This window comes from Mesoplodon densirostris, chromosome X, assembly GCF_025265405.1.
Source record: "Mesoplodon densirostris isolate mMesDen1 chromosome X, mMesDen1 primary haplotype, whole genome shotgun sequence".
Lineage (NCBI taxonomy): Eukaryota > Metazoa > Chordata > Mammalia > Artiodactyla > Ziphiidae > Mesoplodon > Mesoplodon densirostris.
The window spans coordinates 102,713,636-102,857,814 of NC_082681.1; the positions used below are offsets into that span (position 1 = coordinate 102,713,636).

The 144,179-nt window shown below is 47.0% G+C and overlaps 1 non-coding gene across 1 annotated transcript; it reads left to right on the forward strand.

Moving 5' to 3' along the window:
• The first annotated feature begins 127,852 nt into the window (after window positions 1–127,852).
• Window positions 127,853–127,924, forward strand: TRNAE-UUC (transfer RNA glutamic acid (anticodon UUC)). Its single transcript has one exon. It is a non-coding gene; the product is annotated as a tRNA-Glu (tRNA).
• Window positions 127,925–144,179: the final 16,255 nt, after the last annotated feature.

The window sequence follows — 144,179 nt, forward strand, 5'->3', positions numbered from 1 at the left end:
AGTAAGCAGGCTCTGCTTAAATTATGGCCATACTAGCAACATATCTGGGTGGTTGGATGTGACCAGAAGATTCTATCACTTCCCTTCATTGTGATGTGTCTACATTGTACCAGGGCAGGACCACAGAAATAATAGTCCCGTAGCTTTGAGACTATGTGAAAAGACACACACACACACGTGCGCACACACACACGCACACACACTCCTTTACATACACGCATGGTCACGTACACACACTCAAGTACAGCTTGCACGGACCATGACACTGCAGCCGCCACACTGCTGTGCGTTCCCCTCCCTCCCACAGACACGTGTGTAATTTGTGCAGGGGAGGCTCTCTCCTCCAGATCTGTGGGTCTAGGTCCCAAAATATCAGCCTCTGAAATGGAATCTAATAAAAACCTACCTGGTATGCATGACTTTTGTTATCTTCAGAATCTTCCAAGAGCTGACCACATCCCGGGCACCCTCGGAAGCGTTTTCCATGTTGGAAAGGCTGAGCTGCATTTTCTGCCACACAGTAGCTTTGCGATCTTGGGAATGTAGCTTAAATTTTGGTGCCTCAGTTTCCCCATTTGCAAAATGAGAGTAGTAATACACAGCTCTTGGTATGGTATGTGTATACTGGGGGATTCACATATAACAATAAGATGCTGGCTATAGAGGGAGGGAGATGCAAGAGGGAAGGAATATGGGAACAGATGTGTATGTATAACTGATTCACTTTGTTATAAAGCAGAAACTAATAAAAAAAAATTTAAAAAAAGATGCTGGCTATAAACACACCCGAACTCTTCCTGCTCTAGGGAAGGAGCACAGCAAATGTTAGTTGTTTTCCCTCTCTCTGATGAATTAAGAATGCTTATAAGTATGTTGCTGGGGTAATATGGTGGATTTCCCATCTTATTATCTCAGTAACTAGCTATGTGATTTGGGCAGGTTGACTCTCTTTTGTTTCAGTTTCATCATTCATTCAGGCAGGCAGGCAGACAGCCAATATTTACGGAATGCCTACTGGAGGCCAGTCATCGTTTTAGATGTTGAAGATACTGCAGTAAATAAAACAGACCAAATTTTGGCCCTCACGGAGTTTCTAAAGTGATCTAATTAGTTATACCACAACCAAGATGATATGACTCTTCATAGAGTCTAAAAGAACACATTGTAAAAATGTGTCAGTCTTAATACATCTAGAAAGGTGCTGAGGTCTGTTCAATTCTCTATGCTATGATTCTTGTTTCTAAGGTATATCTGTTAGGAATCTTTTGGTTTTAAGTGACGGAAAATTTAACTCAAACTAACTTAAACCCAAATGGAATTTATTGGCTCCAGTAACTGAAAAAAAAAAAAAAAGTTGAGGAGAAATGTGGGCTTCAGGCAAAGTTTGACCCAGCAGCACAAATCATTCTACTAAGCACCTGGTTTCTCTTCATCTCTCTTCTCTGAATTATGCCATGTTGGCTCCAACCCCTACTTGCCCCAAGACCCTCCTTATGATAACAGAATTCTACCTAACACCAAATCTTAAGCATCTTTACATCACACTGCCCAAGAGGCTTTCTCAGATGTTCCACTCAATTTCTCCTCACATCTCATTGACTCTGCCCCTAGAGGTGGAGGGGTGGTCCACCCCCACAAATCACTCTGGCTGAAAATGAAGGAAGGGTCCCCAAGGGAAAAATCACAGTCCTTTTGCTGCAAGGATGGGAAAAAGCACGTTGGGGAGATAATGCTTGGAGAGGAATCCCAAGCACATGCTCAGGGCACCAAGAAAGCAGGAGGAAAAAAGGTGATTGTTAAAAGAAGCAAGCTGATTTTTATTTTTTTATTTTTGGCCATACGACACGACATGTGGGATCTTAGTTCCCCGACCAGGGATAGAACCCACACCCTTGGCAGTGGAAGTGCAGCATCTTAACCACTAGATGGCCAGGGAAGTCCCCAATTTGATTTTTAATATATATGTTTAAAAGCATTGAAGTTGTCATAATGGGAAACATTGGAACAGTGTTTTCATTGCAATTTCATTGTTTTATAGTTGAGCATTACTTTTATTTTGAATAACATATGGAATGGTGCAGGACACCATAATATTTTCAGTGCTTGGAGGTCCCTAAATTCTTAATTTAGGCCCTGTGGGCAATCAACAAACTTCACCCCTTCCAGGTGAAGCTCTGATTTCCAGTGTGGTGTTCTGGGTTCTTTGATGGCAGGATCACTGGAAATGGGTAGGGATTAGTAAAGTGGGTTTTGGGTTTATCCATCAGGTTCTTGTGAGTCTGGTTAGTATAGGTCAGTCCTTCAGAGGCTGATTATCCCTGAGAGAACTAAAAGCATTGATTTCTGGGCCTGCCATGATGAGACCCAGGCCTCCACCAAGGTGATCATAGGTGGAGACAGATCCTGAGAGAACTGTCTCCCTCCTCTCTCTTGGTGACCACAGGACTTCTACATAACTCAGTTAAAAGGAGGTTCAATAGAAGAAAGTCTGGAAGGGAATACAGCCAAACTTTAGCAGTGATTACCTCTGGGTGATGAGATATGGGTGATTTTCATTCGTTTATTCCTTCATTCTATTATTCCCATATTTATTGGGAATTTATTATCCCCATTATTTATTATGACATTGTGCCAGACACCATTCTAGGCACTGAAGGTTGAACAGAGTACAAAGCAGGAAAGAAAACCACCCACCTTCACAGAGCTCACATTCAAGTGGAGGGAGATAGATAATTAACCAAATAAGTAAGTAAAATCTAGTATGGCAGATGCTGATAAGGCTAGGAAGAAAAAGAGACCAGGGGAAATTGATGGGGAATTGAGGGAGATCAACCTTGTCAGGGGATCTTACCCCTTCCCCACCTCTTTTCCCATTGGTAATCAGAAAGTTTTTTTTGAAGTCTGCGAGACCTCTTTCTGTGTTGTCAATCAGTTCATTGAACTGCTAGAGTCCACCTATAAGTGATGTCATGTGATACTTGTCTTTCTGATTCTGACTTACGTCACTTAGTATGATTATCTCTAGGTCTGAGGATTGCAAATCTAAATAGGTGTCCAAGGAAGACCTCACCGAGAAGGTGGCACTTGAATAAAGGTGTGAAGAGAGCTTGGGAGTGGACCATGTGAGTGTCTGGGGGACGAGTGCTCCAGGTAGGGGAGACAGCCAGGGCCAAGGCCTTGAGGCAGGCTGTGCCATCCACACTTCCCCTCTTTGCCTTTCGGTACTGGAGAGCTGTCCACTGGCCACCCACACCCAGATGGGTCCGCCATCCCCTGACAAGGTTGATCTTGTATTCCCACCTCTCTGCAGTGGACAACCATCCAGAGCTGTGCTGTCCTATATGGACACTAGCAGCGTGTGGCTTTTTAAATTGAAATATAAATTAAGAGTAAATAACATTAAAAATTCAATTCCTCAGTCTCACTAGCCACATTTCAAGTGCTCAATAGGGACAGGCGGCTGGGGGCCACCATATTGGACAGCACGGCTCTAGAACATTTCCGTGATTGTAGAAAGTTCTGTTGGACAGAGCTGAGTTAGAGGCTGGGACAGGCAGTCTGACATTCCCTGGCTGTCATTCACAGCGAACCGGCCACCCATCGGAAAGGCTGGGAGGCTGGGGCTGTGCTTTCAGGAACTTGTCTCGCTGTCGGTTCATACCTCCCCATCCTCCCCTGGACCAACTCAAACGTCACCTCCTCTGTGAATGACTCACTCCAGCCCTGAGTTCCTGTTCTACATGCCATATACTAATAGCATTCCACACGTGGAACTGCATATCCAGTTGACCCTTGAACAATACCTTGAACTGCACAGGTCCACTTATACACAGGTCGTTTTCAATAAATATACTATCAACCCTCTATATCTCGGATGCAGACCCTGAAGGTAAGGAGATCCGACTGTAAGGGACTTGAGCATCCATGGATTTTGGTGTCTGTGCGGGGTCCTGGAACCTATCCTCCTCCGATACTGAGGGCTGACTGTAATCACGTACGTTGCCATCTGGCCCATGTGACTGCCAGTCTCCTGTGGGCAGGGGCTGCATCTCATTCAGCTGGATGTCCCCAAAGTTTAGCACAAACCTGGCACTCAATAAATGCCTGTGGCCTTCTGGGTTACAGTGCCTGCTTTCCCTCCACCTACGCAGCTGTGTGTCTTTGCACGGGTCACTGCACCTCTCTGGGCTCCTGTTGTATCATCATTAAAATATCAGTGCCTAAGCCTGGTGATAATATTGGGGCATAGTCAAAGCCATGCAGAAGATTGACAGAAGCTCCTTTGAGTGTGATATCATAATAAAGAGAAGCAGATAAAAGACTGATCCTGGTGGCAGACGTGTTTCTCCCATACACAGGCTGTGCGCCCTTGAGCAGTGCATCCAACAGTTCGGAGCCTCTCAATTCTCACGTGTAACCAGGAAATAGGGAGTTATTGGGACCACAGTGCTGGAAACAAGGTCTGGCAGATCATAAGGGCTAACACCCAATAAAACCCAACCTAACTGCAAATAGAGCCATGGCATCTCTGGAAACCCAGGCTGGTGGTCCTGGGACAGCCCCGGGCAGGGCTTGGAGCTGGAATTCCCTCCCAGGGCATGGCAGGCTGCCCCCATGAGGTGGTCTCCCCAGCGAAACTGGTCATGGCGATGAGCATCATTCATCCCTGCTTGCAGTGAATGTCTGGTGACATTTTGAAGACGGCAGCCTGGCTTTGGCTTTGCCAGCAGCAAGGGGATTTTCAAATGCTCGATGGATGCCGGTCCCCACAGACATACAAACCGGAATTGCACGTCACACATGTGAGAGCAGATACAAAGTCATGTGACGGAGACGTTAGGGCGCCCGGGGCCCCCCACGTGACTTGAACAGCGGTGGCCGCAGGGGGTCATCTGGCCTCACTGCCCGGACACGAGGAAAGGGTGGGCCAATTCGCCATGGATGGGAGTGCTGCGTGGGAACTTGGGGATTACAATTCCACACGCCTGGAATCAATATTCTATGCTCGTGTTATAATTCACTTTGCGAGGGAGACGACGCAGCTCTCCGAATTCCTGGGTGAAGTAAACCACGTAGCCCAGAGATTAAGGGGATTTCTGTGCTTATAAATCGCACCCAGTGGTGGGTGGGGTGAGACCGTGGAGGAGGAGGGGGGCAGGGCAGGCTGGGAGGGAGGCTGAGAGTCTCACCGCGAGGATGGCAACGTTTCGTTGGAGCCTGACGTGCCACACTGAGCCTCAGCCCAGCGTGATGTTGCTGATGGAAACGACACAAGAGGTGGCCTGGAGTGCTTGGGTTGACTAAAGCAGCCCTTATGAGGACCGACTAAAGTCAGCCAGGCTGTTTATGCAAGTGCCATAAACAGCCGGGACCCCTCCTGACACCAACATCATCTCCTGCATCTGTAAAGAAGAAACGGAGATACGTGCAGAATATTTTTCCACTCAGACTTGCTACTGAGTGGAGTCTCTGCTTGGTTTTGATCTGCTGCGAGGAAAGTGATGCACATGAAAGATCTAGAATGTACCAGGCCCTTCCACACGGGGCCGAGGCAGTTTGGGGCCGCCCGTCCTCCCCCTCCTCACAGGCCCTCCCAGACACCACTTTCACCTGGGAAGAGAAACCGGACAGAAGCTTCAGGGCTGGCGGGAGGCCCGTGTCCCCGGCAGAATGGGATGAACTTGCCGGGGCAGATCTCCCTCCAGCCAAACTGGGCCTCTCACCTCCAGGGCTGTGACTCCAGCGCCAGCCCAGCTTGTAAGCGAAATGCCTTTCTTGGTGTCAGCCGGTTCCCTAATGGGTAACAGTCAATGTCACCGGATTGGACATGATTAAAAGGTGCCGCTTCTTAGGTGGGCCTGGGGATCATCGCCCGAGCGCAGAATTAGTTCTCAGCCCCCCAGGGAGGGGGCCCAACCCCGAAGGAGAGAAGCCTCCACTCCCGCTAAGGAAGCAGAGGTAATAACTAATAACCTCCCCTCCGCCCCGCCTTCCCCTAACCTTGTCGTGAACCGTGCTTGTTTTGTTCAAAGAAGTGCTCGTGCAACTACTCTCACTTTAATGAAAAGCAGACCCCGCTCACCGTTGCCCCTCCTTGGGCAGCAGAGATAAAAAACCTAATGGCATGTCAGATCCTTGATGGCAAACCCGCCAGGAAAACAAAATTATCAGGGTAGAGCGGAGGCAGCGGACCGTATCTGCTTTTGGACCATAAAATAACATAACCTGATGACCCCCTCATTTGCTGAAGGGACGCCCGGCTGGAAACACCGAGGCCTCTTGCAAAAGTTCCCGCCGCCTGCCTGCCTCGGCCACAGGTCTGCTCACCAGCAACTTTGCTGTCTCGCTCTTCTTTTCCCCTCCCCTCGGGCATTTCAGCCCTCATTTCAATATCCAAGGCACAAGCCCTGGGTGACAACACGTTTATCACCACACAAATTGTGAGACTCTGACAGGAAAAGGTCCAAAGAAGGTCTCTTGTGTGCAAGCATGCGTGCAAACGCACGCGCGCGCACACACACACACCCTACTCCGCACTGAAAAACAAGATGCCCAAACTATCTCCATCAGATAGCGAAGTCAAAAGGCCCCTTACCTATCAGGCTACTAAAGGAGTCTCTTGACAATTCACACAAGGACATTTAATTGCCTCCAAGAGATATTTTGAAACAACTTCAGAAATTGAAGCATTGTGAAAGCCTTTTAAAAACAGCCCTCTTGTCAGATGAGTATAATGATCCCAGAGAACTTTCTCAAGTCGTGGGGCTGGCTGCCAGGGTGATTTTTCTCTTCCTTCTTTTCCCCCTTTCCCCTCCCTCCTTCCATCATTCACAAACAATTATGGAGCACATACCACGAGTCAAGGCCCAAGATACGTTCTGGAGAGACCTCTCTGAGCAACACAGAAATAGTCCCTGCCCGATTTCTGGCCACCTGTCTTGGCAGGTGCTGTTTCTTGTCCCCCAACAGCCAATAATACCTCTTCTTTCCCAATAATAAAACCCCCATTATCTAGCTGGGTGCTTGGATTTCCAGAATAAAAATTACACATCTCAGCCTCCCTTGCAGCCAGGTGTGGCTATGTGACTAAGTTCTAGCTAATGGGATGTAAGCAGAAGTATTGTGAGAAGCTTCCAGGAAGTGTTATTAAAAGAAGAGGAGCATACCATTACCTCCATCTTCCTTCTTGTGGGCTGGAATGTGGATGTGATGGCTGGAGTTCAAGCAGCCATTTAATACCATGATGTGGAAGTCATGTACACTGGATGGTAGAGGAGCAAGATAGAAAGATCCTGAGATGGTAGAATCATTTGGAAAACTGACAGCTCCTTATACAATTAAACATATACATACACTGCACTCAGCAATCTCACTCCTAACTATTTACCCGAGAGAGATCAAAAACCTATGTCCACACAAAGATGTGCAGATAGATGTTCATAACAGTTTTTTTCATAATAGCCCCAAACTGGAGACGATCTTAATTTCCATTAACGAGTGATTATACAAATTGTGGTATATTCATACAATAGAATACTACTCAACAATACAAATAAACTATTGATACGTATGACTACATGGGTGAATCCCAAAAGTATTATGCCGAGTGAAAGAAACTGGACAAAAAAGAATACATACTGTATGACGCCAAGTATATGGAATTCAAGAACAGGCAAAACCACTCCCTCTTTGGTGACAGATGTCCAGACAGTGGTTGTCTATGAGTGGTAGAGGTCAACTGGAAAAGGGCATGAAGAAACTTCCTAAGACAATGGAACTATTCTATATCTCAGTTGCGTTGTTGGGCACATGGTGTATACATTTGTCAAAACTCATCAAACTAGGGCTTCCCTGGTGGCGCAGTGGTTGAGAGTCCGCTTGCCAATGCAGGAGACACGGGTGTGTGCCCCGGTCTGGGAAGATCCCACATGCCACGTAGCGGCTGGGCCCATGAGCCATGGCCGCTGAGCCTGCGCGTCCGGAGCCTGTGCTCCGCAACGGGAGAGGCCACAGCAGTGAGAGGCCCGCGTACCGCAAAAAAAAAAAAAAAAAAAAAACCTCATCAAACTATACCTTCACGATCTGTGTATCTCACCATATGCAAATTATACAATAATACAATACAAATTATACAATGATAATGATAATAATAATAGCCTTGATCCTGTTGACTTTGTGAAGCCACTCTTTTAGCCCTGAACTATCCACTTCTGAACCTTATTTACATGACAGAGGAAGAAAGCTCCACAAGCCTTAGTTGGCATTTTCCATCACTTAGAGCTAATCTATGCTGACGGAACTGTGTCTTCTCCACGCCAGTCACCGACCATGCGTGAGGCTGACTCGTCTCTCTGCTCTGGGCAGTGAAGTCGATGCAGGAGCCGGTCCTAGGAGCCAGGGTACAGGTGGGGTTTGACACTGGGGTTAATCCGATTGCCACAACTTAGAAAAGTCTCTCCCCAGTCCTTGTTCCAGGGTTTCTCAGCCTGAACCCACAGCCGTGGCTCCTCTTGGACTCAGCTTTTGCAGCAAATCCCTCCCCTCACACCTGGCAGCCCATTCAGCAAGCAGGATCGTACCTTGTGGGGTTCACTTGGGTCAACTGATTGCTCTTGAATGCTGGTGCTAGGACTATTCTTAGCATACCGCCAATCCCCAGGAGGCTCTGAAGATGCACAAGGCTGAGTAGCAGCTGCATCGCGGCTATTACCAATGCTATTATCATCATCATTATCGCGGGGATGCGGCGTTTGTGGTTTGCCAATCAGGGGATATTTGGGGGCCTTTTCCATAATTGGAAGAACTGGTCTAGGATGTGTGTGGGTTTCCATTTGGAATGGGAGTGACCTAAGGGGAAGTATGTTTCCTTGTACACAGTAGGGGCTGGCATTTCTGGCAGGTCCAGTAGGCAGCTCCCTGCCTGGAGGAATTTCAGGTTGATCCTCCGTCCTCCCCTCCCATCCTTCTCAGCCCTGCCACCTCTGCCTCACCAAGCAGTCCTCTCACCAGCAACCACAAATTCTACAATTAGAGTTTCATTCCTTTGACTTTGTATTTTCTCTGCCATTAAAATGCAACACCTCTTGCTGTGGTTCCTAGAATGACATTTTCTTTCTTTTTTCATATTCCCGTTTCAAAGAAGGAAGTGGAATACATAAAAGTCAGCATAAGAGGGCGTTGGGGTAGAGATAAGGGCATGGAGAAAAGGGAGGTGGGGTGAGGTCTGTGAAGACAAAACAGTGAGAAGAAAGATGAGCGCTTCCCATGTTTCCAGTGTGTCCTGGGTGTTGGTATCCATGATGTTCTCAGGGCAGCCCTCTTCCTGAAGTTTTATTTCACAAACGCTTGGTGCTTACCATGTACCAGACACTGTAGCAAGAGCTGTACAAATTGGACGCATTTAATTCTCATAACAACCGTATGAGGTAGTACAGTATATTAGTATCCACATTTGATAGAGGAGGAAACTGAGGCACAGAGAGATTAAGTAACTTGCTCGAAGTCACATGACGGGCAAGTAGCAGAGCTGGGATCCTAACCGCAGTGGGCCACCTCGCTGCAGAGGCTGCGCTCATAAGAACTTTTACGTAATCCCCCAAAGGACAAGTTATTGCTTCCTCAGCACTGGGTGATCCTACCTGCCCAGATATCTTGCTTTTCCATTCAAACAATATTTCCTTCAAATAGATATTTTGAGGGTACTCTTACTCTTTTTTTTTTTTTTTTTTTTTGCAGTACGCGGGCCTCTCTCACTGTTGTGGCCTCTCCCGTTGCGGAGCACAGGCTCCGGACGTGCAGGCTCAGTGGCCATGGCTCACGGGCCCAGCCGCTCCGCGGCATGTGGGATCTTCCTGGACCGGGGCACGAACCCGCGTCTCCTACATCGGCAGGCAGACTCTCAACCACTGTGCCACCAGGGAAGCCCACTCTCACTCTTCTAATTTTCTTTCCACGATATGTTTCCATTTTCAGGATGCATCTGCATATTCCCAGGGTTTCATTTCCCTCTCAAGTTATTTCCCCAAAGGAAAAAGATGTGGTATCTGTTTCCTTTAAAGAACGTCTAAACCAAAACACAACAACAAAAACCCCCAACGAGTTGACGTTGTGCCATCTTGGTGGCTCAGAGATACTGAGACCCAGGGCATAGCCCTGTAAGCGTCTGAGACATGTTACCTGGGATTTTAGGGTAAGGATCCTTGAACTACCTGAAAATATTGTTCAACAAATGTTCATCACAGCCACAGGCAAAGAAAGGAGGTGGTGCAACCCTGAGAGATGCAGAGGACAAATATCTGAGTGTTTTTGATGGAAGAAAAGCCAGTGTGTATAACAGTCTTTCATATTTGTTGCTGTAGTGGTGGAAGATGCTGGAAGCTGTCGGCCCCCGCACTGGCACTTCTACAGACTGGGGCAGTTGGGAGCTTACCAAGGCAGGGGTGGGGTGAGATTTTGGAGAACAGCACCTGGAGTCTTTTTTTTTTTTTTCCCAGAGAAATGAAAACCACGTTTTCATTTCTCACTGAGGAGAAGCCTGCCATTCCATAGAGAATTTCCTACTCATACCCGAGCGGAATGGAAATCTTCTGTGGATTTTGTTCCTGCCTTCATGGGCTTATGCTCATGACTGTGATGTTTTATTGTTTGTGGAGGTCACAGGAAGAGCTGGTCCTGCTTTGGAAAGATGAAAGCAAAGAGGACCAGGCCTCCCACTGGCTTGGGCAGGGATGAGACAGGAGCAAAAGGACACAGACTTTTGGAGGGTACAAGGAAAAGGCAGGGTTCTGACTGAAACCAGACACTGCTCCAAGCCTGGTGGGGGGCGGTGTCTAATGGTGTCCATGGCTTCTTGCCCCCATAGCTCTCCACTCTGTGACTGGTGCTCCTGATTTCTGACCTGAAGGCCTAGCCTTTTCTCGGGGTCAGAATCAGGGGTCAGTCCAGGCCAGCAGCCCCCTGGAGCCTTCCCTGAAATACCACGGCCCACCGGTAGCCACATCAGTTTGCCTAGAGTCTCTCAAAACTTGCGGGCCCAGAACCCCACACCCCATCACAACCCTGTAGCCTCTTAAGACCCCCCCTCATCTGTGAGGCCTCTGCTGTATGTCCCACTGTCAGCATTCAGGGGACTTTTCTCCCCCTTTTTGCAGCTGGTTCTACCACCCAGTGCCTGCCCAGTTCAGTGCATGGATTGCCAGTGGCCCAGATCTGGCCTGCCCCATGCTAGGGAACGCTTTTTTTTAAAAAATTAATTAATTAATTTATTTATTTATTTTTGGCCGTGTTGCGTCTTCGTTTCTGTGCGAGGGCTTTCTCTAGTTACGGCAAGCGGGGTCCACTCTTCATCGCGATGCGCAGGCCTCTCACTATCGCAGCCTCTCTTGTTGCGGAGCACAGGCTCCGGACGCGCAGGCTCAGCAGTTGTGGCTCACGGGCCCAGTTGCTCCGCGGCATTTGGGATCTTCCCAGACCAGGGCTCGAACCCGTGTCCCCTGCATTGGCAGGCAGATTCTCAACCACTGCGCCACCAGGGAAGCCCCGGGAACTCTCTATCTAACTGGGGTTCTAGAAGGACTGAACTCATGAGTGAATGGGCATCTTCATGCACCCAGCCATGTGGTCCAATGCTACACACACCTTATCTCATGGGATTACCAGACCATCCTCCGAGGTAGATATCATTATTCCTGTTAAAACATCCTGGATACCTGGGGCTCAGAGAGGTTAGGTGACTTGCCCGTGATCTATAGCAAACTTTCCTAAAGTGGGTTCTGTGGAACACTAGTGGCATGGTGAAAAAATGTTAGAAAACATCACATTCCATGCTTCTCAATTGGAGGTTCAGAACAGACATATACATGAAAGCCTCTGAGAACTGCTTGACTTTTTAAAAAAATTAATTGACACCCCTCCCCAATCTCTAACATCCACCTCTTTTTCATTAAAAAAAATTTCTCCAATTTATTTGACCATAGAACATTTTCCCCATGCAACTTGTAGTAGATTCAGTTATTATATGACAAAAATTCACTCCCTCTGTCTAAAGCTTCATGGAAAGAGTAAACTTCCGTGTCCCATTGATGTCCCAAGTAAGCTTCTTTGTCACAAGCTTGGCCATGTGACTTGCTTTGGCCAATGGAATGTGGGTGGAGGTGACAGTGTGCCAGTTTCAAGTGTAGGCCTTAAGGGGCATTGCACGTTTCTGTGCAAATTTTTCTTCTGTGCTTTATTCTCCGTGAGAAGAATATTCCCCAGGGCACTGATGCCTTTCCATTGTGGACCTCAGAATGAGACACATGGAGCAGAGATGCCCCAGCCAACCTGCAGCTGCATGAGTAAAAAGTAAATGTTAATCATTGTGTGCCACTGAGTTTTGAGGGTGTTTGTTATGCAGCATTGTTATCAGGGCAATAGCTACCTGATGCACTGTTCCTATTTAATACGTCACAGAATCCTAGCACTCCATGGAACTTTTTTGGGAAATGCTGAGTCACAGTTAGTCAATGGCTATGCCAGAGGCACACTCAAGTCTTCTAATTCCAAAGCCTGCTTGCCTCAGTGCATCAAGCTGAACAGCTGCCTCTAGGGTTGGAAGCCTGCCCTGAAACAGTGTGCCTTTGGGATTTCTTACTACAAGGAGAAATACAGGGGGTGGGGCAGGTGAGGGCTGTAGTGTCTCCAGGCTGGCACTTTGAGGAAGGTTTGGAGCCCTCAAACAAAGGCACCAGAGGCAGGAAACCCATATGTTCTGCTGTAGTCCATCCTGGGCCAAGTCCTTGGAGGCACTGGATGGCAGAGGGTATGATCTCAGAATTTGTTAGGACCATTTTCAAGTTCTTTCATTTCTTAAGCCTGCAGAAGCCACATTATTTCCAAGGTCCTTGTCAGTAGCCTAAATTCAGACCAATTTGTTGAGTTGGTACAAAGTGCAGAACTGATGGTACAGAAGGACATTAAACTACCGACAACCCTTTAGACTATGTCCACAGATCATCCATAGCCTCAACTGCAGAAACATTTCATTAAATCTTTGCAGTTTCTCCCCAAAGAGTAGGAATGCCCTTCTATCATTTAAAAACAGATGGGGCCTCCCTGGTGGCGCAGTGGTTGAGAGTCCGCCTGCCGATGCAGGGGACACGGGTTCGTGCCCCGATCCCGGAGGATCCCACATGCCGCGGAGCGGCTGGGCCCGCGAGCCATGGCCGCGGAGCCTGTGTGTCCGGAGCCTGTGCTCCGCAACGGGAGAGGCCACAGCAGTGAGAGGCCCGCGTACAGCAAAAAAAAAAAAAAAAAAAAAAAAAAAAAAAAACAGATGGAGAGCAAATGAGCTCCCAAATGCCAACCTAAGGTTCATAAGGGCATGCTCTGTTTGGAAAAAAAGACTAAAAGACAAAAAAAAAAGGCTGGTTAGCCATGGGACCTTCCAGAAAAGTGAGACCTGGAGGCAGAGGCTGGTGGGGCCCACTGAGCAACTCCAGGGTGGCTCGGGGTCCTTGAGCATGTGGCTTTTCTCTGCCCAAGAGCCAAGAGCAGGGCTCTGGGACTTGGGTGAGGCAAGCGAGGCACCCAGGGGACGAATTTAAAGAGGCGCCCACTGTCAGGGTCACGGAAGTGCAAGATGGGCGCTTGATGGTGATGTGCTGTCGGTGCCTTCACTGGCTCTCCCCGGGTCCCAGCCTTGGCACAGAGGCTAAGGCACCTGCTCTGGACTTGGGAGGTGTGTTTTGAAACTGGGCTCAGCCACTCTTTAGCTCTGTGATCTTGAACCAAGTCTTAACTCTCCAAACTCCAGTTTCCCCATCTGTAAAATAAGGATGCAGTTCCCGTCTCAGAGAGGGATAAAGGAAGGCGTTGCTTGCCGAGTTCTAAGCATAGAGCCTTCAGTACATGGTTATGACTAGCTCAGCAAGGTGTCCTCTCTGCCAGGAGGGAGTCCTCGTTCAGGCTTATCTGAGAGATGTTTCTTTTTCTTTTCTTTTCTTTTTTTTTTTTTTGCGGTACGTGGGCCTCTCACTGTTGTGGCCTCTCCCGTTGCGGAGCACAGGCTCCGGATGCGCAGGCTCAGCGGCCATGGCTCACGGGCCCGGCCGCTCCACGGCATGTGGGATCTTCCCGGCCCGGGGCACAAACCCGTGTCCCCTGCATCGGCAGACGGATTCTCAACCACTGCGCCACCAGGGAAACCCCTGAGAGATGTTTCTTAAAGTCACTGTAGTGGATGCTGGGATGTGCCACCACGTTCCCCTTCAGGACCCCGGGCCTGGCTCCCCCAGCTGCCGAGAGAGCTGCCGGCAGGGAGGCCTCACCTGTCTCCCTCTGCAGGGATTGCCTCAGATGCAGAGACCTGCCTCATCCCAGGTCGGCCCCCGTCTCCCGCATCCAATGGCTGATCATCTAGGGGTACATAGGCCCAGGTCTTCACCCCGCAACGGGGACAACTCTGAAAGGCCACCTCAGCTCCCAAGCCCCCATGGGGTTGGCCGAGACCTCTCAGTTGTGGGCATCGCAGTCCCAGTTCCTCCTCTGTCCTATATCCTGCTTCCCTCACTCCCGACCGGAGTTCGCTCCCAGAGCTCTCCTCCCAAACTTCTGACATGTCACGTGCCCACTCCTCTGGGGGGAGGTCTACTTCCCAGGAAGCTCTACCTGCCGTAACCATCCCCCTCCCTCCTTCTATTTCTACGCTCACCATGTTAATCGGGATTCTTTGGGTTGTAAGCTTAGACAAAAAGGACAATGAGTTGGACCACAGAATCCCAGGAAAGTAAAGAGGTAGGAAAAATGGAAACCATTGGGTCTCCATATTGGACACTTGAATGCTACCGAGACGCCTTCTTTTGCTCAGGTCTGTGAATTCAGAGCTTCTGAATTTTGCATCTCAAGTTCCAGACTTAAGTTGGATTTTTTAAAAAAAGAGGGACTTCCCTGGAGGCACAGTGGTTAAGAATCCGCCTGCCAATGCAGGGGACATGGGTTCGATCTCTGGTCCTGGAAGATCTCACATGCCATGGAGCCACTAAGCCCATGGGCCACAACTACTGAGCCTGCGCTCTAGAGCCCACGAGCCACAACTACTGAGCCCACGTGCCACGATTACTGAAGCCTGCGCACCCAGAGCCTGTGCTCTGCAACAAGAGAAGCCACCGCAATGAGAAGCCCGCGCGCCGCAACGAAGAGTAGCCCCTGTGCTCACGGCAACTGGAGAAAGACCGCTCGCAGTAACAAAGACCCAAGGCAGCCAAAAATCAATCAATCAATAGATAGATAAATAGATAAATTTATTTTTAAAAAAGAAAGGAAAAACCAATGCCTTTCTAGTTTGGGAAACTCCAGGGAAGAGTTCTAACTTGCCCTCTCTTGGGTCAGGTGCCACTTTGGACCAATTAACTGTGTGCAGTGACCATGATAAACAGTGGTCACTCCCGCGGGAACCACCAGGTTTTAGGGGTGTGGAGAATTTGACAACAGCAGAGGAGAAAGGAGAGTTTGGCAGATAAAGTAAAAGGCATCCACGTGTAGAGAATGTTGTCATATTTGTAGTTGCCGGCATCGGAACCCCTTTCTCTGAATCTAGGTAGGAGACAGGGCCCCCCCCAACCACTGTCACTTGAACAGCTAAAACTGCATGGCACTCACTGTAGCAGATGCTGTCGTGCCCGCACAGAAGCACTCGGAACTCCTGGCCCCTGTATATGCCAACGTAAGCACGTGTGACTCTCCATACAGGGCACACTGGAAAGGCGCAGAAGTTAACATCCCCTGGGGGACGGGGCTAAGGCCACCCTCAACCAACGACAGATGGGAATTGATGGATTAGAACTCCAGTTTCCTCACCCCTCAGGTGGGACAACTCCAAGAGGGTCTTAACTGCCGCCCTGAGGTTCCCAAAAAGATGAGCCCCAATTGCCCAGAGCAGGCCCCTCCCTTTTCCTATCTCAACACCTAACTTCCCTACTGGCACTTCCTGGTATCACTCCCAAGGAAACTATTTGCACTTGAATCCTTATCTTGGGATCTTCCTCTGGGGAAACCCAAGTTAAGACACTTACTTGCCTTTCCAACTTTCCTAGTGGGAGGCCATGAGCACTCAGGTTTGGCCAGTCAGATGCACGTGCCATAGATTTGATTCTGGAGCACGGGACAGTGAGAATTCTTTCTGGCAGCAGCCACGGTGGTGGCAACAACCAGTTTCCAGCCGATACCGGCGAGCAAAGGAGTTGAGTGTCTGTCATCTGTTGGCAGGACAGGCCGGTGTTCTCTCTGGCCTGGGTCTGGCTCCCCAGCTGCCCTCTGTTCCTACCTGCTTTCCAAGGCTATAGCTCAGCAGCTTTACCAGCAACTTAGTGAATGAACCATCTAATATCGCTTCAACAATTCTTTTAATGCTCCAATCAAGCCAGACTTCGTGCTAAACACCAAGCCACAGTCAACTAATGTGGCTGCTCGTATCATTTGCTCATAAGCAGAGAATGTGATCATTGGGCTGGAGGGAACATCTGGCATCACTCTGCATCAGTCTGATTAGTCATCCTGGTTCGTAGATGTAAGTTTCTGTTGAGCTGGACGAGTGAGCTGATCCGTTCTCAAGGGGCCGAGAGCATCCGGTTTCTGAGGCTGCCCAGCTGAGGATCTAACTGCTGCTGGCGGTGGATTCACCAAAATGCCACCTCAGAAGGGGACGGGCAGACACTGCTCCTCCATGGCCCTTGAATCAAGGTTCTTTATATTTGAAAGAGCAGCTCTAAGCTTTCCACCTGTCACCAAATCAGACTCACACACGCGAGCTTCCCTTTTCAGAGCAAGATGGCAAATGCCGTGAGCTGGGGAAGGCGCCAGTTCCTACTGAGAAGACTGCGCAGCGGAGACCAAGGACAGAAAGCGCGATGTGCAGCTTTGAGCTACCGTGGAATCCTCTTTAGTGCAGTGAAGAGGGAAAAAAGGAAAATATTTTCTTATTCTTCTGCCTTCTTCCTGGTCTTGATAAAATTAATGTTGCTAAGTGCCAGTCTCCTCTGAATACGTGCATAAGAAACAGAATAGAATAGAATAGAAGAGGGTAGAGTAGACTAGTGTAGAATAGCATAGCCCGTAGTATAAAATAGGATAGGAAAGGATAGAATAGGGCAGAATAGGATAGGGTAGGATAAGGTAGGGTAGGATAGGGTAGGGTAAGGTAGTAGAATAGGATAGGATAAACTGACCTCACTACAGGCAAACAATACCATCTTTCCTAGTGGTTCCTGCATCAGCCTTCCCTTTCTCCCATGAAACAAATGCCCTGCAGCTTTACCTCCAGCAAAGAGGGTGAAAATTAACCAAAAAGAAAGCTCCCGAGTTGCTTCAGAGTGACTTTATGGGGGGAGTCAGAAAGGCCGTGGTCGGCTGAAGTTCCATTTCCACACTGACACACTCCTCTCTTGTTAATATTTGCACTGAACAAGCCATTTTCTGTGCTGACATTTTGCATCTAGTTAAATGCCAACAAATCCAGAGAGATGTGGCTTTGACTTGTGGTTCTGCCCTTTGGACAAGCGTCAGATGCTGTGGTCCTTTCATTCTAATTTCTGATATTCCCCATTTTGGATTCTTTCACCCTCGGATTTTTTTTTTAAGTGGATGAAATGCTTCTGACTTGATATTATCTCTGCTGAATATTTAATTGAGAAATGTTGTTAAAAAGGCATTTGGCTTAAATGAGCTAAGTGTATGCATAGATATTTCTTTTCTGACAGTAAAGTGGTTTTGAATGATTCGGAGTATTATGAGGGAATTACAGAAAAATTTGCCCTAAAATGTTAAATATAGTATTTTTTTTTTAGAGCTCACAGCTTTGCTGAATGTGAGGGAGAGAGTGCTACTGAGTATTACTTTAAAGTCTAGGGGGAGGGTGGGGCGTAGTGATGAACTTATGGGCTCTGGAGGAAAACAAGGTTTAAACCTGGTACGTTTTGCCTCCTCATCTCTGAGATGAGGAAGATGAGTCATCATTTCTTCCTCTTCAGGCTGCTCCATGGCTTCGAGGCGGGGATGAGGGCTGGCTGAGGCTCATCCGCGTCAGTGCACCCCTTTTCTCCCAGTGTCCTCCCACGAGCCCTGCTCGCGGCTCTGAGACCACACCCTGGGACCATAACTGACAGCCAGCGGGCGTGGACAGTTGGCCCAAGCTAGGCCCCTTCTCAGTACTTTGGGATCAGGACCCATGGGGTTCAGTTGGTCTCCTCAGTTGAATGCTTGCTCTGGGAAGTGATGAACAGCTGGTCTTCTGAAGAAGGAGGGCTTATCAGGCAGAAGTGTGTGGCCTGGTGGGTTAGGAGGCCCTGACCCCGGCTCCTAACCTCCCAGCTCTTGGCTACCATTTCTCCTAAGAACTGCCTGTGCTATGTGCCCTGGGGCCTCTGAACTACCCCAGCTTCCTTACCTAAAGCCTCTTTATTTAGCTAGCTCTGGGGGCTTCCGTTTTCTGAAATCAAGCAATCTTTGCTTAAACTGGTGGTGCTCTGAATTCCAGGAGAGTTGGGGACCAAATTACTCTAAAGCAGGTCCTATGTTCTCAGCAACTTTCATTCTATGGGTTGGACAAAAAGTTCGTTTGGGTTTTTTGACAACATCTTATGGAAAAACTCAAATGAACTTTTGGGCCAGCCCAATAAAATAAGAGATGTGTCTTCATTAAAAGACAAAAAGGACTGGCAATAAAAGACTGCATTACACGTATTTGGGGTCATGAAACTTTAGAATTAGGGTCAGGCCCTAGGATTCAGGCTTTTGAACTTCATGAACAATATGGAAATTACCCTTTACATCTTTTTTTTCCCTTTTCTTCATTCTGAAGAATGTCTCCCATGCTTACATTCTCCAAGCTCCATATTCACAGGTTCAACAAAGCTTAAGTGCCCACTATGTGCCTGGTATTTTATATCCATGTACTGTGGATTCAGAGATTAATAGGACAATTTCTTTCTGGTGAGGAACTCAGCCGTTGGGTGAGACAGACAGGAAACGGATGAGTAGAGCAGAGGTGGTCGCGAGGCAGTCTGGGAGCCCAGAGAAGGCATGGAGCATGGGGAGAAGGTGGGTCCCTCGTACCGCCAAGAAGTGAAGCTTGAGCTGAGCCTTGATGGCTAAGCATGTCAGTTCAGGTCCTGGGAGCAGCAGACACCAAGATGGGATTACTCCCCCAAGTGCAGTCTCAAAGGGGAGGGGGCAGGAGTAGGTGGGAGAGCCTTCAGGCCAAGATACAGGTCTTATCCCTGAGAAAGGAGGGGAAAGGAAGGAGGATGGGGTGGGAAGAGCCTCAGACACAGCGCAGCTCTGAGAAAGGCTGCACCAGGCCGATGGGGAGCCCCGCAGCAAAGACCGCCCATCAGAGACGTCCCACGTCCGGCAGAATGGCCCAGCTCTGGTGCCCGCATCTTGCGGTCACTGGGTGGGGCAGCCTGCGGAGCCTGTGGTCTCAGCTGCTGTGGCTCCTGAAGGTACAGCAGCTGGGGGCTGTCAGCTAAGAGCACTCCTTCCAGAACCTTCTCCACCGAAGGGAAGCCTGGGTAGGGCCCTCCCATGGCATGGCTGCCACACTAAATGAAGATTACTTTGGTGGAGAAGATGGGGAAAGTCATTTCTGGCAGGGTGGACAGCATGAACAAAGAGGCATGATGGCAAGCGTGAGCACGGCAAGTCCGGGAGATGACAAGTAGTTGAGTATCATGCCTGTGGGCCAGAGGGAGGTTAGACTTTTGTCCCCCATAAGGGGAGTAACTGAAAGATTAAAAGAAGGAGAATGGCATGATCAGATCTCCTTGACTGGGAGTTTAAATGGGGTTTAAAAGCCCCAAACGTTCAACCTCTTTTTCATGGCTAAAGGCTAACACGTATGGAGGACTTACTGCATACTAAATGCTCAGCATTTCATATAGTAACTAGATGGGGGAAATCCCACAGTAGCTATCATATATTGAGCACCTAATATGTACCAGGCAACTATGAAGCCCTATTCCCATAGTAACTCATTTAACCTTCACAATAATCCTATAGGGAGGGTCCTCATTCACAGTTGTGGAAATGGAGGCACAGAGAGGTGAAGTAACTCGCCCAAAGACACACAGTTGAGAAGCGGCAGAGCCTAGATCTAAACACTCTGTGTCCCAGGCTCTACTGTACTCAACCTTGGCTCAAAATTTGGGCTCCCTAGAGAGGTGGACGAGTGGGAAATTGTCCCATAAACCTCTCCCTCACATGCCTGCCAGCCTGTGTAAGCAGGCTGCCTAGAAATGTGAGAGGTGTGTGTGTGTGTGTGTGTGTGTGTGTGTGTGTGTGTGTGTGTGTGTGTGTGTGTGTGTGTGTGTGTGTGTGGAGGGGATTCATCTGGAAGAAAGAGTTTGGTATTTTTCCTGCCTTTCCCATGTTCTACTTCCCACCACACCCCCTGCCACTAGCATAAGTCGGGGTCTTCAGGAGAAGCGATATCACCTATGCCATGAGAAGCTGCCAGAAGGGGCACCTGGTAACTCCCTCAGAGGTGTGATCCTGAGCTGCAGAGATTAGTGGGCTGCCCACACCAGTGCCCTGGAATTCCTGCAAGAGCCTGACTTGGTCCTAGAAGGAGGGGGCTTTGAGAACAGAGACCAGCACCTGCTTCCTGCCTGCAGAATCCAGAAGGAGGAAGGATGGCTGGAATCATCACCCATGACGGCAGGTGAGGCACAGAAGGCAGGACTTGGTGTGGCAAAGGTGAGTGAGCTTCTGGGGCATCACATGAGTCCTGCAGAAGGTAAGCTGCTTGCTGGGTGGAGCGGGGCCACAGTGAGAGGCGATGGCATCAACCATGGTGGGCAGGGATTGAGGGGGTGCCATGTAAGGACAGCCAGAGGGTGTGCCACCCACGCTCGTCAGGGACAGTGGGGCGCTAAGGGCTTTGTGTGGAGCCTCCCAAGCACCCATAAATATGCCCCCTGAGAGGGCATCATTTGGGTCCCTCCTTGGAGAGAGCCCAGTGATAGGATTATGGGCGGGCTAGTCTCATATGAAATGTGTGCTTTTCTCCCTTCCCTCCTCCCAGACTCCAATGCTTCGAGGAAGGAAGGGAGGAAGACTCCAGAACAGCCAAAGAGAGCGGTAGGGAAATGGCAGCACAGTGAAAGCGTAGATTCTCGTCCTCGTTCTCAGGGCAGGTCCCCAAACCTCAGGCCGAGCCTGAAGAGGTCAGACTGGGCAATTTCATCCCCAAAGTTTACTGGAAGCTCTGGAAGCTGGTAAAGCTATCAAGGGATGGGGTGGAGGCCGATGGCTACAGGTGTAAAGGCAGGTGTTGGAAAAAATTCTCTGCTCCCTGTTAGGACCCCATCCACTCCAGTCCGTGTACTAGGCTAGTTTTATACACATCTTCCAACCAGCTACATATGCATTGAATTCTTGGAGGCAGGGGATATGATTATCCTCATTTCACTAAGGAGGACATTGAAGCTCAGAGAATTTAGCGTCCTTGCCCCAAATCTTTAAATTCAAATCATTTCCTTCTTGGTCAACTTCTTGATTTTAGGATTCTTTATGTCATAAAATAGGAACTTCCCAGAATGATGGTTCTAGCGTGGAGTCTAGGGAGGCTGTGAGTGGGGGTGAGAGGGCACTGTGGGCAAACATCTAGCCATGGGGTCCCCCTGTAGCGGGGGCCCATAGGTTGGGGGACAATCTGATATGCCTCCCCGATGACCCAGCCTCAGCCAGGGATGGGCATGTGGACACGTGAAATGAGTTTACCTCTGGTTTTCATGGCGCCAGATGCCACGGGCATTCAGTTATGGGAGGAGCCTGGTAGAGACAGCCCTGTGTGGAATTCCCAGCACCCCTGCAAACCCATCCTTCAGCAGCCTGCGCCTTCCCTCTCTCCATTTAAGCCTCTATGATCTATTGTGATGCACGAGCGCACATGTACACACACATATACATATGCACACACGGGCTAACATACTCATCGCACAATCACTAATACACACACGTGTGCCCACGTGCAAATGCAGACCCGCATGCACACACATGCACGCATGCAAGCTGATTTTTGCAGGAGTCAGGAAATCAGTTTCATTACTAGGCTGGCACATCTGCCCTATGAGTCAAAGTAGCGTACTGAGCTCAGAAGGAGGAATATTTTCCTTCTTGAGATAGCTGAGTGGTTTCCCCTGAGGAGATAATTCAGAAAAATGTTGCCTTCAAAAAGCAGATCATTCTCGAAGGGAAATTTCCTGCCCAAACATTTGTTTTCTTGACATGGAGACAAGTGAAGCATTCCCCGCACCTTGGCTCCACTACCTGGGAATCCACCCAGGGACTCATGGGGCTCCGCCATGAGCCAGAGTGGGTGGCTGTCCCACAGAGAAAGACCTGGGCCATTCAGTGTCCTCCAGCGGGGTGCACATGGTCATTAAGTTCCTCTTCTAGCTTATCCCCTCCCTTGTTCCCCTTAGCAATACTTAGGACTTGGATGTTCTGAGGCTCCTTCTCAAAGGAACTTCTCCTCCTCAGATAAATCCAGAAGGGATGCTTGAAGACTGTTGTCTATGGTAAAGGAATACAGGTATTTTCAAATGGTCATCTGCAGGGGATGAACCTGCCAGGGAGAACTGGGAACAAGGGGCAAATAGGGTTGGCCTCAAGCTTCCAGGGAAAAGAGAGAGAGAGAGAGAGAGAGAGAGAGAGAGAGAGAGGAAAACAGACTTCCGGAATCAATCAAAAGAGAGCTAGAAAATGTGGATGGAACAGAAAAGCCCCAAGCCAAGCATTGGGAGGTAACAGGCCTCTCTCAGACCAAGGGGGCTGGACTCTGTGGACAAGTATGGAACCCCAAATGTGGACATGACAGAGTCATCAGTCAACAGAAGCAACTTGTCCATTGTCTCGTAGTTTGCCACACCTTGAACAGTCGGAGGGGTTGGTCTGGAGTAGCTACCTCTCCTGGTCTGGAACATAAAAAACAGCCGAAAAGGCCCAGGGCCAGACTGGCAAGGGGCTTCTCCCGGGGGAGAGCAGACCACCTCCATCATTTGGGAGACCACTTAAGGCTCGTCTGGGAGGCCTTTGGATGTGTCTATTATACCAAAGACAGTGTTTTGAGGTCCCACTTGTTTATTTGGTTGGCTGTCATGTAAAAGACAAACAGCAGGAGAGAGAAAAACTGTTTTAACTCAAGTAATAGCGAAAGACTAAAAATGAAATCAATTCAGTGTAGTTAACAAGAATTGATCACCTCTCCTGCTAAGTATTGAAAGAAAAAGAGGGAGAGAAAGGGAGAGGAAAAGGGGGAGAGGGGAGGAGGGAGGGAAGAAAGGAGGGAAGAAAGGAGGGAAGAGGAGAGGACAGGAAAGAGAAAGAGAGGAAAGGAAGGAGGGAGAGAGGGAGGGATGTGAGAACAATCAACATAATCCTCTTTGGTGTATATGAAAAATAACATAGAACATTTTCTTATGCCCATTAAAAATGCCTTTTTCCATTTGTGCTGGATGTATAGCCCTCCCGGTCTAGTGTTGTATTTTCACTTTGGATAAAGACATGGTACCACGATAAATTGTTTTTTCTAACTAAAGCAAAAGCAAAAGCAAGGAGATAGAAACAGTGCAGCCATGTAGATGGATGGGTACTGATATCCATTCTTAGCACTGGGGCAATAGAAAGGGGTAGGGACTGTGGCTAACGGTGTACATCAGCCTTGTCTAAAGGGGGCAGCCACCATTCAGCTCAGATCTCATAAGAGATGCTGAAAATTCAGAGTTTTATGGGAAATCTCCAACCTTCAAAATATTGGACCAATTTTTTAAACCCATTTCAGGCTATGCTTATATTGGAGACTTCTGGTTTGTCACCTGTGCCCTAAAAAGACAACTAAAAGATAAGAAATAAAATATACCATTCATTCCTCCCTTCAAATCCTCCACCCTGCCCTCCAGATGCTTAGGCATTAGTAACAAAGAGATAGGCTGGTGTTGAAGACTTCAGCACCATCAGGACCTTTAAGTTGAAGAAAATGAGCAGAGTTGCTGTATTGAATGCTGTAGCAGTTTTTAAATATGTCCCCCAAATTCTTTGGCACTTCTTCCATTGAGACGTGGCGTCTATGTCCTCCCCACTTGAACCTGGGTGGGCTCTGTGACTGCTGTGACCAATTGATTACCGAGAAAATCATACTGTACGACTTCTAGGCTGGGTTATCAAAGGCCACACAGCTTCCACTTGATTCCTTTGAAATGCTTCTCCTGGAATGCTTGCTTTTGGAATAGTGTCCAATAGCTTCTCTTGCTCCCTCTCAGGACAGCCTTGGAGCTCAGTCGCAATGCTGAGAGAATCCCAAGCCACATGGAGAGGTCACCGGTAGGCGCTCGGGTGGACAGTTTTCCCTGAGCTCTTGTCAACCACCAGCCCCGTGAGGGCACCATCTTGGATGTCCAGCCCAGCTGAGCCTCTGGAAGATTTCAGTCCCAGCCACTAGCTGGCTGTGACAGCTTGAGGGACCCCAGGTGAGAACCATCGAGCTGAGTCCAGTCAACTCACAGAACCCAAGAGACAGTCATAATTGTTTTAAGCCACCAAGTCTTAGAGTGATTTGTTACCCACAGACAGTAGCTGGAACAAGCGTGAGAGGCTAACATGAGATTCGTGTAGCACTGCAGACCCACTTATTGCTCAGCTCCTTTGTATTTGTCGTTGTTGTGGCCCCAGTTCTCCTGGAGCTGGAAGGAGGAGGGAGGCGCTCCGTGGGAGACCATAGCCTCAGCGAGCCGGGAGGGCTGCGAAGCGGACTGCCTGGGCTCAGAGGGCCTCCATGTGAGGCAATTCAAATGTGAAATGTAACCTTTAAGAAAAGAGCCTGGGGCCTCCCTGGTGGCGCAGTGGTTGAGAGTCCGCCTGCCGATGCAGGGGATACGGGTTCGTGCCCCGATCTGGGAGGATCCCGTATGCCGCGGAGCGGCTGGGCCCGTGAGCCATGGCCGCTGGGCCTGCGCATCCGGAGCCTGTGCTCCGCAACGGGAGAGGCCACAACAGTGAGAGGCCCGCATATCGCAAAAAAAAAAAAGAAAAGAGCCTGACTTTACCTTTGCATCTTGGAGATTTGGGATACAGAAGGCCTGTCAAATCCCTTCCTCTACCGGGCCCTGATCACATTTCTGTCTTATGTTTGGACACAGGACTCGGACTGTGTACACACGGAGAGCAGGTTCTGGCGCCCAGAACAGAGTTCAGCACTGGTGTCTCTCCTCTTAGGAAAAGAAAATGACAGAGAAGATCAAGAAAGAAAAATAGACAGGAAAGAAGAAAGGAGAGAAGAGAGAGAAGGAAGGAGGGAGGGAAGGAGGGAGGGAGGGAGGGAGGGAAACCAACTGGCAAGGTAGGACTGCATTTTTATTTCCTGCTTTACTGAGTGAGGCATTCCCATCATCAGAAGCACATGTACACGGCATCATGTCAAAGTCTACCTAGGCAGGAAGCATCGGTTGAATTTTCCCAGGTCATGGCTATCTGTTGTCATTCCGCATGTGGAACTGTTTGAACTTACAAGGAGTAACCCAGCAACAGCCATCACCCCACGTGTCCACTGTGCTCTGATGATGCCAGCACAATGGGAATGGAGGCTCATAATTTCACAAGGTGACAAAAAATTGGATTCTGATGTTTCACCTCCACCTGCGCACGAGCAGGGAGGCCAGCTGAATACAGAAGCTCTCAGGGCCCGTGGGCGCTGCACGGAAGCCCTGCTCCACCCTGGCCGGGCCCCTGCCCTTTGCTCAACCCATGCCAGCCGCCGACACTGGGCTCTGCCGCCAGCCCCACAGCGGGCTTTTGTCAATGAAAGCACACCCCTGTGTTGCTGATCAGATTTGCTGCGACAAGGGCCAGGGGGAAAGAAAGATGCTGGTAAGAGGTCAACCATTCAGACCCCACTATTCAGAAATTTGGATTTATTTTTTTGTCACGGAGAACCAGAACTGATGTTAATCTTGGCACTATCCTTGAAAAATAAATCATTCATAATAATACAACAATAAGGGCTTCCCCGGTGGTGCAGTGGTTAAGAATCTGCCTGCTAATGCAGGGGACATGGGTTCGAGCCCTGGTCCGGGAAGATCCCACATGCCGCAGAGCAGCTAAGCCCGTGCGCCACAACTACTGAGCCTGTGCTCTAGAGCCCATGAGCCGCAACTACGGAGCCCACGTGCCACAACTACTGAAGCCTGCATGCCTAGAGCCTGTGCTCCACAATGAAGAGTAGCCCCCGCTTGCCGCAACTAAAGAAAGCCTGCGCGTGGCAATGAAGACCCAACGCAGCCAAAAATAAATAACTAAAGTAATTATTTAAAAAAAATAATACAACAATAATATATAACATTTACTGAGTCCTGACTCTGAAGAAGGGGCTGGAGTGCTTTATATGGATGTTTCATTTAATCTTCAGAGCAACCCTGTGAAGAAGGCCTTATCATTCTCCCATTTTACAGCTGATGATCTTGAGGCACAGAGAGGTTAAGACTTGCCCAAGGTCACACAGCCCAAATTTGCCACACAAGCAGTCTGGTACCAGAGCCACGTCCTCAATCACGTCTGGAAAGGCAACTGCCAGCTCAGTCAAGAATTCCAATTGCTTCTAAGGATGCAAACATCCTTTTCATCATACCCATTTCTGTTCTTTAAAAAAAGTGACCCTATTGATGCTTCTTATCCATTCATTAAGTCACAGCTGCTCCTTGACCATCCTGTTAGCCCTTATTTCGTGCACGTGGAATGAATAAAATTTCACTTCATTCAAAAAGACCCTCGGATTCAGACTTTCCACCCTTTTAGACTGGCTTTCCCATTATTATTCGGTGACTGAGGTTTTTCTCGGAGGCTTTGGAGACTAGACTAATCACAGCTGCATTCGAGGGGATCACCGGGGATGGGATGTTTGAAAGTGTCATCTAGATTGGCAATCAGGGGCCAGCCCGTGTCATCAGCTGCCGACTCCCAGGGCAGAGCAGTGATGGGATGAGAGCCCTCGACTTCCACTTCTGCTGATGGGCACAGTTGGTGGCCTCTGGGGCTTGGCTAGAACCCAGCATCCGAGGAGAGATGCTTTGAGCTGGAGGCAGCTGATGCGTCTCATACACGAGGAGCTGAAGGAGAATGTGGCAAAGAATGGAGGCATTTGGGGTCCTATATTCGGCTCAGACCAGAGCTGTTCTTGGGTTAGAAGATGTCCCTGGGCCTGAGTTTGGGGGCAGGTGCAGAGTGAGGAAGATGGCTCCCTCGCCGTCTCTGGGAACAGATGGCGGGGCCTTCCCTGTGAGCAGCCAGCCTGCCAGCTGATGCTCAGACATCCTGGCTCTCAACCCTTGCAGAGTGGGCTGAGGCTACCTGGGGCTTTAAGCCAATTCCCCACCCCCCAACTCTGTAAAGAGGCAGAGAGTTGCATTTTCCTTTACAAACAAAACAAACGAAAAACACTTTCAGAAAAGGGGATAGGAGGGAATTCCCTGGCAATGCAGTGGTTAGGACTCCGCGCTTCCACTGCAGGGGGGAGGGGTTTGATCCCTGGTCAGGGAACAAAGATCCCGCAAGCGAAGCCGAGTGGGTGCGGCCAGAAAAAAAAATGTTAACAAAAAAGGGGATAGGAGAGACTTTGCAGGCAAGCTGCAAAAGTTTTCCCTTAAACCGTTTGACTTTGGGTAGGAAAAAGTCTAGGTTCCCAGAGCCATATGGTATTGGGGGTCATTGAGTCTGGGGTCTAATGTTGCCAATAGATTTTTCTGGAGAAAATAAAAAGTCATGTTTTCATACGAAGCCTCCTCATTTTAAGTTGGTTCAATTATTTAAAAAACTTGTAAAAGCCATATGCGCCAAACCAAACACACCCAAGAAACTCATTTGGTTTCCAGGCCTCCAGTTTGCAACCTTTGGAGAGCCCTTGCCTCTTGCAGAGACGGGGAAGCTGAGGTGCGGAGATGAAGAGACTGTTACCTGGAGGAGCAGCAGATGGCTTGCAAGCACTGGGCCTGCAGCAGGTACCATCAGTGCTCCACCACCTCCCCACCCACCTTCCCGACTCCGTGGGTTCTCTTCACACCCAAGAGCAGTGTCTGCAGCTCTGTGGCTAAGTTTTTTCCTTTTTTTTTTTTTTGTCACATTGCATGGCTTGTGGGATCTTGGTTGCCCGACCAGGGATTGAACGCGAGCCCTCGGCAATGAGAGCATGGAGCCCTAACCACTGGATCACCAGAGAAGTCCCCTAAAGATCACGTCGTCTGTACAAACTGGAAGAACTGAGAAGTATCAGCCCCTGGGAGCAGCCCTCAACCAATGGGAGTTGGGAGTTGGAGTATAAATGCCCCGGCTCCCTTGCCCCACTGGGTGGGATAACGCTGACATGCATGTTCTACATCTTTCCCAGAGTGTCTCCAGGATACTGAGATCCAGTTGCCCACTGTAGTGGCTGGATTAATAACGTACTCATTACTGGTTGCCCTCCCTTCCCTGTCTTGTTGCCCCGTGTCTCCACCAGGGTTTCCTGCGCTTCCCAAATAAGCTAGCTGTGCTTGAATCCTGTAGGCAGGGTCTGCCTTGGGGAGAAACTCAACTTAGCCCAGGTCTGAATAGCTGTGATCTGTACAAAGAAGAGGGCGCCTCTCTCTGGGGTGCCTTCTGATGCAAACATTACAATGATGGGCGTGGGATATTTCTCCATGCAGAGTGAGGTACCCTATGACAACTTCGAGAACTCTGGGCCATATTAAGGGCACCTGTTGGTTCCAGGCAGGCAAGAGGAAGAAGACAGAAGAGACTGTCTACACCTCTCTGAGGTCCAGGGAAAGGCTATGCCTGGAATTAGAGATGCTGGTTCAAAACATTTGGAAGAATAGAACGTTTTGGCCTTCCCCAGCACAAGTAATTACTGGGACTGTGTCTCTGAAAATCACCTAAATGCAAAATCATGAGCATGCCATTTCTGTTTAATAATAATTTTATTAAAAATAAAGTTCAGTTCAGTGATGAGAAGGAGCTGGGTAAATTATCTTCCAAACACGTTCTTCTTCCTTTTTCCTTCCCTCTTCCCTTCTCCCCTTTGCTCTGTCCTTCCCTGTCCCTGCAGGCCTGAGAGGCAGAAACCAGCTGGGTGACACCACACAGCTGGGGCCACCATTTAACTCATTCTTGTCCACTGACAGTGAGACAACGGAAAGTTCTAATTGTGAACTTTCTCACAAATCTTCTGACTTAAGGAGGCAATGATAAAGCCTATTGACAGGGTCTTACCCTTTGTGATGCTAGGGACCCCTCTGACATCTGGGGAAGCCTACAGACCTTTTCTCAGAAAGCAGATTAAGTACATAAAATAAAATACAGAAAAATCAAAAAGGAAGCCAATTATGCTGAAATGCAGTTATAAAAATATTAGAAACCCAGGTGTGCGATAAATGCACATTTATTAATGCATTAAATATGATCTAGTGGCAGGTCTAATAACAACCATAATTTCCAAGTCGTGCTGAGCATATTTCAAGATACCTGCAACAACTATATAACATGATATAAAAATATCTATGATTTCTCTTGGTGATAAACTCGTAGATACTCCGAAAATAACAGTGCACTTGCTAAACTGCCGCCAGAGGTGGGTGAAAATAAATATGTGATTTTTTTCCCATCCAAATTGACAGACCCCTTTGGGGATTACCCTCTCACCCCAGATATGAGGCATTTCTTTTTTGCCTTCTAGTTTCTAGAGGAGATGTCAGGCTTTTGTCTTTCTGGAAAATTGCTCTATTGTCCCTGCAGCCACATTCTTAGGGACCGTTTATTGAACACCTACTGTGCTCCAGGCACTTTATTTACTTAAAAAAAAATCTATTTAGACCTTCAGGTTCAGGGAGGTGGTTAATCATAGTCCTTGGCTCCTAGCACGTAATGAAACCTGGACCAGGTAAGACCCTGCTTGTGTCTTATTCCCTCTTTCTCTCCCCACCATCATCTCCAATCCTCACTTTCATTCCCTTCCCCCTACAGGCATCCCCTCTGTGGTATGTGCTTGCTATGCGTCTTTATATATGGGCATCGCCGTGTAAAACAGGAAATGCGTCTTTTGTGAGTGGGTTTTGAGTTTCCATGACCAGTGTCATAAACCTCACTCATTTTCTTATCTTTCTTCACTCCACACAATGTCATGCAGAGCTATTGCTCTTGCTGTATATGGATTTTGTGCATTGCTTCTTCCTGCCACATGGTATTTCATAATGTCCATCCACCTTTCTTTTCTTATCCATTCCCCTAAGGATGGACACCCAGGTTGTGTCCAACTCTCCTCCCAGCTGTCCCCAACAACAACTCAATAGTGAGCATCCTTATAACGATGTCCTTCTGGACCTGGGACCATTCCTCTGGGCTCTATACTTGGGGCGGGGGGTGTCACAGTGCATATGCCACTTAAATTGCACTAAACCAAATCAGATTCCTTTTCAGAAAAGCTGCTGCAGTTTACACACCCATCAGCTGTGCCTGGGATCGTCCCTCTCCCTACATCTTCAACAGCATTTGATAGATTCACTTTTTTAACATTGGCCATTTAGATAGGATCAGGCTCTTTTTTTTTTTTTTTTCGGTATGTGGGCCTCTCACTGTTGTGGCCTCTCCCGTTGCGGAGCACAGGCTCCGGACGCGCAGGCCCAGCGGCCATGGCTCACGGGCCCAGCCGCTCCGCGGCATATGGGATCCTCCCAGACCGGGGCACGAACCCGTATCCCCTGCATCGGCAGGCGGACTCTCAACCACTTGCGCCACCAGGGCGGCCCGGACCAGGCTCTTTACACACCATTAGCAGGTGTTTTTGGTGCCCCAAGTACCAGCTCCTCGGAGCAACTCTGGTATTGGTCCCAGCAGTGACGCATCGGCCTGTGTGAGTTCGGACTCACCCTGCAATTGTGTCTCATCTCAAACACGCAGCATACATCTCTCCATTTTCTTCTGCCTCAAGACCTTTGGAAAGGCCTGGGAACCTGCTCAGCCTGGAAGCAAAGTCCAGAAATGTGGGGGAGATAACTGCACTGGGGACAAATGCTCAACTCAACTAGTGGAGAATAAAACCCCAGCCTCCTGTGTTCCCAGCAGACAATTCTAGGAGGCATCCCATGTCTCTCAGAGGTCCTGATGGAATCCAGCCCCCAGTTTCCTACATTACAGACCTCAATAATCCCTTCTTCTTGTGGCATTTCCTCCTTCCCCTGTTTCTCTCTCCTTCTGTTGCCTCAACCCTTCTTCCTGAGCTCACCTCCCAAATAAAATACCCACACCCAATCTAAGACGGATACATTGTTTCCGTCTGGATGGTACAAAGCAACCTCCAGTGGCTTAAGTGACACTTACCAACATGAATTACTCTGTTACAAAGATCAGGTATCACCAGTCCTCCAACACTAAGAGAGGGAAGGATGAAAAGGAAGGTTTTTAAAAATCTCAAGCTAACATCACATCTTATAAGCCCATACTAGAGTTTATACACCCTAAAGCCTTTCAAAGTAGGAATCCTAGAAATGCCAAGAGCAATAGCAGTACTCACTACAAATAACTCAATTTCGTTTCTTTTCATGGCTGAGTAATATTCCATTGTATATATGTGCCACATCTTCTTTATCCATTCATCTGTCGATGGGCACTTAGATTGCTTCCATGTCCTGGCTATTGTAAATAGAGCTGCAATGAACGTTGAAAGAAATGACTTTTCCAGATTTAGGTCCTCGAAATCTCCCTCTACCTTCTGGGTAGAGAATTGGGTAATAGATTGGAAGGGGCAATAGAAGAAGTGGGGGTCTGGTTTTATAGTCAAGGCAAGCAACCAGCCGGGAAGCAGAGATGGTGTGAAGTGAATAGATTCTTAATATCTTTTTGAGGAAACAGGGTTGAGAGTTGCTGGCTGGAGTGGCGAGGGGAGGGAGGGAACGAAGCAGGGACCCCACTGATACTGGACACCAGCCTAAGTCAGAGAATGCCAGGGAAGCTGGTGGGTCACAGGACGATTGCACACTCCCAAGGGGATAGTGGGATCATTAATTAGCTCATATTTGTCTGCATATTCTCACATAAAAGAGCCTTTATAATCCTCAAACGAAGCATGAAATTTTGAGCTGAAGGAGGCCATGTAGTGCAAATGAAGACGGAAATGGTTAGGATGGGTGGACCAGGGTCATTAGTCAATTACCAGGAGCTGGAATGTCAGCATCTCTCAGAGAGTGGGCACATCTGGTGGTCACAGAGAGTCTTTCAATGACCAACCTCCCACTCCAGCTGACATGGGTTCTTTTATTTCAACCTTAAAATAAAAGCCCTTTCCGTGAAGACAGTACGGTACCTACCATCAGGTTAATTTCTTCAAAAAGGAAGGAAGAACAAAAAGGCATATGGGGGCTTCCCTGGTGGCACAGTGGTTGAGAATCTGCCTGCTAATGCAGGGGACACGGGTTCGAGCCCTGGTCTGGAGGATCCCACATGCCGCAGAGCAACTAGGCCCGTGAGCCACAACTACTGAGCCTGCGCGTCTGGAGCCTGTGCTCCGCAAAAAGAGAGGCCACGATAGTGAGAGGCCCGCGCACCGCGATGAAGAGTGGCCCCCGCTTGCCGTAACTAGAGAAAGCCCTCGCACAGAAACGAAGACCCAACACAGCAAAAATAAATAAATTAATAAACTCCTACCCTCAACATCGAAAAAAAAAAAAATAGGGCATATGGAAGGCGTCTTAGGCAGACTACCAGTGATTCTGATAGTAATCACTCAAGCGTTATTTAAACCTGAGGCAACTTCAACAGTCTTCAGAGATGTTCTCCCAGCTGTGTGTGCACTGGGAAGAAGGGTAAGACTGGGGAGTGCCGTGAGGCCTGGGGAAGGGTGGGAGAGGCAAAACATTCTTCCCAGGAAGCGAGGCCAATAGACCAAGATTAGATGGAAGTGTCACCTTCTGGACATTTGATATTTGCCCCTCTCTTTTATCTGAACATTCTTTTCCGGTGGCTCAGACAAAGCATCAAAAGTGATATTAAAATGCTAGTTAGGAAACATCACCTCCAACAAACCCTGTTCATCAAAATGTTAGTGCTCTCTCCAGGGGCCTCGTGTTCGGTTTGTCAACAAGCTGAGGCCATTGAGCTGGGCCTCCGTGAGGCCCAAGAGCATGATTTAATTAATATCCTACCCATAATCCCTTGCTGGGTTTATGCAAACAAATCCCTGTCACTCCTCACCTTAGGATTTACCCTCTCCTTGATGCAAGTGTTTATTTACACACAGTTTGACCTCATCATGGTGTTCAGCAGATGTGGGTCTTACTTATTTGCATTGTTTTGTAACAGTTGCAAACTTCATTAGTGGCTCAGGGAGAACTCCTCTGTGGACTGCCCCAAAGATAGGTGAAGTAAGAGGGTTCACACTAATTAATCCTCCCTCTTCGGCAATGCTGGATATTAATGATAACATAGTGCCCCTTTCAGAAACTGCCTGGATCCGTTCAAAATCTTGTGGTCGCAAGTGACAGAAACGGACTCTTGGCTACCTTGGGCAGAAGGGAATGTGATGGGATGCTATTGGGAGTTTAGAGCAATGAGGGAAGGCAGGAAACCTAGTCAGGAACCCAGCTGGGCAGCAGGCACTCTAGAGGTCAGGATGGGTACCACTCCTGGGGCAAATGACTCTCCTCCAAGCCCTCTTCTTGCTTTGTGTCACCCTGCTCACCATTTGAGATTCTCCCGGAAGATTAGGGCCCCCGCCTGCCCTTTGATGGATTAAGGTAGTGAAGGAGAGAGCTCATTGGCTTCCATAGGGAGTGGGCAGGCCCCTTGATTATTCCCCCTCTCACCACTCACACAACATGACATGGGAGAGGAAATTTCCCACAAGCAAAACCGGCGGGCAGCTAGAAGAGGGAAGCAGGCGTGCAGGGCCATGGTGCAAGAATATCCAGCACGGTCCCTGTTGTCTGTAAGCCAAGGCCAGTTTCCAAGCCCTGTAGGCATCGAATGTTTTGCTGCAAAGTGTCATATGGAAGAAGAAAATGAGAGGAACTGGGATTATTCCACTCAACGAAGAAGGCTCAGGTTGGGATGGGGTAATGGCGTATGAGCCCACCATCTCTCTGTGAAGGCAAAAGCATTGTTGGGCTGAGGACTTTTGCTCATTCCTCAGACCAACTTAATTGTAAGATGTGTGGTATGGGGACTGTCATCCCGTTTTACACAGTCAAGAAAGATGGGCCTTTCTCCTCACGCTTTTTGCTCTGTGGCAAGCTACTTCTCCAGGAGGAACTTTCCCTTGACAAGTACTTACCTGGAAAATAATGGCCAGCTTGTTTGCAGCTATGCTGAAAGCTAAAATCGAAAAGATGGGCTTTCTGACAGACATGCTGATCAGGCAACCAAATGATAAAATGACCTCATACATTCAACACACTTTTACTGCATATCTGCGATGTGCAATCCAGATAAGAGCGGGAAGAGGGTTTTATGGGCAGCGTTTAAGAGCAAGGCAGGTGGAGACAGAGGCTTCCCGAGTCCCTGGGTTGTCCTGGGGCAGGCACCCCTTCCTCCTCTGCAGCCGCTGATCCCTGGCACAGGGGGCGTCTTGTCTGTAAGAGTCCGAGGGGGCACAGCAATGACTGCAAAGGCTCATCAGACAAGGGTACTTTCGTTGAAGGTCAAGGCTAAGGATGGGGCTGGGGAATGGAAGGACCTTGAAGTCCCGAAGGCAGAAAGGGCAGGGCTGGGTCAGCCCTGAGCACACCCTGTCCTTTCCACTTGAGAAGACTTCTTGGAAGGAAGCAAGGTTTTGGAAGCTTTTGAGAGCAAAGAAGTAAGAGGACATGGTAGATAGCCCGGAGGGAAAGGGACCGTCCCCTCTGCCTCCTCGCCAGCTCCCAGGGCTTCCAATCCCCTCAGCATGACGACGACTTCCAAATGTGGATCTCATGGCCAGACCACTCTTTGACTCCAGACTTACACATCCAACAGTCTCAAAATCCACAGGATAGAGGTGTATTTCTCACTCATGCAAATGTCCAGAGGTAGGCAGCTCAGGGTGGGGTGGCCATTCTTCTCCAAGAAATCCGCAGGGACCCAGCCTCCTTCTATCTTGTTTCATCTTGAATGATTACTTCTCAAGGTCACTTTATGGTCCAAAATGGCTGCTGTGGCTCCAGTTATCACATTCATATTCCAGGCAGCAGGAAAGATGAGGGTAAGCCTCCTCCCTTTAAGGGCACTTCCTAGAAGTTGTGCATACCATTTCCACTTATATCTATCGGCCAAAACTTACTGGTTATAGCTAGCTGTAAGGAAGGCTGGGAAATGTTGCCTTTATCCCAGGTAGCCACATGGTCAGTTAAAATTTGGGGTTTTGACTCTGAATAAGGGAAAAGAGATTAGGGTTCAAACCCCCAGGAGTCTCTGCCAGAACCCCAATCTAAATGGGGTTCTTTTCTTATTAAATGTTTCCATAGCTTTCTCCACCCCTCCTTCAATAATTCATCCCATTTGTACTTGCTTAGAGTCTATTTACATTGCTAGACTTTTGAGCTACCTGATGGCAGTGATCTGACCAGTTTTGTTCTTTTCTTCATTTCCAGTGCCTAGGCAGTGGAATGAAAATTGCCTCTCATGTGGGTTCCCATAGCATAGGGGACATCCTTATGTTACAGCAACCACAAGAATGCAGTGTGCATGCGTGTGTGTGTGTGTGTGTGTGTGTGTGAATTTTTGTTTTTATTGGGTTATAGGAAATGGGATGAGAAATGTCACCTTGGACTATGTCCCCCAGGGAATGTCCACCCTAATCTTCCTGGAATGGTTTTTGTGTTGTGGTGTTTTTTAAATTGAGGTTTTAAATTTAAAATAATAAATTTTTATCATTTAAACATTACTAATGCAGATATTTTACTGTAAAAACTGAAGCTCGGGACTTCCCTGGTGGCACAGTGGTTAAGAATCCACCTGTCAATCCAGGGGACACAAGTTTGATCCCTGGTCTGGGAAGATCCCACATACCGTGGAGCAACTAAGCCTGTGCGCCGCAACTACTGACCCTGTGCTCTACAGCCTGTGAGCCACGACCACTGAGCCCGTGTGCTGCAACTACTGAAGCCCGTGTGCCTAGAGCCCGTGCTCTGCAACAAGAGAAGCCACCGCAGTGAGAAAGCCTGCACACCGCAACGAAGAGTATCCCCCGCTCGCCGCAACTAGAGAAAGCCCACAGGCAGCAACAAAGACCCAATGCAGCCAAAAAAAAAAAAAAAAAAAAAAAGTGAAGCTCTCTAGGGGTAGACAACTGGACTGAATTGTTCATGCCTCCTCTATCCCTCCCTACTCTTTGCTCTGCCCCTTGACTTTGGGGCTTGGCCATTGACCTGCTTTGGGCAATGAGATGTTAGCAGAAATGAAGCAAGCAGCACCCTGAAATGTGATTGTGCGGTCATGCTTTCCCTGTAGCGTTGCTGCCGTCACTGTGAGAAGAACTTCCCCAAGGAAATGGCCACCCCTTCAGGTGGCCACGACAGCAGACCTGACCCAGTCTGAAGAAGAGTTTTCCAGCAGAGTACCAGACCAGATCAGCCAACCCACAGTCAACCAACAGATATGTGAGTATGAGCTGTTTTAAATCACTGAGGTTTGGGGTTGTTTGTTACGGCAGCAGTGGCTGACTAATACACTCCCCTTCCTCTACCTCTCTCACTCCATTTTAACTCCTCCAAGGTAATTGTGTTCACGTCCTCTCAGACCCTTACTCTGCTTGTACACACACATTTCTGTGTATGTAACTACCTCTGTGACTAAACTATGAACTTCTTAAAAGCTGGACTGGATCTTATTTATTTTTACCTTTTCCCCTTGGAACAGTGATTGAAAATACAGTAGAGTGGGAAGACAGGCTTTGGCACGTACAATTTCTACTCAATAATGTACTAGCTGTGTGACCTTGGCTAAGCCATGTGACCTTGTTGTGCCTCACTCCTTTTATCTGTGATGTGGGAATATGAAAATCTACCTGACATGGTTGTAGAGAGGATTCCAATTTGTAAGCGTGACTCTCCTAGCAGGGCACCTGGCAAAGAGCGTGCATTAAAGAGCTGGCATCCTTTAGAGTAGGTTCAGAATACATGAATGTTGCTGTTTAAGTGGATGTGCCTGAGATAAATAAAGAGCTGGTGCAGACTATGCAGTGGTTCAGGTCCCTCGAGCGATGGAAGTCTCCGTCCAGCCTTGAGCGCCCTCCTTGTCTTGTCACTGTTCTTTGCTTTGAGTGAATCTAACCTCACAGCCAAGTTTCATGAGAGGACAAGCAGCTTGTCCTTTGGGTGTCAGCTGAGGGAGTGAAAAGTGCATACTGGTCCACCCATCAGGAGCCCTGGGTTCTGGGGGTTACCTCAGTCCATTGGGCAAACCACTCAGCTGTCATCGCTTGAGCCCAACACCAACCCACGAGCCACGGAGATGCCGTTATCCCCACTTTGCTGATGAGGAAACTGAGGCATGGAAAGATTTGCTGACTTACCAAACAACACAACATCAATAAGTGGCAGAGACAAGAGCAGACTCTTAACCTAGTGTTTTCCTACTATACCTCACTGCCTCCCAGACTGTCAGGAAAATTATGTCATCTGACCCAAGAATTCTCCTCTGGAAGCTCCTCCCAGCCTGTCTATTTGAAGATAAAAACAACCACAAATTCAGTTTACATCTTCTTTTATTCCCTAGCCTATTTGAGCCAAGGCTGAATGGTGCCAATTTGCCTATGGTGGTTTTTATGATGTGGGCTGGGTTCACTGGGGACTGCTCTGAAACCATCAAATTCATTTCAATTAGAAGTGTAACTTAATGTCCAATTTTCCAACCAGATTCCCTAGGTAAAAGAAGACCATTTTGTTTGCTGAGCTGCCTCTACCCGATGCACACTATTTCTGGGTACTAATTATGCCCAGTTGTGCACCCTGGCTAAGGCATTTTCTCCAAGTTAAAGGGAGGCACAACTCAATCAAAAGAGAGGTGGGAGAATCAGCATGGAAAATGGGTGTGTGTGTGAAATTTGAACCAGGGTTAGATCAATTCCAGAACGTTGCCCAGGGTTTCCTAAAAAGAACCCAGGGAAAAGTAAATACATCTCATCCTTATTAACACTCCAAGCCCTTAAATGAGTCCTGATGTTAATCCCTAAGAGATGCCTAAATGCCTATTTCAAATTGTTGCCCCACTTGTCTTATAAAACAACTTGTACTTCTTTTTATTCTCTCCATGTTCAAAAATCAAGGAAATTCCTTTTGCAGTCTAGGGCCAAGGAACAACCCAGGCCTGGCTTTGATTACTGAAAGCTGGAGAATTTTGAGTGAAAGCTGCAGCCGGCTGCCAGCCTTGTTATTAGCAATAAGCATCAAGCCGTTCTCGGGAGATCAGGGGCCTTTTGAGGATGTCAGACAGCGGCCCGCACTTCCCCTCGACAGCACCTGCAGTCACCGCTGGAGGTATGGGCCTGTCCAGAACTCCATTTCCCCTTGGCTGAATCGGCAGCCGTAACCAACAGAGAAATAACCCCTTATATTTATATAATATCTACCTACAAGCGACTCCAATTGCCATCCTCCTGTTTAAGATTCTACAACGGTTCCCCATTGTCCCTCAGAGCAAGTCCAAGTGCCTGGGCTTATTTTTCTAGGTCTTGTGACAACAGACCTCACCTCAGTTACGCAGGGGCTTTTTTCTTTTTTTTTCTTTTTTTTAAAAAACAGCCTTCCAGGCCAGACATTCTTCTGCAGCCGAAGAGGGTTATTATGGAGGGAGTAGAAAGATCTCCAGAGCTGGAAGGCTTGGTTCAAACCCCAGCTCTACCCCAACTATAGGACCAGGGCAGGCAAGTTACGCTCTTTACCCAGGAATCAGTTCTTTTCTCGTGTATAAAACGATGCATTCCGAGTAGATGATCTAATCTAGCATGTCCTTCGACAATCTGAAATCTTACAATTTTCCTCTCCATCCATAGTCTTTTTCTTCCCTTCTTGCCTCTGTCTTAGAGGTTGGATGAGCTAAGATGTTTGCTTCCCAGCCTCTCTTTCAGCTGTCAGTGGCCAAGTGATGCAGTTCTGGCTGACAAGGCACAGGGAGGTCTGCTGGGGTGGCGGATGGCTGTGGCGCCCCATGTCACATGCCCTTAGCCCACCTCTGATTTCAGATGCAGCTGCAGTGGATGGTTTCGTGTCCTTTGGACTCACTTCACGCAGACAGCATCTAACTTCCAGTGTGCACTGTGCACCTTCTTGCTCTCTACTCTGGGGCTTCTCTGATGCCATGTAAGCTCACTGGACCTGCACACAAGTAAAGCCCGGAGGTGTGGGGTTCATGCTCTTGGAGTCGACCCTCAGTCAATGGGGGACAGGGCCTGGTGGGGAGATGCTCCAGCCACCTTCAGGGGTGGACAGGTACCCCTGTCTTTCAGGGGTACACTTCTGGGAGGCATTGTGTACACCTCTCTGGAGGTCCAGGTGGACCTGAGCCCCCATTACCCATGGCAGCAAACTCCTTAGCAGATCTTCCTGTCTTTTTTTCCTTCCCTCTCTTACTCTCTGTTCTTCCTCTTCTGCTTTCCAGGAATCAGTTGCCAAATACACTAGGGGTGCACAAGTTTTTTTTTTGGGCTTTGATTTTGGAGCAGCCCAAACTAAAATAGCTGGCATCACCTTCTCTCTTTCTTCTATCTTGAATGCAGATACAGATGTGATAGCTGGAGCCAAGCAGCCTTTTGGGGACCAGCGTGAGGGAAAGCCTAAGAAAGTGGCAGAAATGTCACCTCTGACATATTTGAGTGACTGAATCAACACCAGCAACCGGCAACTTGTAGATTTCTTGTTATATGAAACTTACCCCTATTTATTTAAGCTATCGCTACTTGGATATTTTCTGACTTATAATTGAACACAATCCTAATTGATATATTAGTTTTGCTCCAATATACTATAATCATTTTTAATCTCTGTGTCTTTGATCACGTTGTTCTCTTTACCTGAAACACCCCCTCCACTCCTTTCTGTTGTTCTACATTGTCTTTTTCTTTTATGAATCAGATGGATACTCACCTCCTCCTAACTCCTTCCCTGAAAAGAACCATGGTCTTTTTGCCTTCTATAAAATTCTTTAATACCTTTGTATATGTAGAGCCAAATGCAATCTTGTTTTCACCACTAGGTTACACTACTTCCATCCAGCATTCATTAGACATTCTCTTGCAACGTATTTATTGATGTATGTGGACTCTCTCCTCTGTTAAGGTGTTATCAGTTTTGTATATCTCAATGCAGGAAGCACTGACCTTCGTACATATACTGTTGCAATAATAATTGCAGTTAACAGTGATCCTGCACTCACTGTGGGCTAGGCACTGTGCTAACCTCGTTCGTAGCGTTGACTTACTGAGTTTTCACAACAGCCCTGCAAAGCAGTGTGATATTCCCATTTTTCAGATGAGGAAACTGAGACCCAGGGAGGTGGAGACAATAGCCCAAGTTCCCACAGCTTAGGAAGTCACAGAGCTGTGATTTCCACCTTGGTCTTTTTCCCTGCAAGGCCCAACTGCAAGAACTCCCCTCTTCTGTGAGTCATGGATTTTAACCTGCATGAGGAATGGGTGTAAGGAAGGTTTGCAGAGGGAGCATTTTACTAGGAATCAGACTACCTGGGCCCTTGTACCCGCTTTGCTGGTTACTTTGTCCTATAAACTCAATCAAGTGGCTTCACAGCTCTGAGTTTCAAAATCCACATTTACAAGTTGGGGATAAAAATAACTCCAGTTCTCACCTGAAGAGACTTTTGTGAGGATGGCATGAGTTCGAGTATGTAAAAGTCTTTTGTGAACAGTGAGCAAAGCAGCTGGAGACAGAGGTGATGGGTGATATGGTGGAGATGGTATTGAGACCAATAGTGGGTGGCAACACGTGGGCCCCGATGACCAAATCACAAAGTGATTCCAAATATTCAAATTGTCATTGTGGAGAAGGTTAAGGATTATTATCTCAACGAGTTACTTTCAAGTATATTTTCCTTTCTACCAGAGTGCTATATCATACAAGTCTGTCTAAACAAATTTAAAAGTACAATAAAAACTCTAAGTGGCACAAAAGCATGGTGTTATAGTTTAAATGGTGGCATATTTGTCCTGATTGGTACGTAAAATATTGGAAGGTCTTATAACTGATGTATCTCAGATTCAGTGAAATACCCCTGCCACAAAGGAAAAATGTAAGGGTCATGAGAACATGTAATGAGGCATCTTACCCTATCAGGAGTCTCAGGGAGGGCTTCCCTGAGGAAGTGACATTAAGGTCCATGCAAGGAGAGGAAGCCGGGAAAGGACCACTGAATCTTCCTAGAAAGGAGGAAAGGAAAATATAGCCCCCATTTCATCCCGCTCTCACGGGATTTCCCTACCCGTGTCTTCGGCAGGCCGGGCTAGCAGCTCCCTTACATGCAGTTCAAGGCCAGCTGTGTTGTATTTGGTGATGACCCTGCTTCTTAACCTGGGGATGAATGACACTGGCTGAGGCAAGGAGAACCCAGCTTTTAGGGGCAGGTAACAAAAAATAAAATAAAATAAAAAACTATATATCAACAGCCATTCTCCAGCTGAAAAGGCCTCAATTTGCTGCTCTTAACTCTGTGCCCGATTCTGACGTTGATTTCTCAGATCTTCAGCCTTCTTTTGGTTTGGGGCTTCATTTCTGTGAGCTTATGACCTGACAGCACCATTAGAAGAAGGATTTTTAAAATGCTGCTTTGCAGCAATGGGAAGGGATTGCTGATTGTGGGCACATACAGAAAAGGGTCAACCCGAGACTCTGGAGGTCTCCAAAGTGAACTTCAAACCAAGAACTAGATGAAGGTGAAAACAAAACAAAATGGCATCTTTGTGATACATAGACAACAACAGACTAACCAGTAAGCAGCCAGATGTAAAAGGAGGGAGCTGGCCTGATGCCACTAAGATCTCTGCCAGTCTCGTATTCTAAAATTATGAAAAACACATAGCAGTGGCATTGGAGAGGAAGGCAAAGAGTCCATGCCACGTGGGTTTAGAAATCACACCAACACGTTGAAGGTCTACCGCATGGTCAGTGCGGTTGCTAAATATTCTGTAAGGAGACAGAGAAATGTAAACCTGAACACTCGAGTCTGCAGTCGGGTCTGGGAGGTGACACGTGTGAAAAAATTAGACAAATTCCAATTTGTCTAGTTTCTCAATTCTCCTTGAGAAACTGCTACAAGGAGAGCCAATGGGAATTCACAGAGGGAGAGTTCAGCTTGGGATGGATGGAATGCTGTCAGTCAGCTATTGCCACAATAATTCTGGGTAGCTGCCCCATGCTCCCCTTACAAAATCTCAGTGACATGTAACAATAATCGTTAATTTCATTACTAGGTCTGCAAGTTTCGACTACTCTGGCCGGGCTCACCTGATCTCAGCTGGGTTTGCTGTGGCTCAGCTGGACGGCTCTGCTGACCTTGGCTGGGCTCACTTGTACGTCTGAGGGTCTGCTTGTTATCAGCTGATCTAGAAGGGCTTCAAGTGGTGTGACTGAGGTCACTTGGCTCCGCTCCTTATATCTTCCTTCCTCTCGCTGGCTGGCCCAGGCGCATTCTGCTGACAATAGTTTGGGTCCAAGAGCACACATGGAAGCATTGTATCACTCTGCTAACTTCCCGGAAGACGAAGAAGGCCATCTGCGGAGTGAGCTTCGATAGCTTAGAAGATGTGCTGCCCCCGAGCTGAGGGACTGTTTTCTTCACACCTCAACTTGTCATCACGTGGTCCAGCAGAGGCTCACCGAGCCGCTTCCACGGCAGTCTGCACAAGTGGTTTGCATGCTAACCTCCAGAATGTTCCAGCCTCGTCAGATAGTTTCGGGGTCAGTGGAGAAGGGGAGGTAGCACTTCAGGCTTTGACTCTGCATGGGGATGCAATGCGATAACCCTTCATGGTGATTCTGGTCTGATTTTCTGAATTAATGCTCAAGAGCTATTTCAGACCCAGTTTAGGCACCACCCCAGTTCTGCTGGTGCCCACCTCTCCCTCCCTCTAGCCCTCGGGCACCTGTGTTTGTCAGGCAGAGCAGCCTCAGTGACTACTCCCGTCCCTGCGCTTGTGAAGTGCCTCACTGGGCTTCAGCCTGGCCTCCAGCTGCCACATCTCCAGCACCAGGTCTAAACCACAAAGGCTTTGGTTTCCCTAGAAGCTTCTGGAGAGGCTGAAGAACACAGCCTGGAGGCGTGGGGGGAGTTAACACCTTCTGGGGTGAGCTGTGACAAGTGGCAGGAAGGGACTGGCTTCACGGCCCTCCCACTCCCATCAGAGGTCCAGATGCAGTGGTTCCACAGAGCTTTTTTCTTTTAACGTCTTTATTGGAGTATAATTGCTTTACAATGGTGTGTTAGTTTCTGCTTTATAACAAAGTGAATCAGCTATACATATACATATGTTCCCACATCTCTTCCCTCTTGCGTCTCCCTCCCGCCCCTCCAGGCGGTCACAAAGCACCGAGCTGATCTCCCTGTGCTATGCGGCTGCTTCCCACTAGCTATCTATTTTACATTTGGTAGTGTATCTATGTCCATGCCTCTCTCTCACTTCGTCCCAGCTTCCCCTTCCCCCTCCCCGTGTCCTCAAGTCCATTCTCTACATCTGCATCTTTTTTTTTTTTTTTTTTTTTTTTGCGGTATGCGGGCCTCTCACTGTTGTGGCCTCCCCCGTCGCGGAGCACAGGCTCCGGACGCGCAGGCTCAGCGGCCATGGCTCACGGGCCCAGCCGCTCCGCGGCACATGGGATCCTCCCAGACCGGGGCACGAACCCGTATCCCCTGCATCGGCAGGCGGACTCTCAACCACTTGCGCCACCAGGGAGGCCCTACATCTGCATCTTTGAAGGCCATTATTCAGCCTATCACGAGGCCTGTTCTTCCCTCTCTAGTGGAGCTATTTCACGCACCAGCCCCAGAATGTTTCCTAGCACCCCCTGCCCATGTCCTAACCACACCCCTTCAGTACTTAACATTTTTGTGCATGCGGGCGCTTTCCAACTGCCTCCACCTGCTTCTCTCTCCGCCTGAAGGCTTTTGGCCACTGGGGCCTGCTCTGCCTGTGTATATGGCGGGGGGGGGGGGGCGGGAGGGGGGGAGGAGAAGTCAAGGAATTGACTTCCCCTCCTGCCCTTCCCTCTCAACCCTGAGAGCAAGGCCTTAAGCAATGCTTGACAGCATCTGGTGGATCAATACCCCAGCTCTCTTGTTCCTTGGTTGGGATAACTGAGGTGTGTCCTACACTGCCTCCCACAGGTCCACAGAGGGATTGCTCTCCGGTTGCTCACAGTGATAAGTAGCTTGATAACACTCCCTTTGTTGGCTACCTTCCCTGCCCCGTCTCTCTTACTCCACTCTCCTACTGGCGTGTTCTAGAATGATCTCCCAAATAAACTACTTGCACTTGAATCCTTGCCTCTAAACTAAGACACGCAATTTGCAAATATTTCTTCCAAGCCTTGTTCATGCAGTTCTCCTGCCTGAAATGTCCCTTTTCTTCTCATGCCCAACTGCTCATCTTTCTAAACCCTCTTCAGCCCTGGGGTCTCCCCCAGCACCTCTGTACCTACCAACCTCTCCTCTTCCTGCCCATCCCAAGTGATCACAATAGGCTATTATCTATACAAATAATCAAGAGAGACAGCGTGGCATAAATGTTAAGACAGTGGATTCTGAAGCTAGACTATATGGATTCAAAACCTTCTCCACCACTTACTAACTGAGTGATGGTGAGCAGATTACTTAATCTCTACAAGCCTCAACATGGGGGTGGTAATTGAACCTACCTCCTGGGCTCGCTGTAAGAAGCAGATGCTAGCAGAGGCAGCCTTCTTAGTACAGCACTGGGCACACAGCAAACACCTAATAAGTGGTGGTTATTATTGGTCACTTTAACAAGTTAGTATCCAGTGCACTTTTAGCATTGCACGAGCCTCTTTCATATACGTATCAAATGGGTAATCAAACAATTAATTCTGAGGAGAGTTCAATAGCATTTTCTCCTCTGGAAGGCAAGCTCTTTGAAAGCAGGGACTAGTCTGTGTTTACCTCTGCTTATACACAGTGCCTGGAGTGGTGAATTGGTGTTTGACAATATAGATATATATTTTTATTATTATTTATTTTTGGCTGCATTGGGTCTTCGTTGCTGCACATGGGCTTTCTCTAGTTGCGGCGAGCGGGGGCTACTCTTCGTTGTGGTGTGCAGGCTTCTCATTGCGGTGGCTTCTCTTATTGCAGAGCACGGGATCTAGGCGCACGGGCTTCAGTAGTTGCGGCACGAGGGCTCAGTAGTTGTGGCGCATGGGATTAGTTGCTCCGTGGCATGTGGGATCTTCCCGGACCAGGGCTCAAGCCCGTGTCCCCTGCATTGGCAGGCGGATTCTTAACTACTGCGCCACCAGGGAAGCCCTGACAATATTTTTAAATGAATATTATATCTAAAGGACAGAAGGAGAAAGGAGAAGGGTCTGAAAAAGGACGAGGGAGGAAGGGACCACATGGGGAAAGACAATCAGCTTCTTTGTAGTTCTCCCTGGAGCTCATCGGATGCCTGAGAGGGCAGGCTGAGTGGGGCAAACAGCCAGGAAGCCCTGGGCAGCACTGAGAACCAGTTTTGCCTCTGGCCCTGTGATAGACAGGGATACGCCACTGCTCAGATCCCGAGGCAAGGAAGGGCTCCCTTCCCAGCTGCGAGGCGCGTGGTCAGCACACAGCCTCTAGCTGCCAGCTCCTTCAGGGAGCATCTCAGCTGCCGAGAGCTGTCTGGCCTGAGGTCATGCCTTTCCCCAGGGCGGGCCACGTCCTGCGACTGAGCAGTGGGGGAGTGTAAAGGGCCAGACATTTCTGCCCAACGTGAGACTTCCTACGGGCAATCCTTGTCCAGAGCACCCCACTGGGTTGGCTGAGTCTTAGGTGCACATGGCAGCTAGACCCTCCCTTCCCACCTGCCCCCCCACTCCTGCTTCCTTCCCCTTTTCCACAGGTGTTGATCTCAAACAAACTTCTTGACCCACAAACTCCACCTCTGCTTCCACAAAGCACAACCTGTGATCGGAACAAAGACTCAACCTCCTTCCAAGTTCAAGTTCATGCTTGAAGCTCTCTTTGGAAGTTCAGGGACCCAGAACCACCTTCTTGTTTCCTTCTCTGGCAGTTTAACTCCTCAGTGATGTTAAGTGTCCTGACTTAAGCCTGAGAATATTCTGAGCTCACTGTCCTTTGGCCCAAAGAGAGCTGTTTATCTTTCAACTTCACTTAGAATGGTAAATTAAAAAAACCTCATTAATTCAGACTGTTCTTATTTGGAATTTGTGATGATCCAGAGAGGGGCCCACCCATGGATGTTTGTTTACGTTTGCATTATCAGGGAAAAAAGAGCCTGCCAAGCCAATGGCGAATGTGAGCACGATTGTAAAGGAACCATTTCAACAACTTTAAGGAGGAGAAACACCCTTCTCTCGCTTTAAGAGCATCAGTTTACAGGCAGAAATTCATGTGATATTCTTATCAGTTTATTGATCTCAAAATACTTTTTAAAGCAACCCATTGGTGGTCTAGTTGGCATCGCTCTATGTTAAATTCAGTTTGACATTTACTGAGCTCCTATTCCCTGTGGAGCATGAGATAGGTCCTGTGGGACATACTGAGATGAAAACAATGCAATCTCTACGGATGAGGAGTTTACAATCACAGTAGATGCTATCGCCGCATTCAATTTTTTTGTTTTGCATTTCTTCTCAAATGTTAAAAGTGTTTCGTAAATATCTAGCCCCAGCCTCAAGCCTGGTATATGCTAACTATACAGTAAGTACTTGTTAAACAAGAGAACTCTGAGTCAGACTGTCCTCCCCCACTCACTGGTCACCCAGCACCTGCAGAATTTGGTCCCTAGAGCCCCAGCAGGTTGTATGTTCCCTCCTGTGACATCGAGGAATGCCTCATAGAGCTCGCTCACTCTCCCAAGGCTGTACACATCACAGAGGAAATCCTCGCCCACAACAGTCAGCTGTGATCTCAACCTTTTTGAAAAAGGCCCCTGTTTAAAACGGCAGTCGTGACCTTGGCTCTGCGGGCTTTGCGGGGACAGAGCTGGCTGGGTTTCTGGCCTGAGGCTCAGCCTGCAGGCATCCAGAACTTCCAGACAATTACCATTCCCCTGGAATTGCCCTCACTCCTGATTGCTATTGGTTAATTAAAGAAACCTAGGCTCCAGACTATATTACCCACTCATATGTCACATCCGATGTAACTAACGAGTTTTCAGCAGAACAGGGTTTTGTGTGTGTGTGTGTGCGTGTGCGGCAATGTTGTTAAATTTGATGCACAATGCTTCTCTCCACAGAGAGGGGTTCCCTTTCTCCCCTGTGACTTTTCAGCCGCTGTACAAATGCTTGAGCTCTGCCAGCTGTAATTCTGCAAATTTTCTAGTGTCACCCAAGAGGTTTTTACCTTAATCATGCCACCTTGACTTTTTTTGCACTTAGTAACTCCTCACCCAAAGGGCCTCAAACACGTCCTAAACTCTCTAACTATTACCAGTTTAGAGAGATAGTCCTCTTCCCTTCTGGCAGAGCAGACGACTAAAACACCTGGTCTAATGAGACTCATCTAGTCAGAATTGAGTTTGTTCTATTTAATTCAATTCAATAAGTGTCCAGCACCAACCTAGGTGCTTTGGGGATGGTAAACAGAGACAGGGTCCCTGCACTCAAGGTATGGTCTTGTTGGAGAAATAACAGAAGATTTCTATAACATTTGCAGAACAATATATAGTTGACCCTTGAACAACATGGGTTTGAACTGCACAGGTCCGCTTCTAGGTGGATTTTTTTTCGGTAAATGCGTACTACAGTACTGTGTGATCCGAGATTGGTTGAATCTGTGGGTGCAGAACGGCGGATACAGAGGGCTGACTTTAAAGTTCTATGCAGATTTTCGACTGCGTGGGGGTCAGAGCCCCTAAGCCCCCCACCCCCCCGTTGTTCACGGGTCAAATGTAATTCATTCATTCACGCAAAAAATATTTATTGAGCATTGTATTAGTTAAGGTAAGGGCTCAGGCGCTGTAAGAAAAAGGACCCCTAGTGCAGTGGCTTACAAAACAGAGGAATTCATCTGTCTCTCATGTAACAGTTCTAAGGTCAGTGGTCCAGATTTGCAGGGCAGCTCAGTTCTATGTGGTTCTTCAGGAACCTGAGATCTTTTGCTGTTGGGCCCTTCCACCCACTAGGGTGCTGCTCTCATCTGTAAGGTCAGTGCCTGGTCAGGGGCACATTTGTGTCCTAGGTTGGGGGAAGGTGAAAGGGGAATTTCAGGGCCAGCAGTTTTTAAAGCGAGTGAGGCAAAGTTCCACACACATCTTCCACTTTCGTTCCGTTGGGGATGACTTAATTGCATGGCCATATCTAGCTGCAAGGGAGGCTGGAAATGGCAATTCTACTTGGGTGCCTATATGTCCAAGGAGGAAAGGAAGAATGGACTTCGAAGAGCAACCAATAGTGTCCCATAAGCATATACTGTACGCCAGAGACTTCCAATCCCACAGTCACAGCAATGATCAAGAAGACATGGCACTGACCTCAGAGAACTTAGATTCCAAGGGGAAAGAGAACAATGAATCGACTACTAAAATAGTTTTGAAGTAGGATGGTACCCAGCTCTGATACCAGGGCCTGCATTCTTAAGCATTTTGCTCTACGAGCCCTGGACTTTGTCTTTTCAAACACTTTTGCTTAACATTTGCCAAAGATTTCCCACAAGCTCAGGATAAAATCCAGATTTTGTTAGCAGCACCCTGGGAGAGCTGGCCCTGCCTGCCTAGTTTAGTTTCCCTGGGCAGATTGCCCTCACACCCTTGGCTTCAGTCATGATGAACTCCTTGTAGTTTCCCAAAAGCAGACAATCCGTTCATCCTTCTATGCCTTTGCCCAGGCTCTTCTGTCTGTCTATAACACCCTTCCATGAACAGTGCCTGGTACCCTCTCCCTACCCCCACACCCCTTACCAGCCCAGATGGCCTTGAAGTCCAAGCAATTAGACTTGCTGCTTTCACTCTCTTCCCATCATATCCGGTGCATGTCTCAGTGAGTCACGGGACTTTGTGTGAGGTGATGGAAAACACCCAGCCTTGGCAATCAGACAGATGAGTCCAAATTCTAGCTTCACCACCCACTGTAACCTCGTGAAGGTACCAGATTTCTCTGCCTGGAGATAACTCTGTTAAGGGGGACGGGCTTGGTTCAAACTGGGTTTCTTTTTTTTTTTTTTTTTTTTCTTTTTGCGGTATGCGGGCCTCTCACTGTTGTGGCCTCTCCCGTTGCGGAGCACAGGCTCCGGATGCGCAGGCCCAGCGGCCATGGCTCACGGGCCCAGCCGCTCCGCGGCATATGGGATCCTCCCAGACCGGGGCACGAACCCGTATCCCCTGCATCGGCAGGCGGACTCTTAACCACTGCGCCACCAGGGAGGCCCCAAACTGGGTTTCTTTATGCAGTGCCAGGAACCGAGCAGATGCTCAGCAAAGGGCAGTTTCTGTACGGCCTTCATGTGTCTGGCTCCCTTACGATATGGTGAGCTTCTTAAAGCAAGGACTCCACTTCAGGGTCCCGGGGTCTGGAGCAAAGGAGGTACTGGATTCCTGTCTGTGAGATGAATAGATGGCTTAATAATGTTAATTCATACTAAGATGTGGGTTAATTACTTTTTTCTGTCCCTTTCAGGGGCATTTATATTTTTTAAAGGACCACAGGAGGATAGAAATGTTTCCTCCAAAAAAAAAGACTTTCCAGTGGAATTTTACACAAGCAATTTTGTAGCAAAAGAACCTGGGTTCTTGCAAATTCCAGCAATTCACCAGTTATCCTTCCCAGCTACTGCTGAGTTCCATCCTAACCAGGCGACTGGCATCCATCTCTGGCAAACCATTCTGTCTTCTTCCCCACCAGGGAAGCACCTAACTGCTTCGTGCCCTGCTCCCAGTCAGAGGGTGAAAATACATCAGGATAATTAATTTACATGGAACTTTCAAATACTGGGGCCTGGGAAAAGGACACCTTGGGGGAGGGGTTAGAAGACCTAGATGCCCTGTCCCTCGCCAGCTGTGTGACTTTCCCCAAAGCCCCTCTAGTCTCTGAGCTTCCGTTCACCCATCTGCAAACTAAAGTGGCCCATTAGGACAGGTGGTGTGTAAGGTCCAATGGGACATCCTGGGTCCCGCGACGAGGCTGTGTCGATACAAGGCAGCATCCTCAACTTGGCTCATTTCTCAAAAGGCCACAATTGGCATATTCAGACAGAAGCCATGTGTGCTCAGCAACACTAAGGATGCTGCAGAGACTGCATTTCCCCACGGCCCAGAACCACAGAGTGCCAGCTCACCGTGCCCTGCTCCACAGCCCGCCTCTCCTCCACCCTCCTCTGATGACTGCAGCCAAGGCTGAGATCTCTGGTTACAACTCTTGCTTTTCTTTCCTGTCCAGCCCCAGGCCTGCCTCCTGAGCCCAACCCCTGCCAGTGGACTCCCTCCTCCTCTCCTATAATGCTTCATTCAGGCACATGTCAGCCTTGCTAATTATTATTCAGCCCGAACACCTCCGACACATTGGCATTTTCATTGATTCAAATTAAGAGTCAGACTAATAATTAAGGCAAACTGTCCCCCCATCCTCACCCCCTGACTGATGGATTCTTAGTGTCAAGACATTAACCTTTAGGTTTGGGACCTTGATGCATTCAAACCCCATAAGCACCTGATAAGCAAGCAAACTATAGAACCTTTCCCTAAATCAGCTCTTTCTATCTCAACTGTCTTTATTTGTCTATTCAAATAGATATTTATCTTGGGAAAGAAAACAAACTTATATTCTAAAGGACACATATACAGAGAACCAACCCACCTATCACTGCAAAGGTGGAATCTGAAAGCCATTTAGCAGTTCCTTTGCCCCTTCTGAATAGGATTGAAGGCGCCCAACTGAATACCTGAAAGAAACCCTATGGGCAGTATGGAGATCCCATTAGGAATTCTGTCAGACCCAGGGTGCGGGACCAGACTCTTCTGAGCATGAATGAGGTGTGTCAGTTGTCTGTTGCTGGGTAACCAACTACCCTCATCATTAGTGGCTTAAAACAGGAGCAAATCACTCCTTTGCTCACGATTCTGCAATTTGAACAGAGCTGGGTGGGGAAGACTCATCCTCACTTCATGTGGTATCAACTGGGGGGGTCCACTAGGGAAGATCCACGTTCGAGATGGCTCGCTCATGTGGCTGGCAAGTTGGTGCTGGCTGCCAGCTGGGAGCTCAGCCGAGGCTGTGGTCCAGAGCCTCCATTCTCCTCCGCATGGCCTCTCTAGATGGTTTGGGCTTCTCCAAACATGGCAGCTAGGTTCTGAGAGGGAATGGAGAAGAAGGGAAGGCAAGCCCCAATGTGCAAGCAATTATTAAGCTTTTGCTTGCTTTATGCTTGCAGGCATCCCATTCGCCAAAGCTAGTCATATAGCCAATCCTCAAGTCAGTGTGGGAGGGGACTCCACAAAGAAGGCAATACATTGGGGGAGGAGAAGACAAATGTACAGTCTACCACAGATGGTAACTGAGGAGGAAACCCTAAAATTAACTTTTTAAAAACACACTACACACCTTATAATTCAAAAAAAATTTTTAAGCAACTGCTATCCAATCATCTCTTTCAAATCGGAAAAAAAGGCAGATCAGTTGAGTTCTTTCTGGTTTTCTCATTTATAACACGAAGGAGTCTGATGGCACTCGGATCTCGAAAGGTCCATTTGGTTTCAACGTGCCGTGACTCCTTAACCAAGTGGCTCTGTCCTGTCTCTCAAATTCCCCGTCAGCTCCTACGTGGGAGCATATTTCTCATGCTGCAGTGTCAAGATATGGAAGAGACAAAACTTGCTAGATGTTTGAGTTAAAAACAGAAGCCTCTAAATGTATGGAATGAGAGCTGGCAGGGAGCTAAGCCATCATCTGGCCACCCCGTCATCCGAGAGGGGGCAAGAAGCCGAGGACCCCTCTGTCTCCACCGTCTCTCTTCTGGGTCTCTCTGTCTTGGCTCACTCCGTGTTTCTCTATGTGCTTCCTCTGCATCTCTCTTCACCTGGTTTTTGGTATCTTTCTCTGTGCCCTCCATCTCTGTCTCTCTCTTTGATCCTTTCTGATTCGTGCAATCTCATCCCTCTCTCTATGTGACTCTGTCTCTCCCCACGTGTCTTATTGTGTGTGTGTGTGTGTGTGTGTGTGTGTGTGTGTATGTGTCTGTCTGTCTGTCTTTCTCACATCTTCTATCTTCTCAGGGTTTCACACGCCTGAGTCGCTCTCTGGCAAGATGTCTTCTCACATCCTGGCGTCTACACTTGGCTGCCCTGCACGGTTGGACTTGAATCCCTGCCCCGCCAGCTGCCAATGGGTGGCTCTGGGCCTCTGTCTGGCGGCTCCTCTGTGGGCAGGCTTGCTGTTCACAGCTGGTTTGCCATCCAGACCCTTCCAAGACTGGCATCAAAAGTGAAGCTGGAGGGCTGATGTCTCTCGTGGCAACTCAGTGCTGGAACCCAAGTGCAAATGCGAGGGCAGAGAACACACACATGCAAAACACACACTCGGACACACTCTCACACATACACAGTTTGGTGGATGCACTGACAAGCCACCCAGCTCCCCCATCATGGAAGGACCTGTTGCCCAGCTATTGGGAATGTCAACAGCGAAGTGGACACCCTCCAGCTGTGGACACCCTCCGTCCCTTCAGAGATGGCCTCAGTGGCAGAGAGCACCTCGCCCGAGGGCACACCCCTTGCTGGGCAGCCCGTATCTGGTGATGGACTGATACAGAATTTTTGGCCTTCTCAACCCATCTCTGAAGGACCACTGTAGCTCCCCAGTGCCCAGTGGACTTGACCAAGGCTGTCATCAGGTCTGCTTCACAGCAGCTTGTCAGCTCCATGTGCCCACTCTTGCTTCCTTCTCTTCCCATCCTTTCCCCAGATGTTGATCCCAAGGTCTCTCCTTAATTAACATGCTGCCTGCTAAACTCAGTGTCCAAGTTCGCTTCCCAGGAAACCCAGCTGGTGACACTCATAGTCTCTCTCTCTCTCACATACACATACACACTCTCTTTCTCTCCCTCCCCCCTTAATTTTCTTCTCTCCCTGATGCCTACAACCTACCTTTCTCCTTGGAGCTCTCCTTTGTCATTTACTGAAGCCCTGTTCCCCAGGCAACTCATCTCGCCTGTGTTTCTGGTCCCACAGTCCCGGCAGCTTGCTTTAGCCCTTGCAGTTGTCTCTCAGATGGCATGAGAGTCTTCAGTGGTTCCCTACTTTGCATTTTCCTCATCAGTACCGTAGAAAGAACACCAGCTCAGGAGGGGAGAGGCCCAGCTTCAAGACTGACTGCATCACTAACCACCCGTGGCACCTCGTGCAAATCATTCCCAAACCCTGTGCCTCAGCTTCCTTGTCTGTAGAAGGGGTTCCCCTGAAGTCTCCCACACAGGGTGAGAGATGGCCCTTGTGTTTGTGCTGTGCTGTGCTACATAATCCTTAGTTCTATTAAGTATATCAAGTGGGTTCTTGAGTTCATGTGACAATTTTTCCCTTTATTCTCTTTCTTAGCCTTTCACCTATTGGTTCTCTGATTGTTTACAGGCAATGGAACCCTCACCATAATGCCTGATTTGATTCCCGCAGCCATCCTATGAAGCTTGCTTTATTATCCTCTTCTACAGATGGGAGCATGGACATTCAAGAGGTTGAGAATCTATTTAAGGTAGCATGGCAAGTGAATGCTGGCGTAAGACCTAAACCTGGGTTTGATCGTGTCCAAAGCCCATGCCTTGCAAGAGGGAGATAAGTCCCCCCAGGGTCATGAACAACACCATGGGCTAGGATAGGACCAATCTGTGGATGTGAATCCCAGAAATCCTAGGGGAGAGATGATGACCTTGCTACTTTCTTGGAAACCTGGTTCTAGTCTATTTACTACCCAAGAGCCAGGGGTAAGCGAAAAAGGATCTCGGCTCAGGAACCCTGAGATCTAACCTAAGTTCTGCCTTTAACCACTTGGAGATCTCTTAAATGCAGTGGATTTCCATTTGGTCATGGGGTAAAGAGCTATATGCTGTCTGAGAACCCACCCTTCCAGTTCTCAAATGCAGGCCTCTCACTGCAATGCCTGCTCTCTACTCTCTGGCTTTCCAAATCCCACTCATCCCTCAGCGTGTAGCCCCAGTCTTATCATCCCAGAGTTGTTCCCATTGACTTCATTCTGCACTGACCTCCTCCATTTCTGGCTACTTGGGAGCCCTAACTCTTCCCACATTCATTTAGATGCTTATTCCTGTGCCATGGGCAGAGTACAAGGAGCTCACCTTTGGACTCTGACCTACATTTAAATCTAGACTCTGGAGTTTATCTGCTGTGTGACTTTGCGTGAGTCATCTAACCTCTCTGAACTTCAGTTTCCTCTTTGTAAAGTGATGACACTGCCTATTTCACGGGGCGATTGCGAGAAAATGAGATAATGCTGTTATGTATGGAAAACTTCAAGGTATTGTATCAATGTTGGTTTATATTATTATTGTTATGACTAATCAGTAGTTCGTGTGCAATCTGATTGAGCATTCCTGGAAGGCTGGGGCTACCTCCTTTGTAGTATCTAGAACATGCTGTAAGTGCAGTTGGCACTAAACACTCGGCCGGAATTGAGACTTATAAGCAACACATGAGGATGGCTGGGTTTTTGAGAAGCAGGCAGCACCTCTTCCATTCTGGCCTTGAATGTAAGAATATTAACCTTGAATTCTATAGAGCATAGGACCAAACAATTCTTCCAACCACCCACTGGCATAAACCAGAATATTCACTTTGCCTTAAGATCAAAGAACACAGGCTAGAAGCTTCAGTCCAGAATGGCTCTATGTGACAGGCGGCTGCCATATTGGAAACACAAATTCTGATGCTGAGGCTTTGGGCCAAAATCACATGTACGTCAGCAGAAGCACAGGTTTGGGGGAGGGTGGACTCTGCAAATGGGAGGTGAAGGATAGGCTATTGCAGGAAGAGGAAAAGGAAAACTTTCTCCTGGAAAGAAGCAAGACTTAATAATAGCCCATATGACCCCCAAAACTGTCCAAAAGAAACAGAGGCACTGGAAGGAGATCAGAAGGCCAGAAGTGGGAAGCAGCATTGCCTGCCTCTCTTGCTTTCTCCTTTCGTTTCCTTCTGCTACGAGGGGTCTCTAGGAGTAGCCATGCCCACTCCTCCATGGTCTCAGTTCCTGAGGTGGTGGTACCTCTTCCTCACCCATGGGGATTGGTAACCATTTCTCTTTGATCCTGCTAGCCTTAGGGATGCTAGCTGCTTCCTGCAGTTTCTAACCTTTGGGTTGAATTACCTTCTTCTTTCACCTCTTTCAGCCTTGCAATGCCAGGGTAACCAATGCCCTGTCTTAAATCCTCTCTGTTTGAAATACCTAGTGGGTTTCTGTTTTCCTGACTAGATATTCCAGTATGTAAAGTGGAGCTCAAAGGGCAATAGTGTATGATGAGAGCTCCTGGGGAAGTCTTCCTTGCATGAATCACGGCGGTCATTTGACATCATAATCTTATGTTGCAAAATGCATTTAATTGAGACAAATGGGTTGATAGTAGTAATAATAATATCTAACACATAAATAGTACTTACCATGGGCCGGTCATTATTCTAAGCATTATATATATATTAACTCAATCCTTCCAATAACCCTGTGAGAAAGCTACTATTATTTTTTCTTTTTTTAAATCAAAGTATAGTTAATTTACAATGTTGTGTTAGTTTCAAGTGTACAGCAAAGTGATTCATTTAGACACACACACACAAACATATATGTTCTTTTTCAGATTCTTTTCCATTATAGGTTATTACAAGATACTGAGTATAGTTCCCTGTGCTGTACAGTAGATCCTTGCTGTTTATCTATTTTATATACAGTAGTGTGTATATGTTAATCCCAAACTCCTAATTTACCTGCCCCCTTTTCCCCTTTGGTAACCATAAGTTTGTCTTCTATGTCTGTGAGTCTATTTCTGTTTTGTAAATAAGTTCGTTTGTTTCATTTTTTTAGATTCCACATATAAATGATATCACATGATATTTGTCAGAAAGGTACTATTATTGTTTGCATTTTCTAGACAAGGAGAGAGAGGCTCAAGGCACAGAGAATGAAATTCCTTAAAGACGTACAGATAGCAAGAGGCAAAACTTGTACTCAAATTCAGGAAGTCTGGCTCCAGAGTCCATGCTCTTAGCCACTGTCTTAGGGCGGCTTTCTCCAAAAGCAGACCCTGTGACAGGCATTCAGGTTCAACAGTTTTATTTGGGAGATGATTTCAGGAAGCATGGTGAGAAATGAAACACAAAAGGGAAGAAAACTGAGAAAGAATATGCTCATAAATGGGTTTCTGCTGTGGGCAACTGCGATGCTCTGAGAGACTGGATCCAGCCCAGTGTGGAGGATCATTCATGGTGTGTTCACTCCCTGGCCCTTTCAGCCAGTCCCTGGATGTGCCACACATGCCCCTATGGCCAGAGAACGGCCCCAGCCAGAGAGACACAAGAGGCCATGGGCACATACCCGAACTTTCAGCAGTGACCTCCCAGGTGGGAAGAGAGGATGTGGGCAGGGCATCAGCTTCTTGCTGTCTCATAGGCGGATCTGTCTAGTCCTATACAAGTAAGATGGCAAATTCGATCGCTGTGTGGAACCCAGGGAAACTATCAGAGCCACTCTTCCTACACCCACGGAGATGCTGTTAATGTCAGTGACCAAGGTGATCCGCCCTCCACCTCTCTTCATCTAGCCTGTCACCATGTCACAAAGGCTTTACCTCTTGCCCCTTCCTCTCTGCCTCCCTGCTGTGATTTCATTCAAGCCTTCATCATCTCTCGCCAAGACTGCTCCAAGAGCTTCCGATGGGCCTCCCAGTCCCCACTCTCTGACCCTTCCCCATCTACGTTATCGCTGGGAGAGTCTTATGAAAATGCAAATCTAATCGTGCCCCTTCCCTGCTAAAACCCCTTAGGACTTTCTATAGCTCTCGAGGAACAAGTCAAACTTAGAATGGCCAACAAGGCTACCTACCACTTATGGATCCAACCCCCACCTCTCCCGCCTCCTAAATTCCTGGCCTCATTTCCATGCACGATCTGATACATCCATGCCTTTGTACCTGTGAGCCTTGTGCCTGCCCACCTTCTCCTTCTTCTTTCTCCAGCTCTGTCTTAGAAGACTCAGCCCAGGCATCAGTGCTCCAGGAAGCACTGCCTTCTCACTCCTATGCCACACACTCTCCAAGGATGTGCCTCTCTTAATCACTCCTAAAGCTCCCTGCCTTCTCTCGGCCCAGCACAGTGCTGGACACATGGTGAGGGTGACCAAAGAATTCTGATCCCAGGTGGGACACTTCTAAGAGTGAAAAGAGATGTTGTTAATAATTACATCAAGACAACCAAGACGGTTTCAATGGAGCCAGGATGTACTGTCACCCTACATCCCTATTATATGCCTAATTCATGTCATTGAATGCATACATCAACAAACACAGAAATGACTCCTGCAAACTTAGTGAATTGGTGTCATAAATAGGGTGTACATATAACAGGAGGTGCATAAGATGAGCCATTGAGGGCCAGAGTATTTGAAATATATATATATATATATATATATATATATATATATATATACATGTACATTTATATATGTATAGATAATTTCTTCTAAATTTCTATTTTCTGAGTGTTTTATTTCTGAATCAGTCAGCTTTTGTCACAACGATGCTGAGTAACACATCACCCTCAAACTCTGTGGCTTAAAAGAACCATCATTTATTCTCATCTTCATATTTGTGGGATGGCTGATTTAGTCTAGGCTTGGCTGGACTTGGTACCAAGCTGCAGGTTGAGTCTGGGTCTGCTCTACATGTTTCTTCTCCTACTCGGACCTGCTGGCTAACTGGACCACGTTCTTCTTCTCATGGCAAGGGCAGACATGTTAGAGGGTTAGCCCAACTCAAGCCTCTGCCTGCATCACAACTACTAACATCCCATTGGCCAAAGCAAGTCACAGGTCCAAGCCCAGAGTCAAGGGGTAGGGATGTACACACTGGCTGCCATGAGGTCATAGCAAGGATGCAAGGATGTGAGTATACACTACTACTACAAAGGGCTCAAGGATTGGAACCAATAATTTAAGTTACCATATTGTGTATATATCATGTTAGTACAGTGATGTGTATTTATATAACTTATAAGTATATATATGTAATTTATAAGTGTTATACGTCTAATGGATGAAATGTTGAAATGTTTTACGGATGGGATGTGCCATCAACAAAGTTTGGAAATAACATCTTACTGTCACAGTATCATAGGTAGGATGCTGATCCCCAGCAGTCATGGATTGCATCTCTCAGGAATCATGCCTACGTTTCTGTTGACAGTGGAAAATGCCTAACCATGTCACCTTGTGTCCAGCAGCATGTCAGTGTCCCAGGGAACCTCAGAGCCATGTGATGTAGGCACCTCAGACTCTGAGATTTGGGAGAACCAGGTTTGAACCCATCTCCACCATTGACAAGCCATATGATCTTGGCTTTATTGCTGAATGTGTGGGGAGCTCAGTTTCCTCATCTGTAAAAGGGGTTGTTATATTACCTGCCTATCTATAAATACTTTGTAGGACTGTTATCAAGATGCAATAATGAGAAGGCACCTTAGAGAGTATATGTTGTCTTAGGCTGGGTTTCCCAGACCCTGCAACAGGATTGAAGTGTTAAGTCGTTTCTATGGGAGGTGATCCAGGAAGCCCTGAAAGGGGCGGCGAAGGGAGGCAGGGGAAGGAAGGCGGCAAATCAAGGGTGTGTTGACGAGCGGGTTACTGCTGTAGACAACTGGCACTCAGTCCCACTGGCTCCTGTGGGGGATGCTGGGGAGCACACCTTAGAGTTGTCGCACCCAAGGGGCGAGCGAGCTGCAGCATTTATGCACCAGCTTCCCATCTGACATTGGCTGAGGGCTGTTTCCTCTACCCACCTAAATAATATCTCCAGAGCAACAGCATCTCCCTTTGACCTCATTTGTAAGAGTACATTTGTATGGAGCTTTTGACCATTTCAAGCACTCACATTTACGTTGCACAAAGCAGTACAGTGTGGTAGTTATGAGCACTGACCCTGGTGCCAGATTGAGAGGGTTCAAATCCCACCTCTGCCACTTACCAGCTGTGTGTCCTTGGGCAAGTTATTCAACCTCTCTGTGCCTCCATTTCTTATGTGAAAATGGGGGTAATAATCGTACCTATCTTAGGGGACAGCCGTGAGTATTGAGTGAATTACAAAATTAAAGCATTGGGAACAGTGTCAGGCACTTAGCAGGTGATAGTTTATGAGGTCCTTACAAAACACATGGAAGGCCAGTGGAGAGTGGGAGTCCTCTTTGAGAGCTGGGGAAGCTGAGGCCCCGGGAAGCTTGGACACACTGACTCACTGGCTATCGGCTGCTTCCTTCAACTCTACCCTCATCTCCTTCACAGCCCTTGGTCTCGCCCTGGTCTGTGCCAGCACAGGCTGGCTTCAGGGAGCTCCTGTGTTACAGGCTCCGGCAGAGCTGTAAACACCAACGTGTGTGTGTGTGTGTGTGTGTGTGTGTGTGTGTGTGTGTATCTTCTGCATCCCACTGGTTTTGAATGGGAGGCGCTCAAGGAAAAAAAGGCGATGCTTCAGCAGGAGTGCACACAGACGGCCCAGGCAACCACGCAACCAGGAGTCCTGGGCCCATTGGGTGGTCTAGCAGCGGGAGCTTTGGGAGGGTACACTCTGTGCCCTCCCCTCCCTTTGTGGCATTTTGCAGGTGCCCAGTTCACGTGCCCTCCCTGCACACAGATGCTGCCTCTCCCACCATACAGACAACGCAAACCCGGCTGTCTCCTGTCCGTGACATCTTCTAGAGCCCCACGGACACACAGGTGTGTTAATCCTGATCCCATTTGGTAGCATCTCTCTGTCCTTGGTTCTTCGTCCCTTAAAACCCGTGATAAGGGATAAGGGGATTGTAGTCTGAGAAAGAGTGGGAGAGAGAGAGAGAGAGACAGGAAGAAACGTCCCATAAAAGAATAAGGAAAAAGGACATCGAAGTGTGGATCAAAAGGGAGGATCAAACTCCCCTGATCTAAAGTCAAGGTTGGGAAAGAGAGGAGACAGTTATAATTTCTGCTTTTAGGTAAAAAGAAGACCCAACATTGATAGTGGGTTCCTACAGCCCCGAGTAAATCTGGCAGAGACAGCGAGAGACTGGGGGCTTGTGTGTGGCTGTAATGAGTACATTCATGTCGCTAGTGCCGAGGGAAGAAGGAAGAACAAAGTGGAGCTCTCCGAGTGTGTTCTATTGAGAGATCTAAATCGAACACAGGAAATGGCCCTCGCCACGGGGATACAGTAACTCAGAAGGCAGCCATGGGACTCAGAGTGTGTGCAGGAGAGCATGCTGTTAACTCAGGACTGCAGGACATCGCACTGGGTTTTCTGCCAGAAAGCGGAGGCTATCATTGTGTACCTGTCTTTTTTTTTGGCCATGCTGCACGGCATGCAGGATCTTAGTTCTGGGACCAGACCATGGATCGAACCCAGGTCCCCTGCAGTGGAAACGCAGAGTCCTAACCACTGGATCACCAGGCAATTCCCTCTCCCTCTCTTTTTTCTTTTTTTTTTTTTTTTTTTTGCGGTACGCGGGCCTCTCACTGTTGTGGCCTCTCCCGTTGCGGAGCACAGGCTCTGGACGCGCAGGCTCAGCGGCCATGGCCCACGGGCCCAGCTGCTCCATGGCACGTGGGATCCTCCCAGACTGGGCCACGAACCCGTGTCTCCTGCATCGGCAGGCGGACTCTCAACCACTGCGCCACCAGGGAAGCCCTCCCTCTCTTTTTTAACACTGCATTTAGACCCCGGGAAAGCTTTATCCTCCCTCTTGGTGTATGCGTTCACTTGTCATTAATGCAACAGCTACTGAGGCCGCTGTGAGAGACAGGCACAAGGGAAGCACAGATAAATAAGACACCAGCCACAGGCTCCAGGAGTCCCCCGGTCAGGAGGGGAAAACAGAGACGTCTTCAGATAAACTGCCTACATGGCAGAGAGAGATGCAGAATGACGTGGATGTGCTCGTGTGCCGTACAACGTCAGGGACTCAACGCCAAAGAACCAGAAACTTGGTGACAGCACTCGGCGTCACCTAAGATGTGTGGTTAGAAGGAAGGCAAAGACTTTGACGTACTCACACACACCAACAGCCCTCTGTGAAAGATAAGGTTCCCTTCGAGAGGCCTGGAGATGGGACGGACTTGTTCAAGGAAGCGGGCTGAGGCTTGTGTGCATTTACCCAGGGCTGCACATCGGTCTGCAATGAGCTGGGGGCCACCAGAGCTTTGGAGCTGGCCGTGCTGCCTGGGAGAGTGAGGCTGAGCCAGAGGTCATATGGAGTCAGAGGTTGTCCACCTGGGCAGGGGAAGTGGTGCCTTCTGATGGGGTGATCTGAGGGCTACAGGCCAGTCCCTAGATAGCTCCTCTCCTACACGCACCTCTGTGTTGTAATATCCAAACGTCAATGAGAGAGAAATACTTCCCCTGAGCTTTTAAAAAAAATATCTTTCTTCTGCAGAGGACTTCATGTCTTGAGCCCCAAGAGCATTTACTCTGGCTGCCTCTGACATCAGCTCCCTTGATGCCCAGGGCCTCTTAGGGCACTCAGTTTGTAGTGAAGGGGACTCCTGGGGGTAGGATGCGGTGAGGATAACCCACGGAGGCGTTAGTAGTTTCTCAGACCTCCTTTCTGAAGCCTCAAGGGGATCGGAAGAGAACAGAGCGGCAGCTAAAGTGGCAGGTTCTAGAAGTGCAGAGAAGGAGCTGCCCCATTGCCTTGAGCAACACTGCCTCTGGGCTGATGTGATTTAAGAGAGGGGCTTACAAATGCTCATCAGATGGACTTCTGTGGGCTCAGGATGTGCTAGTTTTTTAGAGACAAGTTAGTTATGGTGTCAAAATGTTGAAAGGAAGTGGGGCATCAGCTCATGGTGGTTTCTTCCAGTGGAAACCCTTTTATTTTTATGTGTCAGTGGTGGGGGGTGAGCATGTGTGACAGATGCTGATAGTTGTTTAGACAAAGTCTGTCCCCTTTTTTGCCTTGCTAATAGAACCTTGGTTTGGTGGCAATGTGCTCAATCTCAGGGAATAAATCATGATTAGACCCAGACGACTAGAGCAATTCTGTTTTCTTTCACAATTGACTGGTACTTTATGACCAGGTATGGCCAATAAGAGGTAAAAGGATCTGTGATGGAGGAATACTGGGAAACACTATTCCCTAAATAAAACAGTTGGCCACAGGAGAGTAAGGGCTTTTACCTCTTCCTTGCTTCCTGAGTTGTATGCTGACATGTGAGGATGATGCATGAGGCTGCAGCAGCCATTATGAGACCATGAGGGAGCAAACCTGAGGATAAAAGTGTTGGGCTGAGGACTGTGCCATGGAGGGGCTTTAGTGGTCTTGTTAAATTGCTGAACCAACCTTGCAACTGCCCACAGCCAGACTACTTGTTAAGTAAGCCATAGGCGTACCCATGGCAAAGGCCACTGTCAGGCAGATTTTTTTCTGTTGTACTGAAATATATCCTAATTGTTACTTCATACTGATGATGGAAATTGGGCACCAGGGTGATCAATAAGTTGTAAACGTGTACTGTGAATTCTGCCAGATGGTAAAGTACAAACTGTTCTCTGTTTAGGTGGCGTGCTGAGCTTTACTGACACCAAACCTATTTGTAGATCGATTGATATCTATTGCCTTCCATTGTGACACAGCCCCGGACAGTAGAAAGTTCAATGGAATGGTGTCAAGAGAGCCAAGTTTGGGTCCCAGGTCTGTCATCTTGGGCCTCAGTTCCCTCTTTTCATAGAAGAAACAAAAGGGGTTGAATAGGGCTTCCCTGGTGGCGCAGTGGTTGAGAGTCCGCCTGCCGATGCAGGGGACACGGGTTCGTGCCCCAATCCGGGAGGATCCCACATGCCGCGGAGCGGCTGGGCCCGTGAGCCATGGCCATTGAGCCTGCGCGTCCGGAGCCTGTGCTCCACAACGGGAGAGGCCACAACAGTGAGAGGCCCACGTACTGCAAAAAAAAAAAAAAAGGGGGGGGTGTTGAATAGACTCAGGGTCTCCTGACATTCAACCTGACAGTGATCCGGGACAAATTTTCCAGACTGCAAATTTACCACTGAAAACCTTTACTTCTTCAAATCTATAAAATTCATCTTTAATGTCTTTAATGTGAATTAATGTTTTATTTCAGTGGTAAAAGAAACGAATGGGAAAGAGTTTAAATAGATTTCCACTGTTTATTGAAGAATTTAATAAATATACATTACATCTATAGAATTTTAATTGATCCATGGTGGAGAATTTAGAGAGCTTACCCCTCCTTTGTATAGTTTGTGATGGATCTTTAAGATTCCTTCCAGCACTAACATTCTGGGTCTAAATAGAAAAATGTGTTGGAGTTCTTTGCTGATACAGAGAGCCAAAATGGCAACCTCGGTGGTGTTCTAGTTTCAGAGGGCCAGGGCAAAAGCACTCAGAACAGAAACTGGCATGGCATCCCAGATTCCTGCCTCTTGTTCAAGCCCACATTGCCTTTCTAGGTCAGGGAGATTTTTGCCAATATCATGTTTTACTCATGACCCCGAGTGAAAATCTGAACACATTGTCCTGTGGAAGTAAAGCAGAAAACTCCAATTTCAGAAACTTGTCAGATCCTGGCCTGTGGAGAGCCATTTCTTAGGCCCTTCTAATTCTCATTTTAATAGGACAGGATCAATGGCTGAGGGTCAGATTGTCAAATACTGGAACACTGTTTCCTGAGCACTGTTATAGGCTCAGTGCTGTGTGAAGACATGAGCCTTCTGCTCTAGGCTGTCAGCATACGCATACTCTAAAGAAGTTGATACTACGAGAAGCCCAATCCCATCTTTTCTGGACAAGAGGAAAGAAGTTGATGGTTCCATAAATGGACAGATACTATTATTTTGCTCTGGATTGGGACTGTTCTCTGATTTGATTCAAGCAGACACGGTGAGCATATCTCAGTGACTGTTGAGGCTTCTCCCTTTCAGTGTGGCCTCAGAGAGCCTCTTGGACTGAGTTGTCTTGACTCAAAACCACTGCCGAGTTTTGGAAACAGAATCCAATGTTCCCAGTGTCTTCCCATGACAGCCCAGGGGTATCTTATTTCATTGAGTCAAGGATTCAACACATCTTGATTTTTCATCACAGGACCTTCTGCAGCCAGCCAATCTGGAGTCCTGGTAAGTTCACTGCATTCTTTATCCCAGGGCCAGCTTCGTAGAAGATATTCTATCAGTTCTGCTGTATGTTGGTCTGACCCTCAATCATAAGGTGAAGCAAGAAGACGATGCTGGTTGAATACATGTGTGTCTGTTTCGGGGTGAGGGAATGGCTTAAGAGAAAAAGGAACTGGATCAGAAATTGAGTTAGACTCAAAGAATGTTGCAGGTAGAGAAGGTCAGCACACCATCTTTCCATGTGGGGAAAGCCTGCCTGAGAGTGAAACTAAGGCCAAGGAAAGCAGTGAGATGGAAAAAGGGAGATAGATTCTGAATTGGAACTCCCATGTCCAGACAATGCCTTTTATTTCTGAGGTCTGCAAACCAATAAACTCCCTTTTCCGTTAAAAAAAAAAGAAAAAGTCAAGTGAACCAGAGATGTGGTCCCAAAAGTTTAGCTTCTTTAGCAGGAAGACAGGTAACAAGGAAGGTTTCAGAATTTTCAAGAAGGTCAATTACAGCAAGGCCTCAGACTCAGGCTCAGAGACTGAGAAAAAATAATGATGATAATAAAAGTGCTTTGCAGGTACAGAGTGCTTCATAGTTTCTAAAACATCATCAGCTCTCAAGGGCACACAATATGTACTCCAAATGTGGTCTCAACACTGCAGAGAACTGTGGAACTATTAGGGCTTTGATCTGAGTATCGTATGTTTATGAATGCAGTCTAGGGTGGTGTTCCTTTGGGCATCTCACTCGATTGCCACAATATTCCTATGGGGTTGGTAGGTCAAGTATTGTTATTTATCATTGTTCCTATTTCTATTATAAAGAAATAGTCGAAGTCACAAAGCTAGTAAGTAAGTGGCAGAATTGGGAACAAAACACAAAACATGTGATTCCAAGCTCAGTGCTCTTTCCACCACAGTATCATCCAGTTATCGCTCCACTCATTCATATCCATTCAGTCATCCATCTCTCCATCCATCCTTCTGTTATATTCATTCATCCATCTATCTATTCATCTATTCAACAAATACTCAGTGGGCTCTTATGTGACAGACATTGTTCTGGGTTCTGAAGATTAAAAGATGTAATCTTAGTACTTAGACTTCCCTAGGCTTTTAGGACAAATGAGGTCACACTAGAATTTATATCCATATTAGTCAGAGTTCTCCAGAGAAACAGAACCAACAGGATGGATATATATATATATATATATATATATATATATATATATATACACACACACAGAGAGAGAGACATAGAGACAGAGAGAAACAGAGACAGAGAGAGAGAGACAGAGAGATAAAGAGATGGAGACAGAAAGAAGTACAGAGAGAGACAGAGACAGAACAAAATGGATTTATTTTAAGAAACTGGCTCACATGATTATGGGGGCTGGCAAGTCTAAAATCTACAGGGTAGGCTGGCAGATTGGAGACCCAGGGAGGAGCTGCTGTTGCAGTTCAAGTTTCAATGCCATCAAGCTGAGGACTCAAGAGAAGAAACAATGCTGCAGTTCAGGTCCAAAGACTGTCTGCAGGCAGAATTTTCTCCTACTGGGGTAGACCAGTCTTTTGTTTTATTCAGGCCTTTGCCTGATTGGATAAGACCCATCCACATTATGGAGAGCAATCTGCTTTACTCAAAGTCCACCGATTTAAATGATAGTCTCATTCAAAAACATCTTCACAGAAACATCCAGATTAATGTTTGACCAAATACCTGGGCACCATCCTAGTTGACACATAAAATTAACCATCTCAGTATCTAAGTTGCAGCAGTGCATTATTTTCACCTACAAGGCTGCAGGACCACAAAATTTGCCCCAAATATTTCTGGGAATGCCCAGAAAGAGCCTTAAGTGTGTACGGGAACAAGTCCCTTCCTCAGGGACCCTGATTCAGGGCCTCCCAGAGGACACAACTCCTCTGGGGGCCATGGTCATACCCAAGGCTCCACCACACAGCAGTTCTTTCTTGACGGTGCCAACCCTGAACTCCTAGGATGTCAAAGTTGCATTGAGATCTGGGCTGGAGAGAGATGGGGGAAGACTGACCTCCTTTCCTAACTTGGTTGGCTCTTTAAACCTTGGGTCCTGGAGAGCTCCACTCATCCTTGTCTGGCATGTTGACCTTTACTCAAATGGACTGATTGGTTTCACTTAAAATGTATGACCACAAACCTCAAAAAGGCACTCTATCCACATGACAAGCCTCCCTAGGCAGTTTGTTATTTGCCTTCTGATAAAACTATTTTATACCCTCTTCTTTTTCTTCAAACCCTCTATATTTCCCTCACTCCTTACTCACAAGCCTATGAGCTTAAAAATAATCACCCAGGACCTCTATCTTTTTCAACATCAAACCAACAAATTTACCTGCTCTGATTTCCATGTTACCAAGTTACCAAATCCAGGAGACACACCTCTTTCGTCACCTTGCTGGTTGTCTCAGGAGCATTTGGTACAGTTGGTTCCTCCTTGCTTCTTAAAATACTTCCATCTCTCAGCTTCCATGCCACAACTTTTGCCCTTTGTCCTATACTCAACCGCTGTGAAGAGAACTCCAAGGTTTTGTCCTAGGTATTCTTCTCTTATATACACCCACACTCCTTAGGTCTTCTCATCCAGTAACATGATTTTATATTCTCAACCATCTATATGCAAGATTTACATTTCCAGCCTAGACCTCTACCCTGCGTTCCAGGCTCATGTATCTTCTACCTGCCCAGTTGTGGTAGTTTGGGTCCTCTAAGAAGCAGCCTGGCTTGGACATGCAAGACATTTACTTGGGCGTGGGAGAAGCTGTGAAGTAAAGTAGGTAGGGAGCTGGAAAAGGCAGTAGGGGGCTCCAGACAGTGATGCAGGTCTGACACCTGTGGAGGGAGAGGGGGAAGGAAGGATACTTGGGTAGGAAGAGTCTTGGACTGCAGCACAATTCCAGAAAATGTTCCGTCAGGTCAATAGGGAGTCCTTGAGCCAAAGTCACCTGTCAGAGATGTCCCCACATCCTGCCTTCATAACCGACTATATTTAGTCATTGCCTGAGAGTGGCCTGTGGGACATGTGGCCTCAGTGTGAAGTGTAGCAGCGGAGACCAGCAATCAATTTCCCTTCCTGCAACAAGAGATTTAAGAGATCTGTGGTGCATTTTTCATGGCCCCAATATTAGTTGAAGTTTCCTCTTGAATTTCTAATAAACATCTCAAACTTCACATAGAAAAAAATGGAACTCTTGATTCTTTTCACCACATATGTGTTCCCCTTAGGTGTTCATCATCTTGGTAAATGGCCTTACTTTCCTCCAGATGCTAAAGCCAAAAACCTAGGACTCATCCTTGACTTGTTTAATCCCTCGTTCTCTACATTCAATCCACAAGTAAGTCCTCCTGGACTTACCGCCCCCCCCCCCCCCCCGCCGCCCCGAATCTTGAATCCATTACTTCTCTCCATCTCCACAGCTACCACCTTAGTCCAAGCCTCTGTCCTTTCTCACCTGGTCTCCTAAATCACCTCTCCACTGTCACCCTTGCCACCTTACAGCTGATTCTTCACAACACCCAAAATGATCCTTCACAAAGTAACTTAGAACATGCCACATGCCTTTGTTTCAGTAGCCTCCCATTTGAAATAATTATACTAAAATCCAAGCACATTTCCTTGCTCTACAAGGCCCTGTGTGATATGGTCCCCACCTACTGCCCCAGGCTCATTAGGATCTAGGCACACACACCTCCTCTCTATTTCTCAGACACATTCCCACCCTCCCTAGAGCCTTTGCATACCCTACTCCTAGAGCTTCATATCACTCACTTCTCCTCATTCTTTAGAGATCACCTTGCTGTTGCCTTCTTAGCCTTACTCTGACCACCTTTTTAAAAATAGACCCCCTTGCAAGTTATGCATCAGTAGAGAATAATAATTATTAATTTCATAGCCCGTATCACACTCTGCAATTACCTTGTCTATTCATCTCGTTTATGTACTTATCTGTCACCCCCTCCATGTAAATCTAAGCTCTAAAGAACAGGAACCTTGTCTATCTTATTTAATGCTATTTCCCCAATGCCTAGCACAGATCTGGAAATAACAGTAGAAGCATGTTGACTCTTTGTTGACTGCTAAGTGAATGAACCTTTCTTTCGCAAGACCTCAAAACTGTCTTTCAGGTGCTATCGATGGCTGTTTTAGTTAGAAATAGATTTTGTTGCATTAAACAGTGGCTTAGCCAAATTGTGATTTGTTTTTCTTTTTCATGGAACAAGAGTTCAGAGGTAGTCAGTCAGTTCAGGACTGTACCATGGTTCCACAATGCCACCAGGAGCACAGGCTCTTTCATGCTTTTATTTGGCTGTTCTGAGTGTGTGGTTTTCTCCTAGTCTTCTTGCCTCATGGTCACAAGATGGCTGCTGTGCCATCTGTGTAATATCTGTGTGCCAGGTAGGAAAAAGGGGGAGGCCAAAGCTATAAGTTCAAAGAATCTTCCTCTTTAAGGAGCTATCACAGGTTGCGTTCCCCAGGATTCACACTCTTAGATGAAGATTCGCATGTAGGAGATTTATTAGGGAGAACTCTTAGGATCAACACATGGAGAAGGTGGGGAGGAAAAAAGAGTGGACAGAGGGAGAAGTTGGGCCATGATGCAGTCACAATGACGGTCTCAACCAATCCCATTGGGAGCTATGGAGCTTGATGGCCCTCTGGAGTTGACTCAAATTGGGATGAAGGGGCCAGATATTAATCCTTCATGTTGAGAAGTCACTGGTGGCTAGCCTCCTGGGAAGATGATTTCTTCAGCTGAGGCAATCTACGTAGCTGCTAGCAGCCAAGGGATATCTGCCAAAATTGTTCCCAGTGGCTGAAGCAACAAGTTGTTTATTCCTGAAGGGCAGTCTAGGGGTGAACCAGAGTCTCCCACACGAGCTTTCCTGGAAGCCCCAGATAATGACTTCTATTTATATCTCAATGGCCAGAACTATGGCGTGTAGCTACCGTTAGCTTCATGGTAGCTGGGAAAGGTAGACTTTTAGCTGGGCATATTGCCACCATGAACAAAATGAAGGTTCTGTTAATAAGAAATAGGGGAGCATATTTAAGATATTTAGGTAGATCACCAGCAGCCTCTGCCATGGTAGAACACATGCCATATCCTCTTTTCCGCTTCCCTTTCTTTTATTCACCTACTGCTTTGGCATTAAAAACAAGTAAACAAGCAAACCAAACAAATAAACAAAACAAATAGCCTTCCTCTTTCATTAGCCAAGACACAAAAGCTCCCATGCATATGAAATTTCAGGCATACAGCTCTTGCAAGGAAGATGGTCGCCACCATGTTAAAGATATCTTCATCTTCACTGGGGTTAGTTGAGCCAAGATAAAGAGATGTAGACTCTGCCCCCAGGAAACTCACAATACAATAAGGAAAGAGACAATCTGATATAAGACAATGACCTAAGTGGGAAGAGAGGAAAGTTCTAGAGACAAAGGGAACTGAAAAGAGTAACACCTTGGTCTGTGTCAAGGAGTCAGGGATCCAGAAACTGAGAGATACTGGACACATCATCTTAAGGAGACAAGAGCAGATATTCTCCAGACACCAGAGTGACAGGCAGCTGGATGACCAGCAATATACAACCCAAGCTAGGGAGACTGAGAACTGGGCATCCAGAATCTAAGCTTGGGGGAGACAGAATGTGGGATAGGCTCAGGGAACTACAGCAAAAACAGTGCTGTCCAAGGAACCAGAGTCCCTTCTCTGGCTGATCACTCTTCTGCTGCCCAGGTCCAGAGATGCTCTTCTGGGTAGGTCTCCAAGCTAAGGCAAGCGTAGCCTCTGGCAGGATTGCTGGAGTCGGGGTGGGGGTGGGGAAGGAGGCTTGTAGCCAATGGTGGGTGGGTAATGCCTACGAATTAATTAAATTTACACAAACAGCCCTTTCACAATTGTCTAGACAGGAAATAGAGAAGGGGGCTCAGTGGAAAACATCAATTGTGCCCACGCACCTAACTGTTCCAGTAACATGAAAGCAGCAGCAGTTGGAGGTACTTAAGGCAGCTGTGGTATGACAGAAAAAGCTCTGGGTTTGAATTAGAGCTGTAGCATTTCCTAAATGCATGGTCACAACTTCTTTGAGCCTTGTTTTCCTCCTCTTTCAAATGAGATGCAATGGACCCTGTTGGTTGCCTAGTCCATGACTACCTTCTTTATCCTTTCTTACCAAACCTCAAAATCATTCAGGAATCCCCCTTGTTCAAGGAGGTCATGTGTTTCAAAGGAATCAGCCCTCAGCCCTTTCCTCAGAAGGCAGAGAACTCATGATTCAACAAAGTTAAATATGGCAGTCCCAGCCCCCTTGGTAGTGATTGGTTAGGCATGAGCATGTGATTTAGTTCTGGCCAATGATCTATGAGGGGAAGTCTGTTGAAGCCTTCTGGGAAATATTTGGATAAGAAAGAGAGACATATGAACATGAAAATCTCTCTACTTCTATTAGACTTTGTGGTATCTGCAAATGACTTCCAGAGGCAATCTCATAAAGCAATCTTGCCAAGGACAAGACGCTATGCCAAGAATGCAGAGGGAAAGATGGAAGAAACATGAGACCAACTCCAGAACATTCCCACTTTGGACCTCCTTATTACATGAGGTAATACATCCTCTGTTGTTTAAATCTGTCGCATCAAGGCTTTCTGTTATTTGCAGCTGAAGGCCATCCAATTGACACAAAGGATATCTGCCACAATAAGGGTTAAACACAATGACATGCGAAAGTACCAACCCAAAGTCAATACACTAGGCCCACTATATATATATATATATATATATATATATATATATATATATATATATATATATATATTCATCTATTTCCATTCCATTTTGCTACACTCTCTCTCAAAATCCTCATTATTCATGTAAAAATGGGTTTTTTTTAATTTGAAAATTTTCTTGTCTTTGGTGCTGTCTGAGGCTCACCATCGTCCAGTCAATTCAGTATTTGACCTGCTTCTTTCCAAGTGCTTGTCCAGAAGTGGTCCCCAGAGTATGTCTCCCAGTCAAAACCCACAGCGTGGGACTCTGGGCATACTGACAGAGCCTCTGATTTGGGGCTTACGGATAATTCCTCCTGGAAAGAATCAGGACATCTTAGAAGGCAGTGTACATTTTTAGAAAATATGAGTTAGGAAAATTGGAATTAACTTTAGTTGGAAATTGGTCTCATAGAAGTTTGGAACCTCCAAAAGGATCCTTAGATTTACCATTTCAGGATTCTTGTGTTGCTTGTCCAATTTGGGAATTAGTGTATAGACTCCAGATGAAACCATTTGACAGCACAAAAGCAGTGTACAGTATAAATATTCTTATTTCCTAACTACTTGTCAGCTATTTCCAGTGAGTAAATATTTACACGTTTTCCTCTCCCCCTGCAGAAAGCAGTACTCACATATATGAACATAAATATTTTGGTGTATGTAAATATTTCCTCACACGAGGAATATATTTCTTTTTCTAGTCTCCCTTATAAGTTCTTTAATAACAGAACAATCCCTGCTTACAAATAAGTTCTGATCTTGCAACTGCCCTGGAACATTCTTCAGATGAGAGGCATTTTATGGTTGTGGTTAATTGCTGGTTAGCCAGAACAACAGGGGTCGAAACTGACCTCGGCATCCTGCTAGCTGTGTGACCTTGGGTAAGTTACTTAGCCTTTCTGAGCCCTGAGTTTCCTGATCTATAATAAGATGAGGGTGATAATAGTATCCACCTTAGAGGATTGTTGAGAGTATTAAATGATTGAATGAATATAAAGTGCTTCAAAGACTATCTTAAATATTAAACTTTATCATTGCCAGTCATTAAAAATAAATATTTCATCATTTTTAACTTATTACTATGGATATAAACATGTTTACAAACAATACTGTAATTTTGTATGTGTTACTTTTTCTCCAAAGAATTTTTAAATGTTAACAAGAGATTTTGTGTAAGTAAATTGCTCCAGACTGGCTGTTGATTATTTCCCACAATCCACTGGGTTTGTGGCCATTATTTTTTAAAGCATTTGCTGTTGGCCTGGCATTGTGCTTTGTGCTTTAAAAGGCAGTATTGCATTTAAACATCACAGCAACCTGCTGAGGGAGTTAATATTAGCATCTCCACTTTCAAACTAAGAAACAGGGGCTCAGAGAGGTTAATTAACTCGCCTTAAGTTTAACTACTGGAAAGTGGTGAGGGTGAGACCCAAACCCAGATCTTCTTGATGTGAAAGTCCTTGCTCCAAACACCCGGGCCATCTTGTCTTCAATATTTACATAGAGATGTCTCTTGCAGCAAGGGCTCAGGGGTCTTGTAATTGTTATGGAACTGAAGTAAATTCCATTCTACTTTCTGACCTCTGGGAAAATACACATCGTCAACAAACCATCATTGCCCCCACTAAGAGCTTCATCAACACCACGCTGTAAAATGTGGTTGGCTATATAGCGCTGGAGGCTCATCCAACAATACCAGACTTTTCGAATTTTAGCCTGGATTCTTCCCAATCCTTCTTGACCTGATCCAGAATCTCCCTGCCCCTGTTCCCGATATCGAGTCTGTGTTGCCCACCTCCCCCAGATGGTGTGTGGAGACTTTGGCTTTGGGGCCTGTGCTCCCTATTCCTGTGAAGCCCCCAGAGGCATCCTCTGATTGGCCCTCCTTGTTACGGGAGGGAATCATGCTTCCCAGTCACGCCTTCCCTAATTTGGAAGCTTTTCCTACTCTTGGCCACCAGGCCTCTCAGCATTCAGTAGACCAGGGCCAGTGATGTTTTCCATCACCCCAGACCCTTACATTGCCTAGGGCTTAGCCAGCCAAGCCTCTCAGCTTTTCCCCGGAGCTGTCCCACCTCTTCCTCCACAGCTTCTCATATACAGGACATTTCTCTCCTTCTTCCCACTGATTGTTCCCAATCAGCATACTTGCATCGGGAGTCAGTGCAGGAAACAGAAACCAATGTGGGTATTTCAAGTGGAAAGGGATTTAATACAGGGAATTGGGTACTTTCAAAATCATTGGAAGTAAGGAGGGAAAAATGTACTTTGGCTTTCGTGTCACAGGACAGACACCCCTATAGCTCTGACCCAGAGGTCAAGAAATGTTCACTCACTTCCTTCAAGGCCACCCACATCCATAAAAAGCTGTTGACCAGACGGTGGACCATGGAGTCCCAGTCCAGCTGCTGCCAACACTCATGAGGGCAGAGCCCACTTGGCCACCGGAACTGCCTCAGAGAGATGGCCTCCTCCTCCCTTCTACTTTCCAAATCTCTCAGGACTGTATCAAATTGATAGAACCCTAGTTTGAAAGGAGTCTGCAAAATGTAGCTGTCCAACATCTCCAAATACAAGGAGGAGTTTGAGGAAAGTGAATCCAATGATCTAGAACCATTCTCTCCCGCCGGCCAGCTCTGAATTCCCTTTATGAATTTTTGGGTGAAAGACACCCCTTCTCATTCCCTTGGGCTCCCTCCCTTAGATTCAACTCACATTTCAGTTCACGGATGAATTAAAAAACAATGATTCATATTTTTAAAGATGCATTTTTGAGTACCTATTATGTGCCACACACTGTAGTAGGCATAGGAGACTCAGAAAGGAATAAGATTTGGTCTAAGCCACGAAAAAGTGCATAGCCCTTAAAGGTAAACGGACAAGAATGGAAATGATAAGGCACAGGATGAGGAATGGTAAGAGAGGTGTGTGTACTGTAAAGGATTCTGTGGGAGTGGAGAAAAGTGTCAACAGGAAGGCTCTTAGCTCTGCTACAGGACTGTTAGAGAAGGTAGTGGGAAGAAGAGGGGAACGCGTCTAAGGAGAGGCAAAGGCTGCCATGACCCTTGAAGGACATTACCCCAGTCATCTACTGCTGCCTAACAAACAACCTCAAAACTTAGTGGCTTCAAACGGCATTTAATTTGCTCTTAGAAGAATTCTTTGACTGAGGTAATGACAGTTTTCCATTCTATGAGACCAAATTTATATAGAGGAACACTTGGAACCCACTGCAGGTTGACTCATTGACACATTCCCATCTGAAACTGGATTTTACCGTCGGTCTCTTAAAGTATCTTTGACAACCTGTATCCTTGGAAACGCTCCATATTTAACCTACTGACAGGTGAGCAATATACCTTTTTGGACAAGTTAATTAAAGGAACAAGATTTCATATAAACATAAAGGTAACTTCTATGTGATTCTCTGCTTTAATTTGATTGCCACAACAACCCCGCAAATTTGGATGGGACAATTATACTCCAATAAAGATATTTTTTTAAAAAGTTGGATGGGCAAAATCTATTATCTTTTTTTCTGAGTTGGGAAATTGAGGCTGAGGGCGAGCTGACTAAGATCTCATAGTTAAATGGAAGAGGGATCCATGTCTTCTGGCTCCAGACCAATTGTAAGCAAATTGTAGACCATGTGGATGCCCCACCCGCACCGTCTAGACCCACCTGAGTTCACTGTAGCTGAGGTGTACTGTTCTGGATCACAGGATATCTCCCCCGCCCCCAGACCTGCGTCTCTCATCTGCTCTGTCTGAGGGCTTGCTCCAGCACCATGGGAGCGTGCTTCGCTTAGCACAGGTGCAACTGGGAAATGTGAGGGAGTTAAGGGCCCAGGGGGCAGCCTTCAAAGCACTGGGGGCCAGGCGGTGGAGGATCCATGCCTCCTCCCCATTCCCTGAGGCCTGCTTCACGGGGTTTCTCAGTGGATCCCTACCAGGTGCCCACAGCTCATCAGCACACGATAAACTCGATTTCCTCCCTTCCCTGTCTCACCCTCCCTGCTCTCTACCCCCCATTCTGTGGGATCAGATCTCAAATCAGTCACCTGCACCCACGTCTTGACTTAGCGCCGGCTTTTGGGTGAACCCGGACTAAGGCAGCACACGTGCACCAGGGGAAGTCGGAAGCGCTCAGAAGCATTTCTGTCATCTTCTCTGAACTGGACTCAGATAACCTCCCGTGGCAGTGAGCAAGGATGAAGGCCACGTGATCCCCTTATCGGACACCTCCTGTCAGAGTCTCGTCCCTGTCATAGGGGGTTGGTGGCACCTGCCAGTCTGGACTCTTTTGTATTGGTGACTCTGTGCTGCTGCCCGGCTGGCACGAGGCACTAGATAAGCAGCGTTGGGCCCAGAGGGCAGCACTTGCTGTCAGCTCACCAGCTCGTGCCGGGGAATCCAGGGTAAGGACTGAACAGGAGCAAGAGACCAAGGTTGCCCCGGGGGGGGAGAGGACAGTTCGAGCACTGGCTGTGGTTGCCACGGTTCCCGGTCTCTTTCCTGTGTCTTCCAGTCATGACGGAGCCCTGGGTGATGGATATGTCAGCTCAGTAGCGACTGATCTGTCAAGACAAGCTTAGCCTGGTGTGGCGCCATGCGGAGTGGAAGAGGGGCTGCAACCAGGTGCCGAAGGACCTACAGGCCCAGGCCTGACACGCTGATCCGTGTCGGGCTGGGTGTGCAAAGATGTCCTTTGTGGGTTATCTCCCGGAACAGGTGTGTGCATTCATTCACTCCTTCATTCCTATAATACTTATTGATGCTGCTTATTGTGCCTGGCATTGTGGTATGAACCAGGCCTACAACTGGGAACAAGTTGAACTGATAATATAGAATGGAGGCAGGTATTGATCAAGTATCAACTATGCATCCTTCTATGGCAGCCTGGGGTTTTCTTTCCCCCATTTCTCATACCCACCCTCTATCTGGAGCCCTAGCCCTTATCAAGACAGGGCGTTTTAAAAGTGGAGAAAAGAGAGGTCTTTGGCATGACAGAATCTCCTCCGGAGTGGTGCCACGAGACAGGCAGCCATAGCAGTCATTGGGAAGAAAAGATAATACACAGAAATTCTGTTAACACTTGGCAGTCTAACGATGAATGACACTTTTTCTCTGCAGGCCAAGGCGAGACAGGTCGGTCAGTGGCAAGTCCCAGAAAGGGTGGCAGGAGGCTTTATTTACAGGGAGGTGTAAATGGGTGACATAAGCTTCCAGTGTGGCACCTCTCCTTCTCCATGTCCACCCCCATCAAGTTCCTGCATCTCAGGGGTCATTGGCATAAAGGGGCCGAGCTCTAAAGGTGGGATTTTGATCTTGGCGGGGAGAGAGCTGGGGTGTGGGGCAGTTTATCTTTCTGGATCTTCCTTGTGCTTCTCGTAGAGGCTGGCCTGGGTCTGAGGACGCTGAGATGGGGGCTTGGGCTTCCTGCTTGTCTAGAAAAGGGCCAAATCCCAGCTCCAGTCATGATGGTCTCCAGGGCTAGTGAAGCCCTGGCTCTTGTAGATGCTATTTGGAACAGCTCCCAAGCTATTACACCCTCTGTCCTGGGGAACTCCACAGCTGTCAGAAGGGGATAGGGGTGGAACAGCCAGTTCAGATTCACTTCAAACCAGAAGTGGAACAATCCCCGTTACATTATTAATCCCGGGAGCCATGTAAAGTTTCATCTGTTTTCTCTCAACGATTTTTTACAAGCTACATTTCCCAAAAGCTGCAAGACCTACGACTAAGCAGTATCTTTGCCAGGCACGTGAAAATCCTAGGGTATCTGCTGCAAGCCTGAGAACAGGGGACACAGGTTCTAGACTTGCCTTGAACACAAGCCAGCTGCGTGATAATGGGGAGTCCCTTTTCCTCCCTGGCCTCCAGCATCTGTATTGCTTAGCAATCACCATGGAAAAATACCGATGGTCTCAGGGTCATACAACGACAAGCAATTAGTACCACAGACCTGGGGGGCAGCTGGGTTTGTTTAGCTGATCTAGGCTGGGCTTAGCTTGGCAGCAGTACTGTAGGCTGCAGTGGCTCGGCTTCGTGTCACAGGACTGAGGGTTGGCTGAGCCAACTCTGTTCCACGTGTCTCTCCGCCTCCTGGCCCAGTGGGCTAGGTGCACATGTTCTTTTCATACAATAGCAGAGGCCCCAGGAGGATGTGGACGTACGTGGGGCCTCTTGAGGTCTAGGCTCCTACTATCTTAAGGCCCATTTCATTGGCCAGAGCAAGTCACTTGGCTATGCCTCAAATCAACGGACAGGGAAGTACACTCCACCTACGGCAATGCCGGGACAATGCCATGAAGCAAGGCAGAGTGAAGCATGGGGACCATGTGTTCAATCTACCACACTCTCCTCACCCATAACATGAGTGGATCAGCAGGTCATATGGTCCCTTGGATCCCTTACAGCCTAAACATTCTGTAAGTCTAAATAATGTTGTGGAAACAGTCTCAAAGGATATTACCCAGTGAAAGTGAGCAAGAAATAAATCTGGTCTTACGAAAATTTCTCTGAACATGTGAGTAAATTACAACCAGGTACACAGACATGCTTCTCAGAAGCTGCCCACTTCACCCAAATCAGACAATGGCATTTCACGAGCTCAGCGTATCTGAACATCTGTATAAAAACGCAAGAGGACCCCACTCCAAATTCCTACACCTGTCCTCACCTCCCTAATGCCAATAAGGTGAGCTACCCTGTAGCAGAGGTCAGAGCTGAGCTCCTCCCAATGTGTACATGTTTTCTGCTTTGGAAGCAAAAGAAGCAGCTTCCTGCCAGAGAATACACAATTAAAAAAACAAATTATATCAGCAGGACTTTCTTTGCTGGAAGTGTGAACTTGATAGAAATCAGAAATGCAAATGGTATTGAAGTGCGGTTAAAACTTCCGCTTTCCAAAAGGGGGAAAAATTAATTGCTTTTATACTTACTGTAGTGATAAGCCGGAGGCACATACTATACACAAGGAGCAGCATCCAGAAACGTTCCAAAAGGGGGAGGGAAAGGAGGCAATAAACCTCCCCTAGAAAGCCTCACGTTTCTCGCTGCAGATGTGCACAGCGTATAATTTTTTTGGCTGTGTGGTTCAGGGACCTGCCAAGAGTTTCAGCTTCAACCAACTTCTATGAAGGCTGGAGGAGATGTTGGGAGAATGCTCATAAACGATAAAGGAAGAGCTTAGCCAGAGGGTATGTGTCCAGAACCCATTATTTGCTGAGCGGAAGGTGTTAGTTTATGGATTTTTATCGCAAGGACATCTGCAGCTTCTCAGCTTTATGAAACACACACAGTTGCAAGAATGCCCCCTCAAGCCTCAAGCCACATCCATCTTATTCCGAGGTGCACCCTGCCAAGAAGGCCCAGGGTGTGTGGATTGGGAGGTGACTGATCCAGTTTGCCCAGGACAGTCCCAGTTTATTCCTCTGGTTCTGGTACCTTAACCAGTTAGCAACCCATTCACTTCCAAAAGTGTCTCCGTGATCTAGTAGCTTTGGAAAACTGCTTGCAAGTATCTACTAAAGCTGAAGAAACACATAGCTCTCGTCCAGCAATTCCACTCCTAGGTGTCTACCAACAGAAATGCATGCATATGAAAAGCCACCTTCAAGAATATTCCTAATAGTCAAAGACTGGAAACAACTCAAATGTCTATCAACAGGAGAACAGATAAATAAAGCATGGTATATTCACACAATGGAACACTATACAGCAGTGAGAATGAACAAAGGCAACTAAGTACAACACTATGGATGAATCTCACAAACATAATCTTCAGTGAAAGAAGTCAGACACAAAATGGTACCTATTCACATGATTCCGTTTATACAGAGGTCAGAAACAAGCAAAATTCATCTATGCTGTTGGAAGTCAGGATAGCCTTCACTGGCATAGGTTGTGAAAGGAAGGGAATACAAGGGGCCTTCTAGGATGTTGGTCATGTTGTTTCTTGATCTGGGAGCTGGTTGTACAGATGCGTTGAATTTGTAAAAAAATCATTAAGCTTTACATCTGTGATTTGTGCACTTTTCCGCATGTCTATCTCAATTAGGTAAGAAGAAAAAATAATATGGCCTCTTACCCACGACTCACACACCATTCCTCGACTTCACCCGTTTTCCACCCGCATTCTTGGTTCTGCTCAGGCTTGAGGCCCGTAGCACCTCCTGGGCAGAAAGGGGTCTCAGTTTCCTTCTCTGGTGTGCGTCTGTTTACCTGTCCTAGAATAGCCTTGTTAGCATCTTCCAGTGATGCTTCCCCACCTCTCCTGGTCTGAGCTTGTGGATACACCGCATTCAGGCATTTATAGATGTTCGTCTCTTTCCTTAGCTGGCTGCTATGGACTGAATGTTTATGTTGCCCCCATATTCATATGTTGAAGTCCCAAACCCCAATGTGATGGTATCTGGAAGTGGAGCCTTTGGGAGGTGATTAGGTGTAGATGAGGTCATGAGGGGGTGCCCCATGATGGGGTTAGAGCTCTTTATAAGGAGATGAAGGGACCAGAGCTCTCTATCCCTGCCGTCTGTGTACCAGGAGGAGAGTGGTTACCAAGAACTGGACCATGCTGCCATCCTGATCTCACACTTCCAGCCTCCAGAACCATGAGAAATCAATGTTTGTTGTTTAAACCACCCAGTCTGTGGTAACTTGTTATAGCAGCTTGAACTGACTAAAATACTTGCCAAATTAAAGATGCCCCGCGTTTCAAGCTAGTCTTCATGGTGTGTCCCGGATACTCTTTTCTGGATCACTCCTAGTTCATTAACCTGCTTTGAGGTGCATAAACCAAAGGGCAACAAATATGGTCCGGTCAGCACATGACTTTGGCTCAGTCTTTGGGTGGAGAAGGCTTTCTGAATGTCTTCAATTCCCAAGCACAGATATCTTGCCAAGTTGAGTCTTCCAGAACCTAAACAGTGGTTTACTTAACCACCTCAGGCAAGCCAGCATTGGCAGAGAGATGTTCTGTCCCCCCGCCCTGCCTTGGCCCACACGCTCTCTTGTCTGGTTCATACCAGACATGGCCTGAAAGACTAGGCTGTGCGTTAGACCCAGCCATCCATCCAATTAGCATTTTACTACAAGGAGCCGGGCACACACACCTTGCTCTCTCCCTGGAGCCTGTGGACTCCTCGATGCAGGGGCTGTGTCTCACCCATTTTGGAAACCCTTCACCTCCCCCTCTTTCCTTACGGTTGTTTCTTTTGCCCCTGGGCTCTGCTCTGCCTTGCACAGTCTTGCCCCTCACATCGTGTTCTAGGGGACTCTTTTCTCCCCACTCCCCAACACGCCCTCCACAAACATCCATTAGTTCTATGGTTACACCCCTGGCTCAGCTCAAGGGTGAATGAACATTGCACCATTTACCGTCTCCCAGTCAGACTATCTCAGTAGAGGGCTGTGCCACTAACTCCCTTGGGAATTTCTAAAACTTTTAACTCTCTTAGGCTCCATATCCTTTTTGTCATATAAAACAAGTAAACAAAAAGAACTGACATGTTTTCTCTAAGCTTAAGATCATATTTCAGAGATAGCCATATGGGTGGGCAGAAACCAGGGGGATGATCCTTAACCCACTCGCTTTGTTCTTGGGCACTCAGCTGGACTACATTTCCCAGCTGTCCTTGGGGTGAAATGTGGCCATGTGACTGACTTCTGGCCAATGAGATGTAGACAGAGTGATGTATCTTACTTCCAGCCCTGGCACATAAATACTTCCCACATAGTCTTTTGATCTATTTCTTCCATTTCCCATATTTGGTGGTTGGATGTTGATTCCCAAGGCGATGTTGGAAGATAGGAGCTTCTCAGCCCTGGACGCCCATAGAGTCACCAGGGGAACATAAAAACATTCATTAAAAAATGGATGCCCACATCTCACCCTGAACCAGTGGAATTAGGATATCTACTGTCAGAGAGGCAGAGCTCACCATTGGTTTAAATCCCTCAATGACTGTGTGAAGCAGAGTCCCAACCTCTGCCACCAACTGAACTTTCCCTGAAAAAGAAATAAACTGCCATTGTGTTAAGCTCATGCTAGTGCTGTCTTAACTGACACATGGGGCAACTGCATTTCCATAAATGGATTCGCCAGTCAGGTCCTGACCAATTCCTGGCTGAAAGGAGGCTATTGGTAGGAGATGAATAAAGAGGTTCACCTCAGGGATGGGGAATGGGCGTCCCACCTGGGTATCTAGGAAATGCTTGAGAAGCCAGTGCAGTTAAAGGAGGAGAGTGGTGTGGTGAGGGATGGAAAGATGGAGAAGGGAAACGGAGGCCTGCGGGTCATCAAGGTCCTATCCTTGTATGGCTCGAGAGAGCAGACTGGAGTGTGTGTGATGGAGAAATATGTCTTTGTGGGTTGACACACACACCAATTTCAGGCTAAATGTGGAGTATTCCTCACTTTGGGAAAGCTTTACCTGGATTGCAAAACTTTGGACTTATGTAGCCATGCTCTTCCATGTGGAGACATGCCTCCTCCCTGGGTAATATAATTTGGCTTGGTACAAGGACTTTGCACTCTTACTGGTTCAGTGGGAGTCTCTGGCTTAAGGTTAATCCCCGAGGACTGAGCATAAGTCATGTGCTGAACAGAACATACTTGTTGCCCTTGGGTTTTTGCACCTCAAAGCAGGTTAATGAACTAGGAGTGATCCAGAAAAGAGTATCCGGGACACACCATGAAGACTAGCTTGAAACGCGGGGCATCTTTAATTTGGCAAGTATTTTAGTCAGTTCAAGCTGCTATAACAAGTTACCACAGATTGGGTGGTTTAAACAACATACATTGATTTCTCATGGTTCTGGAGGCTGCAAGTGTGAGATCAGGATGGCAGCATGGTCCAGTTCTTGGTAACCACTCTCCTCCTGGTACACAGACGGCAGGGATAGAGAGCTCTGGTCCCTTCATCTCCTTATAAAGAGCTCTAGTCCCATCATGGGGCCCCCATCATGACCTCAACTACACCTAATCACCTCCCAAAGGCTCCACTTCCAGATACCATCACACTGGGGTTTGGGACTTCAACATATGAATTTAATTTAACCTCTTTTCTTCCTTTCCCCCTCCCTTCCTCTCCCTATGCCCTTCCCTTGCCTCCTGCCCTTCCCCCTCCCCCTTCCTGTCCCCTTCTTTCCTCCTCCTCTCCTCCCTCCCTCCCTCCTCCCCTCTAAATTCCCTCCCCTTCTTAAGGTTAATCCTTAAGAGTTATCAGCTTCTTCGTTTCTAGCAGAGGAGACTGAAAATCCCCAGGGAGCAGACCTTTTTGTTCATGAGGGACCCATCACCGATGTTTCAGTTTTGTATCCGTAAAGCAAGTAGACACCACTGTTATGGAGAAGGGTTGAAAAAGGCTGTCCCCCACAACTAAAGCTCAGGGAAGAGGAACCTGATATTCTCTAGGGAAGGTGCAGGTAAATTTACATAGGGAGCAAGAGCTCACTTAGGAGAAAGGGGGTTAAAACCTTGACCCCATCTCTGATGGACTGAGGGGGCGTGGCTAAAGTCAGCTGCCAAGCAAGGAGCCTGGTGTTTAGGAGGGGTGTGTGGGTGAGGAGGAAAGCAGAGGCTGCACGGCTGACCTGCACTCCACACCTTCAAAACAACAGGTGTGCCCTCGGAAGGCTGTGCATCTCTATGAAGTGGATGATTTTTTAAAAACTGAGCCAAGGAGACCAGGTCTACTGGGATTTGGAACCACCACTGCCAAGCACAACCCTTGAGATCATGTGCGTGGATCCCGGTAGCATGAGATAGCAAAGTGGATCTCCAACTAGGCAACACGGGCTATGTAAATTTTCCTTTTTCCTGGGTAATGGCATTATGGACTCCAAGCTTTTTTATTAGAAAAATAAAAAACACACATGCAGAAAAGCACACAGTCCATGAGTATCCAGCCCAGTGAATTACCACAAAGCAGGTGTTACTTAACTGTGACTCAGGTCAAAACATAGAGCCTTCCCAGCACCCAGGAAGCCTCCTTCATTCCTCCTCCAGCCGTATCCCTTCCCTCCACTCTATCCATCCTAATTCCTAACATCACACTTTCCTTTTGCCTACCTTTGAATTGTATTCATAAATGGACTTATACAGTCTGGAATCTTCACCGTGACTTCTTTTGCTCAATATTGTGCTTGTGAGATTCATCTGTGTTGCTCCAAGTAACTGTTCATTTTCCTCCGTGCATGAATATACCCTGATTTATCTATCCACTCCCCTGCTGATGGACATGGGGCCGCTGCTTCCGGTTTGGCTGTTTCAAACCATTTTACTGAGAATATTCTGGAACAAGATCCACATGAGGACCATTTGGTGAGTGATGGTAATGAGACTGTGGCCAAAAAAGATTTCCTAATTATTTTCCAGACGCCATAGACAATTGACATCAGGTGGTGTCTGGACATAGTATGGGATGCAGAGAGAGAAAGAGGGTACCTGCACGCGCTAGAGAAGAGACGTGGGAAGATGGGGGTCAGCAATCAGAGTGAGTTGAACATGAAAAGAGACATACCTCAGACTGAGGAAGGTTTGTCAAATCATCAATTTTTTTCTTCACCGTGCCGGAGTGTGAATGAGAAAAGCCCCCCAAGAATAGGACCAAGAATAATCACCAGCTCTGGCCCGCTCAGTGAAATTTCCAGAATTCTGGCTTGAATTCTAGATTTCTTGAAATTTCTAGAATTCCCTCTGGCTACTCCTGGCTGGCCTAGGGTGAGCCTGCCCCAGCCCCACCCCGTGGTTTCTGTTCAGAGGCAACCATCCTTCATCCACTCACCCAGTTGGGCATGGTTGCCCCCTCTCAGCTCAGTCCCCACTCCCACAAAATCAGAGCCCCTTCTCCATCAGGGACCCCACGTCTTTCCTCCTGAGATCAGTTACCAGCTATTATAGGGTGACACACTTGCTCTCCTGTGCTCCTAGCTGCCTTCTGCTCTCATTCAGCATTCATCCATTAATTCACTCATTTAACAAATGTTTATTGGATACTTAGGCACAAGACAGGGGCCTATCTTCCATGGCAGAGCCACTGCTTGAAAGCCTAAGAGGAAACTCTGCCCTGGCCCATCATCATCTTTCCCGTGATGCAATATGTTCTTATACAAATAGCTCTTCTGCCAGGCCTCCCAGCCATGCCCTCACTCCACTCTAGGGCCCCTCCCTGCAAACCATGATGGTAGGATACAGTTCGGAGACATTCAACCAACCTGGACCACTGACGGACCCTCCCCTTGTGGTTGTCAGTGGCCCAGGAGTGGCAGAGCCTCTTACCTTCACCCTTCATCATTCAGTGGAAGAGAGCATCTCTTCCAGTAGCTCCTGAAGAAGGAAGAGGGACCTTCTCCCCTTCTCACCCCTCTGCCACCCACAGGCCCCAGCATTGACCCAGAGGCTCAAATGTGGCCAAGGAGAGGGGGGTCTTCACTGGTTTAAGCCAAGGGGAGCCCCCTCTAGGACCTGAGATGTGGTCTCATGGCTGTGGCAGAGGCGTGGCGCTCTGAGGGCAAGTCAGAGATCCATTTTACCCAAAGAAGACAGATCAGCAAGAATGTCCACCCTGACACCATTTCCTTGCTTTTCCAGCTTCTAGAGGCCACCTACATTCCTTGGCTCGTGGCCCCTTCCTACACCTTCAAAGCTAGCCGTGTAGCATCTTCTCTCCTCTCTAACCTCTGTTTCCATCTCCATGTCTTCTTTCTGACTCTGAGCCTCCTGCCTCTCTCTAATAAGGCCCCTTGCGATTATACTGGGCCCATCCAGATAATCCAGGCTAATCTCCCCATCTCAGGATAGTTAAATTTAACCACACCTGCAAAGTCCCTTTTGTCAGATAAGGTAACATTTATAGGTTCTGGGGATTAGGACGTGGACATATTTGGAGGCCATTATCCTGTCTACCACACTCACATGGATCAAACAAGGAAAGGCCTGTAAAGCATCTCACACAGAGCCTGGCACATAATAGGGGTTCCGCTCATGCCATCCATGATTATTTTTTTTACGACGCCCTTCTGAGAACAGAAATGGCTGGCAGAAAGCTTTGTACAGAGCAGGCCCTCGAGCTTAAAGTTTCACTGACAGATTATAGTGGGGGCAGGGCAAAAGACAGCAGCTCTAACATCTGCTGAGTTGCAAGAGTGAATGACATCCAATCTGACTTGGACCACAATCTGGCCTTGCCCATGTCACAGCTGAACCCCTGAATTCAGCCTTGCCCTCCTTGCTGGGCTACAGATGTTGACTGGGGCTCCGCTCAGCACAGGCAACCCTCCAGTGGGCTCCTGCTGGGGGAGGGGCCAGGGTAATGGCATGTGGCCTCAGCCCATCCAGTCAGGAACCAGGTTTGGGTCACGGTTGGGTCACTCTCCTCCCATCACTGCCTCCCCACCTCCCACCAGTGAGCCATCCAACTTTACAGAAAAGAGTGACATGCACTGAGAATTTCCAGCCACCAAGCAGAGGTGGGTACCCCTGGGCTACTGTACTTGGCCTCAAGCACGCAGGGTCTGTTCCCTGCTACCAAGATCGTGGGATGCAGAACAGTTCTGGGCTCACCAGGAGAGCAGGTTTCAAATCAACCTCCTGCTCCCCTCACACACGTGAGGAATGGCATATGTGAAATCCCAGGAACATGCATTTGAAGCCATTTTCTGGATCATTCTGATATAGAAGGTCCTTAGACCATACTTGGGTCTCGAACTTGCCCTGGCTCTGCCATCTGAGTGACCTTAGACAATGAACTTCACCTACTGGAGTCTAATTTCTTCAGGAACAATCAGAGGGGTTAGAGGGGACCTCCAGGGCCCATCCAGGCTGACAACTTATTTCTGTACCTTCAGTTCTTTTAGCAAACTCAACTTTTGGTTATTGTCCCAGAACTTCTGACTTTTCGTCTTCTGTCTAAAATGTTTCTGGAATTTTCTGTCAGCTCCTTTGGGGAAGGAAGGGTGTGGGGGGAGGAAATGTTGAGATCTAGTATTTCTGTACATTAGGAGGGACATGGTGAAGGTTATAGACTAGAGCAGGAGAGGAATATATGAGCGTGTGCATGTGTGTGTATGTTTTGAGTGCCTATGTACTCATGAGGAGAGTATACAGGTGTCTTGCCTGCTGCTAGGTCACAGAGTTGCAGAATATTAGGACTAATGGGATATATAGATTACAAAGTCTAGCTCCATTGTTTGGCTGGTGGGCAAGTTGAGGCCCAGAGAGGGAATGTGAGTTGCTACTTGGAGTCACTTAAGTGGCTAGAGTAGTAGTTTCCCAACCTTGGTTGTTACAAGTACCTGGAAGAGCTTTTAAGAAATATACATCTTTGGGCATGCTTAAGAGATTCTAATTCCATTGTTTCAGGGTGGGAACTGGGCCCAGAATTTTTTTTTTTTTTTTTAGCTTCCTGCTGACTCAGATGGGCAACCAGGGCTGAGAATCACTGACAAAGAGGATGGAGCCCACGCCGCTTACACTGAAGGGCCATGATGGCTCCTCCTGGGCCTGGTGGTGGAGGCATCCTAAACTCTTGAGCTGCATGTAGAGGCTTCCAATCCCCCCACCTCCACCCGGAAGAGCCTGGCTCCCAGGAGTCCAGTGGGAATGTCAGGCTGCTCCAAGATGCCTGGAGAAAGGTTATTAAAATGCCTCACTGGCCAGTTTCTGTTCACCTGGAAGGGGGTTTCAAAGGCCGATACCCATCTGGGAATGTGAACATAAAAGGCTCTGCCCTAATCAGAAGTGAGCTCCCGAGGGCCTGGGGGATGGAGGGAGGTGGGAACAAGGGGCCCATGAGCAGAGATGGGAGAGTATTTGAAGGAGCCTTCCTCCCATTCTGGTGCCCCCAGGAGAGGTGCAGGCGTGGGGCGAGGGGACAATAACCTGTCTGCTAAGTCTCTATCCCAGGAATATTCATCCATCTTCTCTTCTTCCTTCTTTGGGACAAACACATGGCCTGTGGCCTGTGCTTTTTCATTTATGTTAAACTTTTCAGTGGCAGAAAGAACTCCCAAAGCAACAGACCTTCCATTCTCTTGGGCTGTGCGTGAAATCAAACCTGGAACAGCCATCCCCTGTGTCCCTCTCTGCTGCCCTGCCCGTTGCCTTTCTCTTCTCTAATTTGTTTTGTTTCTTCTCACATCCCCACTCCTGGGCTCGTCTGGACAGCTGTACATGTTGTGCACGGCACAATTCCCCCCCGCACCGCAACCCCTTCTGTATTTTCTCTACCATCCCTTTTCAGTCCCTCTCACTCCAAAGATCCCTTCTTCTTCCTTCATTTCCTGCAAGTTCCTCTTTCCCAACTGCCTCAGAGGGAAGCCTGGCCTTTCTGGGGCCTGACCCACATCCATCACACTTGGCAGAGTGGGGCAGGGCCAAGGCCAGGTGTCTACTGCTTAAGAGAGTCAAGGGGCCTCCTTTCCCAGGGGGGCTGCCCCCAACAGCTGACAAAACCTAGACTCTCTTGCTCATCCCAGATTTGCTTTGCCAGATGTAAATTGTTCTTGAGGTTCACCAAAAGGCCATCGAAGCTGTTTCATAAATAAGCATCGCGCCTACCTTTGTGTTTTCCCTTTAACCTGGCAGCCTCCCCCCTCCCTAAGCATGATTTTCCTGGAACTACATAAATACATCCTCCCAGCACCCTGCACACTTCACCACCTCAAGCACTTTTTAAAAAGTTAACTTGTTTCATTTCCATAACAACCCCCTGATATAGGTATTGACCAATGTTACAAACCAAACCAAACCAAACCAACCCCGCAGGTTTGGGTCACGTGCCTGTGGCAGAGCTGGATTTGAACCAAGGGCTGCTGGTCCCAAAGCCTGTGTCCTTAGTCACTACACCCTAAGGTCCTGACTCCCCCTGAGCTGCCTCAGCCCTTCCTCACACCTTCCCTGTGCCCCTTAATGCTTCATGGCTCGTTTTTCTGGCCTCAGCCCTCAGATCTGAGTGGTCAACTGGGATGCTTTGCTGCCTTCTTCACCCCATCTGACATTTGTCCTCCTAGACAAAAATATTGCTTCAAGTCACTCTCAATATAATACTCTGCCCGACCCAGCCCAGCCGGGGGATGCGGCACTAAGAAATATGCCCACGGCGCTGGCAATCCTGCTGGGTGTGCCCCACATCTCACAGGCAGGCCCCAAACACATAACATTGCCCCCTGTACCCCAGCCCCTGACCATCACCTTCATTGAATTCTCCAGCACAAACTGGCCAGAGGCCCACAACGTCCCCTCTGGCTTGAGCCCTGCCCTAATGAAACAGGACAACAAAGGCATCATCATTAAAAACCATCGCGCAAGGCCCCAGTGGCTACCTGCGTCCTCTCCATCCACAGCCTCATCCCTCCTCCCTCGCTTCCGCCAGCCCTCAGGGACCAAGATGGGGAAATTGTCCCATAATCGCATTTTGCATGCACGTGCACACGATCATGAGGCATTTCTCTCATCTGGTTATCTTTGGAAACACTGGGAGGGAAGGGGATATTAAAGAAATCCTCCTCTGCTTCCATCTTGAAAAAAAAGAAGGCTGAACATTTTGATTCACTACCTTATCTTTAAAGAAACCGGACATGGAAAAGGCAAGGGAGATAAGATCTATGACTTCATCAGCTTGTTCTCTGAAGTTGTTTCAAGCCTTACCGTCCCCCCGACTGGCCCCTTCATTTCCTGTTTTCAATATATAATGGCAAGGAATACACAGCAGGCCCAGAGCTCTGTGAGCCTGGGGGTCAGCGCAGGAAGCTGGCCAGGGAGGAAGCTTTTAAGATCCAACCTGGAATCTGGCCTTGACTCAGGAGAACATCTCCTTAATTCGGATTTCATTTTTACTGAACTTTGCGGTCAGCAGCTCTGGATGGCTTGTGGTCTCAGAACAGCTGCTGGTTTGAAATAGCATAAATGCAATTTGAAAACTCACAAGGTTTCACATGAAAATGAAAAGAAAAACTTTTGCATTTCATAACAGGAATGCTTGACAACCTCTTTCTTTCAAGATGCTCCAAATGCCTCCCAGACGTTTTTGCGTCAGCTCTTACCGCCTCCCACGGTGGAGGCCAAGGAACCGGTACCATCTGAATCACTGGATGGAGGGGAAAACAGAGACACCCACTAGTTTCTGCTTACACAGCAAGTCGGCACAACATTGTGACAGGTGTTTTCCTGGGCCCCAGCCAGCTTAGGGCGGAGTGTGTGTGTGTGTGTGTGTGTGTGTGTGTGTGTGTGTAACATGGGTCACAATTACAACGTCAAGAGCAAGGAAAACCAACTATCTTTGGCTCTGGCCACCTGCCATAGAGGTGCACTCCCTGGAATCCTGGTCTCCACTTCCTCTCTTCCATCGCTAGAGCATCCTTGGGTGGGCTTTTGTTGGTTGCCATAGTAATACCGCCAGCCACTCTCTTGCCAGTCAGGGCAGGCGTCCCCCGAAGGGGACAGCATACAGAGATGCTTCCATCTGCCAGGCTCCTCCACTGTCTGAGGGGCTGAGCACACGGTGTTTCCACGGCACACTGAACTTCCTGGAGCGCTAAGCTCAGTCTCTCTCAGCTGGGCTTTCCCTTCCTGATTCCTGTCCCTGCTACTTCCCAAAGGCCAGAGGCCTGACCACACGCGTGTGGACCTCGGGCTAGGGAGCAGACCTGCCACCTGCTGCTGAGAGGCGGCCCCTCTGGTGTGGGTCTGGAGCCCCAGCTCAGGGCCCCCTGCCTGCAGGCCAATCTGGGCAGGTGCTGCCTGTTTTGGGGGCCGTCAGAGTCTCGCCCATATTGACTTTTGTGAATGCCACCCAACTTTCAAGCACCAACTCCTTCATTCCTTTATCTCAGGGCTTTCTGAAGCCTAGAAGTGTACTTTGCCTGCTGCAGCTGGCAGTCAGCGGTTCCAGAGAATTAACACCCCTCCCAATACCCCAGAGCAACCCTCAAGCATTGAACAACAGGACTGGGTGTATAAATGCCCCAGCTCCCTGCCCTCGGTGGGACAACTCTGGGGCACGTGTTCTACATGGACTCACAGTGTCCCCACAGTGGCAACTGGCTGAATGATGTGCTATCTCACTTCCCCACTCTCCCTACTAGTGTGTTTGGGGCTCATCTCCGAAATTAACTGCTTGCACTTGAATCCGTACCTCAGTTCTGCTTCTGGGGACCCAAACTGAGTCAGGGGAAGAACTCCTCTCTTACCCCAGCCACTGATGGGGCTGTCACTTCTAAAGTGAACACAAAGGTTTCTGAAAACTCTCCATGCCCAGGGGCTAAGGCTGGGGGCTCCTCTGATGTCTTTCTAGGCCTTTTCCCTCTCCCTTTTCATGATTCCATGATTTTCAAAGACTTGTCCCCCTTCCTCCATCCTTAGCTGTAAGACACCATAGGCCTGATACAATGGACTTGTTTTATATTTTACAGATGACCAAACTATAGACCAGAAGGGTGAGAGGTTTACCCAAATTCACTTGATTTGTAAGTGACAAAGCAGGAACCCAAATCCAAGCATTTGGATTTACAGTCCAAGGCACTTTTCAAGTACACCTGTGCATGGAAACTTGGCTCATGGGCCTTTGTTCTGAACTCTCCTTCTTCCTCATTACAACAAAGAGTCGGGTCCCAGAAGTAGTGTCCTCAAAGGGGACTGGCAGGATGTGTCATTTAATCAGTGCATGGTGACTGCACTCTCTCACAGAGCCAGACACGTTTGTAGATTAACACCTCCGGGGACTGGAGCCCCAGTAGGGCGATCACAAAGATCTAAGAACCTGCCTTTGTCAAGGCAGGGAGAAGTGGCTACATGGATAGGGCTTAGCTGGTAGTATGACAGAGGATCTAGGGGCAGAGGGGACAGCCCCTGACCAGGCGGCACTGCTCCCTTGGCCTAGAACGCTGTTCCTCCAGACATCCACGTGGCTCAGCCCCTCAAAGATTCCCACATTGCTTCAGGAATTTGTTCAAATACCACCCTCAGAGAGAGCTTCCCTGACCACTGTCTGAAATAGACCCTCCTGCCCATAACACCTTTACCTTGCTTTCTTTTCCTGATGTCGTGTAATATGTTTGTTTCTTGCTGCCCCCTTTAGCCCCACCACTAGAATGTGAGTTCCATGGGCACAGAGATTTTTTTTTCCTGTTTTGTCCACCCCTCCATTCCCAGGACCTAGAACAGTGCCAGTGTATTCTCGAGGCCCAATAAATCCTTGTTGAGATGAATTAATGAGTCACTGAAAGGAGACAGGACAGGTTAGTTACCTTGGCCTGGGGAACACATAAAGCCAAGTGAGGCACAGGCAAGATGGGTCCCAGGCCAGTGCAACTCCATGGCCTCTGGCCCGTTTCTCTACCCCGCACTGGGCTCATTCAATCTCCAAGTAACACGGGACTCCTAAAGCAGAAAACAAGGAGAAGAGAGATGGCTTCTCAGTGGAGATAGGACACCCTGCCCTCGCTCCCTCCCTCCCTGGCTGCTTCTTCCCTCTGTCTTATCCCAAGGAGCTCCTTAGGAAGAAAGCCCTCCCCAGTCTCTCCCCAGAAACTGCGCTCTGAACACTCGGATGCACAATCAACCAATTGTTAAGTCCTCGACAATACCTCATCAGCGAGCACAGCACTATAATTAAAAGTAAATCCAGCTCAAGCTCTTTAAAATAGGATCTAATTTAATTGGTGCATTTAATCTATCACTGTCACTCCACGACAGCCTGGGGAGAATGTCATCATAGCGGTAGGTGGTGAGAGACTTAAGCGGCCCCTTGGCGGGGTCTCCCTGCTGCCCCAGGCCTCACGGACAGCTGGGAAGGGACAGGCTGTGGCAAGTCTGAAAAAGGGAGAGTCCACAAAAGCCGAGGACCACGTGGCCGCCAACTGGAACTTGGGCGTGGCTGCCATGGGCCTCTGTCCTGCCACACGCCCCGATAGGCCTCGGTAGGGGGTCCAGGTGCGCGAGGGAGACTCTCCTTCCAGCACCTCTCCTCAGAAACAAGTCTTAGGGAGTTTGGTGAAGAAACCCGGGAGAATTAAGCTCATATTCAAAAGCCTGGCAATTGGGGTGTGAGCTGTCTGCTGGCGGTCACTCTGTCTGTAATTTGTGACAGCTTTAGTTCCCGACCTAATTCAGAAAGAAAAAAAAGTCTCATCTTTTTGGAATAACATGACACAAAACGCATATTGCTCCAACAGTCATAAAGCTCTGTGGTTAAGAGTATTGGCTTAAAAGTCATATAGAAATGAGTTCCTGTCCTGTATAAACCACTTACTTACTAGTGAATTTTGGAATGTTTTGGAATCCCCTGAGCCTTAGTTTCCGCATCTGCAGAGTGGGCGTAATAGTATCTACTTCCTATTTCTGTGCTGAGGTTAAGGGCCAGGCCTGGGGCCAGCAGAAGCTCCACCCACATGCCTGGGGCCCACCCCAGGAGGTGAACTGCAGTCAGCTCCTATCAGCTTGTGGCTTCCTGCATCTTTCTGCCTGAGCTTGTTCTTTGGCCCTGAAGGACCTCCACCAGTGAAAGATGGGAGTTGATGGATAAAAAACCCCAGCTTTGGCACCCAGGCATGCGCTACACAATCTCTCAGAGGCCTCCAGAGGCACTGAGCCCGGTCACCTGCCCACAGTAACACACTCATTCACCCACCCCGCCCCCACTGGCTTTCCTCCCTTGCCTCTCTCACTGCTCCACCCTTCACCATGCCTCCTAGGTCACCTCCCAAATGAATGATTGCACCCAAATCCTTGTCTCGGGGTCTGCTTGGGGGCAAATCCAAGCCCAGACATTGGCATGACTCAAACACTTAATAAATGGTACCATGTTCCTCTCGTGGTTTCTGGAAATTTGAAATTCAATTGTGGATCTCTATGCCTACATTTTGTGTATGCTTAATTTTTAAAGAATTCCTTTGAGGCCCTCCAGGAAGGACTTCTATCCCTGTGGGCTCATGTCAGCCCTATCCTCTGTAGTCCTAGGGAGGATTGCGGAGTTGATGGTCTCAACATCCCCAAGACTCCTTGGGCCCCATACGAAGATTGACTTGGGGAGAGGTGGTCACACCAATGCCATGTAAGCATGGTGGGGGGGGCGGGTTATGAATTGAACTGTGTCCCCTCTAAAAGATATGTCCTAACCCCCAGTACCTCAGAATGTGGCCTTATTTGGAAATGGGGTCTTTGCAGACAATGAAGTTAAGATGAGATCACTGAGGTGAGGCCCAATCCGGGGTGACTGGTGTCCTTATAAAAAAGGAGAATTTGGACCCAGTGATAGACACACCCAGGGAGAACACCATGTAAAGATTGGAATTATGCTGCCATCACCAAGGCACCATCAAGAACTAGGAGAGAGGCCTGGAGCAGATACTTCCTTTGTGGCTTCAAAAGGAGCATGGCCCTGCCACACCTTGAGTTTGGACTTCTCACCTCCAGAGCTGTGAGACAATACCTTTGTGGTGTTGAAGGCACTCAGTCTGTGGTGCTTTGTTACAGCAGCCCTACAAGACTAATACGGGGGGATGAACTTTGTGTACTGCCTGTGTGTGTGGCAGCAGGCATTGTGTGTGTACAGCAGCTGGGTTTCCACGAAGCTGGCCTCTTTCTGTGGGATCCTACGGACTCCTAGATAAGATCAGCCCTTGGCACTTGTAGCCTGGGCGAAGCTTTTCTCCAGGGCTCTCCCGTCCTCTTTCTCCTTTGTCCCCAGAGTTATGTTGCCTCCTTTCCCTTCCTGTTACCCAATGGTTAACAGGACTCCAACCTGGCTCCATGGAGATCTATGGTGGCTCCTGTTGGCAAGGTTCTTTCTCTCAAAGATTCACTGAGGTTTTGCCCTCAACACTCCACTGAACACTAAAGTTAGGCAGATAACAGACAAAGCCTTAAACCCGTCTCAGATGTCTATGCTCATTAGAAAGAGATCGGCTCTCAAGAAACGATCCTTTAGTGGCAGGGATTTCAGCCCAGTGTCTTCAGATCGCTCCCCACCTCCACCAGAGTGCCACGGCGTCCTCAAACTCCATGGTCTCAATGCTGACACCACGTGCTGTCATCTCTGGCCTGGCCGATTGCAGGGACCTCCTGGGCTGGATGTCCTGTTTGCTTCTCCAGATCCACCCTTCGTGCTTCTCCATCCTGCTCTGAGCCCCGAAAGGCTGACCTTTGTGGGATGCATTAACTGGGCGCCCTGCCACCTGGCTTCTGGTTGGATTCGACCAACGAGCGTCTCCGGCAGGAGTTAAGAGAGTGGGCGGGCAGAGAGGCTGGAGGATTTGTTCCCCTGGCTCCCTCATCCTTCCTGCCACGGTGAGGTTGGCCGGGGCTGCTTTCCTCTACCTAAGCCCCCAGCCCCTGTTGAGCGGCACTCTTCTGAGCCATAGGACTCTCCAGTGTCTGGGAACTCTTCCCCTCCTTTTGAGAATGCCATCTGTTTCCTGCCCAGAGCCTGACACACCTCCTAATCATGAGCCTTGGGCTCCAGTTTCACCTGTCACCATCCAACCCACCCTCCAAGCCGCTCTCTGGGTGAGCTTTCTTTTTTTTTCTTTACATCTTTATTGGAGTATAATTGCTTTACAATGGTGTGTTAGTTTCTGCTTTATAACAAAGTGAATCAGTTATACATATACATATGTTCCCATATCTTTTCCCTCTTGCGTCTCCCTCCCTCCCACCCTCCCTATCCCACCCCCTAGGTGGTCACAAAGCACCGAGCTGATCTCCCTGTGCTATGCGGCTGCTTCCCACTAGCTATCTACCATAAGTTTGGTAGTATATATATGTCCGTGCCTCTCTCTCACTTTGTCACAGCTTACCCTTCCCCCTCCCAATATCCTCAAGTCCATTCTCTAGTAGGTCTGTGTCTTTATTCCCGTCTTATCCCTAGGTTCTTCATGACATTTTTTTCCCTTAGATTCCATATATATGTGTTAGCATACGGTATTTGTTTTCCTCTTTCTGACTTACTTCACTCTGTATGACAGACTCTAGGTCCATCCACCTCACTACAAATAACTCAATTTCGTTTCTTTTTATGGCTGAATAATATTCCATTGTATATATGGGCCACATCTTCTCAGAACCTGTCACTATTTAAACACTGATGGGCCCCCACTGCCTCCTGGGGGCTGCAATGCAAATGTCTCCATCTGGCATATTCAAGCTCCTGCATGATCTGGGGCCAGCCTGCAGTCTGGCCAGATTGCATCCTGCTCCCTGTAAAGCAGCCAAAGCTTTGGCCACGCCAGGCACTCTGAGCGTCACTGCACATCGCCTTGCACGCTTGGGGCTTTGCCCCCTGTGCTTCCTGAAGTTCATTGCTCCTCCTTCTGTGCCTGAGGAACAAGCATCCTTCAAGTCTCGGCCCAGAGATCACGAGCTCCTGGAAGATGTCACTCCTCTTCTTCGTGTCCCAGCCCAGGGCAAATCACGTGCCCCCCTTGCGGTTTGTGTAGAGCTCTGAGCCAGCTAATGGTTGGATTGTTGGCCTGTTTGCCTTTCCCATAAGGCGACGAGTTCTTTGAAGGCAGAGGTGCCGTGCCTAATGCATCTCTCCATCCGTAGCAGACGCCGTTGATGCCCCGTCCTGTATCGCCTTGACCCACCTGAGTTACCTGCAGCCGTGATGGGCAACTTCCAAGCACACTGACAATTTCCTACCTCAAGAGCCTGCCTCTCTCGGCTTCTGGGCCGCAGGGATTCCCCAGCGCCTTAGAAGCTTGCTCTGCTGCAAGTAGGCACAAGCCGGAAGTGCAGGGGCGCTAATGCCCCTGGGGCCAACGGAGTTAACAGGCCCGGGGATGACAGTTGGTGGATTGATGCCCCAGGCTTCCCGGCCTCCAGAGAGAGGATTCCCAGCAGGCTCTACATGGTGCCTCAGAGAGTCTTCAGGGAGGTTGTGCCCCAGTTGCCCACAGCAGCAACTTGCTCATTAAAGCACCCGTCATTGGCTCGTCTTCCTTTCCCGTCTCACTTTTCTCATTGCCTCACTTGTGCCTCCTAGGTATTCTCCTGAAAAAACTATCTACATCTTAAACCTTGTCTTAGGGTCTGCTCTGGGGGGAACCCCAACTAAGCAGGGACCTCAACAGCCACTCAGTGCCCTGCACATAGTAAGTGCCCAATAAATGTCACAGGAATGAGTGATTAAGGACGCAGGACCCACTGGTCCAATTTGGCTGCATGGAGACCAGGCTGGGATTCAAGAACTGTGTTGTTCTGAGCTGTCAGGTGCCCTCCTAGCTGGCAAGATGCCACCCACATCTTTGGGGGCAGCCTGAGCCTTCTCCCAAGCGAGTTGCCTGCCAGGGAGACTAGTGCAGACAGGCAGTTCTGATTATGTATGCAAATGCAGGTCTGGCCCCGCAGCTTATGTGAGAGCCACATAGCTCAGCTAAGTCACCCTGGAGAAACAATCTTACAAAGAATACTAAAGAGCATCCAAGTGTGAAGAATGAAACACACGTGAGTTTTCTTTTTTAAAAAATGGAAATCAAATTGTACTTTCATCTTGGCTTCCTCACAAGTCAGCAGCCCCCACGTAAGCCTAAAAAGCAAAAGACTTTATCCAAGATTTCTGACCTGGGTTCAGACCAACCGTCACCTTCATTAGAGCAAGCCTCACAGAATATTATAAGCCCCAAGGGCATGAGATGGAGGCAGGCTGGTGGAGTCTGGGTCTCGTCTTTACCTTCACAGAGCTCACATGAAACCCAGGCATGGTATAGCCAAGGAGACCGCCAAGGCAACCAGAGGCTTGGAAATGAGGACCACAGGGGCACGAGATGGTATTACAGGCAGTAAGAACAGCAGGTGCAAAATCACAGTGTAGTTGAAGGAACTGCAATTCACCTGGCTACTGTGGGTGGCGTAAGTGATGGAGGGAAAAGAAATAAGAGGGGGGCAGTAAACGGGCCGATCATAAAAGGTCCTGTGTGTCTTGCCAGGGAACGTCCCCAAGGGATCCATGAAGGTGGGAAAAGGAGGTCAGTTTGAAGATTTCTGCAGCAGTCCACCTGAGTGCTGAAACCAAGGAGGCTGCACGGGGATAAAATGGGCAGAGAAGGATTTAAGAGGTTTGAAGGAGGTGTGATGGAAAGGACTGAATGGGAGCAGTTGGAAAAGTCAGGGGGCTCTGACTCCGAGGTTTTTACTTTGTGTGACTAGATAGGAAATGAAGCCTTCCCCTGAGGCGGTACCTCCAAGAGACAGAAATGTCAGAGGCTATTTTGGTGGTGGTGGGAAGATGGGCTCGTGGGCTCATTTGAGATTCAGTGGATTCAAAACACAGGTGGGGACCTCCAGATGGAGATATCCTGTGGGCAGTTGGATGGATGATCTCAAAGAAGACATGGATTTTGCAATCATCAGCTGGTAGATGGTAATTGAAGCCACGTGAGCAGGTGAATTCATCCAAGGCAAGTGAGCTGAGGGTGAAACAAAGGAGGTTGAAGACAAATTCCAGGAAAAAGAAGCATCAAAGGAGTGAGCCACATAAGAGGAGTCTGCAGAGGAGATGGTGGAATAGTCAAAGATGCCAGAGGAGAACCGGAAATGATAGAAGGGAAGTCAAGGTTGGTTCCATAAGTTGGCCAATGGTATCAGATTCTGCAGAGAAGTTGAGAAAAGTGAAGACTGAATACTAGTCTCCTCACCTTCCTACCATCTCAGCGAGTTCTTGACTTGGTGCTTGGAGCTCCATGTGTACCTGTCAATTGTTGGGGAGAGGAGGGTTTATTGACCAGTTTACAGGCTACCCAGGCCCTTTGTCTGCTCTCCTTTGAGTCATTTCACAGTTTATCAGCCCTTCAACCAAAGGCTGGACAAGGGAAATAAACTTTCCCCAGTCAATTTTATGACATAATCTATCAGATCTTTGGAAAGATTTAGCAGAGGAATAATTTGAAATGATTAGTTGGTTTCTGTTTGTTGTTGTTTGTTGGATTATCTATGAATTTCATCGTTCAAGCTAGGGTTGGTGGTCTTTCTTCGAGCTAGCCATCCCCTTTCACTAAATACACAAAAGAATATCACATGGGAAAAAGAAAGACTTTTTTTAATCTAGTAGAAAAAAGCAGAAGGAAATAGAAGTGTATATTTAGCCAGCCTCTAGGGGAAGGAGAACTTTCTACATGTTGAAATGATAGAACAAACCAGAAAGGAAAAAGATCGACCAGCTTAACTTCAGAGTTAAAAATATTTGTTTATATATAAATCACAAACATGCATACAAGGTTTATAAAATACTTGTAGCAAGGTTCTTTCTTGTGGAGAGATCACAAAATGTTGGACAAGGAGGATGCCCAGTTGCTAATATGTCAGTGGGCAAAGAGCATGAGCAGATAATTCACCAAAGAAAACACGACTAGTTCACCAACGTTTAGAAGAATGCCATGCCTCATTAGGAAGGAAATAATTGCAAATTAAAATAATGAGGTGCCATTTTCCTGCAATAAAATTACCTAAAATCTTACCTAGTGCTGTGGAGTGTGTAGGACAATTGTTGCTGATGACAATGTTGATTAATGCAACTGTGTTGGAAATATATTTGGTAAATATGAATTAAGAGCCATAAAAATGTCCATATGCCTAGACCCAGCAATTCCACTCCTACCCACAGGAATCTAGTCTAAGGAAATGATCATAAACACCATGTGTATGGGAAAAACACTGTATGCCCAGGAATGCTAGAGCAGCAGAATCGCAAATACCAGTATCTAAACCTTCAGCTACAAGGGACTGATAGAATAAATCGTGGTGCATTTACCAGATGAAACATTATGGATCCATTAAAAATGATGGCTGGGAAGACTGGCTAGCTCCATGGGCAAAGGAACGTCGCATAATGTTAACTGGAAAGAGGAGGAAATTTTGCTTAAAGCAGTTTATGATAATTACATAGATTCCTACTCACACACACACACACACACATAAATTAAAACATGTAAAAACGCAAGATGAAAATCCACCCAAACACTGTGTCACAGTGTTGCTTTGCGGATGATTTTTCTTCTTTTCCAAGTTGTCCATATACCGTAATGATTATAAGCGTGCATTTGGGGCATCAGGTAATCTTGGGTTCAAATCCTAGTTTTTTTTGCTTACCGTGTCATCTTGGGAAAGTTATTGAAGCTTTAAGTTTCCTCCTCTGCAAGTTGAGAATTTTAATATCTACCTCAGAGGAATGTTATGAGAATTAAACAGAATATAAGAAAAGTGCTTGTCATTGTGCCCAGCACATAGAAAGCTATCAATAAGTGGCAGATTTTCTGATTGTAGTTACTATAATTTAATAAAGCAGAGAAACTTGCTTTAGAAACTTGCTGAACGCCCTAGACTGGGAAGTATACCATGAATCCAAACAATGTTTTTTTCTTTCCTGCCTTCCTTTCTTCACAGACAATCACCAAGAGAGATTGTCAAAGAGTTAATTTTAGAAGGAAAAAAAAAGTTTGCTTTGCTTAATGAATGTGAACTTCCTCATTTTTCTGGTTTGTTTTTCTTTCAAGTTGTTTTTATATCAACACCACCCGGGCAGGATGTGCCAGGTGACGAGACTGTGGGAAATTTCACATGGAGATAACTCTCCCCATTTCACACACTGAGATGCCAGATCTCAGGGGTGCTGAGGGGCTGGCTCACCCCCACATGCTCAGGATTTCTGGGTGCCCCAGGCCCCGGGGGACCTCTTTACTCTCCTTCCCACTCTTGAAGGACAGGGAGACTTTCTCCCCCTGCTGATTACTAGCAACCATTAGAGATTTTTGGAGGATGCTCTAACCAGAAACCCCAGTTAACACAGGGCTCAGAGAACCTGAGTGTGTGTGTTTGTGTGTGTGTGTGTGTGTGTGTGTGTGTGTGTGTGTGTGTGTGTTTGGGAGGGTGGGACTTCATGAGAAAGGTCAGTTAGGAAGTAGGTGAAGGAAGAACCCTACAGGGTAGTCAAGAGCTGTAGCAAATTATATTAAGTGGTCATCTTTTCTCTGACCAAGACCTGATGTACATGGAAAGCCGTGAGCTCAGGAATCACCTTCCCTGACCACTGTTTCCTAGCCTCTCACTCTTTCATTCCCTTTATCTAATTCTCCTGGGTCCACCAGGCCTCCGGGCTACCCCCCTCCACGCCCCACCCCCTCGCATTCCTCAGTAAACACCCTCCCCTCCTTCCTCTCAGACTGGCCTGAGCTCCACCAGTGATCATTAGCTTGGGGGCCTTAGCAGCAGTCTGAGGACCCTCCCCGCTGATCTTCCCACTGGACCGGAGCACCTGGGTCAATCCAAACGACCACATCCCCCTCTCTGATACCAGTTGGGGAAAATCTCACCACAGTGTCCCAGAAGGAGATTACGCAGTGATCTTATCCCACCTCAGTGGAACTATTGACAAGGGCGGCCCTCTCTTACCCAGCCTAGGATCCCCCATATCCCCCGCCCCACAGTCCTTCCCCCCACCCACTTCCATCCATTCAGTCCGCTGCTTCCTTTTCTACTCTTCCTAAGCTCACGACCCCACCTTCTGCTCTCCCAGTCTAGTTAGGTGCCCTGATATACTAACTCAGTTAGGTGCCCTGATGTCCTAACTCAAAGAAAAAACAGAGGCAAGTTGAGGCATAAGTTCTCTAGGTTCCATCCTCCTTGTCTTCAGATTTTACCTTTTCCTGTTTTTCACTGGTCTCTGAAGAAAAGTATCCCCTTTCCCCACCAAGAATAACCCCTTTTTCCTTGTGCAGGATAGCACCGCCCCGTCCTGATTCTTAGCTTTCTGGAGTTAATGAGTAGTGAGCAATTCACCCTGTGCCAGCCGCAGTTGCAATATTTTATCTTCTATTAATATTTATAACAACTCCGAAAGGTTTGCTCTATTATTACCTTCCTCTTAAAGGTGAGGAGACTGAGGTGCAAAGGGGATAAGTAATTTTCTCCAGGTCACCCAGGAATGAGCAGCTGAGTAAGGATTTGAACCCAGGCTCGCTGGCTCCAAGGCATTGTCTCAGCAACTGCACGGTGCCCTCTTTCTTGGTTTTCTCAGGGAACTTATTCCATCATCCAACTTATTCCTCTAATCTCTTCACTCTCTCCCTCTCTACACATTCAAGCTATCTCTCTGCCTAAAAGAAACATTTTCTTCCTCCTCTTCCTCCTCTAGGCTCTCTGCATCCTTCCAGTACAAAATTACCTACAAAATATGCAACACGCTCTCCCCACTTCCCGATTGCTACGTACTCTGTACCCTCTCAGTCTCCTTCTTCCCCCACCACTCCCGGAAACCTAAAGACCCCGTGGCAGGTTATCTTTCCAAGATGGCCGCCACAAGATCTCCATCCCGCGTGCTCTTCTTCTCATGTCACATTGACGCTCCTTTCATCAAGAGATGGGCTTCATGTTCCCTCCCCTGGAATCTGAGTAGGTCTGTGACTATGGTAGACTGACTTTATGTGACTTTGGAAGCTAGGTTATAAAAGGGGATACAGCTTCCACCTAGTCCTCTTGAGATGTTCACTCTTGGAATCCAGCCACCATGCTGTGGGGAAGACCAGCAGGCACATGGAGAGGCCATGTGGAGGTGCTCTGGCTGATAGCGCCCCTAAGGTCCCAGCCAACCGCCAGCATCAACCACCAGACAGGTGAGTGGAGACGCATCCAGATGCTTAAAGCCCCCAGCCTTAGAGTCTTCCTGGTGAGACCCAGACACTGTGGAGCAGAGACAAGCCACCTCCTCTGAGCCTTGTTCTAAACAATGAGGGACAATGAAGTAATGGTTGTTTTAAGGCACTGTTTGGGGCTCATTTGTTATGCAGCCGTAGTAACTGGGATAGAGCCCCAACCACTAGCAAGACGAATGGTATCTGCATGGTAGTCGTCCCTCCAGATTTGTCTTTAGCACGTGACCTGGGCCTTTCCTTTCTCCTCACATGCCCCTCTTCAATGCCTAGCAGAGACTAAGAAGACACAACTAGATGCAGAGTGGGATCATAGACTGGATCCTGGGACAAAAACAAAAAAAAATGACATGAGTGGAAAAACTGGTGAGCTTTGAATGAAGTCTGTAATTTAGTTAATAGTATTGTACCAATGTTAATTTTCTGATTTTTCTAAGTGTGCTATGGTTATGTAAGTCATTACAATTATGGAAAGCTCGGTGAAGGGAATACGAGCATGGTGCAATTTTTTGCAACTTTTCAGTAAGTCTAAAATTATTTCAAAATAGAAAGTTAAATAATAACAAGGTTAGCACACAACATAATGACCGTGTTTATGAAAAACTCGCCCCACTTGGCACCTGGGACTCCAGTTTCCTTGTTTTCCCCTTTCTCTGATTACTCTTTTTCATTCTCCATTGGCAAGTTTTCACTGTTGCCCACGCTAGGAGCTGATGCTACCCAGCATTCTACTTTGTCCTCCTGCTCTTTCTACGCAGCCCTAATGCTCACAACCACACCCACGACCCGAAAGGCACCTCTCCTCTGCTCTGAACTGAACACTCACTGCCTCTGGTATCCCAGATCCACCTGGGCACCACTCAGGCAAGATACATTCGATTACTTCTCTCCTCCTCTGGCTGTACCATCCGGTCCCTCCTGCTCACGTCCCCATCTCAGCAAGTGACCTCACCATCAACTCTGTGGCTCCTGGTGGAAACCTCAGCTCCATTAATGCAAATGACCCAACCACCTAAACTGTTTTCAAATTTTGTCATCTCCTCTCTACTCCCACAGCCTGATCCCTGTCATCTCTTATCTAGAATAATGCAATCATCTTCTAACTGGTTTTCCTGCCTCTTGTCTCTTCCCTCTGTCTCAGCTTAATGACTGTCACCAGAGATTATTCTGTAGCACAAATCATGGTCCTGGCACTTTGATGACTCTGGCTTTGGGGAATGAAGTTTGACCTCCATAACATGAGATGCAAAGTCTCTTCTCAACACTGGTCCCAGGGAGCCTCTCTAACCTCATCTACCAGCCTTTTCCCCATCCTCACCCTCTTAAGTCCCAGATGCTTACAACCACTCCCCAAGCTTGAGACCGTTCTCCACTCCCTGCAAGCCTTTGATCAGATTATTTCCTCCATCTGGAATGCCTTGTGAAATCCAAGCTGTCTTCTAGACCCAATTCAAATGCCCTCTCTTCTGAGAATCCTTCTCTGATGCTACCGGGCAGCTTTAATCACGAAAATTCTTCCTGCTCTTTTTCTCTAGTAAAGCGTTTATCAAATGCTATTATTTTTGTATCTGAAAATGTGAAGGTCCAGAGGACATAAACTGGAACTGCCATGTGCTTTGATCCCAAGAGCACAACCTCATAGCCTTCCTGCGTGTTAATCTTCACGTCACAGTCAGCGCCCTGGGAAACTGAACTTTCGACATCCCACATTTACAAATCAAGAAACTGAAGTTCAGAGAGGTTATGCAATTGTCTGAAGGCCACAGCATTAGCAGGTGCTAAAACTGAGGCATGAGCCCAGGCAGTCTGGCTCCAGAATCCATACTTTTAACTACATAATCCTGTGTGGTGGATAGCTGAGTGCCAGCCCTTTCTAGGATGGAATGTGACCTCGAGAAGGTTGCAACCTGGACTCTCCCCTCCTGCCTCCCTGCAAGGCTGTTAGAGGGAGGGTGAGCAAAATGGATTTCCTCAGGGGTCCACCAGGGCTCTGTTTTCCTGAAAGGCAGCCTGCGGGACCACCTATGGATGCTCCCCCAACACCTGCAGCCCCAGTGGCTGTTTACAGGCCAGCAGTTATGAAGACAGCTTCCCTTCCTCTCAGCTGGCCCTCCCTGCTGCTGCCCAGATCACGGAGAAACACGGTGTAATTGCTCGCCTTGCAGAAGCGACTTGAATCAGCGCCCCTCTGCTGACAGCGTTAGTGACAAGTGATCGCATCAGGACACTGGAACAGCAGCCAGGACCTGGGCGCCCATGTTATTTACTGGTCCATCATGTATAATTTCAGAGTTTAATTTTATCTTCACAAACTTACAGGTGCAAAATGCAGGATAAAGTTCTTTAAGGGGCCCCCATGAGAAACCAGGCTACATTGGTCCTCCCTACCCACCCCCCCCAAGAGCTCTCAGGGTGGCTCATTCAAATTAAATCATTATTGAGGAGGAATAATCCTGGTAGGTTCAGAAAACCAGTTTTAAATTCAGCCTGCTAGCAAAATTCTGAATGTATTTACTTTCTAGATTTCATTTCTCCATCCATATTAAAGCTCCGTGGCATTATCAATTATGGGTTTATTGCAAAGCACAATAGGATTCAATCTGGAGGAATGCCTCAGGGTATGTCTTAGGAGGACGATAAAGCTAATAGTAATGGGTCTACAACTTCTAAGGCTCATTTCCACAGTTACAAATTTCATAAATAAATAGAAGCCATGTCAGTTTCCAGTCACCCAGCTTGAGGTCTCTCAGGCTGATAAAACAGGACCTTCCATTGCTTCCTTTGAGGGGCTCCCCTTTGAGTCTTGGTGGGCTGGCCTGAAGATTCCCTGATTCTCTGAGGAAGGGAAATGATGGAGCCCTTCGGGACCTCCCTCTTCTAACCAGGTCAGGAGCTGGTTTGGATGAAAATCGGCACAAAAGCACAGCCAACCCTGGAATCTGGGAGAATGACCATATGGCTTCAGCCCAGAATCCAGCCAAACTCCATGACCGGGTGGGATGGGCTGTCATGCATTAGTGCTGTGGTGCTTGAGCCAGGCTTCAGGGCTCCAGGCAGGATGGAGCTGTGCCTGATACAGTCTGGGGCCTCTGTTGTCTTTCCGGAAAGAGCGGGCAGCAGAGAGAAGGAGCTGGTGGTGTCACGGGGCTATTCTCAGCCAAGTGCTTCCAATACACGGAGGGTAGGCCCTACTCACCGCCTCCGTGATGCCTGCGCTCACACGCCTCTCACCTGGTATCGGACACTCTCGTCCCCAGAGTCACATCCCCCAGCTAGCCGAAGCTACTGGCAGTCAGTTTCCTGTGAGCTCAAACTCACTTCCAGCTGGTAGCATCCCGCCTCAGGTATGGACCTCTCATCTTTCTACTTTCTGTCCTAGGGTTTCTCTGACACTGCAGCAGCCCCCTTGCCCAGTGCACAAGTATGATCCAGAAGTGCAAGGTTAACACCCGAAGAGGCGGTCTTCAACCAACTGGGGGACGAGAGCCAGGGCTAAATGCTCCTGCCTCCCTTCTTTCAGGTGGACAAGTCCAGAAGCATTCCACATACTCCTCAGGGTGTCCCAGCAGGGCCAAACCCTGGTCGCCTATGATAGCAACCTGACCACACACTTACCCTGGCTTTTCCCCCTTTCCAGTCTCCCTCCCCTTTCTCCCTCTTTCCTGATTCTTAGGATCACCTCTGAAATGAGTGCCCTATACCCAAGTCTTAGTCTCAGGTTCTGTTTCCAGAAAAACCAAACTAAGACAGATGTGCATCACTGGATTCGCTCCTTTGAGTAGGATAAAGGCAAGGCATCTTCCAATAGCTCTTGTAAAAGTGCCCATGTATAACTTAGTGAGGGAGAAAAAGCCCTTTCCCTCTCTCGTATTCATGTGGAAGTTTCATCAGGGGAGTTATTTATCACCTGGGAAGGCAGGGAGAGAGGAAAACCAAGAGATGGAGATTATTGATGGGGGAGGGGGTGGCAGGGAACAGGGCAAAAGAGGCCCTGGGGAAGCAGGACTCAACAGGAGTGACACCAGCAAGGGCGGGCAGCCACGAGTGTGCCCCAGGTTGTGTGTGTGTGTGCGGATGTGTGCATGCCTGTGTGGAGGGGGCTGCACAGCTTCCAGGCAGCATGAAAGGGTACCTGTAGGTGAGGAAGGGCCTGAGTCCTAGGCCAGTATGAGACCCAGTGGCAAATACCTCGTCTGGGACTCAGTTCCGACTGGACACAGCTTCTGTCCCCAACAGTGACCTCCAAATGCCAGGAGGGCCCATGAGGTGGTGCAGGTACAGCTGTCCCAGATGTGGTAGATAAACAGCAAAGCCAACATGGAAATCAGTCAATAGATGTCTCAGGAGCCTTTAAAAACCCAACCCAGTCGGAAAACAACACCGATTAATAAGTGGCTGGCATTTCTTAAGAGCTTACTATGTGGCAGGAACTGTTGTAAATTATTTACCACGTGCTGGCTATTCAATCCTCGTTACAACCTTAAGAGGTAGGTACCATTATTACCCCCATCTACAGATGAGGAAACTGAGGTACGGAGTGGCAAAGTAACTTGTCCAAAGTCATGCAACTAGTAAGGGGATAGCCTGGGATTGGGATGTGAGCAAGGCAAGGTGTTTGGTGCTTCAGAGACTTAGATGTCATACGAGACATCTTTCTGGCACTCAAGGACTCAAAATTTTTTAGGGGAGACAGACATTTACACAAATAACAGAATATGAAGCAAAATGAAATAATCCCCACAATAGCCTCTAGGGTACCATCCTCTGTTAAATAGGCTCTGATTCTATTCTATTGCAATAGTCTCTCATTGCAACTTTTACAGGAGCAGGTGCTCAGAAGTTTTGAGGTAGAAGTGCTTAGGGTCCCAGGAGTGGATGAGTTTATGTTGATATGGCTCATTCGGATGAAGTCATGCCTCCTTGACACTGCTAGGAACAGGGTTGTGATCTGCCTTCAAGGCTCCCTACTGAATGACCCTCATCGTTTCAGGTTTCTCTCATATGTGCCTTCTTTCACTCAATCATTCTGTAAATCCGTGTTGAGCCCCTCCAGATCCTATGTGCATCCCGCCCCCTCCTTGTTTGGTCAAGCCCATTAGACCAGCCTCCCTGTGTCTATACCCTGCTGAAAATGCAAGGGGATGTGGATTCAGGGCTGGGTGGCTCTGATAGGCTATGTGCAAAGTAAGTGAAGGAAGCCCTTTGAAGGGAGAGGGAGCCTGGGTGAGGCTCACAAAGAGAGTCCAGGATGAAAGAGACCACGTGACCCCTGAGAGAGTGAGATTTTCATTCACTCTGAATTTCCATTCCCAAATCTCAGTTTATAGCACATTTGCTGTTCTCCATTTCCTGCTCTTGGGATTTTGTAAGATCTGTGTATTCACAAGTAAACCTTCTTCCGGGAGATAGCTTGAGTGGGTTTCTTTTTCTTACAGTCAGAAGAATCTTTTTTATTATTTATTCTTTAGACTAAATAGAACTGTCACGTTATGGTATACTAACAAATAATAAGAAAACATATTAAAGAAGAAGGCAGTGGGATGTGCATTATAAATACGTGGATGAAATGCTTTCTTCTAAACATAGAAAGAATGGACGGAAACATAGAAAGTCAACATCCAGACTCCATGATACAATGGGTCAAAGGGGATTAATGAAAAATGTTCACACAAGGACATACTAACTGTAAGTCAACGCCTAGGAAAACACTAACTTCACAATTACAAAAAACTTTATGCATTCAGACATTAAAAAATTATTCATAATGCACCCATTATCTGCCAGGAACTTTGTTAGATTTGAGGAATTTGGAGTTGAATCTGTTATAGATGATGCCCACAAAGTGCTTACAGTCTAGTTATAGAGAGAATAAACTAGGCAGACAATAACAATAGCACATAAATATTTGGAAAAGTGTAGGAACAAAATATTACAAAATTAGTTCCAGCTGGAAATGAAACTCCCAAGGTGCCAGGATCAAACACAAAGTTAAGCCAGCACAATAAATGCATAGATTGATCCCGTGGCATCCAGGGAATCTATCAGAAAGAATATAGACTTTAGGAGCTAGGAGTCAGAGTTTGAACATGGACATGGAGTCAGAAAATATGGTTGTGGGCCCTCATAAAATGGGAGAGCTAGGGCTTCCCTGGTGGCGCAGTGGTTGAGAGTCCGCCTGTTGATGCAGGGGACACGCGTTCAAGCCCCGGTCTGGGAAGATCCCACATGCCACGGAGCGGCTGGGCCCGTGAGCCATGGACGCTGAGCCTGCGCGTCCGGAGCCTGTGCTCCACAATGGGAGAAGCCACAACAGTGAAAGACCTGCGTACCGCAAAAAAAAAAAAAAAAAAAAAAAATGGGAGAGCTAAAGGTCTTTGCATAAAGCTGATACCTTATGGGGATGAAGAAGGGAAGTAGACAACTTGGCCATGAGTCCAGGATAGTGGCAAATATCCTCTTCTCTTTTCCCAGAGCTCTAGGTAGTAAATGCAAAAATCCTCTGTGGCAATGCTGCCACATTCCAGAGTGACATAGAGTCCCATCCAACCTCCTAAAAAAGCCCGTTGAAGATGACTTCACAATAAAACACATTACAAACCATTTGAGGACATAATTCACCATGAGGCAGAGGCAGCAGGAAAAACAAATAAGTGAATGAAAATCCCTAGAAGCATCCCAAGAACTTGAGGTAATAGAACAACTGAGTGAGACTGTAAATATCTTTAAAATAATTAAATCAATAAAAGATGTAAAGGTCATAATGAAAAGATGTGACACTATGCTAACATAAAAAGCAGGCATATTCAAAAAAGAAGCAAATAAAATCTCTGGAAATAAAAAAGGTGAAATTAAAAGTTCAACGGATGAGTTAAACAGAATAAGAGATGCAGCTAAAGAGAGAATTTGTGAACTTCAACATGGAATGGAAGAAATCACCTACAATGTATAGTGAGATAAAGTGATGGGAACCATACAAGAGAGTTAGAGAACATGGAGGATATAATGAGAAGGTGCGACATGTATCTAATTAAGTCTATAGGAATAGAGACTAGAGGGATGTGGCTAAATTAGAAACATTCACGACAAAGAACTTTTCAGAACTAATGAAATCCTCAGATTCAAAAGTACAGTGAGTCCTGAGGGTAAGTGAAAATTAATCCACAATTAGACGCATCATAATAAATAACAAAGGCAAAGAGGAAATCTCAAAAATAGTCCATGAGAAAGGAAAATGATTTACAAGGAGCAACAATTGAATGACAGCAGCAGATTTTGCAGCAGCATCAATTAAGGAGAGAAGAAACAATGGCCAAAAAATAGGGAGAAATAACTGTCATTTCAAAAATTCTATACCCATCTCAACTACCATTCAAAAGTGAGGATGACAGTGATCAAACAGCATTACTAATAGTGGGTCCACATGTTCCTCCTGATATGATGCAATATGAAATAGGCAACATTGCCTATGAAGTTGGTAATGGATTTTGGATTTAAAGGGATTTAAGAGACACAACAACTAAATGCAGTAAGTGGTGCTCAGTTTGAGTTCTAAATTAAACAAATCAGCTATAAAAGACAATGTTTGGAACAACTGGAGGAATTTGAATATGGACTAGATATTAGGTGATATTAGGGAAGTACTATTAATTTTGTTTAGTTTGTACGTTTGTGGTATTATGTTTTAAAAGTCTCTTTTTTTTAGAGATGCATATTGAAGGACTTAGGAGTGCTTATTAGAATCAAGTGGGATAATAGAAGAAAGGAACTATTCACAAAGGTATGGCCAGGATATAGGGAAACCAACAAAGCATGTTAAAATACCCTGGAGCGGGGCCTCCCTGGTGGCGCAAGTGGTTGAGAGTCCGCCTGCCGATGCAGGGGATACGGGTTCGAGCCCCGGTCTGGGAGGATCCCATATGCCGCGGAGCGGCTGGGCCCGTGAGCCATGGCCGCTGAGCCTGCGCGTCCGGAGCCTGTGCTCCGCAACGGGGGAGGCCACAACAGTGAGAGGCCCGCATACCGCAAAAAAAAAAAAAAAAAAAAAAATACCCTGGAGCTACACGAGTTCTCAATCATGGGTCTAAAGGGAAAGAGGAGGGAGCAGTTACTCAGACCTGGAGAAAGGATTGTGGTTGTAGCTCTAGAAGGTCCCCTGACAGAAGCTGTGGACTTTAGTGGAGAAACACAACCACTGCCAACTCTTGGCCCATCTTCTCATCTTCTCCTGAATCCTCCTATTAATCAAACCCAACCAAGAGCCAGCGGGCAAGAGGGTCTGGGGATCCAGTCCCTAGAAGTAATTTTATCTAGGACAGAGAAGGATAGAGAAAAGAATAGGGCAAATAAAAATATTCTGCACAGGGTAAAAGTGAGGATGCCTGTTATCTACTCAAAAATAAGAAAAAATTAGATGAAGCAAATCTGGCATATGCTAACAATTGTTAAATCCAGATGAAGAATATGTGTGTTTACTATTTTTCATACTTTTCTGTATATTTGAAATTTTCCATAACAAAAAGTAAAAAGAAGTGAGGGTAAAATCGACATAGAAATTTAAAAACAAAGTGGGAGAATTTATACCTATGATTTTAGCTGGAAAAAGTTACTAAGGATTTACTTCAGAAAAAGAACTGAGAAATTAAACCCAGAAGGAAGTGATAGGATGCAAAAAGCAATGACAAGAAGTGACCCTGGTAAACAGACAAGTCAATCTACATAAGCATTAGCTAGAAAAAGACAGCTGGAAATTACAGATCAATGTGTAAGGTAATATTAAAGGTATAGGAACAGAGAAGAGGACATCAAAGTAGACAGGAGAGAAGGAGAGTTGACGAAAACATCCCGGGAAAGGGAGGAGTGACGAATTGACCTGAGTTTTAAACGTCCAATAGGATTGACCAAAGAGGATCAGAGGGAAGGACAAATCCAGGCAGAGGGAACATCATGAGAAAGAGCAGAGATGGTTCCAAGGGTACACTGCATCTGATAAACTTGGATGGAAGGATACCTTTCAGGATAGTAGGAAAAGTAAGCAGGTAAGAACCACAGCCCAAAGGGTCTGTTAAAAGGTACACCTCAAGGGGCCTAAGCTAAAGCTCGGGGCGGTAATGGAAGAATTTTATGCAGAGAAACGACCTGATCAGATTTGCATTTTAGAAATGAAACTCACTTTTGGAGGTCTGATTGGAGAGTTCAGAGGGAAGGAAGAGAGCAATTAACAGACCACGGCAGAGATCAAGGTGAGGCGGGATGAAGGTCTGAACTAAGGCAGTGGCAGTGGTGATGGAGAGGAAACTGATTCAAGAGACAGTCAAGAGGTCAAATGAATAAGACTTGGTGACTGATAGGATGGGGGTTGGCAGGGAGTGGTAGCGAGGGAGAGCCAGGAAGAAAACCTGGCCCTTGGCTTTTGCCTGGGTGACTGATACATGCTGGTGAAATCAGGAACTGTGAACCTTCAGGATGAGCAGGCTGGAAGGCAAATTGACGGCTCAGTTTTGCTCAAGTCCAAATACCTAAGTCAGAAACTACGAACTGGGGTAGTGGGGGGAACCATAGGCATCAAGCCTAAATTTAAGACAAGGAGACAGTGGGGGGTAGGGCCATGCAACCTTGTCTATTCCTTTTTTCAGGAAGACAACCTTTCCCAGAGTATATCCCCCGACCACTGCATGCCCACACCCAGACACACACTCACACACAGAGTCTTACTGACCAGATGAATTGGGTCATGTGATATCCCTGGCTTCCCCGGAGTCTGGGGAAATAGAGAAGAAAATTGTCATAATTACCTTAGACAAATCATGATCCAGTGCCTGGGGATGACGTATTGCTCCCAAACAAAATTGAATTTCTGTTAGCAAGGAAGAAAGGGGGATGGGTGTTAAGCAGACCACTAAGAGTGTTGGCCCCATACAATCTTACAAACTGGGCTGGGGTTTGGGAGCTCAGAAAGATGGACTGAAGAGAGAGGGAGGCAAGCTTCCACCAGATGCCCAACTAGAGATGGAGACCAGGAGAGTCCCTGTTTCCTGGTCAGCATGTTGTGGGGGGGAGATGGGCTCCAGGTCAGGGCCTGCCTAATGGAGGTATAGAAGCGAAGGGTGATCGAAAACATCCTGCCTCAATAGATTGTTCTAGGACCCAGGACAGTGCTGAATACACAGTTGGGAAGTTTGATGAGCCCAGCTGTAGGGATTCAGGGAGGCAGAGGGGATAAACAAAAGAAAACCAAGTCAATGTGAGATTTTCTCTTAGCTGCCACTAAACAATCACTCCTAGCTGATGCAGTGCATTACAGCTTTAGTCTCGATCTGAATTCTAACGTCAATAACTCATCCTATCCCGGGTTCTCACCCTTATCCCCTCAAGGCTTTGGGTCTTCCTTGTTTTTGCTCATATACAACGGGAATCCTGTCCCCAACCTGAGCCAGATGTCTGCAGCCTCTCTTTCTGGGAACCACTTTCATGGATGTTACTTGTCTGCCTTGACTGCCCTGAGTTGCTCTTCCCAAACCCCTCATAGTGTGTGCCTGGCTGGCCTTCATTATAGTAGAAATTCCTTGAGGAAGAGTAAACATGGTATCTCTCATCCATCTTTCCAGCTTCCTTAGTGCTTCATACAAAATTCCCCCTAAAGTGTTTGTTAGATCCAATTCTATTAAGTTGAGGAGGAATATTATTTAGTGGTTAAGGGACCTGCCTCCATAGCTAGTCTTCCTGGGTTCAAATCCCAGCTTACTGGCTACACGATCTTGGGCAATTGGTGGTGTTCCTTTGAAGAGATAATAATGGTACTTACCCCCCCCCACAAAGATTGTTTTTAGGACATAAAGCACTTAGAGCAATGCCTGCCACATAGAAAACATTAGGTATTTGTTCTTTTTGTTAAAATTGCAATTGGAGGTGGGTTGATGCAGTTAAGGCTGCTCTTGGGCAAGCAGGCCTAGTTGGGCTTCACTCTTTCCCACAGTTCCTTCCTTTCTTCCTGTCTCCTTCCTTGGAAACCTCTTCCTCACGTTCTTGTGTCCTTACTGTAGTAGCCCACCTGGTCCCACCTTCCAGGTCAGTGACTTCTGCTCCAAAATGACTCTCCTTCCTCGGCACCTTCTAAACCCCCAGCTGCTTGTCACAGAGGGAAAGATCTGAGCCACCATTTCATTCTACAATGTTACTGCATAACATTAGCTTATTGCTTCACTTCCCAGCCCCGCAAGGCTGTTTCCATATTCATAGAGCAGACCTCAAGAGGATAGGCCAGGCAAGACATTTTTAGAAAGAGAATAGTGGGGTCCCTTCTGGGTGTCCTTAAATCACCACGTAGGCCACTGGCTCCATCAATTATGAGTTGCTGCTGCAGGTGACAGGGCAGGGCGGGCACTGCCAAGTGCCACTTCCCCTCGGCAAGAATGGTTTCTGCTCTCGACCAGGCCTGGATCCCCAGAAATGTCCCCATTGGCAGACACCTCCAGTGCCAGAGGACCGGAGGATGCCAGTGACTGAAAGTTCAGGTCAGAAGACTGGGGAAGGGAAACTCTGAGACCCCTGCCAGACTGTCTTGGGGGGTGGATAGTACCCCTCTTCCCCATCCCACATTCTTGCCTTCCTCCCAAGGGGGATGCATCTGCCTCTCAAGGAGGTACAATACAAGGGCACCCAGAACTCCAAATAATGCCATAGCACTACCAATAGTAAGAGTAAGGACCACGGGTAAGGTTTGAAGGCTTGGAGAAAATGATATCATCCTTGACAGAACTTCACATTTTTTAGAGTGCTTTCAGGCTTTTAAAGCACTTTCACTTGCGTTTTCATATTTATTTTCATAATAACTCTGTAAGGTAGGTAGAGGAGGGGAAAGCTGAGGGAAGACATAGGCTGTCTTAGGTTAGTTGCCTTAACAAACAATCCCACGATTTCAGCGCCTTACAAAAATAAAGTGTGTTTCTCACGCATGGAGCAGTCCAGTGTGAGTGTTCCTGGCCAGGTAGCTCTCCCACGAGCAGTGACTCAAGGACCCAGGGTCCTTCCATCTTGTAGCTTTGCCACCTCTGAGGGCCTCAGACCCTTCACTTCATCCCTTCAAGTGGTCAAGAAACAAGGGAAGAAAGAGCATGGATGAGTGCATGGGAGGTCTTCTGAGCCAGGCCCAAAGGTTGTGTACTTATACTCCCATCCCCTTGACTTAAACTCAGTACCATAGTCACACCAAACTGGAAGAGAAGTAAAACAATCTGGTCAACAACCAATCAATCTCCACCACACAGGCTATATTCATTATGACTATTTCTGATAATAATAACTACCTATGACTGTAACTCCATTCTGCTTCCAGTACAATATTGAGAGTTACATAGATTAGCTCTATTTTTCCCAACAGCACTAGTGGGTAGGAATGGGCATCTGCATTTCATAAAAGATTAATCTGAGCTGGGAGAAGTTAAGGAACTTGTCCAGGAAATCCACAGCCAGATACTGGTAGAGCCGGAAACCAAGCCAAGTCTGTTTGATGCCGAAATGTGCTTTCCCCACTCGCCAGCATTCCACTGCCGGCAGGACCAGAGAATTAGAATCCAGGCTGAGACCACGTGGTGTTCCCTTTTGGGTGGAGTCAGAGTGCTTTCTTATTTCACTAGTCTTGCTTCTGCACTCCGGGTTGAGAACCCAAACTCCCTGGAAGCTGAAGTGCTTCCTGGGAAAGATTTCTGCTCCCCGTTGTGAGGGGACATCTGTGTCCCTGTGGGGCACCATGACTGACATTTTCTGCTGAAGTCGGTGGTGGTAAAACTCTTGTTTGGTCTTCTGGCATATGGCCAGGGTGTGCGGTCCCCTGGCCTGGCTCTCTTGACCTCACTGTTTTGTCACTGCTGCTACAGACCCCCTCAGCCCTCAGCTACACCCTTCATCTGCCTCTGGTTTTTTTCTTCCTCCACTCCTGAGCCACTACTGTGAGGGTCACCTTGTCACCCATGGAGGCCCAACATATGGCTACTGCCCTCAACCCTGCTACACTCTGTGACCACATTGGATGAATTGGGAACATCCGAATCCCTGCCACACCACACAGGAACTGAGATGGCTCCAAAGCCATCTTTCTGCCTACTCACGTGACAGATTTGCCTTCTGCTGTGACATCCCCATGATGGTGCAGGGCCCCCAGTGAGGTGGCCTCCTCCCAGAGGCCCAATAAGAAGTGAAGCAAAAGTCCTCTGTTTTTGGCTTCCTTATTCCACTCTATTTGGGGTCTCACTCTCTCCCTGCCCACTGGGAAGCCAGGCCCTGGCATCTCACTGCTTTGTCCAGCTCTTCCTGACTCCCTTCTCTCTACCTTGCCACGTGCTCTCAGCAGAGGATGTGGAATTATTTGTTCTAGGTGGAGCTCATCTTGACATCAACAACGAACAGGGTGTAGTCAAAGGGACTGACTCACAAGGAAGGGAGGTCTGCTAGGAAGCACTTCTAAAATATCACCCTGTGATGTGTGACATGTCTGTCCACCATCTGGAGGCCCGTTCTGAAGGGCCCTGCCACTGTACAATGCCAACCAGGTACAAGACATTCCCAAGCTGAAGACGCCACAGTCAATTGAACATCAGGCCTACTCCCTTCTCTCCAAATCGCACAGTCAGCCGAGTCTTACAGGTTTGTCAAACTGGGATCCAAAGCAACAAAAGGAGATTTACATGTATAGCATGCCTATCAACTGGCCTTCTGCTCTAGGATCCATTCCTCACCGTTCCGTTCCCCAGTTGTGTTTTGTATCACAGGGAACTACATTTCCCAGACTCCCTTGCCCTCTGGCTTCCAGCTCAGTTTGGCCATTGAGAGTCACTAGGGGCAGGAGGAAGGGAGAAGCCAGGGTATTTTACCGCCTCACTCTCTGCTTCCTGTAGCACCTCTGGCAGCAGAGATAACCCAGCTCCTCCCTCTGTGGCTACAGCTCCCTGGGATGCTTCCACCATGGTTCAAGGTTCCCTGGATGGCCTCTGCTCCTGGTCTCCATAAAACCCCCTCTTCCTTGTGTCCCCTGAGCCCTCGAAGTGGTAGCCACTTCCTGCTGTTGCTAACCCCTGGGCTGACTGATCATTCTGTTTGGCTTTTTCACTCTTCCATTTCCTATAACCAGCTCCCTGAATGCATTTGAAAGACGTGCTGAAGTTTCTGTTTTCTTGTCCTAACCCTGATAGATATACACATATTATACCCATCAAACATATATATATACTTTCAGAAAAAATATGGACATGACGTGGCTGCATATCTTTTTTTAAAATTCGGAATGTTACACGTGAAACTTGTTTGTGGTTTTGGGCGTTTGTTTCCCTCTGTGGCTTCCGGGAAAAGAACCACCGCCTCCAGTGTTGCAGCTTGCCACTGGAGGTGACGCTCGGGTCACCCTCTGATCCCACAAGTGAGAACAGTGCCCTGTATAAAAGACCACAATTAATTTTTATTGCACATACATGTGGGGAGATACCTGCTTGGCCTCCGTGTGAGAGCCATAACTCTCGTAAATTGATGTGTCAGCGAACTAAAACTCAATATTTTTTTTCACACGGTATATTTTACAGTCAGAGGCCCTTCCCTAATCGGACTAAAGCAATTCGGCTCCCTGTCATCGCTCACTGAAAACGCATGAGCTGGTTGGCATTTCTAGCAGCCCAGATTTATCAGGGTCTCTGATCGACTGCACAGGAGGTTCAGGGCTGTGGCATGGACAAAAGTGGATTTTTTATGACAGCGTCATGCTGCGTCTCTGTACAGCTAGATTTATCCCTTTATTTCAGACATATGTGTACTGTCTTTAGTCCCAAATCTACTTCAGACTGAAGAGATGCCACATAGTTTGCATGAGGGCTTGGGGTCATTCTTTCTGTACCTTATAAACTCTTATTTCTAGTCTATAAAAAAAAAAAAAAGTCCCCGGGCTGCCCTCTTCAGCATCATGGGATTCTGGAAGTTCAAGCTCTGAAATGCTAAGTCTCCTGCATGGCGGCTATCTGCAGCATTAGAGTAGGCCAAGGAGAGGACTTTTGGAGCCCTGGGGCCAAAGCTTTGCCCACCAGACCTTGTAAATCTGTAGCAAAACAGAGAAAACCCACACACGAGTATGACTGCCATCCTCGTAGTAACTGTAGCAGACAGTGACAGTGTCCCGTTGGATTCCTCGTATTGTTGTCTCTGGACACCCCTCTGGCTTCATTGTGCCTTTGCTCCTGGCTGCCTACACCTGCTCTCCTCAGACGACTGTCCTCAGGCAACTGGAGCCACTCTGCCCATATACATGGAGAGCCAAATATGCCTAGAACTTTACGTCCTACTGGGACGGCCCTTAGCTAATGACTGAGGGGTGAGGGAATATGAAAACCCAGCTCCCTTGCCCGGAGTCCCACAGAATCTGAGGTGTAGCACATACTGCAGAGCTCCCCCGCGGGATCAGGCTGAGGTTGAGACCTTCCCCAACATGGAACCCTTGCTTGGCTTCCCTCCCCTCTCATCCTGCTTCTCCCACACCCTTCCTGCCCTCCCCAGGGAGCATTTCCTTAAGGAATCACTCACACCTGAATCCTCATCGCAGGGTCTGTTTCCCAGGAACTCAGCCTTAGACAGGAAGTGTGTTAAAAGTTCCTCATTCCAATCACATATCTGACGCTACAACATTCTCTCCAAGTGCTTATCAAGTGTCTGCTTGGTTACTTCTAGAGATGGGCAACTCCCCATCACCTAGGGTAGAAAACCCATGGTGCAGGCAACTCCATACATCAGAGAATCATTGAACATAATAGCTGGGAGGGGCTTTGGAGGTCATCTAGACTAACTAGTCTCAGTCCTGATATGAGCATGGTGTTGATGCCCCAGCCCATGTTCCCAAAGTCTTGGACAATCTTGGGCACACTAACAGCTTCCCACCTCAGGAGTACGGAGCAAACTCATATCATGGGCACAACCAACCCAGAAGGGCAGGTAGGTTGATGTTCAAGGGGAGAACCCTCGATAGTAGGCGATGGGGGTTGGTGCATCAGTGCCCCAGCCTTCCCGTCCTCCAGGGAGGAGATTCCAAGATGTGAACTACGTGTCGTCTTGCGTGGCCCACCACAGGATCGAACCCTAGTTGCCCTGAGTGGTAATCTGCTCATGAAGTCACATCTATTAACTTCCCACCCTTGCCTTTATCACTCTCCGCATCCCCTCACTAGTGCTTCTTGACACCACCTCACAAATAAACGACCTACACCCAAGTCCTCCACTCAGCATCTGTTTGGAGGGAATTCAGACTAAGACAGGGGCCCAGAGAAGCTAAAGGATTTCTGCTTCTTTCCCCTGGAACGTCCTTCTTCCCACTAAGTGAACTTCCCATCCCTGAAGATCCACTGAATTGGCAGATCCGGTTCAGTAAATGATCATGAGTCCCAGCCCTTTGAGCTCCAGGCCATGGACTGGATTCCATGACACATGCATTCATTTTGATTACAGTATACACACACACACACACACACACACACACACACACATAGGGTTCTATTTTGCTAGGTAATACATTACTTGCAACCTTACTCAATATATACTTTTTATAACTCACTTGCATAAACACACAGTATTATATTTATGTTTATGTCATATATTGTTTTTCTCTGGGCACATTTTCTACACTGTGAGTTGAATTGCTGTGTTGGTTCGGGTTACTTGTGTTACTAATGAAGGGGTGAGTCAGGTCCCCTGGTTGTCAAGTCCACAAACATTAGCCCACTGTGGCCACAGACAGCCCTACTAGGCTTCCCTAAGAGCTCAGTGGAGAGACTTCCAGGCAAAGTCTCTCTGCTTGATGCCATATGGCTTTGACCCTCAACCCCCATTCAGCCCTGTGTCGAACCCCTGGATGTGGAGAGCGGGGCTGGGTCGTGGTAAGTCATAGGACTCCATTGCTTCCCTAGGTTACAGCCCAGACTAACACATGTCCATGTGTCATCCTTTCCTCTGCTCCGTCCATTTCCTGCCGTGGTTCCTTGGGTGTGGAAAGGGCCCCTTTTATGATGTCAGCCACATGGGAGAATTTTCAAAAGGTTGCATCCCGAGGGAAGGTCAAAAGACCCTCATTATGCACATACAATGCCCCCTAACCTCCAGGCAAGGCACAGTCAAAGGCTACCTGCCCACACTTGGGCCCAGTAATGTCCTTGCCTTCACCCATCTCACCCACTCACGCATCTCTTCAGTCCTCATCCTTCCCAGAGGACAGAGGGAAGAGAGAGAGAAGTCTTGAGCTCCCCCTAGAGGCTACATGCTTTGACTTAATGTTTCTTCATCAAGTATTGGGGGATCCTGAAGAATAAAGATATTTATCTATCGGAGAACAGAATTATGTAGGGGCTACAGATTGGTAATACATATAATATATACCTCAGAATTACAAACCTGAAACTAACATGATTAAAAACAAAGTATGAACTATAGTATCTGTGCGATGCTTAGAATAACTTATCAAGAGTTGCTCAGTAAATACTACCATAGTTTCATTCTTGAATAGCAAAAACAAACAGGATTATAAATTGGAAATCAAATAACCTGGATGACTACTTAGTAAAGAACTAAAGAACAACACAACACTGCATACCTTACCTCCTACTGCTTGGGATACGTGTAAATGCGGTGTGGCCATCTTTACTCAGGCACTATTTTGAGTTCCAGAAGAAGGAAAACAGGTAAGTGTGGACTTTACTACTCCCTGTGGTCAGCACAAGGCCAACAAGTACTTCTGTGCAGGTAATACAGCTACAGAAACAAACCTTAGATACGCCTATTATGTTTTACGAGGTACTGGGAAAGTAAGAATCTTTATGGCCTATAAGACCTGTAAAACCATCCAATTTGAATTTAGAATCCTGGTCTTCAACTATCAGCTCAACGACTGAGGTCCTGACTAACCTCAGGAAACTTGCTTAACGTCTCTGAGCCAGAAATTCTTTAATGATGATGTGGAGCTAATTGTAATGGCCCTATAGCTCACAAGGTGGCTATTGTTGTAGATGCAAGAATGCACAGAACCGGAAATCATGACCCACTTGAGCTCATGAACAAATGGGCTGTTTCTACTGAGGGAGTACAATAGACAAGCAAGTGTGAAAGCTGGCTTGGGGTCTGAAGGGAGGGCACCTGATCGTAGAACATGTTTTCCTTCCCTTAGCTTGTACTGCTCTTTTTGAGAAAATTATATTATTGGCTCTGATAGATAGATAAGATATATGATTGCTAGAGAGACAGATGATAGGTAGATAAACATTTGATGCAATATCCATATGGATGAGAATTCGCTTGTTTTACTCACTGCTGTGAACATGCGCCTAACATGGAGGGGTTGATTAACAAAAATTTATTATATCTGTTGCTTTGCTATTTCTTATGTACTTGTCTCTCCACTTCCCATGCCTGGGAAGACCCGCAAAGGAGAGCTCGCATGTTTTCTAAAAGAGAAGTGAAGGTGGGCCGTGTAAAAGCGTGCGCTAGGTCCAGGCAGAACAGATGTTCATTTTTGGCCATGGGGTGGTGGGTAGGTCCTGGAACTGTGAACACAGAGGGGCCCTCAGAGGGACCCATTTTTCTTTATTGCTGGAGTGAAGGGTGGGGTGTGAAAACTGTGAGCACAGGAATGTCCAGGGTAAGATGGGGACTCAGAATGGCTTCTCCATGTGAGTCTAAGTGGTGTTCCATCAAGTTCATACATCTATACACACCTAGGGTGCCCTACCAAAGGGTCCTGCGAGGAGACGAGCCTGGGTCAACCCAGCCCCAGACCAAGCAGGTGCTAGAATCTGGCGGTTCCCTACCCAGGAGGAGCCTCCTGAGGACGGGATGACCTGCTGCAAGAAGAATATCAGAGGCAGGAAAGTAGGCTGACACTGTGAAATGTTTGCTGCAGATCAAACAGTGGGGCTGGAAAAATGGTTCTCATTTCCTTGACACCAGACTAGAGGGGGCTCAAGAGTCATGGGAGGGGCTTCCCTGGTGGCGCAGTGGTTGAGAGTCCGCCTGCCGATGCAGGGGACACGGGTTCATGCCCCGGTCCGGGAAGATCCCACATGCTGAGGAGCGGCTGGGCCCGTGAGCCACGGCAGTTGAGCCTGCGCGTCCGGAGCCTGTGCTCCACAACGGGAGAGGCCACAACAGTGAGAGGCCCGCGTACCGCAAAAAAAAAAAAAAAAAAAAAAAAAAAAGAGTCATGGGAGGAGAGGAAGCGAAGAGGGCAAGTATAGACAACTTTGTAAAGGAGTTGCACTATAAAGGGGAGGGGAGAAACGAGTGGTAGTTGGAAAGGTGTGTGCATCAGGGAGGTCTTTCTTATTTATTTATTTATTTATTTATTTTTGATAGCAGGTATTACAGCATGTTTTTACACTGGTGGAAATGATTCAGGAGGGAGAGAAATATGGAAGAAGCAGGAGAGAGAGACGACATAATTGCAGGAGCAAAGCCTTGACTGAGCAATGTGGATGGGATCCAGTTCACACGTGGAGGTGTTGGCCTTGGGTAGATGAACACAGTTTGTCCGTGTATCAGGGGAAAAAGTCAGAATCGTGAGTACAAATGCAGGAAGGTAGACAGATATGGTGGCGGGCAGTAGGAAAGTTCTCTCCTGATTGCTTCTCTCTCAGGGTACTAAGAAACAAGGTCATCAGCTGAGAAGGAGGATGGGGGGTGGAATTTCTGGGGTTTTGAGGAAAGATGAGACAGTATGAAATAGTCATCTCAGGGAGAGGGGAGAGCAAATTGATTGGGGAAATGGGGTACGATGGCCTGGCTGCACTGAAGCCGCACTTGAGGTCTGCCGTGGTAAATTTCAAGTCAGACCAGTCAGCAATGCTTGAGTGTTTTTCGCCAGCCACCTTCAGCTCTTTAGGGGCTGGGCTGGAAGATGGCAGCTGGAATTAAACAAGGCTGAGCTGGCTTAGCAAAGGCAAGCCAAATGATGGCGTTGAGAGAATGTACAAGGAGTGGTACGTACGGTGAAGACTGTGGACTCTAACAAAAAAGGTGGAGATGGAGGAAATGAAGGGGGTAATGGGTGGTGAAAACTTGGCACAGTAACAGGACTGGGGGACCTAAGGGGGCCCAAGGTTGGTTGAAGTCACAACGCTAGAGAGAGTGAGAGGGGATGATAGGAGGTAGGAATGTGGGAGGCTTGAAATGAACGTTAGGGAACGGAGCAATCCTTGGTCATGAGACCTTGGCAGTGGCTCATTGATGAAGGTGGTGAAGACCACAGGAAGTGAGGGTGTCAAGGAAATGAGAGGCCAGAATGTTGGAAGGACTCCCCATGTGTATGTTGAAATGACCAAGAATTAAGAAAGTCGTAGCGGTGGAAAGTAAGACACTGATCTTGGTGGTAAAGTCTTCAGTGAAAGTGTGGGGTGAAGGTGGGGTGTGTCTGGTCAGAGGACAGAAGGTGACTACAACGAGGAGACTGCAGCGGCCATGAGAATGCCCCTCTCAGACCTCTGACTGTGGCCAGTGCCACTGACCTATGGCCCCAGCTGCTGTGCTCTGAAATCCATCACCCTGCTGAAGCCCCGCCTCTCACTGGCTGCTCCCAGCCAGAGAGTGAGCACTGCAGGGATATGAAAGCAGAAACACTCCCGGGAGACGCAGCTTTGGCTCCAGAGTTACCCCATCAGCTTCACCAAAACTTTTTCAGGCATGCAGTAAAATCGAAGGCTTTTCCTACCCAACCTTCCTTTCTTTTGCAGGGTTAGACCCGCATGCTCTGGCTCCTCCAGCCCTCTCTCCATTTCTTCCCTCAAAGTTGGTTTCTCCAATAAATCTCTCGTACATCTAATCTTGTCTTGGTGTTAGCTTCTCAGAGGACCTGAACTAGCACAGAGAAGCAATGGGGAATGTGGTCTACGATTGCCTCCAAGAGTCGGGGTGCTTTAGGGAAGAGGGAGGGACAAAATAACCTAGAAGTAGCAGTAAGGAGTAGGAAAATATTTATCCCTTCCCCAGCCCCAAGGATCCATGAAGGTTCGGTGCGGCAGGATGGTGAGGAAATGCCACCCGCTCTAAGGGCTCGGGATTCAGACAGAATTCAGGTAGGCAAAAAATGAGGGGAACCTTCTAATAATCCCTGACCTGGCCACCTAGCCTGATGACACCAATGCTGTCCCGTCTAGGTGCCAGGATCCTAACTCGGGCCTGTGGTCTACATGGCAGAGGGCAGACCTGGGGCCCAGATTAGCCCCAGACCTTGTGAAACCTCTGGGTCATCGTGCTGACTCTTCCTTCCTCTTCCAGTCACTTGAATTAGCCAGCAGGATTCGAATCCTACCCAGGACCCCAACCTTATTTTTGGTTAGTTATTTTCCTGTTTCTTCTCCCTTCACCCAGAACAAAGCCCTATCCTAAAGCCAAAGTTATCAGTTTGGGACCTGACCATCCTGTCTGCCTTTTGCTATTCCCTGTTCTTCTCCAGGGATGGAGTCTGTCTCTGTGCCTTCAAATGGTTGGGGTCTTCACCAGTGACAGATGTTCAGGAAACACCTTCCCAAACCCTAAGGATTTGGTCAACTTCTGAAGTCCTTGCTGAGACCCACCTAAAAAGTTCTTGAAGTAAGACAAGGCTGCAGGACCTAATGGACACCACCTGAGCCTTTGGATGGCTTTTCCAGGGAAGCTGGGCAGTTCCTCAAATAAACATTCCAGCACTTCCTGGGGGCCTAGTGCTGCTCAGGGACTCATAGGGATGGCATGCTTGAGTCTGCACAAGTCCTGCTGCTGTGCTAGGATCTTAGTCTCTTGCTGCTCTCTCCAGCCCTGCCCAGTCTTCCCACATCGTCTGCATCCATTCACACCAACCGACCTGGCAGTCACCTCATCTGGGGTCTTTGTTTTGTTTGGCCTTGTAGCGGTCACCTCTGATGCCTCACATCCCCCTGCTTCACTTCTCAGGTCCCCTGCAACTGGGCTTGTCGGTTCCCATGTGTTCTTGTTGCTTCCCACCTCAAGCACCTGCCTCTCTCTGCTTCTCTGTCTTGGGAATTTCAGTAGCATCAAAGGAGTTTGCTCAGCCCTAAGCAAAGACAGCCCAGAAGGGCAGGAGATTTGGTGCCCTTATAGGCGCTTTTTTTTTTTTTTTTTTTTTTTTGCCACACCATGCGGCATGTGGGACTTTCGTTCCCCGACCAGGGATCGAACCCACACCCCCTGCATTGGAAGCACAGAGTCTTAAACTTTTTTTGGTTTCTTTCTTTTTTTTCCATAGGGGCAATATTTAACCAATAGGAGATCAGAGTCAGTGGACTACATATTCCAGCTTCCTCAGTGGGATAATTCTAAGGGACCCTGTAATAAGGTGAATGGTGGCCACCCCCCAAAAGAGATGTCCAAGTGGAACCTGTGAGTGTGTCCTTAGTTGGAAAAAGGGTCTTTGCAGACATGGCTAAGGATTTCGAGATGAAATCATCCTGGATTAGGGTGGGTCTTAAATCTAATGACAAGTACCTTACAAAAGAAGAAACGAGAAGACAGAGAAGGTGACATGAAGACAGAGGCAGAAGTTGGAGTGATGCATCTACAAGCCAAGGAGTGCTGGCAAACCACCAGGAGCTAGGAGGGACTCAGGGAACAGATTCTTCCTCAGAGACTCCAGAAGGAACCGATCCTGCTGACACCTTGATTTCAGACTTGTGGTCTCCAGAACTATGAGAGGATAAGTCTCGTTGTTTTAACCCACAAAGTTTGTGATTATTTATTACAGCAGCCTTAGGAAACTAACATAGGCTTCTACACAGTTTCTCAGAGAGTTCCTAGGGATTTGAGCTCCAGTTGCCCACAAGGATAACCCACACCTTAATGTATCTTTCATTGGCCTCTTTTTCCTGTCTCACTTTTCCCACTCCCTCATTTGAGCTTCGTGGGATCTGCATCCAAGTCCTCATCTCAAGGTCTGCTTTTGGGACGACCCAAAATAAGACATGCATATTGAAGAGAATGCTTCTGCCAATAACTCCAGATCTGACCAGTAATATTATTACTAGGGTTTGCTGCCCTCTCTTTTTCCTTCTTCTTTCATGTCTGTTTGGTTTCTTTCAGTCAGTGGTGTTTGATTCATTCACTCTCTCTATACAGCTGGAGGCAGGATTTGGCTGTCCCTTAGAAAACCAAAAAACTGAGACAGGATAGGTTTGGCTTCTAGGAATGCTCTGAGAAATACCATTTCCTCAGGAAACAAACAACCTTGCCTCTTTGCTATGGTACAACCAGTGCCTTTACCACCAAAGCATCTCAAAGCTATAATGGTTCAAAAGCAATCCATGATCTCAGGCTTTTCAGCCTGAACTGCTTATTCTATCTATTTCATCAAGGTCACACTGGGACCTCCCCAAATTGTGTGTCCTTCCCTCTGGGTCTATTTGACCTTTGGATTCCAGCCATGTCCACCACTGGACAAGCCTGCTACTGACAGTGTCATGGGTGGGACAAATGTGTTTGTTCCTCTTCATGTATTTGATGCTGTCTTTGAGCACATTCTAAAGCAGTGGGATTTGGGCATTAGTTTCTGACCTTCATTATCTGAGCTGCCTGCTCTTCTCTGTTAGAACTCATAGATATTTAAAGTGAACTGTTAGTTTCACATAAAAGTTTAGGAAAGTTTACAGTCAGAGAGTAGTCCAAAGTCTATTCATTTATCACCTGCCATCTATTTTCTAGTTCAGGTGAGAAAGATGTATTTTTCCTGCTTTGATTTTACTTCCATTCTAATTCAAAAGTTTTGACTCATTCATCTACTCTGATGCCATTTTGCTTTCCCACATGTAGAATTCTTGACTCGTGGATAGATTGAGAAAAAAACCTGGGTATCAGGGCTTCCCTGGTGGCGCAGTGGTTGAGAGTCCGCCTGCCGAGGCAGGGGACACGGGTTCGTACCCCAGTCCGGGAAGATCCCACATGCCGCGGAGCGGCTGGGCCCGTGAGCCACGGCAGTTGAGCCTGCGCGTCCGGAGCCTGTGCTCCGCAACGGGAGAGGCCACAACAGTGAGAGGCCCGTGTACCGCAAGAAACAAGAACAAAAACAAAACAAAACAAAACAAAACAAAAAACCTGGGTATGAAAGTAGAGAAAGATTCTTGGTTACTTAAAAGTTAAAACTGGAAGGGATCTAAAAGATAACACAATCCAGCCGCTTTGCTTTATAGGTGGGGAAACTGATGCTCAGAGAGGTGAAATGACTTCCCCAAGCTCAAATGACTAACCGCAAAATCAGCTGCAGAACTTGGCAGAGGAATGCAACCCTACAGGCCACAGTGCTTCGATGACTAAGTGGGTTGGAAATTGAAAACCAATGCTTTCCCAGTATCTCCAACTGCCCAGGCTGAGGCTGCTGTCTGTTGTCTAAGTCAGGTTTATTACTTCCTTCTTTCAACTGTGCTTTAAACATCTCTTCTTGTAGTCTCATCTCTTAACGGAGACATTATTCAATTCAATAGGGAGCTCACTTTCTGTTGTCTGCAAGTTCCTTTTGTAAAACACGAAGCAGTCAATATTTTTTAAAAATCCAGTATTACATAAACCTACCATTAACTGAACATATTCCCTTAGAATTTCCCCAGAATGTTTAACTATTTTTGCCCAGCGTGGGGACAATGGCTCACACTGGATATTCCATCACCAATGCTCCTCATCACACTGAGGCCAGAACAGAGGTTTTCTTCCAGCCTAAAACAGGCAGGTGCCATCCATTTGTTAAAATGAAATAAACGTTCTCTGCAGCTTGAGCTCCCGGGCAGTAGACAAGCCAAATAAATGCAGAATCGCTCTTTTTTGACTCCAATTCTATGGTTTCAGACAGAATACAATATCTATCCATTGTCTAACACAGCCCGTTAGCCACCTGGCTGACAAAAAGTAATCTTAAATGGACACTTTGAAGATGGGTCAGCCCATGGCTTTTTTCTCATAGGTTTCAATCTTAATAGAAAACTATACTTAGCATTTATGGAACCTTGTCAGTCAAAAATCAGGGCCATACTGAGTCACAATCCCTTTTTGCTAAGAGCAAAAGTAGCACTTGGATGCTGTTATTTTTACTATCATTATTAATATTATTTTTGAGAACACAGTATGATGAGCAACCTAATTTTTTTCTAGCATTGACTCATTTTTTTATCAAAAGCCTATGAAAATTACCAGCTGTGCAGGCTTTGAGCCTCACTTCTCTCATCTATAAAAAGTGGACAATAATACCCACCTGGCAGAGTTATGAGGGTTAAACAAGAGAGCATTTGTAAAATGATTACTTGATACAGAATCAGTGTTTCTCAAAGATAAGGAGATCTTTCTTTCCTCTTAAGCATATAATCATTCTGGTAGTCAGTTTTTCCTTCCTCCCACAAAAATTCAAGCATGGTCCCTAGACAACCACAGCAAGCAACCCAAGGTTTTTCTCATAACAGGAGGACAATGAATTTTGTTGAATAAATTGAAATGAAGCTTGATGTAACATCTTTCCCTAGATTGGGCTATAGAACTCTCTCATTATTGAAGGTCATTGACCCCCAAAAATCAATCAAAGGCTCTGAACTACAATGTAAGTTAGCATTCTTTTAGAGAAAGACACAGGAAAGGCTGAACTCATATCATTTCAAAAATCAAGAAAAGGTGTCTCTGCTCCCAGTATGGTTGAGTAAGCTCCTACTGGACTAACTTTCCCATAGCTAACAGCTATAAACTCTGGGGAAAAAAACCACACAAAGAAACCCCAGCTACCTGAAGGCTCTGGAGAGTGAGCAAAAATAAGAAAATTCCACTGGGGAATCAACCTTGGGAAGCAGGGAAAACATGGAATGAGCTTCTGCTGTTTATAGCTCTTAGCCTGAGATTAGGCTGTAGTCAACACTGCAGAGGGCTGTTAAAGCTCCCACAGAAAATCCATTTTGGGAATTCCCTGGTAGTCCAGTGGTTAGGACTTGGCGCTTTCACTGCCATGGCCCAGGTTCGATCCCTGGTCAGGGAACTAAAATCCTGCAAGCTGTGTGGTGCAGCACAGCCAAAAAAAGAAAGAAAGAAAGAAAGAAAGAAAGAAAAAGAAAATCCAGTTTTTCTAGCCTGAAATGTTCAGGGCAACTCATACCCACAGTCAGTAGAGTGTGAGAGAAAAATCCTAGAATGAAGTTATCCAAGAAGAGAAAGTCTAAATTCTATGTGTATCCTTTGCCCAAACCTCCAGCTGACCCCTGAACCATGGACACAGGGAAGACACAAAGTATCCCAGCTAAGGACAAAATAATTATATTGAGATTTGAGATACTACCTAAGAGATAGAGTTTGCAGTTTAAGTCCAACCAATTTAATTGCCTGCTTAAAAAGAGAAACAATCTTTGGAGGAATATAACAGAATTCAGAGTCCCCATAACATTCAGAATGTCCAGGATATAATACAAAATTACTTGAGTTATGAAGAATTAAAAACGTCACCCATTTTCAAGAGGAAAGACAATCAATGAAGACTAACCTCAAGGCAACCCAGATATTAGAATTAGCAAACAGGAAGTTTAAACTCGCCATTACAACTATGCTCAATGACTTAAAGGAAAATATACTTGCAATAAATAGATAGAAAATCTTAGCATAGAATCTATGAAAAAAACAAATAAAAATTCTAGAACTAAAAGATACAATATCTAAAACAAAAGTTAAGAAAAAAATAAAAAAGTTAATTAAAAAACAAAAGTTAATAAAAAACAACTATTTCTAAACACATATGCTTCATACTATGTTATTTAAGGCAAAGGTAGAATGAGCAGAAGAAAGCAAAAAGAGGAAGAGGGAGGAAAAGCTAGAAGGATAGTTGGAGAAGAAAGTAATAAAAGAGTTATAACCAGGGCAGCCTCCAGAAGAAAGAAAATATGCATAAAGCATGGAGAGAGGGGATAGATTAAAGCTGAGTGAGGGAACTATAGGAAGAGAGACTAGAGAAGAATCATAAAATCCTAAGGCTTATAAACTGTTTTTAAGTTCTCTTCATTTGGCATGAGATGAAGAGGTTTATGAAAGGCCTGAATATATGGCTTTTAATTACCTTTAAAATGACCTTTAAAATACCAATTATTATTTAATAAATTGCTACTCAAACTTACAGATATGCCATTCTTAATCATTTCCTTGGCTTCAGTGGTGGACCCTTAAGACACAGTCACCCAAGTGGAGGTTAGATTCTTTAGCTTCACTTTATACAAACCACAGAGCACTCAGGTCACATCTATCACCCGTCTAACTGAGGAAATTCCAGCAAGATGGGTCCTCAGAAATAACTCCCTCTGACCATTGTGGGTGGGACTGGAAAAGGGCTGCATATCTAAGGGCTGTCAGGGTAGCTTGGGAGTCTGAGAAGAAGCCCTGTCTAATGCAAAATCAACTGGGTCTTGTATATTTTCTGAGCTCCAATTCTCTTGGCACAGACTGCCAACTGAGGCCATGATAGGGCAATTTTTAGTTTAATAGGGGGCTCTACTAAGTAGAAAAACCCTTAGAGACTTAAAGATACTAACTTTTAATGGTAGAATTCCAGAAAAGATAATTTTGATTGAGAGAGGAAAGACTTCTTGAGAAGAGCGCCCCTGTCTCCTGAGGCTGGAGATCAAGTTGGAAAATGACCAAGTGATCCAAAGCCATTGATAAACCACTGTCTGGCTGTGGGCTGTAGTTTGGTTTTATAAGTCCACTAAGGCCACGTGTAATGAAAACCAACTGAACAATTTCTAACTCTTCTATCCTAGTATCATTTTTCAGATTCAGAAGCAGACATTAAACTGACATTGCTATATCTTTTCTTTTCCATTGTATATTAAGCCTTTAACCTCCCCCCCAAATATGAATGTTTTCATGCTTCCATCCATATATGGCAATATTGTTCTTTTTTCTGAATTGGTTGTGTAATTTGTATAAAATGTTTTTGATCACAAGCCATTTCTTATTTGCTTTAGAGAAGTGATAGGAATTAGTCTGTAATATCACGGATGGGAGAAAGAGTTAATGGGAATTTCAGTATCATACAAGATCAACAAAAATAAAGGGAGTTGCTGGTCTACATTTATGCACTAAACTGCGTTTGCTCAGAGCCATGAATTCAGGAAAGGTTCCATGATAAAGAAAGAAAACAATAATAGTTGGCCTTGGTATAAAAGCTCTTTGTGTATGAAACAGATGCAGATCTGTAAACAATGCAAGCCTCTTTCAATGGATGTCCTAAATAAATTTAGACCATGCTTTGCTTTGTTTTTCAACAAAACAATTTTAGCATTTTGAGGGAATTCATCATTTTCATCCATAAGAATAGACTGAGTTATGGGGTACATGAAATTGTGCTGGATACTCAAGGTATTGAATATTTTTGATGGAAAATAAAGAAAATTAGATATGTATACATATAGCTGATTCACTTCGTTGTACAGCAGAAACTAACACAACATTGTAAAGCAATTATACTCCAGTAACTATGTTAAAAAAAAAAGAATGAGTTGTTAGAGAAACCCCTTAAAAAAAAAAAAAGAAAATTAGGAATTTCTCTTATCAGATCAATAAATCAAAAACTTTTCAGTATAATTCACTGTGTTCCAAGCTGTGTGGGGATATAAATAAATACAGTGTGACTTATTGTTAGACAAGTCGTTCCAGTGCTGCACACTGTTGTCAAAGGATAACACTGTAGGTATGGTAGCATGTTCTGAATGTGGAGCCAACTCTTTTTTCTGGGACCAATCTGAGCACTCCCCACCCCAACTTCTTTAACAGCTTCATTGAGATATAATTTACGTATCTTTACATATATCATCATATATTTACATTTGTGTAACTACCATCACTATCTAATTTTAGAATGTTTTTATCACTCAAGAAGAAGCCCCATACCCACTAGCAGTCACTGCCCATGACCCCCTCTCTTCAGCATCTGGCAATCACTATTCTTTCCGTCTCTCTACACTTGACTATTTTGGACATTTCGTATAAATGGAATCATATAATACGTAGCCTTTTGTGACTGGTTTCTATCACTTAGCATAATGTTTTTGCAGTTCATCCACATTGTAGCATTCCTTTTTGCTGCTGAATAATACTCCAGTGTATGGATATACCACATTTTGTTTATCCATTCAGCATTTGATGAATATTTGGGTTGTTTCTATTTTTGGCTCTTATGAATAATGGTGCTATGAGTGTTTGTGTGCAAGTTTTTGTGTGAACATGTGTTTTTATGTCTCTTGAGTATATACCTAGGAGTGGAATGACTGGGTCATATGGTAACTCTGTGTTTAAATTTTTGAGGAATTTTTAAACTACTCTCCAAAATGACTACATAGCAACAATGTATGAGAGTTCCAATTTCTCCACACCCTTGACAACTTTTGCTATTATCTGTGTTGTTTGTTAGAGCCATCCTAGTGGATGTGACATGGTATCTCATTGTGGTCTCCCTCCACTTTTAAGTGTTGTTGTTAGAGAACAACACTTAACCTCTACTATGAAGATTCCTGGGCCATCAGCCCCCTAAAGGCTTTTACCTTCACTGTGCCCCTGAGTTCACCTCTTCTCTTGTATCTGATAGCAAATCTGAGGAACAAACCATTGATTTATTCATTCACCTAATGTTTACCGAACATCAACCGTGCCAGACACTGGAGACAAAATGAGGAAAACACAGTTCCAGTCTTCATAAAGCTCACAGTCAGCAGGGCATACGGCTGTCTGCACAAGGGGTACAAGGTAGTGTGAAGAGTATGGTAGAGGAAAAATCCAGAGTCCCTACTGTGGACCAATAGAGGATGGTGGGAATGAGAATAGAGGAATGGAGGGGGTAGGAAGGTCATACAAGGCCCCATGAGCCAGGTTAAGAAGTTTGGACTTTATCTAAGAACATGTATAAAAATACAGGTTCTTCTAAAAAGGCAAGAGGCTTGATCATATTTGAGTTTTAGGTTATCACTCTAATCGAAGCAGAAATCTAGAGGAGAGAGAACCCCATGATGGTAAGGGTGACTAGCCCCTATGAAAACCCAATTCCTAGAGTGGTAGGGATCCTTCCCGTCTCTGGGAGGACCTCTGGGGAGCTCACCCTGTGTTCTTGGCCTCATGGCTGAGACTCCTAATTCCCACACAAATCCCTTCTACAACCTCTTCCCCTTTACTTAAAGCAGTGGCTCTCAAAGTATGGTCTTTGGACCAGAATCACCTGTGAACTTGTTGGAAATTCAAATTCTTGTGCCTTATTCCAAATCTATTCAGTCAGAAATTATGGGAGTGGGCCCAGCAATCTGTGTTTCACCAAACCCTCCAAGGGATTCAGATAAACATTCAAGTTTGAGAACCAGAGGTAACTCAAGTGGGTTTCCATTGCTTGCAACTAATCCACTAACAAAAGGCAGAGTATCTCAATATAAGGAGATGTTACAAGGCAGTATATGTTTAATTGCCTAATGGTTTAGACTAGGAGTCAGCAAACTGTGGCCCACAGGCCAAATCCTACCAGCCCCCTGTTTTTGTAAATGAAGTTTTATTGGAACACAACTGTGTCCATTTGTTTAAGTATTGTCTATGGCTGCTTTTGCGCTGTAGTAGCACAGTTGAGTAGTTGTGACAGAGACTATATAGCCCACAATGTGGAAAATATTTACAATATGACCCTTTACAGAAAAAGTTTGTCAATCCCTGATCTAGACTAATTGCATGATACGGGACATTCTGAAGAAGGAGATGTTATAAGGGAATGCCAGAGTCCAGGTGATAAAATAAAACACAAATCTAGGTGATAATAAAAGCTAGCAACTCCAAGTATGATATTGGAAGACCCATTTCTTGGTGCGCAGGAGTAGTTGCACCATATTAAATCAAGGCTTAAATCTTCACAAAAGACCCCACTGACCACAAGATTTCAAACTTAAGGGGCTTACCAAAATGCAAATTATATGTACGGTATAACTGAATCACTTTGCTGTACACCTGAAACTAACATTGTAAATCAACTATACTTCACTAAATAAAAAAAGAAGAAGACTATGCTTCAATAAAAAAAATTTTTTAATGCAAATTCTATCTCCCTTTCCATTCTGATTCAGAGGCTTGGATCTGAGGAGGAGTCCAGGAATCTGCACGCTGACCCAGTGTCCCAGGGGAACCTAATGCAGGTGCTTCCTGACCAGCCTTGGATGGGCACTGGGCTGGAGGCTGGTCCAGGGGCTTTAATACCATGAAGCTGCACAATCTGGCCTGCAGCGCACATGCTGCTTTCTGAGGCTCGCTTGTCTTTTCCCATCCATCGGGGATCCAGGAAGAAGAAATCTTCCTTGGATCGCTCTTCTTTTGGGTTTCTTGCTTTTTTGTGACTTCTAAATCCCTCTTCCTAGCATCATACCTCAGACGTCTAGATGCTTCCAAGCATAAGGCAAGGGAGAGGCTGAGCTTTTTCCCATCTGTCTGAGGCTCCTCCTGAAGTTCTGGGTCCCTGTCCAAGGATTCACCCTTCTCGGCTCTAGGAATGACCTCAGGTTTCAGAAGAGAACATTTCTCTTGCCCATGGGGATGCCTTACTTTGCAGATCTCAAGAGATGAGGCTTAACAGAATACAACATAATTACTGAAATGGCCATGCAAGGGAAATTGACATATGGCATGAGGGTCATCTGCTTATGAGGTCATGACATCTGGACAATGTTATCAGAGGATTGATGGGATTACAGCCAAGTCAGTCATACCACAGGAAGACCAGACAATTTAGCATGGCCTCCTTTGTCATTGATCTGTACAAGCTCCTCAGATCTGGTGTCATAATTCTCTTTACTTGTCTGTATTCCTCACTAGACAGTAAGTTTCTTGTAGGCAACAGTGTCTCATTCACCCTCATATCCCCAGCATCGTGCTTATATTATAGGAGCCTTTCAAAAAATGTCTAATGAATGAGAACAAATGACTATATGGATGGTTCATTGAGTCATGCTGATCCGTTAAACCCAATAGTGAATATGATAGCGTCCTTATTCTCCTATTCAAAAATCCCATTGCATTGGCTGCAGCATTCCAGCTGTATGAATGAATTTGTCAATGTGATTGCTATATCAGGATTTTCTTAGAGTTTCTTTTCTAGTAAGCAAGTTTTGGGAAAACCATAAGTCATGTAGACTTCTAAATCTAAATGCAAGCCCAGCCTACTGAAAGCGACTACCTGAAGTTCTAAATCTGGATGACCCCAAAATGATATTCTAATATCTTCAACCAAAGAGAAATAAAGGGTGAAATATTTCAATTGACAACTTACCTACATTCTAGCTGGCCTCACCAGCTCAGAATTCAGTTCACCTATCAAGTTTTCCCATTTGAGATTTACTGTGTAATTTCCCTTTTCTGAATGAATCTTACTTGGCAACCAAGACACTTCACTGTCAATCTTAGTTTGAATTTAGTGACGTTGAAATCACTGGCACGTAGACCAGCCGTGAATTCTAATAAGAACAAATGCTATTAAAGGGAGCTAATTTAAAATACCTTTCTCTTAAGCACCATTCTGCCACTGGTCTGGGTCCTATATCAGATGCCTAAGCAGGAGGCAGGGAGAAGGAAGGAAGCAGAAAAGAGAAGACCATCTGTCTCAATTGCAAGCACAATAGGTGAGTAAGAAGACACCCATGCATGGGAACACTCCTACCACACAAACTTCCATAGCAGATGACACAGTTTAGTGTGAAAATGGCCTCTGTAGACTGTAGGAGAACTGGGGTCTCCTCCTACCATCACCACTTCTCGGTTATCTGCGTAATCTTAGGTAAGTCTCATCAGCTCTTGGGTTACCAATTTTCCCATATGATGAACTAGAGTCCAAAGTTTCCTTTCAGGTGAGTACCATATATTCCAGTTACGGTGGTTGCCTGTGCCTTTGGCCGATTCAGAGAGAGAAAGGATCCATTTGCAAAGGGAGCTAAAGCTGAATGATCATTATGCTGAGAGAAGTCACAGAGGACAAGATGGGCCCCATGCAAGTCAACATAATGAAGGAGAAGGAAATGTGAGCAAACGGAAGATGGAAGGTAAGGATTAGTGGATGACAAGAAGGTCTGTAAAAAGAGGGAAATGGAACTGAGATGGGAGTTTGTTGGGCTCACAAACCCCTGTTCCTAGGGGTTATATTCTCACTGGCTTTGGAGCCTTCTGTCAACTCTCAGTACTTCTCAGGGCCTAGCCATACAGCATTTCCTGGTCACAAGTATCCTTATCCCATTGAGGTAATCGTGAAGTAAACTTATTCAATTGCTGCTTCTTGAAACTCAAAAGAACCTAACTAGAACAGGAGCTTGAAATCTATGATTCTATGAAGTTTTACAAAGCCATATGGTACAAGCAGTGTGATAGGCACAGCAAGAATAAGATATATTCATTTCAATCATGAGTTTCCAAACACCAACACCAATAGCTAGTTAAAACCCAGACCAGAACAGATGCTGACTGTTCGGATGTTTGCTCCTGTGGACGTGGACAAGATCCCAGCGCTCCAGGCCTCTTGAATCAGATAGGGCATGGTTGCTTCACACACCAGAAGGACAGAACATGCAGACCTGAATCAGCCACCAGAGGGAGTATAAACAAATGTGCAAACAGGCGAGGGGGAGCCTCCCTTCTCACCTTGCTCCTGGGTGCTAGAATTTCCACCAAGGATGTCCTTTCATCTGTTGTTCATCTCAAACTGCAGCTAGCTGGAGACCAGCGTGGGTCCCAAACAGGGAAGCACTTGTTCAGACCGCAAAGCATCCAATGTCGAGTGTATAGTCGTTTCGCAATTTCACACCATGTACTGTTTAGGTAGGCGATGGTCTCTTTCTGCACAACACAGGCAGTATGCATCCAAAGAACTCTGTGTCCTAAAGATTGTTTCCAAGTTGTTTAGAACATAGAATACCTTGTCCCACAGAAATGACATAAGGAGTCCTTGAGTTTGCAGGCTAGTCCCCCATTGTTAAGGACCCCTTGATCAGACTGAACCACAGAGCCACTACTATGCTTCTGGAAGATTGAACAACCATTTAAAATGTTGCTGACATAATGCTTTTCAGCTCAAAGACCAAGCGCCACCTTTTCCAGGCAGTGGTTCTTGATAGCCCACACCCTGGATGAGGTTAACTGCTTCCCCCTCTGTGTCCCCTCACATCCTCACCACCACCTGGTTTTACACATCTTTCTTTCAGAGCATCTACAATACTTCATGAAAACCAGGTTCACAGAGGTCTCACTGTACTCTTCCCTGAACCCAAGATCTCATTGCAAGGAGAATGGGCGCCTGTTCTTTATCACCTGGGTGCTGGGCACAGAACGCGCACTTGTGATGTGTTTGGTCAAAGGGCATAGAGGTGGGGTCCCGCCACCTCCTCTGTCATCCCTGCTTTCAGGTCTCTTCCGACCATCACTCCACTGCTCACCCTTCCTCCTATAAGGAGAGCCTGGGTCTGGGAGGTTGAGCTTAAGGCAGGGAGTAAGAAGACTCCAGAGATTTCTCCCTTAAAATACAGGAGGGTCTTTTCTAGTCGGTAGGAATGGCAGGGGGTGGGAGGGAGAGGACTGGACGCAAAGAGGACCCAGGAGCTTTCCTGCTGATCCCCCCATTCGGTCTTATTGGGGGTGGGGCAGTGGGCAGTGGTCTTGACTCCCACAGACGTACAATTCTGGGTCCCCACCTTGGCTCCACTGGAAGGGAAGGCCAATATTCTGAAAAAAAAAAAAGAATAGCCTTTTCCATGTTCAGGGAGAGCCGAATCTCCGAATCTTTGAACTATCTGTGCTCACTGGGGAGAATCTTAATTCGGGAAATAGAAAAATCTCACGTGTTTGGCCATGAAATTCATGAAATAACCACGGGAGTCTCGGGTGCTAGGCTTGGGTCTGCCATTCATCAGTTCTGAGGCCACACACCATCCTGTCCAGGAAATGGGCCTTTTGGCCTATCGATTTCAATATTGTATCTTTGCAGCAAACTTATCTTCCCATTTGTTTTGACGACTTTGCTACCTCATTTTACAGTTGAAAAACCTAGGAGGTCCCAGGAGGTAAAGACGTGTACTCAAGGTCACGCAGCTAATCAGGAGCTGTGTCAAGAGCAAAAGCAGGGTCATCAGGCCCTCGGCTGGGCATGCTTCCACCTCATCTCCCCGCATCCCCGAGCCGGCACCCGCAGAGGGGGCCAAGGGTGTGCTGCAAGTTCGAAGGAAGTAAGTTTGAGTTTTCAGATTAGCTGTGGATAAGTCACACATGGATAATCAAGAGCTGACTGCAGCCGGGGCTCTAACTGAGCTTTAAGTCAATATTATAAGCTTGAATATTTATGAGTATTTTGGTTTGTTTCCAAAAGCCGATGGAAAACACCAGAAAGGCAGGATTTACAATGCTTTCCCAGCATTTGTGCATTTTGATGTTGATGTGAGTGGACTGAAATCTGAAGGGAAACACAGAAAGAAGAGGGCACCACTGGCTTCCCAGTTTTAGGGGAGTGAGGGGTGATTAGGGGACTCTGAGGTTGCAGAGCAAAAGGTGCCATTGGGCTGAGTCATGAACTCTCAACTTCGAAAAGCATTATGGGACATTTTCCAGGAATGCCTTTGAGCTCTTTGGAGGAGAGTCATAACTTCAGGTCTCCCCTCGCACATGGCAGCCACCTTCCCGCCCTGGCTCTGACATTCCTTGGTTATTGGAAATCTGACCTCCTTCCTTTCTCCTCATTTCTAGGGCACTCTTCAAATTAATTAAATTCTAATTAAATTGTATTTTTCCTTTGATAACTTAGCAGTGCCCTTGAGATTATCAGAGAAGATAAGAGCAAGGGCTTTAGACAGGAACTCTGGGATGGTGGCCTTGCTCTGTAATTTACTAGCTATGTGACCTTGAGTAAGTCACATCTTGATAAGCCTCATCTGTAAAATGGGAGTCCTGGGTGCCCCACAGACCTGTCTGGAGGATTAAATGAAGGATGAATATGGAAGGGCTTTGTAAACTGTAAAGTGCTATCCCCTAATGCACAGCGTCTGTAGTTCTTGTTACTGCTAGTGAGTTCTGGGTTGTTATACAGCCTGGTATGGGAACTGCATGATTAACCTCCTCACTAAGATGAGCCTAAAAAAAGGTGTCATAGGTGAAGCTTGTCCTGAGCAATCGCCTCCTTGGGTCTCAGTTAAAGGTGACATTGTGCACTTACAGTGTGCCAGGCATTCTGCTAACACCATGCATGGCTCACTTTGTTAAATTCTTACAACAACCCTATGATGACAGGATCATTATTCCAGTTTCACTCACATGGAAGCTGAGGCACAGAGTGGTTAAGATACTTGCCTGAAGCTCGTATGTGTCAGAGGCAGGAAATGAAACCAGGTGGGTCTTACTCCAGAGTCCTAGCTGCTATCTACAGTGGAAGATGGTATTTTCCAAAGCAGGCTGCAACAAAAGTTCCCATCCCCACAAGTAGTTCTACACGAGGACTCATGGAGGTGGAATCGAATTCCCCTCCCCTTGAACGTGGGCCAGCCTTAGTGATTCACAGGTAACCAGTAGAATGCGTTGGAAATGACGCCATGTGACTTCTGAGCTAGGTCAGAAAGAGAGAAAGAGCCTGCAGCTTCCGCCTGGGCCTCTTGGGACTCTTGCTCTCTAGATACTCTCTTTGGGGATGTTCGTTCTCGAAACTCAGCCTCTGTGCTATGAAAAGCCCAGACCACATGGAAAAGCTGCGTGTAGACCCCCTGTCTACAGTCCCAGGCTACACAGCATCCTCGCCCAGGTGCCAGACATGTAGTGAAGAAGCTTCCAGATAATCAAGCCTTCCGCCAGCAAGTCTTCCCAGCTGAGGCAGAGACAAGCGCCCCTGCTGTGCCCTGTCTGAATTTCTGACCCACAGCCTCCCTAAACACATAAAATGGTTGTTGTTTCACTTCACTAAGTTTGGAGAGGTTTGTGATGCAGCGATAGATAACTGGAACAGCTACTCTGCTATCCCCTGTCAGTTCCTTCCAGGCAATGCCCGCCTCCCTCCTCGATTGGTCAGAACTCCCCACTGTGATGTCCTGAATGGTCCTGGCAAAATCGACCTCTTCTGTTTCCCATTCTCTTAAGACCCTGAACTCTCTGGATGAGAGAGGGAAATTCTGAGAGGGTTAACTACACCCATCCCTGCTAAGCTATTTCCTGGTTAATCGGCAGCCTTACAAGGTATCAGAGGGCCTTCTTTTGCTAATATGCCTGTCTTCGTAAGAGATCTCAGGAGCCAGGCTGGCCAAGGATGAGAAATCCTGGCCCTTCACTGGACACATTTCCGGATGGGGGCTTGCTCAGACCCACAGAAAGGCTGCCCTGCTCTGCTTCATGCTGGCTCTGGTGTGAAGCAGCCAAGAATGGCTTTCCTTTCGAAAAAGGCAAAGCAGTCTTAAGGGGAGCCACACAGACACCAGGGACAAGACCATTGTCGTAATGATCCAGACATTTCCCAATCATGCCTGATCTTGTCACATCTCCCAACCTTGCTCCCTGAGCTTCTCTTGTCCGAGGACTAGCACCCAGCTGGGAAACCTGAGGGTGGGACTCAGAGTCAGGAAGCTGATTACCTAGTGGTGGATGGTAGTGACTGGAGGGGAGCACGGGCAGGAGGGGGGCTTCTGAGGGCCGGTCATGTTCCCTTTCTCTCGATCTGGGTGCTGCTTGCACAGTGTGTTCACTCCGTGATGACTCATTGAGCTGTGCACTTATGCCTTGTGCACGTCTTCTGCGTGTATGTTACGTATCAGTATCAAGAAAAAAAAAAGCAGACCAGCAATTCAGCTGCCGGGTTGAAACCTAAAATAAATGCTCGAGGAGCAATAATAGAGGAAACGTGCCTAGCAGTTGGAGCAGTGCCCCTCAGCAGTGAAATCCTTCAGAGAACAGGCCATAGCTTTCATGTTTGTGTCACCAGTACCAACACGAAATCTGGCATACAGAAGGCGTCCAAAGAGTGTTCACTGACCCCCCCAACCCTTAGCCTCCCTTTCCTCCTTCCTACTCCTTACCTCGACTGACAGGAAAAGCCTTTCCAGAAGGTTCTTAGCTTATAATACCCACCCCCATAGCAAGATCTATATTTTCTCAGACCTGCTCCCTGTCATTGTTGATACCTGAGATGATGCAGGACAGGTAAGGCGAAAACAAATGAAGATCCTAAAATTCCCCAGGGGAACTTTAATCAAGATCTTTGCCTTCTTCTCCCAGCAAACCCTCCACAGAGTTGTGAAGAAACAGCACTGTATAGCGGATTGATGCTGTGCTGGGTGATTTACATGTACGAACTCTTTTCACCTTCATGACAACCCTGTGAGGTGGGGACTGCTATTAATCCCATTTATAGGCAGCTAAGCCGAGGCACAGAGCAGTTAAGCAACTTGTCCAAAGTCACACAGCTCGTAAGTGACAGAGCCTGGATTAAAGCCAGCAATCTGGTTCCAGAGTCTGTACTCTCAAGCCCTATGGAATCCTGTCCTTATGGAGATGACAATAACATATACCTGGGAGACATTTCCAAAATATTTGTTTGATAAATGCTGAATAACTGAATAGAGAATAGTTTATTCTACAACATAAAAAAAAAACCCAGTGTTGGAGCCGGTGGTATTTTCAGCAACTGGGGTTGAAGGTGGGGAGAGGCTAGACAGGGGTTTGTTAGACCTCCGGGCCTAGCAAATAAGTGCTCCTTGGATCAGAGAAAACAAAATCTTACTCACAGAAGAAAGATCCCTTGCTTTTCCTCCACCCCCCTCAGGATCTGAACAGATAATCAGAGCGTGCAGACATTCAGCAGTAATCAATTAGTACCTACTTTAGATTAAATTGAGAATATGTAAATCGGGTGCCTCATCAAGGCTGCACACAGCCAGTGATTTGAGATGCAGGCACCCCGACGATGTGCTGCAAACATACCGAGTCTCTGCGACACAGAAGGACATGCAAATCTCGTCCCATGGCCGAAAAATTTCTTAGACTGGGAAACCTGCTGTTCTTCTTTACACACACACACACACACACACACCCCTACATACACACACACAGAAACACATTCGCGCGCATGCACTTTCCTTATCCACTCGTCTCCATCTTTCCAGAGGCACGTATTTTCTTATATCATCAGAAAGAGCCCTCAGTGTAAAAACCCAGTGTCAGGATCAAAAACAGCACAGCAGGGCTTCCCTGGTGGTGCAGTGGTTGAGAGTCCACCTGCCGATGCAGGGGACACGGGTTCGTGCCCCGATCCGGGAAGATCCCACATGCCGTGCGTGGAGCGGCTGGGCCTGTGAGCCATGGCCGCTGAGCCTGCGCGTCCGGAGCCTGTGCTCCACAACAGGAGAGGCCACAACAGTGAGAGGCCCGTGTACCGTAAAAAAAGAAAAAAAAAAAAAAACAGCACAGCATCCTTGAGCTTGATCCATCATTCCACGTCACTCCAAAGGTCTAGAAGTTAAGCCTTGTTTTGATGTTTGGAGACTGTTTTTATTTTTGACAGTGGTATAAATAAAATCAGTGGCTACATATGACTGGGCTTCCTGGATTCCTTTCCAAATTCTCAGAAAGGGAAATGCGAGAAGGGACACCGATCAGATTTCAGAAGGTATTTCTGAGAGTTGGCCTGATGTGCAACCCAAGGGACAAACAACATACTCTAGGATCAAACAAATTAGGAAAATAGGGCCCTGGATCAGCAAGCCTGGGAGGCAAAGGGGGTCTAAGCAATGAAAGATCTGACTGGAGCAGAGGCATTCATAAGGCAGGTTCTATGCCAACTTGTCTATGGAGGGTCCCTGGGAACACAAACAATAAAGCCCTAACTGTCTAAGCAGGAGCCCAGGGAAAATTAGAGCCTGCAGGCAGAGGGTATTTTCAGATTGTGGTCCCTAAACTGTCCTGTTGAGGCCTGGGAGATTGGTATTTTTCATGGAATTCTCTCAACAGGCAAATCAAGAGCAAGAAAGATGCTGATTGCCAGCCATGGAGTACGGCGTCGAGCTTACAGAATGACTGCTAAGAGTGGTCGCGTGGCCAGGTCATTGAAGAAAACTGGCTGAGGAGGCCCACAAGTTTCACTGAGCCCAAGGTTAGGAGAGGCATTCCAATTGGAGCTGTGATTCTCACCTAGTCAGAAAGCTGAAATCTTTACATCATCTGAGCTTTCCCTGCCACCTTCTTCAGAGTGCTAAGGGCATACATTTATTTTTTTTTTAACTTAAATGAATTTCAGAGAAAAATGGCTTTGAGGAGAATTCTGAGCTATTCCTTGATAGCAAATAACCAATGAGTATTATTTGGCACCTCCCAGATGCTGTACCCTGTACTAGACATGAAAGTCAAGATATATGAAAGCTATAAATATATATTTCATAAATAAAGATATGAAAAGTAATCCTTGGTTAATTTACATTCCAATTCAGAAGGAAGACATGAGTTCAAGAAAATGACCAAAAAGTAAGGGAGGGGCCAGAGACCAGAAATAGTGAAGAGCTAGTTATTTGGGAATCCTTAGAGCAGAGTTCAGAGATTTGTCCCTAACCTGTGGGAAGAAGAATTTGAATTAAGGGAAAAGAGCAGAGAGGGAGGATATTCCCGTGACAGAATGGACAAGAAGAGAATACTAATGAGGCCCACTCCCAGTTCATGCTGAATGTGGTAGATTAGAAAAATGCTTACAAATTATTCGCCTCTCTGCATTCATTTCCCTGCAATGTGACACTGCAGCTCCTCCCATCAGAAGATGGGGTCTGTTTCCTTTCTCCTTGAATCTGGGTCGTCTACATGACTGGCTTTAGCCAATGGGACACTAACCAATGAGACATAGGCAAAGGTTTCAAAAGGACTGACACCTTGGCATTTGTCCTCTTGCTGCACTTGGGACCATTAGACCACCATGTGAATGAGCTTGAACTAACCTATTGGAGAGGCTACATGGAGGAGAACTCAGAGGTTCTTTGGCAGAGGGGTACTTTGATGAGAGCAGTGTTTTAAGAAGAAATGAATGAGAGATTGGAAGGGTAGAGCTTAGAGTGGAGAAGCCCGGCTTGAAGGTGATCAGAGCTTGAATAAAGGAGGATCTAAAATCTCAAAGGTATTTCAGAGGAAGGAATAGAAAGTCATTAAGACGGATCAGGTATAAAGTAGTAAAGGATGGCTTCAAAGATGTCTCCAAAGTTTATCCTTTTTAAGCCTGGGAAAACAATGGTTTCAAAGATATAGAATGGAAAGTTGGGAAGGGCAAGCAAATCAAGTGTGATTCAGTCAGAAATTTCATGGCTGTCAAAACACTGTTAGAACTCACTTAAAATTGTAATTTGTTGGAAGAATCAGTGTATCCTACAGAATGCAAGGGAAAGCTGACAACCCAAGCCTTAGAAAGGGCAAGAAAGAGGCTAAGCTTGGAGATCTCAGTAGCGAGATTTTCTGAATCTTCACTCCACCATGCCATTCCAGGATGCTCTTGTTCTCAACTGAGTTTGAATTCTTGAGAGCGAGGCTGTAGGCCACCCAACAGATGAGTTCCTGGGTCAGGTATTTGTGGATCCTGATCCAACCAGCTGTGGAGGAGGATGAGAGTAATAAGTGTATAGGATGTACTCTCCAGAGCTATAAAGAGGCAGATGAGGGTTAGGGAGGAAATAATGGGCATCTCCCTAAAATAGGAGAGGATAATGGATGGGGGTGTGGGCAGGCTGAATTGGAAATGAAAATAGGGACTCCAAATGTGGATGTCCTGCTGGAAGTTTGAAACACAGGGCTAAATAGTTAGGCCAAGGTTTCAGGTTTGAGTGACACTAGCCTATAAGTGATGGTGGACACCAGCAAATGATGATTAATTCATCTTCAAAGAGAAGAGTAAGAGAAGACCTTAGGATAGAGGCCAGGAGTCCTGGGCAATGCCTGTAGATGTGAAAGGAGAAAGTGGACCCATTAAAAGAGAAAGGGCAGAGTGAAAGCCTCAGAGAACACGGTATGGAAATCAAGGCAGGGGAGACTGGTCAACTAAGTCTAATGAAATGGGGGTAGAAGAGACCGAGGACCATGAAAAAAATCCTTTGTATGTTTAGGTGATCATTGGTGACTTTTAGGAGAAGAAAATAGAGGATAATGGTTTACCTCTTTCCCCCAAGGGAAGGCAAGAAGTAAAACCATGGGAGGAGTCTACAATGAAACTCACACCAGTTGGCTTGGCACTATTCTAAAAGCAAAGGGGCTAATTTTCT